This window comes from Eucalyptus grandis, chromosome 11 (assembly GCF_016545825.1).
Source record: "Eucalyptus grandis isolate ANBG69807.140 chromosome 11, ASM1654582v1, whole genome shotgun sequence".
In the NCBI taxonomy this organism is placed as follows: Eukaryota; Viridiplantae; Streptophyta; class Magnoliopsida; order Myrtales; family Myrtaceae; genus Eucalyptus; species Eucalyptus grandis.
In genome coordinates this window covers 25,652,866-25,797,044 of record NC_052622.1, presented here as the reverse complement: position 1 = coordinate 25,797,044, position 144,179 = coordinate 25,652,866, and the positions used below count along the sequence as shown (strand labels likewise).

At 37.0% G+C, this 144,179-nt stretch overlaps 6 protein-coding genes, 1 long non-coding RNA gene and 5 other non-coding genes across 15 annotated transcripts; 7 read left to right on the top strand and 5 right to left on the bottom strand.

Annotated features, from left to right (window-relative positions):
• Positions 1-4,222: 4,222 nt before the first annotated feature.
• On the bottom strand, positions 4,223-4,756 carry LOC104427541. Its single transcript, XM_010040621.2, has one exon. The coding sequence runs from the start codon at positions 4,754-4,756 to the stop codon at positions 4,223-4,225; it is 534 nt and encodes a 177-aa protein (XP_010038923.2).
• A 4,785-nt stretch (positions 4,757-9,541) lies between these two features.
• On the bottom strand, positions 9,542-10,075 carry LOC120289848. Its single transcript, XM_039305224.1, has one exon. The coding sequence runs from the start codon at positions 10,073-10,075 to the stop codon at positions 9,542-9,544; it is 534 nt and encodes a 177-aa protein (XP_039161158.1).
• A 4,812-nt stretch (positions 10,076-14,887) lies between these two features.
• On the bottom strand, positions 14,888-15,421 carry LOC120289847. Its single transcript, XM_039305223.1, has one exon. It carries the CDS (start codon positions 15,419-15,421, stop codon positions 14,888-14,890), a length of 534 nt encoding a protein of 177 aa, XP_039161157.1.
• Positions 15,422-36,262: 20,841 nt separating this feature from the next.
• LOC120289418 lies at positions 36,263-39,547 on the top strand. 2 transcript variants are annotated; one of them, XR_005547401.1, is made up of 4 exons: positions 36,263-36,351; positions 36,434-36,531; positions 38,284-38,446; positions 39,066-39,547. It is a non-coding gene; the product is annotated as an uncharacterized LOC120289418 (long non-coding RNA). The 2 variants fall into 2 exon arrangements; XR_005547400.1 differs by having other exon boundaries at positions 39,061-39,547.
• Positions 39,548-43,039: 3,492 nt separating this feature from the next.
• On the top strand, positions 43,040-43,111 carry TRNAC-GCA. The gene has a single exon. It is a non-coding gene; the product is annotated as a tRNA-Cys (tRNA).
• A 1,059-nt stretch (positions 43,112-44,170) lies between these two features.
• On the top strand, positions 44,171-44,242 carry TRNAC-GCA. Its single transcript has one exon. It is a non-coding gene; the product is annotated as a tRNA-Cys (tRNA).
• A 1,622-nt stretch (positions 44,243-45,864) lies between these two features.
• Positions 45,865-45,936, top strand: TRNAC-GCA. Its single transcript has one exon. It is a non-coding gene; the product is annotated as a tRNA-Cys (tRNA).
• Positions 45,937-47,649: 1,713 nt separating this feature from the next.
• TRNAC-GCA lies at positions 47,650-47,721 on the top strand. Its single transcript has one exon. It is a non-coding gene; the product is annotated as a tRNA-Cys (tRNA).
• Positions 47,722-49,333: 1,612 nt separating this feature from the next.
• Positions 49,334-49,405, top strand: TRNAC-GCA. Its single transcript has one exon. It is a non-coding gene; the product is annotated as a tRNA-Cys (tRNA).
• Positions 49,406-62,857: 13,452 nt separating this feature from the next.
• LOC104425555 (ABC transporter G family member 22) lies at positions 62,858-69,744 on the bottom strand. The gene is given in 12 exon segments (XM_010038276.3): positions 62,858-63,517; positions 63,601-63,708; positions 63,795-64,079; positions 64,228-64,515; positions 64,626-64,934; positions 65,147-65,330; positions 65,426-65,581; positions 65,819-66,054; positions 66,672-66,742; positions 69,330-69,377; positions 69,380-69,623; positions 69,625-69,744. Coding segments are annotated over 12 exon segments (2,271 nt in total). The 3' UTR covers positions 62,858-63,295.
• Positions 69,745-86,766: 17,022 nt separating this feature from the next.
• LOC104427538 (protein MKS1-like) lies at positions 86,767-87,272 on the top strand. The gene has a single exon (XM_010040619.3). The coding sequence runs from the start codon at positions 86,848-86,850 to the stop codon at positions 87,169-87,171; it is 324 nt and encodes a 107-aa protein (XP_010038921.2). The 5' UTR covers positions 86,767-86,847; the 3' UTR covers positions 87,172-87,272.
• Positions 87,273-98,563: 11,291 nt separating this feature from the next.
• LOC104425554 (myosin-binding protein 7) lies at positions 98,564-103,022 on the bottom strand. Of its 3 annotated transcripts, none has more exons than XM_039304947.1 (5): positions 102,517-103,022; positions 100,920-102,394; positions 100,106-100,152; positions 99,251-99,415; positions 98,564-98,946 (listed from the first exon to the last, which is right to left on the bottom strand). In XM_039304947.1, exons 2-4 carry the CDS (start codon positions 102,237-102,239, stop codon positions 99,286-99,288), a joined length of 1,497 nt encoding a protein of 498 aa, XP_039160881.1. In that variant the 5' UTR covers positions 102,240-102,394; positions 102,517-103,022; the 3' UTR covers positions 98,564-98,946; positions 99,251-99,285. The 3 variants fall into 3 exon arrangements, with proteins under 3 accessions (XP_039160881.1, XP_039160882.1, XP_010036576.2); XM_039304948.1 differs by having other exon boundaries at positions 98,564-98,939; XM_010038274.3 differs by lacking the exon at positions 98,564-98,946 and having other exon boundaries at positions 98,990-99,415.
• Between the last annotated feature and the right edge of the window lie 41,157 nt (positions 103,023-144,179).

The window sequence follows — 144,179 nt, the reverse complement described above, 5'->3', positions numbered from 1 at the left end:
TTGTAGCTGCTAAGTTTGACAACATAAGTGGATGATAATAGGCAAAAATGTAATTGTGGTTTTGCTTGGTAAAAGAAGCCTTCAGCCAAAGGTGCAAGAGGAGTTGGCATCTTAGGGTGCGAATGGTAACGTTTATGTTCTTTTTTTGTTCCAGAAAAAAAAAAAAAAAGTGTTTTTGTTCCGGGGAACAATTTTTGAACAAAAGAACGCGTTTTGTAACGTTTGTTCAGGAATAAAAAATAAATAGAAATACGTTTGGTAAATTTTTTTTTTTTGTTTCTTTTAATTTTTAAACATTTTTATTTTATTTTTCAGTTTTTCCTTTCTTTTTTATTTTTTATTTTTCGGCCGGTCCCCGGCCTCCCGCGATCGGGCGACGGGGGGCGGCCTCGCCCGGCCATGGCGAGGCTCGCTGGCCCCCGACGAGGCTCGATGTCGCCGGCGCGAGCGAGGCCGAGCCTCGAGCTCGCCCAGCCATGGTGAGGCTCAGCCTCGACGGCCGGTCGCTGGCCATGGCCGAGGCCGGCGACCGGCCAAAGAAAAAAGAAGAAAAAAAGAAGAAGAAAAGAAGAAGAAAAGAGAAGAGAGAGAAGAGACGTTTCTTCAAAATTGTTTCGAACGAGAATCAACTTTTTTATGTTTCTTTTTTTTTGCTCCAATTTTGTTCCGGGAACAGAAAAACAAAAATCTGTTCCAGGAACAAAAATGAGAAGTGTTACCATGCAGGGCCTTAATAAAATCTATGGTTATGGTGAAATTCGAATGATGTTTGGACTTCGAAAATGATTGCAGTGGTTGGGAAACCTATGGGAGAATAGCCCACATGAAATTATTGTGATTTGACTCAAATGTCGAGTAAAAGTAAAAGTTAAAATATACGACAAGTCTGAGCTCATTACAAGAGAGTCCAACCTGAATTGAAGTGTGTTGAAGCTTCGCCCATGTTGTACGGATGGCCCTGGGTTCTTCAAGGAAAGTCCAAGAAGTTGCAGATTCGTCGAGACCGAGTGAAGTGATGAAATTGCAAACATTTGGAAGTCCGAGTTTCGATATTGGTCGAGTTAGTGCCATCTCGTGATAACTTTTGAGAATTTCTCCGTGATATCGGGTGACTATTTTATAAGGATTTGTGTGTGGTTAAACACTTCGAGTTAGTTATTAGGTGAACTTGTTTGCTGGAAAATATTGAAAATGTTTAAATGACTTGAGTATAATTGTAATTTCCGTCCTATTGGTTGATCTATAGCGGTACTTTGTGCTACTCGTCATCCTGTAAAGTAGTTCCCTTAACTACATAGATATCGTGTCCGGTGGATTTCTTTGGTCCGTTTATTATTATACTTGATCACTCATTTTTACGCAACTGTCACAAAAACAATTAAAATGCAAGCATGAATGCTTTTAGAGTACAATTTTCATACTGTACAATTTTACCAATTTGATCTAACCAATTAGATGGCTCCTAGAATATGGCGCCCTTGGGGCTTTCTTTTGATTGTATCGAAAGGCCCAATTCATTGGGATTTCCCCTTTTGGGCCAGGTTTTGCTCCTCAGCCTACGGGGTATTAGCAGCCGTTTCCAGCTATTGTTCCCCTCCCAAGGGCAGGTACAATACATTATCGTAACTTAGTACAAAAAATTCATGATAAATTGTTAAAATATTCACAATGTTAAGTAATCAAGTGTAAAATGAAAGTATAATCAAAGTAAGATATTACAAGGAGTTAATTTTAGAAATTTCCAAGCAAGCACTAATTAATTCGTTTCTTTGGAAAAAAGAAGAAGAAGAAGATAGAATCACTTTCGTTTGACAGTACAAGATTTGGAATCTGATACAATTTGTATTAAAAAAAAAAGCTGAGACTTTTACATCATATCACAAGTTTGGTGAATCAAAACACAAGATCTCACGTTATTGGTGTGACAATCTTGTACCAAATTGATTCATTTAATTCATGTTAATTTATTTTTATGTAATATAATTTTAGCAATTCATTTTCAATCCAACCTAAGCTACATTGTTAGTATTTTTCTCCTTAAAATGTTGCCTTTGAGGAATGGACAACTCCATAAATTGGCTAGCCAAAGTCAATGAGGGAACTTAGGTTTGGTTATGGATGGGGTTTGAAGCTGGCGGAAACACGACGGGTGAAGGTTTTTGCTTGTTTAGAGCCAGCTCATAACTTTTGATGCGCTATGCTTCGGTATGATTGCATTCTGGTCGCCCATTATTAGCTCTCCTTGTGAAAACTGCATCAATATTCATCAATCTGCGATTTTTTGGGATGTTACAACGTTGACAAATGTAACGGACTGAGGACCCTGCATCACATGTCAACTCATACACAAATTAGCAGGATCATGATGATCGTTAGCCTTTTTTTTTTTTTTGGTGGTAAAAAAACATGTGATTGTCAAGCTTTATGAGAAATGATTGAGTAGAATATAAATTCGAGGGAGCACTACTGACAAGAAAATCATCAATATCTTCTTGCTTTGCAAGGTCTGCACAATTCCCTCCATTTACGGACTCTACAAAATGTAAACGGGTATAAAGCCACATATATCAAAAAGCAGAATGGCTAGTGACGTCGGCCATAGATGACTTTGATTCTTCAGAGAGGAGAGGGACTGAGGGATGTTTTCTTGAACTTTGCTATTTTGATTAAGTGAATTCATAGCACACTGAAACTCATTTTTTAGGGTTTTCTTTTCGAAGCCCATTGTGACCCATGTTACAAATTTCATATGGCTTTAGGGAACCCTTTGGGTTTGTGAAATATTTTGACATCCCTAATTGCATATGATGCTGTCTTATAAGTTAATAATAGAAAGTCACAAACCAATACATCCGTGCTATCTTTACCCTAAATTAATTTTAGTATAAGTTATTGGAGAAAATATGAGGATTCAAGAACACAACGATTCAAAGATAAATTTCCCAGGAGAAGAATGTTCTTCATTGAAAGCCATAATACATGCCATTATTCTACAATACATAATGCTATTTATATTAAGAAGACAACTAGATTTCCTATTCTATATTCTGAAAATCTAATCTGACAGATTGACCGAAATCAAATCATATGTACCACTCTAATCTAATATTTTGATAGCAGAATCAAATCATACTCTAATCTAATATTCTGATGGCATAATCAAATCATAATCTAATCTAATTTTCCGATGGTTTACCATTAATATTATCAATCTTATCAGTTATTATCTCTAACTAGCATACCCGCATCATATTTACTCAAGATTAAATTTTCATATTACACGAAATCCTAAATTCATACATGCCATCACAAATCCACCAAAATCTTGGGGCAAAATGGCTTTTGCCAAAGGAGAAGCGTACTTGATACTTTTTCTGGTCATTCTTTAGGCAGTGAATAGCTGTTTTATAAAAATAAAAACTAAAATAAACGAACCAAATTTGATACTATTCTTTGCTAGGATATTATGATCATACTGTGATTTAAGATTTCTTTGGAAAAGAGTTGGAATCATTGCATCAAACGAGTAATCTTTGTTTGTTTGTACCAAATTAGAGAGAAGCCGCAAAAATGGCTGCTTTTTCTCTATTTCCTAACTGGTTGGACAATTGCATAGAAATGTTGCTAAATAGAAATATTCTTGTAGCAATTGCATCTACTAAGCATTCAACGAGAAGATCATTGTTACAGAAATATAATCCGCCAAATAAGAGAGAAGCTGCAAAAATGGCTGCTTTTGCTCTATTTTCTAACTGGTTAGACACCACCACAGAAATGTTGCTAAATAGAAATATTCTTGTAGCAATTGCATGTACTAAGCATTCAACAAGAAGATCATTGTTACAGAAATATAATCCACCAAATTAGAGAGAAGCTGCAAAACTGGTTGCTTTTGCTCTATTTACGAATTGGTTGGACACCACCACAAATATGTTGCTAAATAGAAATATTCTTGTAGCAATTGCACGTACTGCGCAAGCATTCAACGGGAAGATCATTGTTACAGAAATATAATCCACCAAATTAGAGAGAAGCTGTAAAAATGGCTGCTTTTGCTCTATTTTCTAATTGGTTGGACACCACCACATATATGTTGCTAAATCAAAATATTATTGAAGCAATTGCACGTACTGCGCAAGCATTTGACAAGAAGATCGTTGTTACAGAAATATAATTCCCCCTCGCTGCACATTATCATAGAAATTTCAATCCATGCTCGTCGTTACCACCTTTTGGTGATGGCATCACCAATGGAAACGAGAGTTTTAACATAATTGCAACTGGTAACTAATGGTGGAATGTCCTGCTTGGAACTTCTCATGAACGCCAAGCAGGCGACGATTTCGTCGGAGGCCATCCAGACTTCATAATTTGCAGACATTGCGTCCAATCCAAGTTCGCGACTTGCAGTTGAGAACTGCATGGCCGCAGTTTCGAAGTGAGCCTTACAAGTCTTGAGCACCGGCTTCCATGAAGATGTCGTGTTTGGGTCCACAAGCATTTGGTCCAATAACTCCTGCCTCTTGGTAGTGTTCTCTGCCGCTATTTGCAAAGCGATTTCACCGAGAGAAAGATGTGAGGTCGCTTTTGCAGCCCGTGGGTCAGGGTTTAGAGCGGCGACGCATTCTGGGTTAACTTTGGTTGCCCTGCAAAGCTCGCGTACCAGCACGGATTCTGCACTGGCTGAAGATGCGGAGAAGAAGACAGCAAGGCAAAACACGAGCGATATCATTAGTTTCTGGCTCGGTGAATCCATTGAAGAAGGCGGTGCGCGGTGAGGGAATTTGGTTAGTGATTTTCTGGTGTATTTTTTCTGGGTTCATGTGAAGGAAAGGGCTGGGTTTATATGGGAGGAAACCCTAACGAGAAGCACACGTACGTTTGGACAGAGAAGGGTTAAGAAGGAGACTAGTTTGATGGCGGTTGAAAGACGATGCAAGGAAGTCGGCGAGTGAAAAAAGGTGGTGCGGGCAATTCCGTGAACAAAAAAACGACCGGCAACCGTCTGCAACCTATCTTGTAATCTAGAAGGGATTTGGCCCTTTATTCGAACTAATTGTTCACGTATATATTTCTATTTTTGGAGATCTTTTCTACAGAACGAAAATAGCCTGGCTAATTCGGACATATGTACAAACGATTTCTTCAATTGTCGATTCTCTGTTCGTCTTCTCACGAGCCTAAATCAACATTTTTAGGTCTTGTTCGTTTAAAGACTTCACCTGGTAACTACTTATTCGTTTGAAGACATCGCCTGGTAACTAACTCTACCCTTTTTGTTGGGAAAACAAAAAGATCAAACAATAGAATAGATGAACAAAGAAATATATTGATTGGAGGCTGGATTTATGTGGTTAAGTCAATGTGATATATTCCATGGGAAATCCGGTAGAATATTCCGCTATAAATCAAGTGGTATAAAAAAATATTACAATTATACTTGAGTTATTTAAACACTTCTTGTGTTTCCTAATCCTCAATCACACATAATATCTCACACATTGCTCGATCCTCACAATTTCTCTCGAACTAATCTCTCAATACACACACTCACCCCACACACGCACACAAAATCCTTCCCACAAGATTTGATCAACTTCAACGCTTTTGGATTGCTTTAAGGTACGTAAGCCTATTGAGATATGAAATCTTTTTTGATATTATTTTTTGAATATGAAATCTTTTTGATATCTTTTTGAATTTCATATTATCATACCAAGTGTAGATGAGTTGGCATTCCACGATTCTTGCTCAATCAAAGATTGTATTTTTATTTCTCTTTATAAGCGTGTACAATCTGTAAATTAAGTGATATGAAAAATCATTCACAAATTGTGAGCTTTTCACGAGCCCTAATCGCTGCTGCGATTTCTTTGTATTCAGTTCCAAGTCCTCGAAGTGCATGAATGACTAAATCATCATAAGAGATAGGAGTGTCAATGATTGCTAATTCATTGGCAAGGGCTTTAAGTTCCTGCAAAAATTCTGAAACAGAACGTGAGTTTCGGCGAGCGGTAGAGATTTGATAGAAATACAATTTTTGACGGAGCAAGGATCATGGAATGCCAACTCATCTACAATTGGTATGCGAATATGAAATTCAAAAAGATATCAAAAAGATTTCATATTTAAAAGTTATATCAAAAAATATTTCATATCTTAACAAACCCTACCTTACTTACATTGGGAAAACATTCTATGATATTTTGAAGTTAACAAATCATCTATTTCTCATTATTATTCAATAAATGCAGATTTTTATTTTTATTTTTATTTTGAGTGATGTAAATAGCTGAGTAAAGTCTTGATCGCTAATGTACTCGCTTAGTTCAAAAGTCGATTTCTAGGGGAAGCTTGGATAAATTCACTAAATTGCTGATAAAGGCAGCTCCTTTTATCAACTGTGATGAATACATTTATCATTTGCTTACCCTAATTGGATATGAAGTTCTAGAAAGAAGAACAACGCAAATGCTATAACTTTTGTATGACCCTATTATGAGTACCATAACTATTTTTTTCACTTATTTAAGTACCGTATTGGAGTAAAATCGATCATATGAGTGTAATTTCCTGTAGATCATCCTATATCGATTTTTTTTTATTTATTAATCTCCCATCCGACACGGAATTTTTTTATTTATTGTTTTGAATTTATTGTTTTGAATTTTTTTATTTTATTTTATTTTTGTTTTTCCTTTTTCTATCAAGGTTGGCAAGGTTGCCCATATTGGGTGAGGGTTGCCTCGTCTTTAGCTGTGAAGGCCCTTGCTCGAATTGGGCGAGGGTTTCACAACCAGTGAAGGTCGCCGATAACCCTCACCAGCAGCCCTAAAAAAGACAAAATAAAAATAAAAATAAATAATTAAAAAGATAAAAAAAATTCCATGTTAGAATTAATGAAGCTGTATAGGATGACCGGCATTCATGTTGGATTTTTTGGCAAGGCAAATTGGTAATGATATTCAAATGATCGATTTTTCAAATTTATGGCATCTAAGAGAGCGAAAAAAAAAGAAGAAGCGTGACACTCAAGTGAGTGTTGCATAAAAGTTATAGCATTTGCACCTTGTTCTTACTTGGAAGATCTGGATATTCCTTTGACTTAATTTGTTGGTCAAAAGAATTGGAAAGCTTAGATTTTAGGCCTGGAATTTTGGAAAGAAAAATGGAGTTAAATCAAATTAATTATTACTTATTTTACTCGGTCAATCAAAGGAACCCACGATCGACACAAATAGCGACTTTATTTTCGGAAAGCTCGCTATTACCAAAAGATCCGATTTTATGAGCTATCAAATCTTCCCGTGATTGCGTTTATTAATTCCAACGACTAAGTTGGAGATTCAAGATTATATAGTAGATTTATACAAGCTTAAAAATAGATGGAAAAACAAGAAAGCTACAAATGCTGAAAGTTCCTATTGATTGTAACTGTGATTTGCGAGGTGTTTAAGTGTGTAAGTAATGCTTGTGTATTGATAGCGGTGCTTGTGTACTTGTAGTGGGATCTATCAACTTTGGTAGAAGGAACATTAGCTTTGTTGTAAGTATTGAATTTACTAGTTAATTCCAATTACGGGTGAGCATGATCCAGGTTGGGTCTGTCGAGTACTTAACCCAAGGGCCAATTCACATGGTATCGTCCTTAATTGTTGGAACTAGAGACCGACCCTATTGAGCCTATGACCAAAGACTGGACCAAACCGACCCTATCGATTCGGTTTGGTTCCAAGGTCAATTTAAGACCTACCAATTTTTTTTTTTTGTTTCATTTTTTGTATTCCTTGAAAGGAAAACATGCATTTTCAAATTATATATCCATCAATAATGCGACATTGGCCAACCGGATTATGAATATTAGTACATATCAAATGTAAATCTAAGATAATATAACAACAAAAATCATTGCGATTATTGAGCTACATTTGTGAGGGGGCCAAGAGAGGCGAGTGATTTCACCATTGAATTGCACTCGTGAGGCGAGTGAGCCAATGAAGAGAGGTGAGCGGTGAGCAAGGTGAGTGAAGAGGATTTCTTTTTCTTTTTCCAGGCTTGGTATATAAGTTACACGATAGAACCATATAAGAAATAACAAAAGTGGAGGCGCCAAGATTTAGAATAAACAAAGAAATATAAAATATAAAATATATGATATATCTTGTATAAATCATATATGTAATATATAGAGTTGCTCCGTAAGTCCTAAAATTGAGGATTAACCCATACAATGTAGAGTGCGGGTCCTAGGACCAAGGACCGGCCTAGTCCTACCGTGGTCTAGTTGGGCCACACCCTTTCAATCTTGTTGATTGCTATTACTTTGGGAGAATGAATGAATGTAGACTTAATCTAACTTAATCTAAGCTAAATCACTATAAGATTTGCTTGCAACTCCTTCTATCTCTCTACTTATTTCATTATTTATCTCGTAGAAGCATCATTAATCTGACATAATCAAATTGTTCCAACATCTATCAAAATTAACTTGAGTTGTTCCCGAAAAAAATCTAAAGTTTTGAGAATCAACTTATTCACCACCCTCTTGGTTGAATTTTCCACCTAAATAACCTAAAGACATAAAAGACATGATTGAATATGAATATATGTCTCCAAGAAAATGAGGAAATAGTGGTTCACTTCTAAATCTAATGAAAAAGTAATCTTCCGATGGTTTACCAGTAATATTATCAATCTTATCAGTTATTATCTCTAACCAGCATACCCGCATCATATTTACTTGAAAAATCATATTACACAAAATCCTAAATTCATACATACCATCACAAATCCACCAAAATCTTGGGGCAAAATGGCTTTTGCCAAAGGAGAAGCGTACTTCGATACTTTTTTTGGTCATTCTTTAGGCAGTGAATAGTTGTTTTATAAAAAATAAAAACTAAAATAAACGAACCAAATTTGATACTATTCTTTGCTAGGATATTATGATCATACTGTGATTTAAGGTTTCTTTGGAAAAGAGTTGGAATCATTACATCAAACGAGTAATCTTTGTTTGTTTGTACCAAATTAGAGAGAAGCCGCAAAAATGGCTGCTTTTTCTCTATTTCCTAACTGGTTGGACAATTCCATAGAAATGTTGCTAAATAGAAATATTCTTGTAGCAATTGCATCTACTAAGCATTCGACGAGAAGATCATTGTTACAGAAATATAATCCGCCAAATAAGAGAGAAGCTGCCAAAATGGCTGCTTTTGCTCTATTTTCTAACTGGTTAGACACCACCACAGAAATGTTGCTATATAGAAATATTCTTGTAGCAATTGCATGTACTAAGCATTCAACAAGAAAATCATTGTTACAGAAATATAATCCACCAAATTAGAGAGAAGCTGTAAAAATGGCTGCTTTTGCTCTATTTTCTAATTGGTTGGACACCACCACATATATGTTGCTAAATCAAAATATTATTGAAGCAATTGCACGTACTGCGCAAGCATTTGACAAGAAGATCGTTGTTACAGAAATATAATTCCCCCTCGCTGCACATTATCATAGAAATTTCAATCCATGCTCGTCGTTACCACCTTTTGGTGATGGCATCACCAATGGAAACGAGAGTTTTAACATAATTGCAACTGGTAACTAATGGTGGAATGTCCTGCTTGGAACTTCTCAGGAACGCCAAGCAGGCGACGATTTCGTCGGAGGCCATCCAGACTTCATAATTGGCAGACATTGCGTCCAATCCAAGTTCGCGACTTGCAGTTGAGAACTGCATGGCCGCAGTTTCGAAGTGAGCCTTACAAGTCTTGAGCACCGGCTTCCATGAAGATGTCGTGTTTGGGTCCACAAGCATTTGGTCCAATAACTCCTGCCTCTTGGTAGTGTTCTCCGCCGCTATTTGCAAAGCGATTTCACCGAGAGAAAGATGTGAAGTCGCTTTTGCAGCCCGTGGGTCAGGGTTTAGAGCGGCGACGCATTCTGGGTTAACTTTGGTTGCCCTGCAAAGCTCGCGTACCAGCACGGATTCTGCACTGGCTGAAGATGCGGAGAAGAAGACAGCAAGGCAAAACACGAGCGATATCATTAGTTTCTGGCTCGGTGAATCCATTGAAGAAGGCGGTGCGCGGCGAGGGAATTTGGTTAGTGATTTTCTGGTGTATTTTTTCTGGGTTCATGTGAAGGAAAGGGCTGGGTTTATATGGGAGGAAACCCTAACGAGAAGCACACGTACGTTTGGACAGAGAAGGGTTAAGAAGGAGATTAGTTTGATGGCGGTTGAAAGACGATGCAAGGAAGTCGGCGAGTGAAAAAAAGGTGGTGCGGGCAATTCCGTGAACAAAAAAACGACCGGCAACCGTCTGCAACCTATCTTGTAATCTAGAAGGGATTTGGCCCTTTATTCGAACTAATTGTTCACGTATATATTTCTATTTTTGGAGATCTTTTCTACAGAACGAAAGTAGCCTGGCTAATTCGGACATATGTACAAACGATTTCTTCAATTGTCGATTCTCTGTTCGTCTTCTCACGAGCCTAAATCAACAGTTTTAGGTCTTGTTCGTTTGAAGACTTCGCCTGGTAACTACTTATTCGTTTGAAGACATCGCCTGGTAACTACTTATTCGTTTGAAGACATCGCCTGGTAACTAACTCTACCCTTTTTGTTGGGAAAACAAAAGATCAAACAATAGAATAGATGAACAAAGAAATATATCGATTGGAGGCTGGATTTATGTGGTTAAGTCAATGTGATATATTCCATGGGAAATCCAGTAGAATATTCCACTATAAATCAAGTGGTATAAAAAAATATTACAATTATACTTGAGTTATTTAAACACTTCTTGTGTTTCCTAATCCTCAATCACACATAATAATTCACACATTGCTCGATCCTCACAATTTCTCTCGAACTAATCTCTCAATACACACACTCACCCCACACACGCACACAAAATCCTTCCCACAAGATTTGATCAACTTCAACGCTTTTGGATTGCTTTAAGGTATGTAAGCCCTGTTGAGATATGAAATCTTTTTTGATATTATTTTTTGAATATGAAATCTTTTTGATATCTTTTTGAATTTCATATTATCATACCAAGTGTAGATGAGTTGGCATTCCATGATTCTTGCTCAATCAAAGATTGTATTTTTATTTCTCTTTATAAGCGTGTACAATCTGTAAATTAAGTGATATGAAAAATCATTCGCAAATTGTGAGCTTTTTCACGAGCCCTAATCGCTGCTGCGATTTCTTTGTATTCAGTTCCAAGTCCTCGAAGTGCATGAATGACTAAATCATCATAAGAGATAGGAGTGTCAATGATTGCTAATTCATTGGCAAGGGCTTTAAGTTCCTGCAAAAATTCTGAAACAGAACGTGAGTTTCGGCGAGTGGTAGAGATTTGATAGAAATACAATCTTTGACGGAGCAAGGATCATGGAATGCCAACTCATCTACAATTGGTATGCGAATATGAAATTCAAAAAGATATCAAAAAGATTTCATATTCAAAAGTTATATCAAAAGAGATTTCATATCTTAACAAACCCTACCTTACTTACATTGGGAAAACATTCTATGATATTTTGAAGTTAACAAATCATCTATTTCTCATTATTATTCAATAAATGCAGATTTTTTATTTTTATTTTTATTTTGAGTGATGTAAATAGCTGAGTAAAGTCTTGATCGCTAATGTACTCGCTTAGTTCAAAAGTCGATTTCTAGGGGGAAGCTTGGATAAATTCACTAAATTGCTGATAAAGGCAGCTCCTTTTATCAACTGTGATGAATACATTTATCATTTGCTTACCCTAATTGGATATGAAGATCTAGAAAGAAGAACAACGCAAATGCTATAACTTTTGTATAACCCTATTATGAGTACCATAACTATTTTTCGCTTATTTAAGTACCGTATTGGAGTAAAATCGATCATATGAGTGTAATTTCCTGTAGATCATCCTATATCGATTTTTTTTTATTAATCTCCCATCCGACACGGAATTTTTGAATTTTTTATTTTATTTTATTTTTGTTTTTCCTTTTTCTATCAAGGTTGGCAAGGTTGCCCCTATTGGGTGAGGCTTGCCTCGTCTTTAGCTGTGAAGGCCCTTGCTCGAATTGGGCGAGGGTTTCACAACCAGCGAAGGTTGCCGATGACCCTCACCAGCAGCCCTAAAAAAGACAAAATAAAAATAATAATAAATAATTAAAAATAAATAATTAAAACGATAAAAAAATTTCCATGTTAGAATTAATGAAGCCATATAGGATGACCGGCATTCGTGTTGGATTTTTTGGCAAGGCAAATCGGTAATGATATTCAAATGATCGATTTTTCAAATTTATGGCATCTAAGAGAGCGAAAAAAAAAGAGAGCTGTGACACTCAAGTGAGTGTTGCATAAAAGTTATAGCATTTGCACTGTTCTTACTTGGAAGATCTGGATATTCCTTTGACTTAATTTGTTGGTCAAAAGAATTGGAAAGCTTAGATTCTAGGCCTGGAATTTTGGAAAGAAAAATGGAGTTAAATCAAATTAATTATTACTTATTTTACTCGGTCAATCAAAGGAACCCACGATCGACACAAATAGCGACTTTATTTTAGGAAAGCTCGCTATTACCAAAAAAGATCCGATTTTATGAGCTATCAAATCTTCCCGTGATTGCGTTTATTAATTCCAACGACTAAGTTGGAGATTCAAGGTTATATAGTAGATTTATACAAGCTTAAAAATAGATGGAAAAACAAGAAAGCTACAAATGCTGAAAGTTCCTGTTGATTGTAACGTGATCCGAGAGGTGTTTAAGTGTGTAAGTAGTGCTTGTGTATTGATAGTGGTGCTTGTGAACTTGTAGTGGGATCTATCAACTTTGGTAGAAGGAACATTAGCTTTGTTGTAAGTATTGAATTTACTAGTTAATTCCAATTACGGGTGAGCATGATCCAGGTTGGGTCTGTCGAGTGTTGAGTACTTAACCCAAGGGCCAATTCACATGGTATCAGTCCTTAATTTTGGAACTAGAGACCGACCCTATTGAGCCTATGACCAAAGACTGGACCAAACCGACCCTATCGATTCGGTTTGGTTCCAAGGTCAATTTAAGACCTACCAATTTTTTTTTTTTTGTTTCATTTTTGTATTCCTTGAAAGGAAAAACATGCATTTTCAAATTATATATCCATCAATAATGCGACATTGGCCAACCGGATTATGAATATTAGTACATATCAAATGTAAATCTAAGATAATATAACAACAAAAATCATTGCGATTATTGAGCTACATTTGTGAGGCGGGCCAAGAGAGGCGAGTGATTTCACCAATTGAATTGCACTCGTGAGGCGAGTGAGCCAATGAAGAGAGGTGAGCGGTGAGCAAGGTGAGTGAAGAGGATTTCTTTTTCTTTTTCCAGGCTTGGTATATAATTTACACGATAGAACCATATAAGAAATAACAAAAGTGGAGGCGCCAAGATTTAGAATAAACAAAGAAATATAAAATATAAAATATAAAATATATGATATATCTTGTATAAATCATATATGTAATATATAGAGTTGCTCCAGAAGTCCTAAAATTGAGGATTAACCCATACAATGTAGAGTGGGGTCCTAGGACCAAGGACCGGCCTAGTCCTACTGTGGTCTAGTTGGGCCACACCCTTTCAATCTTGTTGATTGCTATTACTTTGGGAGAATGAATGAATGTAGACTTAATCTAACTTAATCTAAGCTAAATCACTATAAGATTTGCTTGCAACTCCTTCTATCTCTCTACTTATTTCATTATTTATCTCGTAGAAGCATCATTAATCTGACATAATCAAATTGTTCCAACATCTATCAAAATTAACTTGAGTTGTTCCCGAAAAAATCTAAAGTTTTGAGAATCAACTTATTCACCACCCTCTTGGTTGAATTTTCCACCTAAATAACCTAAAGACATAAAAGACATGATTGAATATGAATATATGTCTCCAAGAAAATGAGGAAATAGTGGTTCACTTCTAAATCTAATGAAAAAAAGTAATCTTCCGATGGTTTACCAAGTAATATTATCAATCTTATCAGTTATTATCTCTAACCAGCATACCCGCATCATATTTACTTGAAAAATCATATTACACAAAATCCTAAATTCATACATACCATCACAAATCCACCAAAATCTTGGGGCAAAATGGCTTTTGCCAAAGGAGAAGCATTTCGATACTTTTTTTGGTCATTCTTTAGGCAGTGAATAGTTGTTTTATAAAAAATAAAAACTAAAATAAACGAACCAAATTTGATACTATTCTTTGCTAGGATATTATGATCATACTGTGATTTAAGGTTTCTTTGAAAAGAGTTGGAATCATTACATCAAACGAGTAATCTTTGTTTGTTTGTACCAAATTAGAGAGAAGCCGCAAAAATGGCTGCTTTTTCTCTATTTCCTAACTGGTTGGACAATTCCATAGAAATGTTGCTAAATAGAAATATTCTTGTAGCAATTGCATCTACTAAGCATTCGACGAGAAGATCATTGTTACAGAAATATAATCCGCCAAATAAGAGAGAAGCTGCCAAAATGGCTGCTTTTGCTCTATTTTCTAACTGGTTAGACACCACCACAGAAATGTTGCTATATAGAAATATTCTTGTAGCAATTGCATGTACTAAGCATTCAACAAGAAAATCATTGTTACAGAAATATAATCCACCAAATTAGAGAGAAGCTGTAAAAATGGCTGCTTTTGCTCTATTTTCTAATTGGTTGGACACCACCACATATATGTTGCTAAATCAAAATTTTATTGCAGCAATTGCACGTACAGCGCAATCATTCGACAAGAAATCGTTGTTACAGAAATATAATTCCCCCTCGCTCCACATTATCATAGAAATTTCAATCCATGCTCGTCGTTACCACCTATTGGTGATGGCATCACCAATGGAAACGAGAGTTTTAACATAATTGCAACTGGTAACTAATGGTGGAATGTCCTGCTTGGAACTTCTCACGAACGCCAAGCAGGCGTCGATTTCGTCGGAGGCCATCCAGACATCATAATTTGCAGACATTGCGTCCAATCCAAGTTCGCGACTTGCAGTTGAGAACTGCCTGGCCGCAGTTTCGAAGTGAGCCTTACAAGTCTTGAGCACCGGCTTCCATGAAGATGTCGTGTTTGGGTCCACAAGCATTTGGTCCAATAACTCCTGCCTCTTGGTAGTGTTCTCCGCCGCTATTTGCAAAGCGATTTCACCGAGAGAAAGATGTGAAGTCGCTTTTGCAGCCCGTGGGTCAGGGTTTAGAGCGGCGACGCATTCTGGGTTAACTTTGGTTGCCCTGCAAAGCTCGCGTACCAGCACGGATTCTGCACTGGCTGAAGATGCGGAGAAGAAGACAGCAAGGCAAAACACGAGCGATATCATTAGTTTCTGGCTCGGTGAATCCATTGAAGAAGGCGGTGTGCGGCGAGGGAATTTGGTTATTGATTTTCTGGTGTATTTTTCTGGGTTCATGTGAAGGAAAGGGCTGGGTTTATATGGGAGGAAACCCTAACGAGAAGCACACGTACGTTTGGACAGAGAAGGAATAAGAAGAAGGTTAGTTTGATGGCGGTTGAAAGACGATGCAAGGAAGTCGGCGAGTGAAAAAAGGTGGTGCGGGCAATTCCATGAACAAAAAATCGACGGGCCTGAACCGTCTGCAACCTATCTTGTAATCTAGAAGGGATTTGGCCCTTTATTCGAAATAGTTGTTCACGTATATATTTCTATTTTTGGAGATCTTTTCTACAGAACGAAAGTAGCCTGGCTAATTCGGACATATGTACCAACGATTTCTTCAATTGTCGATTCTCTGTTCGTCTTCTCACGAGCCTAAATCAACATTTTTAGGTCTTGTTCGTTTGAAGACATCGCCTGGTAACTAACTCTACTCTTTTTGTTGCGAAAACAAAAAGATCAAACAATAGAATAAATGAACAAAGAAATATATCGATTGGAGGCTGGATTTATGTGGTTAAGTCAAATGCGATATATTCCATGGGAAATCCAGTAGAATATTCCACTGTAAATCAAGTGGTATAAAAAAATATTACAATTATACTTGAGTTATTTAAACACTTCTTGTGTTTCCTAATCCTCAATCACATAAATTCACACATTGCTCGATCCTCACAATTTCTCTCGAACTAATCTCTCAATACACACACTCACCCCACACACACACACAAAATCCTTCCCACAAGATTTGATCAACTTCAACGGTTTTGGACTGCTTTAAGGTATACTTCACACGTAAGCCCTGTTAAGATATGAAATCTTTTTTGATATTATTTTTTGAATATGACATCTTTTTGATATCTTTTTGAATTTCATATTATCATACCAAGTGTAGATGAGTTGGCATTCCATGATTCTTGCTCTATCAAAGATTGTATTTTTCTTTCTCTTTATAAGCGTGTACAATCTGTAAATTAAGTGATATGAAAAATCATTCACAAATTGTGAGCTTTTTCACGAGCCCTAATCGCTGCTGCGATTTCTTTGTATTCAGTTCCAAGTGTTAGAGAATCAAGATCGAAAAGCCAAGTCTGCAATATCGAGAAATCAACCACAGGAGGTGAGGTCCTCGACTATGGTAGATGTGGATCACCAGAAGGCAATCAAGAAGTAAAAGAGCTGAAGAAATTGATAACTCATGGATAACGAGTTTTATCAACGGTGGAGATCATACAAATGTCAAAGACACGGATTGCCAAGTCTCAAGATTACTGTTCTGTTATATTCAGCTGTAAAGTTTGTTAGTTGAAGTTAGTTAGTTCGTCTTTTCCAGTAGTTTGTCTTCCGTTTTCTGTCCATATATAGAGAGGTATTGTAATCGGTTCAAGGCTAAAAAGAACATAATGATTCATAGAGTTTCTGCTGTATTTTTCTATCTCTTCAAATGAATAGAAATACAGTATCGAAAACTTCTTCACAGATCATCTGCTATTGTTCTTCATCCTCATCTTCTGTATTCTTGATTTCATAAGTTCTCATGGTATCAGAGGAGGAAGATCGACGTGCATCAGAACAGAATCTATCGAGTAACCAGTTCGTGCATCAAGTCAGAAGAAGTAAACGAACACCGAAGCTCGGATCAAGGTAAACTCATACGGGCCTAGAGCTCATAAGCATTACTGTTATCATCTTCTTCAAAGAATCATAATAATGGCGATTAGAACTCCAAAATATCCTTTTCCGATACATGTGAATATCACAAACTTCGTCACAATCAAACTTGCTGAAGACAACTTCCTATTGTGGCAAGCTCAGATCCAAAGGTTTTTGAAAAGCCAAGATCTGTTTGGTTTTGTTAATGGAGATATTACTTCACCCTCTCGAATGCTGCAAATAGAGGATGAAGGTTGTGAAACCGATCTTATTAATCCGATCACACCGATCGGACTAGAACAGATCGTTGATTTCATCATGGATCTCTCGGAGCTGTTACTGAAAATATTTCGAGCCTAATAATTGGATTAGAAACATCATCCGAAGTATGGCAAACTCTTCTGAAAAGATTTACACAAAAATCAATTGCTAGAGAGTTCGAATTAAGGGGGAAACTGCAAACATGTCACAAGCATGAACAAACCCTTGCTGATTATCTCAGGGAATATAAATCCATATGTGATCAGTTGAATGCAATAGGCAAACCTGTGGATGATATAACCAAGATGTTTGGTGTCTTGGAAGGTTTAGGTCCTGAGTATGAGAACTTTCGGACTACCATATATTGTTTGAAGCCTCAGCCAGAGTATGATGAGGTTATTGCTCAATTACAAAGGTTTGAATCAAGACTCAAAAACTTTTCCAGGAGTCAGTTCAACCCGAATTTGGCGTATTTTGGACAAAGACAGTTTCAAGTTCAGTCTAAAGATATCACAAATGAAAACTACTTTTCTCAAGATTCTGGATTTGTATCGAAAGAGGAGGATCTGAGAGGTGGTCGAGTTATGGTCGTGGCGTAACCGGTAACAATAGGGGTCGTGGTTTTGAAAGATATCGAATTACGTAACAGATATCTCCCGGTAAGGAAATCAACACCCTAGACAGAGAAATGTTATCCCTACAACAAACCAAGGGTTTAGACCCTATACCACTTACTCACAAAGGTACCAAAATGTCAAGACTTATCCTTCGCAAACTCGAGTAAAAATTTGCAGAATGAAAAAGAAACAAGTAGCATTCGATTAGAGTGTCAAATATGTAAAAAGTCTCGGACATGATGCTCTTCGCCGCCGGTATCGGTTTGACAATTCTTATCAAGCGTAAGATATTCCAGCAGCCTTGACAGCAATGCATATTGAAGAGTCAACGGGCGGTGAGTGGTATCTCGACTCGGGAGCTACGGCTCACATTAGTGCTGATCCCTGGTATGCTCCATACTCTTTCTAAATATCAAGGACATGATATCTTTTGTTATGATAGGCAATGGATCATGTTTACCCGTAACTCACATTGGCAACACTCCGGCTCAAAACAAAGAACAATACATTACCTCTCGAACGATGTTCTAATTGTCCCCAGATAAAGAAGAATCTCCTTTCGTATCTAAACTCACGAGATGACTTCCCTTGTTCCTTTATCTTTGACAAAACTGGTGTTTATGTAAAGGACAACAATACCAACACAATGGTGAAGCTCGGAAGGAAAATTAGAGGTCTTTATCAAGCTAATCCACTGAGACCACGAAGCCTTCTTTACTCGGCGGCAAAAGACAGTCGGTGAAGACATATGGCATCAGCGTTTGGCTCATACAAATGCTCAAGTAGTTAAGCATCTACAAAAACAGAAGCTTATACAATTTGTTTCATCATCTCAAGTTGTTTGCAGCAGCTGTCAAATAGCCAAAAGTTCAGCTCTATCATTTCCTTTTTTCGGATTCTACATCAAGTTCTCCATTAGAAAGAATTCATTGTGACATATGGGGACCATCACCAGTCTGTTCCTTTCAAAAGTTTAGATATTATGTGATTTTTGTTGACAATTTCTCTCGATATTGCTGGCTATATCCCATGAAGTTGAAATCTGAGTTTTATGATATATTTGTTCAATTTCAGAAGTTAGTTGAACGACAAAGTATAATCATCGATTAAAATCTTCCAGAGTGATGGAGGAGGAGAGTTCGTAAGCATTAGATTTCAAAAATTTCTGAGTCACCATGGAATAAGACAAGTTCATATCATGTCCTCACACCTGCAACGAATGGGGTCTCCGAAAGAAAGCATCGACACATCGTTGAACTTGGATTAGCTATGCTCTATCACTCCAAAGTTCCACTGAAATTTTGGGTGGATGCATTTGTGACAGACTAATTACATCATCAACATTCTTCCCACACCAAAGTTGCAGATGGACACACCTTATAACAAACTTCATAATAGACAGCCAAGGTATGATCATTTAAGAGTATTTGGCTGTACATGCTATCCTTGCTTAAGACCGTATGCAAGTCATAAACTTGATCCTCGATCTCTCCCCTGTATCTTCTTGGGTTATAGCAATCAGCACAAAGGGTATCGATGTTTGGTCCCAACTAATAATCGTGTATACATCGAGTAGGCATGTTGTCTTTGATGAGTATTCCTATCCTTTTACAAAGAAGCTGATCAATGAATATGGACATTATACAAACTTATACAAACAATGGAGTGAAGGAATACATTTTCTCGAGTCATCAAGCACCGAGTCACCAGCTATTGGATCCACTCATCAATCAGTCACAAATCGATCCATCCCGATTTCCATGATTGCTATACTTATCATCCATGTCACGACAACAATCTCGATCATTTCCTCGAGGAATATGCAAGATGAGACAATTACGAAGAACAATCTATAGATCTTTGTGTCTCAAGATTATTCTATTTCTCAAGGACAACATACTACCAGTTCTTTATCTTCACACAATGATCTACTAGCTGAAGGTAGTTCTAATGAAAGGCACTCCAATTCCAATTCCATTCTTTCTTCCTCTCAAGGTACAAGTAATAATCATCATATGCAGACTCGACTAAAGTCTGGAATTCGAAAACCAAATCCAAAGTATGCTTATTTAGCTGATTATCCAGTTCCTATGGAACCAAAGTCCGTCAAGTCGGCTTTAGCTAATCAAGCCCGGTATAGGGCTATGAAAGAAGAGATGGATGCGCTTGCTGAAAATCAAACATGGACATTGATTCCTAGAACTAACCAGATGAATGTAATAGGTCTGCAGGTGGGTCTATAAGACCAAACTCACACAAGATGGTGGTCTTGACGGACTCAAAGCTCATCTAGTCGCCAAAGGCTTTCACCGGGAAGAAGGATGGACTTCACCGAGACTTTCGGTCCGGTTGTGAAACACACAACAATTCGAATAGTGTTATCTCTTGCTATGATAAGGCACTTTGGCCAATATACCAGCTTGATGTTAAGAATGCCTTTCTTCATGGAGATTTGAACGAGGACCGTGTACATGGAACAGCCACCTGGCTTTATCAATCCTTATCAGCCAAGCCATGTCTGTTTGCTTCACAAGTCTCTATATGGCCTTCGACAAGCACCAAGAGCTTGGTTTGATAAATTCAGCAAATTTTTAATCGAAAATGGTTTCTTCGCAGACAAACCGATCCATCGTTATTTGTTTTGCATACAAACTCACATACAATTCTATTGCTCCTATATGTTGATGATATCATCTTGACTGGGAGTTCACCACATCTCTTAACTGCCCTTATTCAGAAACTTAGTCTTCAGTTTCATATGAAGGACCTTGGGTATATTCACTATTTTTTGGGCATTGAGGCCAAACGAACTTCACAGAATCTCTTTCTGTGTCAAACTAAATATGCTACTGACTTGTTGAAACGAGCTTATATGGCCGACTGTAAACCAGTCTCAACACCTATGCCTCTTCGATCAATCTCCATGGCCGACACTGCAAATCTACTTACGATCCTATGGAATACGAAGCTTAGTTGGTGCTCTTCAATACTTAACCATCACTCGACCAGACACTGGCATTTGCTACTAATCTTCTCTGTCAAAAATGCAACAGCCTACCGTAGGAGATTTTCATCAATTAAAAAGAGTACTTCGATATGTCAAAGGTACTGTACATCTTGGAATCTACATCCATTCTCAAAGTTCAGTACATCTCTATGGTTTCTCTGATGCGGATTGGGCTGGTTGTCCAACAACACGACGTTCCACAACAGGATTTTGCACGTTTCTTGGATCCAATCTACTATCCTGGTCTGCCAAGAAACAACCTCTGTTTCTAGATCCTCAATCGAAGCGCAGTATCGTGCACTTGCTTCGACCACCGCCGAACTCACCTGGATCACGTTTGTGCTACGAGATATAGGGATTTCTCTTCAGCCACCTACCACTATATATTGTGACAACAAATCAGCAATTTCTCTCACCGCCAATCCAATATTACATGATCGAACCAAGCACATTGAAGTTGATTTTCACTTTGTCCGTGAGAAAGTCTCTTCTGGATCTATTCGTATTCAGTATATCTCTACTCATCTACAATTAGCTGATATATTTACTAAGTCACTATCCCGCTTATCTCATTTTCCTCTCCGAACCAAATTGGGAATCAAATCCTTTACTCTTCCCAATTTGAGGGGGAATGTTAGAGAATCAAGATCGAAAAGCCAAGTCTGCAATATCGAGAAATCAACCACAGGAGGTGAGGTCCTCGACTATGGTAGATGTGGATCACCAGAAGGCAATCAAGAAGTAAAAGAGCTGAAGAAATTGATAACTCATGGATAACGAGTTTCATCAACGGTGGAGATCATACAAATGTCAAAGACACGGATTGCCAAGTCTCAAGATTACGTTCTGTTATATTCAGCTGTAAAGTTTGTTAGTTGAAGTTAGTTAGTTCGTTTTTCCAGTAGTTAGTCTTCCGCTTTCTGTCCATATATAGAGAGGTATTGTAATCGATTCAAGGTTAAGAAGAACATAATAATTCATAGAGTTTCTGCTGTATTTTTCTATCTCTTCAAATGAATAGAAATACGAAGATCGAAAACTTCTTCACGAGATCATCTGCTATTGTTCTTCATCCTCATCCTCATCTTTCGTATTCTTGATTTCATAAGTTCTCACCAAGTCCTCGAAGTGCATGAATGACTAAATCATCATCAGAAGTAGGAGTGTCAATGATTGCTAATTCATCGGCAAGGGCTTTAAGTTCTTGCAAAAATTCTGAAACATAACGTGAGTTTCGTGAGAGGTAGAGAGTTGATTCTTGTATACTCATCTATAATTGGTATGCTAATATGAAATTCAAAAAGATATAAAAAAGATTTCATATTCAAAAGATAAATCAAAAAAGATTTCATATCTTAACAAACTCTACCTTACTTACATTGGGAAAACATTCTATGATATTTTGAAGTTAACAAATCATCTATTTCTCATTATTATTCAATAAATGCAGTTTTTTATTTTTATTTTGAGTGATGTAAATAGCTGAGTAAAGTCATGATCGCTAATGTACTCGCTTAGTTCAAAAGTCGATTTCTAGGGGAAGCCTGGATAAATTCACTAAATTGCTGATAAAGGCAGCTCCTTTTATCAACTGTGATGAATACATTTATCATTTGCTTACCCTAATTGGATATGAAGATCTAGAAAGAAGAACAATGCAAATGCTATAACTTTTGTACGACCCTTTTATGAGTACCATAACTATTTTTTCGCTTATTTAAGTACCATATTGGAGTAAAATCGATCATATGAGTGTAATTTCTTGTAGATCATCCTATATCGATTTTTTATTTATTAATCTCCCATCCGACACGGAATTTTTTGAATTTTTGAATTTTATTTTATTTTATTTTATTTTTCCTTTTTCTATCAAGGTTGGCAAGGTTGCCCATATTGGGTGAGGGCCGCCTCGTCTTTAGCCGAAGGCCCTTGCTCGAGTTGGGCGAGGGTTTCACAACCAGTGAAGGTCATGATGACCCTCACCAGCCCTAAAAAGACAAAATAAAAATAAAAATAAAAAATTCAAAAAAAAAAAAAAAAAAAAACTTTCAATGTTAGAATTAATGAAGCTGTATAGGACGACCAGCATTCATGTTGGATTTTTTGGCAAGGAAAATCGGTGATGATTTTCAAATGATCGATTTTTCAAATTTATGGCATCTAAGAGAGTGAAAAAGAAGAAGAAGCTGTGACACTCAAGTGAGTGCCGCATAAAAGTTATAGCATTTGCACTATTCTTACTTGGAAGATCCGGATATTCCTTTTACTTAATTCGTTGGTCAAAAGAATTGGAAAGCTTAGATTCTAGGCCTAGATTTTTGGAAAGAAAAACAGGATTTAAATCAAATTAATTATTACTTATTTTACTCGGTCAATCAAAGGAACCGACGATCGACACAAATAGCGACTTTATTTTAGGAAATCTCGCTATTACCAAAAAGATCCAATTTTATGAGCTATCAAATCTTCCCTTGATTGCGTTTATTAAGTCCAACGACTAAGTTGGAGATTCAAGATTATATCGTAGATTTATACAAGCTTAAAAATAGATGGAAAAACAAGAAAGCTACAAATGCTGAAAGTTCCTGTTGATTGTAATTGTGATCTGCGAGGTGTTTAAGTGTGTAAGTAATGCTTGTGTATTGATAGCGGTGCTTGTGTACTTGTAGTGGGATCTATCAACTTTGGTAGAAGGAACAGTAGCTTTGTTGTAAGTATTGAATTTACTAGTTAATTCCAATTACGGGTGAACATGATCCGGGTTGGGTCTTGTGGCATCCCAAAATTCATGGCAACCTCCAGATACATTAAGGCCTATGAATAGTTGATGGAAGTACCATCAAGTGGTATTGTAGCCATTTAATCCATGATTTGCAATAAGATTTATGGCCAAGCTTTTAGTGGATAATTATTTGATAGGAAAGAAAATTCTATTATTGGCCATGTGTTTTATAAGTTGGAATTTATTGATTTATGATTTCAAGTTTTATGGCCAAGTGAATAAGGGAAATTAAGTATTTATATGATGAGAGATTAGGTGACGATTAAATTAGAGAAGAGTTGGCAAAAAATTCTTAGGCCAAGCCGGCCCAAAAACCCAGCCCATGATCACCCACCATTCGGCCATATGGGCCTAGCCCGCAAAGCCCAAAGGAGGAGGAGGAGTTGCCGTCGACCAAGCTGGCCCAAGCCCAGCCGGATACAAGCCCATCTTGCATGGCAATTGTCAAGTGGCGCTGGCATGCAAGATCAATGATTGTTAATCATGAGGGGGAAGAAATTAGAGAGGATGGGGGCGGATTAAGCGAGGAAAGGGAGAGAAAGAGAGGGAGTCGTCCGAGAGAAAGAGGAGAGAAAGAGAGAAAGGAAAGGAAGAAAGGAAGAGACAAAGAGACCGTGTGTGCGAGAGAGAAGAAGGAGGACCGTTCGCCGATCGTTCGCCTAGCTCGCTGCTGTTCGTTCGCTGCCTTTCTCGCCATCTTTGTTGCTGTTTGTGCTCGGATTAGAGGCAAGTAGAGTCCTAAAATCTACCCTTTGCTTGCTGTGATGTGTGTGTAGAAGATGGTGACTTTCGGTTGTGGTGGATGTGATGAAAGGTTGAAGCTTTGGGAAGAAATTCGTTGGCCTAGCATGCTGTTTTCTGGAAAAATCAGTCCGACCCTTCACGAGTTTGTGAGCTGCATGCGACTTTTTAGTTTGAATCTCGCTTCAATCTCTTAATGAAAGTTGTATAGAGCATCTTGAAAAGTAACATACTCAAATTTGAGACAAAACGGACAAGGATTGTCTGGTGAAACGATTTTCTTTTGGAGAGATTAGATCTGGAATTTGTTGTGCTGACCTTTAGTGATTTCGTGGACTGTAAAGTAGTTTTCTTGCAAAAATCTCACTTTGAGTTCTTAATGAAAGTTGTAGTGTACTTCTTCAGGTAAAATATATAAAAAATTTAGAGGAAATGAACAAAAATAGGTCGGTGAAATCGTTGTCCTTTGAAAAAACTGGATCTGGGAAAATGCTACCTCGACCTAGTATGATTCTGTGATTTTTATAAAATCATACATTTAAAATTTGATCGTGTGTTCTTAATGAAAGTTGTAGGTAATATTATGAGGTATAAAATACTGAAAATTTAGAAGAAACAGACATATGTAGATCGGTGAAACGAGTTTCCTTTGAAAGATGATAATCTGGAAAAACGACACTGAGAACAGGGGGAATAAATCGTCTATATCTGTTAATGTAGAACGATTTGGGTTTCGATTTCTTCATGAGATATTTACCCTTAGGACTTGTCTATAACATATCAAAATTTCAGAATTTATTTATACTATTCACTAATTTTCCTAGGGTTTTAGCCAAAGGAGTGTATTCTGTTTTATCTAAAAAAATTGATGTGTTTTCAAAAATAAATGAATTTTTCCATGTGATGCAATGCTTTGAGCGGTTGATTTTGTTGCATATGTGATGACATATGACATGTTATATGGCATCAAAAGCTGGTTGAGACTCTTGATATTGATGCATCAAATGCCATGTTAAAATTGAGATACATGTGTGAATATAAATTGAGATAATAACAAGACCGTTGAAGGTGTGAGCTGACGATGCCCGGGAGTTTCAAGATGCCCGGAGTGTGTGTGTCGGATGCCCAAAGTGTGTGTGCCGGATGTCCTCGAGAGTTTCGAGATGCCTGGAGGTGTGTGCCAGAAGTCTCGGAGGTGTTTGCCGGGGGATACCTCGTGATGCTAGTTGGGGTACGAGATGCCCGGAGTGTGTGCGCCGGATGCTTGGAGGTGTGTGCCGGAGGTTCCTCGTGATGCCAGGTTGGATGCGAGCAATAAATTGAGGGATGCAAACATTGGTCCCTGGAAAGATAAAAATTGAGATTGTATCATGCGCATGGATGTGCACATATGACATTGTGATATATGCATGATTGCTTGATGATAAGTGCATGGTGGTATATGCACGTTGCATGGTGATATATGCATTGTTGCAAGGTAAGGTATGCTTGAATGCATGAATGATATGTGTTTTATTCATGATACCTTGATTGTTCTATTTGATGCACTGTGTAGTTTGGTGAATCTTTATTGCTGAATGGTTGTACTAATCTCTTTTGGGGATTAACATTTCAGATTAGAAAGATATCTCTTTCACCAGTTGTGCGTGGTACCTTCTATGGCATACCTACTGACGTCGAGGTGGAGTGCACCAAACATTCCTGTATTAGTATACTTGGTCTGGAGTATGTCCGAGTTCGAGTATTGGTGATGTACAACGTGGGTTCAGTTGATGGCCCTATCATTCAAGAGTTTTTGTCCATTCATGTTCGACGCAAAGGGGTGATGCTAGGGATGTTACCGCTGCCACCGTCCGATGCACCGGGTTGGGTGTGATGGCACGTAGGACTGGTGGGAGCTGACGTTTTCTTTTTGGGATATCCGACACTTGTCGATGGAGGGATGTACATGTTTCATATAGGCCCGAGTTCTCTTTTGGGTATAGCCAAGTATAGTTAAAAATCTTGGCTTTTTTGTTGCATCGACCCGAAATGTCCATCATGAAAATATAAATAAAAGTGAATCGGCTTTATCTTTTCTTCTGGTGCGTAGTTGGTGTGCATTGCATTATTGTTATTGTTATTGGAGGGAGAGATGGTGAGACTTGTTTATGCTTCCACTGATGAATTGCACTGGGACCTTTACAAAAAAAAAATGGAAAAATATTCTACTAATCAACCTCTATGAACCATGGTTTCACTAAAATTTAAAGGTTACCTTACTAGTATGAAGTAGGATGAGTGTCAAGAAATCTATGGCGATCCTAATGGATTGGGGGCCGTCGAGGGGTGCCACAAGTCTGTCCAATACTTAACCCAAGGGCCAACTCACATGGTATCGGTCCTTAATTTTTGGAACTAGAGACCGACCCTATTGAGCCTATGACCAAAGACTGGACCAAACTGACCCTATCGATTCGGTCTGGTTCCAAGGTCAATTTAAGACCTACCAATTTTTTTTTTTGTTTGTTTCATTTTTTGTATTTCTTGAAAGGAAAAACATGCATTTTCAAATTACATATCCATCAATAATGCGACATTGGCCAACCAAATTATGAATATTAGTACATATCAAATGTAAATCTAAGATAATATAACAACAAAAATCATTGCAATTATTGAGCTACGTTTGTGAGGCGGGCCAAGAGAGGCAAGTGATTTCACCAGTTGAATTGCACTCGTGAGGCGAGTGAGCCAATGAAGAGAGTTGAGCGGCGAGCAAGGTGAGTGAAGAGGATTTCTTTTTCTTTTTCCAGGCTTGGTATATAATTTACACGATAGAACCATATAAGAAATAACAAAAGTGAAATCGCCAAGATTTAGAATAAACAAAGAAATATAAAATATAAAATATACGATATATCTTGTATAAATCATATATGTAATATATAGAGTTGCTCTGGAAGTCCTAAAATTGAGGAACAACCCATACAATGTAGAGTGTAGGGTCCTAGGACCAAGGGATCGGCCAAGTCCTATTGTGGTCTAATTGGGCCACACCCTTTCAATCTTGTTGATTGCTATTATTTTGGGAGAATGAATGTAGACTTAATCTAAGCTAAATCACTATAAGATTTGCTCGCAACTCCTTCTATCTCTCTACTTATTTCATTATTTATCTCGTAGAAGCATCATTAATCTGACATAATCAAATTGTTCCAACATCTATCAAAATTAACTTGAGTTGTTCCTGAAAAAATCTAAAGTTTTGAGAATCAACTTATTCACCACCCTCTTGGTTGAATTTTCCACGTAAATAACCTAAAGACATAAAAGACATGATTGAATATGAATATATGTCTCCAAGAAAATGAGGAAATAGTGGTTCACTTCTAAATCTAATGAAAAAAGTGATTTCCCTATTTTGTTGAGATACTTAGTCCAATCCAATTTGGATGTCCATTTGATAATTGCCGGAACCCAAATACGAAATCTCCTATGTGAATTTGAAATTTTGTCTATAGGCTCAAATTCAAGATATTTTCTAACAATCTCCACCTACTTAATATTTGAGTCAAGTCATAATCGATTTCTTGAAACGTAATTACTACTACTCTCCCACATTCTCTTAGGGGTTCAACCGCCACAAAGATCTTTTGAGTCCAAGCTACTACACTTGAACTTAATCATAACTGTGGACCTCAATAAGGCACCGACTCTACCTACAACTTTAATTGCCACACAGGAATTCTCTGACACGTTGAGCTTACTATTATTCACTCGAACATAACATAAGCAACCAAATATTTTATGAATAGAATAATCGGCAATGTTAGTAGACCACACTTCTTAAAGAGTCCAACATCCAATTGTAATCAATCAGAATAGATTCACCAAGTAACTCGTCATACTAAGTGCATTTATAAAGACTTTCTTAATCATATCGGAAACCATGTTCAAGCATGTGAACAAAAGTATTGACCGCTTCGAACTCTGTGTGATTATTGGCATGACAAGAAATCATGGAAATCTGAGAAACCAAGTCCCTCATACATGTCCTTAAAAATCCGCTTTTCTTCAGCCATTCATTGCATTTCGAGTAGAGATCGATGTCCTAGTTGAGAATCACTGAGTCGAGCTCGAATTGGGATGGGGCGGGCGCATGGACGCGCCGTGCTCGGGAGCGATTGCAGGACTTGAGGAAGAGAGAGAAGGTGATGGGTGGTCAGGAGGCGGTCAAGGGGCGAGGGTGAGAGGTTTTGGCAGGAAAGAGAGCTTGATGTTGGACGGGGCAGAGAAGCAGAGAGGCTCGTTGCTCCACACAAGACAAGCTTGGTCTATCAAGAGCACTCGGGATACTAGAAATGTAAATAGGTAACCATGAGGCAATTCTTCTACAAAACACAAGAATGATCGAACGCTAAAATCATTTAGGTTCACGAATTACATGATCAATTATGCTTATGCTGGAACTACCTAAATTTTGCATTTCAATCATACAAGGAGAAAAGAAAATCAAACGATGCATGATTTTGTAATTTAATGGTTATACTGAAGTCAATATTCATTGGAAATGGTCAAAGCACTTGATGAAGTTGAGAACGATTCATGTTCTATTTTAGTGTCGACATCATCAACTATCTTTTTAGATATATACAAAAGCAGTTTCGGTGCAATTACAGTTTATCAACATCACCTTCAAACGTGTGCAGAACTTTGATCAATGGGGATTAATTGCATACACTAGAGAGCAACTATTTCCATTTTCCTAATTATCTCTCCTTCCTGTTCAATGTATTCCATTTCAACTTCATTTTCTTTACTGAGTTGATCATAAACTCATAAAGATAAATAAATATCACTTGAGCACTCAACATTTACATTTACATTTCTCCTCCTATAAGCAATTTTTATTGGTAACATTCCTAAATTATAAACATCAACTTTACAAGAGACACCACTAATTTCCTTGTAGAATAGCTTAGGAGCCACATCTCTTCCAGCAGTCAAGGATACTATGTTGAGGTCTATGGGATGAAGTCTTGCAAGCTTGAGACAAAAACTTTTGGTGTGTAATTTTGATCTAGAAGAATATTGTGAGTATTGATGTCAAAGTATAGAATTTGCATGTCATATCCTCAATGTAAATATTATATTATCCTCGCCACACCAAGAGAGATCTCACGTACTTTTTTTTTTTTTTTTAAAATTTTAAAGCAAGAGACTAATCAACATCATTAGAGAAGATGTGCTTATCTAAGGACCTGATGGACATGAAATCGTACACAAGAGCTTGTTTAAAGTTGTGGAAGCAAAAACCAACAAATTGCGCCACATTAACATATTGGATCCTTCCAATAGTAGCCACTTCGCTTCTAAAATCTTGGTCATCAGCTTTTGATTTATTCAAAATCTTAACAGCAACTTCATTGTCACTTCTTTAACCAACTTTAGTCTCACTTCATATTGAATGCATAGGTCAAGTTCTTTTTCCTTTTTCCAGGTGCAAATGTCTAAATATCGATATTAAGACCGTTGAGTAACTCGAAAAATTGCAGATTAAAGCTGTCCCGGGAGATCGGCACTATACTGTTGAGGGTTTGGCATTCGCGACAGTTTTCTGGTGAACACCCATATGGCGATCGCACATCAAATCATTTATACTAGAAATGCCTAGGTACAAAATGCCCTCTAAGGTGTTTGTTCAGCAAAATCCCCCGGTACAGCATTTGTCTGTTAACCGGCATCGATTCCAATTCGAGGTTGCGATCCTCCATTACACATTGGTCAGAGCTCTTAAATCGATGCCCTTTGTCTGGCTTTGGGATTCTTCTCGTGGGACATCCATCGTCATTCCGGGATGGGTTCGTTGCGTTGTTCTGGCGCCGGGCTGATCTCCTTTTCGCTTTGTGTTTCTTGGTTCCTAGCGAATGGATGGCATCGTGAAACGACTCAAAATGAGGTACAAGATTAGCTAAATCAGCCGGCGTAGTTGCTAAAAGACCCCTTAGCAACAAAACTGAAATTTCGTCGCGAAATTCTAAGCCTTTAAACAACAATGAAATGCTCTCGTTGCTAAAGGTAAATGCCACGGTCGATGACCAGAAAATATCATTAATGTGACATTTGCAATGCTAACAACTGCAAAAAGGAAGGTATTGCGTACCAAGGACGTGGAATTCAATCTCTTTCATGAAGTCGGAGAGGAGACACTTGTGGAGTTGGAGCGAAAGAAGAACCACGCCGCCGGAGACTGCGCATACAGCAATTAGCCCGGCTCCCAGAGAGGGATTCTCCATCTTCTCTCTTCTCTCTCTGGCCTATTTCGTCAACGGGATGGATCAAGATCTGTGATTATCAAATTGAACAATTTGTTTGGAGAAGATCCATGGAGAGAAAGGAAAAGGAGGTGAAAAAGAAGAGCCAAAGAAGAGAGATCTGAGGATAAACTGATCGCCATGAAAAGCCCATGTTTAGATAGTTGACGCACGAGGATAGAGAAAACAGTAGGTTTCCCAGGAAACCGTCTACCTTCCTCCGTGTTGGATTGTGGATGTTTAAGAATAGTGGCTGGTTGTCGTTGGTTGTCGTCAATAACTGCCTTCCTCCATGTATTCAGGAGTCAAATCAATTGGGACACTTCAGATTATTACCTGCATTGCATTTGATGCATCGGCAATCAGTTCAATGGACCGTTTAGTTAGCTCAACCCTCAGCCATACATCCGATAGTTAGGTTGTGAATTGTAGACATCTCAACATGCAAACTTAGTAGAATATAGATGTGGACGATGTCCACGAGTATAATCATTCGCCAATCGAAACAGTGGCCAGTGGAAGTTTCCTCCGATCGGTGATGGATGGAAACATAATCCTAACTTGGACACCTACAAAAAGAGTTTACATAATTTCTCTTTTGTTGCTGTTGTTGAGGGTACTGAAGAAATTCATGACATATAACTTGACATTTCTCTCTCTTTCTTGTTTCGATAAATAACTGCTCATTTCATTCTAGTTTCTCTCAAGATGTCTCCAGATCTTGATGAGGCATCAATGCTGCCGTTGGAACCTCGTCATGATGTGGCCATTGCTGTGTCAAGTGGCTTGGTCTAGATCTTTGAGTAAATTTTCATGAAGTATGAGGAAATTTTAGTTACTTTTGGAAAACTACATTTTATGGTGAATTTGTGCTCACAAGATCCCCATCCATCTAACTTAATGTATCTCAAGATTATCAACCAGTGTATAATTGTTCTTTTCTTGGGTAATGCTGCATATGATTTCACCAGCTTTTTCTTGATTTGAGGAAAATTATCATACTCGCTTTCTTCCTCGTCGGTTTTAGATTACGGCACTCTTTGGCAGGAAGAATTATGAATTGATTCAAAATGCTTCGTTACCGTTCACCTAACCCAAAAAATACTATATCATTACAAATAAGAAAATAAAGGATGATGTGGTATCTAAATAAGCTTTGAACAAGGTTAATTATACTCCAAATCTTTCCAATTCAATAAACGATTTTTTTATTTATTTAACAAATTATTGTTATTTGAAAAAGCAAGGAACCAGAATTCTTGGTACTACCCATGTTTCCCTCCATTGCCATTGCACTGGTCGGTTCAATCCATTCAAATCCATCCGTAAGCTAAAATTTCGATTGATGTGATTATACATGTCACATGAGGCAATAGCATAATGAGAATATGTCTGTTTTGCGAAAATGAATGATTTGAAAAATATTTTTGTAAAAATAATTGATTATATTATTTACAAAAATGAATAAACAAAAAATATCTTCATTGTTCGAAAAATGTATAGATATAAATTATTATTGATGATGAAAACATCTTTCATTAAAAAGTTATTTCAAGTGATACAAATAATCATTTTTTAGGAAAATATTTTTCAAATCATTTATTTTCTACAAAATAAATGGAAATATTTGGGAAAAGTGTCAAAAAAAGTTCTAAACTTCTATATTTGTGCCAATTTTAATAGTATCAATTTAGGCATAAGACTTTTGATTTGGTGCCAATTCAGTCCTTAACTTTTTAATGATGTCAATTTAGTCATAAATCTTTTGAAGTAATGCTAATTTAGTCCTACTACTAATTTTGGCCTAATTTCACTAACTTGAACACCGGTCGGCTCACGTAGTACTACAAGTACTAATGTGGACAATTTTTAATAATATTTTAGTAATTTTGCAATTTTTATTTTTTTATTTTTTATGATTTCTTTCTTTTTTTTTTTTTCCTCATTCATTTCTTCTTCCTTTAGGCAGTGGCCAACCACTAGCCATAGGTGATGGTTAGGCGGGCTAGCCATGCCAAGGCAAGGCAAGGCTAGGCCCCTATGAGGGCTCCCTTCATCAGGCGTCACCCAAGTGAAGGTGATGCCCGATGAGGTAGCCCTGGCCTAAGCAAGGGCTAGCCTCACTGAGGCTTGGCCTCATCATAGTCAAGTGAGGCTAGCATGCCTAGCCATTGCTTGTGGTTATTGGCTGGCCACCACCTAAAGGAAGAAGAAATGAATGAGAGCTAAAGAAAGAAAGAAAGAAAGAAAATTAAAATATTATTAAAAATTATCAATGCTAGCGTCATTAGTGTCACATAAGCTGGTTGGTGTCCATATTAGTAAAATCCAACCAAAATTAGTCGCAAGAACTGAATTGATATCAAGTCAAAAAGGTTTAGAACTAAATTAACACTATTTCAAAAGGTCTATGACTAAATTGATATCATTGCAAGATTTATGATTGAATTTGTACCAAATCAAAAGGTTTAGGATTAAGTTGGCACCAATGCAATGGCTTTATGACTTTTCTTGACACTTTTCTGCTAATATTCTTTCTCCAATCTCACAACCTCGCATCCTTGGATTTGCGACACTTATACTTTTTATTTTCTTTTTTTCTGCTTTGAAAAAAAAAATCACATCTTTTCCGAGAGCCACCGGAGCTTGACTGATTAACTATCGAATTTCAATTGAGCCCGAGTATCTGCAACTCCAACATCAAATTAAGCGGAGATCGAGCTTAAAATCGCATAGGCTCAAACCACTCGCAAACCTATCAATCTGTTTAATTTTAATCTTAACCATATGTATACATACTACATAGGATGCTGCATCTATTCTTACTTTCATAATTAAAGATCAATCTCTTAAAGTCTCCACTAAACTGCACTTCTCTTCAATGCAGTTTGCAACCCAAATGAATTCTTAGCTTGAGGACCGCTCTGTCAATGGAGTTGGGCTCAGATTTCAAAATTCAAAAGCTGATTTGAGTGGAGAGAGGGGTCGAGCCTTCGAGCTCAGATCTCAACTGCCCGGCCGAGTGATATGGGCTGCCCTTTCGAACATTAACAAAAACGGGGGCCAACTTGACTAGATTGCACAAGCCATGAGTAGTACAGTTTTCTGGTGGTGCTTTCTTCTGAGTATCAGTTCTGGCAATCAACTTTATAATATCTTGACAACAACATATCTTAGCATTCATAACCACGAACGAACTCGTCCCATACACGACATCAGTGAAACCGATTGAATCCACTACATACGAAGGAGCCAGTTCTTACATCGACCCCGAAAAAGAAAAGCACTTGAAAGGGTGGATCAACCATCCCGACAAAAGCAACCGAGGAAGAACCCCATGAGATTCACTGATGAAATTTGCAGAGAGAGAGAGAGATGGGAATTGGGAATCAGCTAACCATTGTTCATCGACTGAGATTTCGGGTCAGGAGGTGAAGTACAAGATGGGGCGGAGGAGGAGGTGGAGAAGCTTGATGCAGGCGCAGGAGCACGACACGAACACGACCCCGTATACGATGCGAGCACCCATTCGCGAGCTGAAGCCGAAGCGCCCGGCGCGATCTGGCCTTGATAGATGGAGAGAGAGAGGCCGTGCTTCTTCAGGGCGCAACTCAGATCTGGAGCACCGCCTAGAGAGAGAGAGAGAGAGAGAGAGAGAGAGAGAGAGAGATGCTTTTCTTTGGCCACTCTTGAAAGTTCAAATGCACGTCGCAGCACGATGCGTAACGTGTACTTTTTTTTTTTTTGACGAGAAACAAAGCTGATTATATTAAATAGTAGGTAAAGGTAATACAGCAAAAGCATCAGTACAAAGAAGATCGAGGAGATCAGAAGGGGGACTAGTCGCCCAATTACTAGGAAGAAAATCAAAACGCCGGGCTTTTGCAACCCAGTCAGCAACCCGATTAGAATTCCTACTGCAGTGAGCAAAAGAAAGGCCAGACATAGTCTTCAATTTGTGCTTGGCCCGATCCACTAGGGGTTGCATCGACCAATTTAAGGTAGATGACGACAATAGACTGTCCACCATCAACCGACAATCAGATAAAAGAAGTATTTCTTTTTCTGGGGAATTGGGGATTAGGTTTTCAGAGATAAAATTTAGGGTTTCAATCAAAGTGACGGCCTCCGCTTGTTCAGGCGAACTAACCTCGATATTCTTTGCAAACCCATCGCGAATTTTACCAAAGGAATCTCTGCGAGACGCAAGCAATAGCCGCCCGAGGTCTTTTTCTTGGATCTTTGAGGACCAAAAGAAGAAGGCCTTGTCGGTAGCCGAAGACAGCTTCATTCGTCTCTGTGGAGGGATTGTGGCCAAATGCTGAAGAAAAAGCCGGCTGATGGATGAGATCGGATCGGGAAAAGAGGCTTCTCTTTCTTCACCAGCACATGTGCGTGGGTTGTTAATGTCCTCTTCCCTCTCTTCGAACCCGCAATGCCTTCCTTGGTGGGTGTCGGTGATGATGTTGAGTTGCTGCTTTGCTGATTTGGGAGATCGGATCTGGAAGATCGATGTTTCTTTCTTTGGTTTTAGGGGCCGAAATCATAGCTATGTCATTGCCAATCCGGAGCGAGAGGAAGGTCTTCTACCTCTTCCGAATCGCAGAGCTTGCCATGGTGGGCGTTATTTGTTGGTCTTGCGATCTGCAATGTTTCGGAATTATAGATCCGGTGAAACCGAGCCTCCGTTCGTCCGTTGCGGGGGTGTCTTCTTCGCCGGCGTTGATTTCGCAGGTCATGGGAGCACGATTGGTGAGATCTGGTCGGGATTTCGAGCCTTCTTCCACAAAGACAGTACGATGGTTCCTCGTTTCTTCATCTCTTTCTTCCAGTCGCAATGTGAACTGCGTTGAGCAGCGATTATGACTTTGAGATTCTGATGTATTCGGGAAATCAGATCTGGTAGATCGAGGGTTCTTTCCTCTGTTTGAGGCAAAAGATCTTCGTTCTCTATGATCCGAGGCACGAGGGTTGCCATGGTGAGCGGCTTTGGCTGGTCGTTTGTGCTGCAATATTGCGGGGTATAGATGTCCGGTTGATCTGAGGTCTCTGTATTCAGCTGCAGATGTTGGAAGATGGGTTTGTTGATCTTCTGATTTAGAGGAAGAGGGTGCAGCAGCGTTGATTCGTCGGGTCGGGTGAAGGCAACCATTTTGCACAGTCTCTACAGTGTGAAGCGTTGATTCCTCTGGATGTGATGGACTTCTTGACTCACGACCTGGTGAGATAGGTGTATGTTCTTTCTGTGGATAGCGTTCCAACGGCATGTTGTTATCACAACTAATTTCAAATGAGGCATCTATATTAACAATGAGAGTTCAGTCTTTGGAGGATGCCATTTTCAACTTCTCTTCGGCTGTGATTCTTTTTTGGGGCTTTTCTATTCCAAGCTGAGAAAGAGTCCTATGAAGCCATGGCTTTGAGCAGGGTCCGGTGTGGGTTTAAGGGCTGATGACTGAAGATGAATTGATTCCGATCCTTCCAAATGCACCAAAGAACTGTGGCAACTAGTTCAAACTTCTGTGAGTCTCCTTGCGTCACAAAATATTTAGATAACCAGTCATCAAACCTTGTTAAGCCAACGCGATTTGTACATGTTTTCAGGTTTGGGTCTTTCCAAATGTGGGCTGTCCAGGGGCAGAGCAATAAAGTATGCTCAATCGTCTCAGGTTCCAACTTGCATAATGGGCATATCGATTCAGGTGCTATCTTTCTCCTATAAAGATTATCCAGGGTAGGAAGCGCATTTTGGCATGCACTCCATAGGAAGAATTTTATTTTGGGTTGTAGCACAGAGTTCCAGATAAGCTTCCAAATGAGTGGGTCGAACTGGTGTGATGTTGTTGGCGTAGATTGTCTATGCATATGTGGTTTCCTGTTTGAAAAGTAACCACTCTTTACCGTATATTTTCCCGATTTGTTATCTGTCCAAACCAACATATCTTCACTAGTTGGGAGTCCGAAAGGTGTTTCCATAATTTCTGATATTAAGGATTCATCAAATAGGGATAGCAATATGTCTTCCTTCCAAATACCAGCTTCAAAGTCAATCAAATCAGCAACTTTTGTTTGTTCATTGGACGCTGGCCTTCCTCCAATCCGTCCTGATTTGAGCCACTTATCCTCTCTAATGGAAATTTTTGTCCATTACCCACTTTGCCCATATCATCGAGGAGCAATCGCATTTCGCCAGCCAATAAACTTTGCCATCCCCACGATGGGCGAGAGCCTTTCCCCGCTTGCCGAAGTTACGATTTGGGAAGTAAAGTCCTTTCATGAATTTGTTTAAGAGTGTGCTCGAACATTGAGAAATCCTCCAGGCTTGTTTACCTAACATAGCCGTATTAAAATCTTGTAGATCCTTGAAGCCAAGCCCGCCTTCATTCTTACGTAGTTTTAACGTATCCCATTTACGCCAGTGTATAGCAGAATTCTTGTTAGAACTTCGCCACCAGAAGGTAGCGATTTTCCTCTCAATTGCTTTAATAATAGAGATTGGGATTCTAAAGATTGACATAGCATATTGAGGTATTGATTGAACTACTTTTGCTTTGAGAAGAATCTCTTTTCCAGCGCGTGACAGCAAATTATCCTTCCAACTTTCCAACTTTGAGTTGACCCGGCCCAATATCCAAGCGAACATATCTTTTTTTGAGGACCCCCAGTCTGAAGGGATACCTAAATATTTCCCAGTTTTCGCAATTTCAGGAATTCGCAGCACCGATACCATATCTCTTCTAAGACTATTTGGACACCCTTTGCTGAAAAATAGTCCGGATTTGTGGAGATTTACGGCTTGACCAAATGCGTAGCAGTATTGATTAAGAATAGTTGACAAGTTTTGACATTCCTGTACTGAGCAATCTAGGAAGAAAATAGAATCATCAGCAAATAGTAAGTGGGAAAGGGTTGGGCAAGTACGGTTCAGCTTGATGCCATGAATTGTATCCTCTGCTATTGCTTTCTTCATCATGTAAGATAGAACGTTAGCTACGATAATGAACAGATAAGGCGATAATGGATCCCCCTGGCGAATACCCCGAGATGGCTTGAAATAAGGTAGAGATTCACCGTTGAGATTGATGCTATATGATACTGTGGTAATACACTGCATAATCCACTTCACCCAAACGGCATTAAACCCCATTTTATGTAAACATTCTGTAAGAAATCCCATTCGATTCTGTCATAGGCTTTTTGCATGTCAAGTTTAAGAATAGCCTGAAACTTCTTCCTCCTGTCTCGAGTCCGTAACCGGTGGATAACCTCTTGAACAATTAGAATGTTGTCTTGTATTTGCCGATTCCCAACAAAAGCACTCTGCTCTTCAGCAATAATGGCTGGTAAGAAAGGTTTAAGTCTATTTGCAAGGATTTTAGAAATGATTTTGTAACTAAAGTTACACAGACTTATAGGCCGAAATTGCTCTAACCTTTCTGGATTTGTAATTTTAGGAATAAGAGTGATTCGGGTTCTATTCATGGCTGGGTTGATGGTTCCAGAGTCAAAGAAACGCTGTACTTCACTGAATATATCCCCACCTATGTCTTGCCAGTGATGATGGAAAAATAGGCCATTCAGACCATCCGGTCCAGGAGCTTTGGTAGCCCCCATTTGGTGAGTAGCTGTATAAACTTCTTCCATAGTCACCGCTTCTGTTAGTTGTGTGTTCATTGCTGCATTAACTGATACTGGGATCTGATCAAGAATAGGCTGAAAATTTCGCGGTCCTACCGAAGTGTATAAGTTGTTGAAGTAATCCACCGTCATATGTTGAAGATTCTCATGATTTCTCACCCAATCACCTTCGGCATTCATTAGCATCGAGATACGGTTCTTGTTTCTCCGTTGAATAGTGGCTGCATGAAAAAATTTTGTATTTCTATCCCCCCATTTCAGCCATTTGACTCGAGATCCGATCGCCCAAAACATTTCTTCCCGACGCCACGGGAGTCGATTTCTTTATGAATATTCTGAATTCTGCTCTGATTAGACTTCAATATAGGGTTGTTCATGTGAGCGACAAGCTCATTTTTCAGTCCCTCAATTTGTTTCGAAGCATTGGGGAACCGATTTTTGCTCCAGGCCGTCAATTGCATGACAACAATAGATAGCTTATCCACCATGTTCTTCGTGTGAGACGTCTCCCATGCCCTCTTGACAATTATCTTGCATTCATCATCCTCCGACCAAAATGGTTCATATCTAAACTGTCGCCTTTTACGTGATAGAACAGGTAATGTTGACAAGAGAAGAGGACTGTGATCTGAACCAATGGCTGGTAAGGCTGTAACTTCGGCATTCGGGTACGCTATCCTCCATTCCATCGTGCATAATGCTCTGTCCAGCCTTTCTTTGACATTTTCATCACCCTCTCTTCTATTTGTCCAGGTAAATGCGCACCCTTTGGCTTCCAGATCCATTAGGGAACTAGCATATAAAAAATCTCTGAATGCGATAAGGCGACAGTGTTCAGCCATCCTCTTGCCTACCTTTTCCCAATGATATAATATTTCATTAAAATCTCCGATGCATATCCAAGGGCTGTGATTGGAGATATTAATTCTTTGTATTTCATCCCAGAGTATAAGACGTTCATGAAATGCATTAGGAGCATGTAGGAAAGTGATTTGCATATTCCTTCTATTTTCATGCAAAAAGCAATGTACATTAATATAGGAAGTAGAATGAGAATTGATTGAAAGAGAAACCTGATCATCCCAAAATAGAGTCAAACCTCCCGATAAACCTTCTGGATTCACAACGAAACTGTGAGGATACTTAAGCCTTCTTCTCAACCGAATAACTTTCTGCTCTTGGTTCTTTGTTTCCATAAGAAATATAATATTAGGTCTTTCCTGAGTCGCAAGGACCCTAAGTGCTTGAATTGTCAGGGGAGACCCCAATCCCTGACAATTCCAACTCAGGAGTTTCATTGATGCACCGATGGCTTATTAGGGCCAGCCACCAAAGCCCATTGAGTAGATTTCTCTTCCTCGGTAATCGGGATTTCTATGAGTTGTAAATTTTCAGCATCAATTGCTGTTGTGGATTGAGCTCCATACGGGCAGAATCTTTTTCCTTTCTTGGATGTATGAATTTTGGTAGCCTTAGCTTTACCTTTAGCTGAACATTTTACTGATGCTCCATAGGCCTGCTTCTCTTTTCCAGCTGCTTTGAGGTTTTCCTTATGGACAGTTAGCATAGATTCAGCATCCAAGCAGCTGCTGTCACGCTTTTGTGGAGACCTGCCCTCCATAATAGTCAAAGCTGGAGAAGATACGAGTTGGCGAGGATGTTGTTCTTCCTCATAAAGAGGCTGTGATTGGGGATGCGGAATGGCCAGCTTTCCTGTGTTTGATGGTTGCTGAGTTTCTTGGTTTTCCGCTTGAAGTGAAGTTGCTGGTACCATTTCCTCTTCTTCAATGAGTTGGGATTGTTTGCCATAGAAGATTTTGCCATACGGGCTTAGAGTTCGTGCTTCAGCTCGCAGCCAATTCCCAAAATTACCCGGTAGGTCTTCATCCAATCTGGTAGATTCATAATGAATTTCCTTGCAAACAGTGGCATAGTGGCCAATTCTACCACAAGAATAGCAATAATGTGGTAGCCTCTCATACTTGAACTCGATCCATAATTTTTTGCATCCTAAGTTAACAACTACTCCTGTTTTGAGGGGTGTAGCTAGGTTGAGCTTAATCCTTGCCTTTCCAGTCTTATAAATGCCGTTTCCTTTTGCTTCCAGCTTAACTGTAGAACTTCTCCGATCTTTGATGCAATTTCTCTAACTACCTCCATCGTAACTCTGCCAAAAGGAAGGCCAAACAGATGCACCCAAAATGGGCAGTGGGAGAAATCATAACAAATATCAGGGATATCCGGGTCACACTGTTGCAGCACAAGGAGGTTACTGGAAAAGGACCAAGGCACGGCATCAAGGATTCGCTGTTTCTCAGCTTCAGAGTTAAATGTGAACAAGAAAGAACCTGGTTCTAATATGGTGCAGGATACATTTTCTGTCTTCCAAGCCCATTTCATGGTCTTAAGGAACGATGGGAAGTTAACATTAGGACGGGAATAAAGTTTGCCTAATAAGGTACGTCTGCATTCCGCAAGTTTTTCAGTCGAGATTCCTTGAGTAACGTTTATTACATCATCCTCAGACCATAAGTTGCCAAGACTCTTACATAGCGCCTCAAAACGACTCGACTCTGTACTAGAGTCTACCATTCCTTCAACTGTAATAACCCAAGGAAAGATGCAAACTGAAAACCTGTTCTGGTTGAGGTGCGCTCGGACTTTTACCAGCACATAGGCGTGAACAGAGTAGCAGAGGAAACCAAGCTCGCAGCAAGGGTTGAGAGCCACCAATCACAATGGCCGCGAGGAAAAGAAAGGAGCAGAAGGAAAAACCCCGCGAAGGAAACTAAGAAATCGAGGGGCCCAGACGAGAAGCGTATGTGGACCCAAAATTAGGGTTATCGGATAAAGCTCAGAGATTAGTGGATGGACAGGTCAGTCCGTTGATGGCGATCTTGTGAACGGAAGAGATGGAAGATCAACTCCAAGAAATTAGGTGGATCAAACAGGAGAGACACCGGGACTGGCCTCCAATCAGAGAACACTTAGCTACGAAACTGTAGAGGAAAATCCAAAGAGGATTGGAGCTGAGATGACCGCTGAACTGCAATCGGTATCCGAATCCGCTAAGGGAGGCTTAATCAGGTGGAAATAGTCCAGAATCAGCCATGGGAAAAGATTTTTAGGGTTCAAGCGAGTGAGATTTTGGGGAAAGAGGGGTAACTATCACGTACTGGATAGAGAGAAAACTCAACATACGTTGAGAGCCGTAACGTGTACTTGAAGGATGCTGCTTTTGGCTGACGCATGTCGCACGCTTTCCAGTTGCAGCAACGAAGCCTGGATACCGTTTGCACGGGCCTTGCTTGGAAATTCAGAGGAATTAGGTTGATGACAAATCAGGATGGAAAATAATTAAAAAGTTTGAGATTTGGGCGAAAAGCAGGAGGAAGAATATAAAAATTGATTTTCTCATCTCTCTTTCCTTCCCCCTCCCACTCTTCCGAATCGAGCTTAAGAAAGATAAGACATTTATTAAATCATATGAATTTCATGTGAGATACATCTATATCCAGAATTTAGATGTGTCGATTTCATGTACACTCAGATCACTGGAAAATCTTTTCAAGAGGGATAGCAATGTTTCACCGTTCTAAAATGCTTGATTTTCAGTTTTCATCCTTCCGTTAAAGTAACAATTTTAAATATTGCATGTGGAATCTAGACACATAATTGGACCGAAATTATACTACTCAAATATAATATTATCTCACACAACAATTATACCCCAGACGTGAGCAGCAAAAGAACACATCTTACTATTACAGTATGACGTAGTCTGTTCCCTCTCTTACAAGCATTTGCTAATAAGGTGATGTATATTTAATGAACATAATATCTAAATTGTTCAGGATGACGACGGCGACGTTTATGATACAGAGCACGATAAGAAATACAAAAAAGTCTAATAACATCATAGTTGTCGATGATGACGACTACTTTTTTTCACAAGGGAAATGCAAGATGCAAAAAAATAAAAATAAAAATAAAAACCATGAATTTAGCCAAGCAAAGGCACCAACTTACTCTCATGGACAAAAAATACCCAGTTGCTAACTTTTCTGTCCCAGTAGTCTTATATGGCAACTCACATGACTAAGCGGTGGTGACATGTACAATGACATACCATCCGAGTGAAAATTAAGATGTTGACGTGTGCAGAAACAACGCTGTTTTGCAGCTACAAAGCTGAATAGCAGCTTAGATCCTTGATAAAATGACATCATTTTGTATGCATCATTGCTCTAATTTTCGCTCCCTTTGCCTGTCACTCGTACTCGTCATCACTATTTGCCATGCGAGCTATCTAATTGGCTTTAATTGGAAGGAAATACTAATGGGTTTGGGTGTTTTTGTGCTCAAGGTATAAAATCATGCATATTTTGGCATTTGGGCTATAAAAAAGAAGATAATTCTGGTCCTCCTCTTTGGGCAAGTAATTGTGGTCCGAGAACTGCGTTTTTTACGACAAAAGAAAAATGAGGAAAGTTTTCCCCAGCAGTAAAGTAAAGCTGACGAGTAGATATATTACTAAATCAAGAGAAAAAGTGCACTTTCCCAACGTCAAACGGGTCCATAGCTCAGTGGTAGAGCATTTGACTGCAGATCAAGAGGTCACCGGTTCGAACCCGGTTGGGCCCTTTTGGTAAACTGTGTTTTACATTTTTCAGTTTGAATTAGTTAAAATAACATTAAATGCACGTTGTCAGAATTCCCCCCAAAATTTTTACATTTAATGGTCTTGACAGTAACATTAAATGCATATTATTAGAATTCCCCCAAAACTTTTAAACATTAAATAAATATTTTTTATTCAATCGAGATTTTATTAGATACACATTTCTCATTCTCAATTTATGTGTTGAAGATGAGATGCATCATTTTAGAATTTCATTATATCTTTCTATACTTTTCAAGTCTTGCCATTCTGCTACTAAGATGTTCGCTTTATACTTCAATTTAAATGCATTGATAATGCTGGGAAAAATGTTCAACTACACAATGGATAAATAAATAATGAACCTAACATGACTTATTCAACATTGATCTTGAGGAATGCGCTCTTCCTCTCGGCTTGTGCCATAATTTCCGGCCTTGCACTCACGAGTTCTTAATCAATAAGTTAAAAATGTTTAGACTTAATCGATGCACGAGAACCATAGAATCGAATAAAACTTTACATAGTCAAGTTTTTGCGTGTGCTCTTAGATTATCAAATATACTAGATAATTGCCTACGCTTTGTGTGGAAAATATTAAAATAACCGACAATTCTTTTACTATAAATTTTTGGCAAGATTGTTTGAAAATCATGTTTCCTTGAGTAAATGCCGAAAATTATGCAAAAGTGAGTTTCTCCTTGTCCTTGTTTTATATGCCAACGTCAACATGATAGCATTGCCATAGGTGACAATAACTATTGCTTCCCTATCGTTTTTCCTTCTTTGGAAAGATTTCTTAAAATAAGTAAATGAATCTTACTACACGTGTTTGCCAAATCGGAACCCTCGTAGGTGTGATTCTGAAATAAGTCTATAGGGTTTTAAAATCAAATACCATTGATTTATGCTTTCTTTTGAGCTTTCTACATTTTAAGAGGAATTACAAGATGGGGTAAGAAAATTTATATTCACATTCAACACTTTCAAACTGACATCAAATTTTTCAATTTTTCACCTTTATGTGATTATAATATTTAAATGGGTCCATAGCTCAGTGGTAGAGCATTTGACTGCAGATCAAGAGGTCACCGGTTTGATCTTGGTTGGGCCCTTTTGATTTGTCTTTTATTCCCCTCTCTCTTTTAGGCCTAGCTCTTTTGGTAAACCGTGTTTTATATTTTTCGGTTTGAATTAGTTAAAATACCAAATGGTCTTCACATAACATCAAATGCATGTTGTTAGAATTCCCCTAAAAAATTTAAAAAATTAAATAAATGTTTTTTATTCAATCGAGATTTTATTAGATACACATTTCTCATTCTCAATTTATGTGTTGAAGATGAGATGCATCATTTCAGAATTTCATTATATCTTTCTATACTTTTCAAGTCTTGCCATTCTGCTATTAAGATGCTTGCTTTATACTTCGATTTTAATGCATTGATAATGCTGGGAAAAATGTTCAACTACACAACGGATAAATAAATAATGAACTTAACATGACTTATTCAACGTTGATCCCGAGAAAAAGCTCTTCCTCTTGGCTTGCGCAATAATTTCCGGCCTTACACTCACAAGTTCTTAATCAATAAGTTGTAAACGTTTAGACTTAATCGATGCACGAGAACCATAGAATAGAATAAAACTTTATATAGTCAGGTTTTTGTGTGTGCTCTTAGATTATCAAATATACTGGATAATTGCCTACGCTTTGTGTGGAAAATATTAAAATAACCGACAATTCTTTTACTATAAAATTTTGGCAAGATTGCTTGAAAATCATGTTTCCTTGAGTAAATGCCAAAAATTATGCAAAAGTGAGCTCCATCTTGTCCTTGTTTTATATGCCAACGTCAACGCGGTAGCATTGCCATAGGTGACAATAACTATTGCTTCCTATCGTTTTCCCATCTTTGGAAAGATTTCTTAAAATAAGTAAATGAATCTTAGTACACATGCTTGCCAAATCGGAACCCGTGGTGATTCAAAAATCTTGCAAATAAGGAAAAAAAAAACATATAGCTGTATGATTTAAAAAAAGGGAATATGATCAGTCAACTCGAGAAGATGGAAAGAAAAATAAAAAAGTCAAAGGAATTAAACATTATTATTACTATTAGAGGAGCGCTATTTCCACCCCCATTATGGCTAAAACACTCATTTTGGTCAATTAATTGACCAAAATATCCTTCTCTCTCTTCAATTTATTGTTTCTTTTTTGTTTTATTTTATCAAAACTATCTTTGTTTCTATAATTTCTTATTTTATTAGTTTCACAATATAAATGTCAAATTACACACAACAAGATATTATCTTATTCTACATCCTCTTATCGTTTTGCTTAGAGAAGGTCGTTAATATTAATTTATAGTCTCATACTTTTAATCCCAAAAGTTACATAGAAGGTTAGAAATTTCTAGCTGTGACGGGCTTATAAACACACAATTAATAATCCATTTTTTTTATCAAATAGTTGTGAGAAGCTTTATTTCAAATTTGAAAATTAAAATTCAATCTATTTATCTAGACGATTTTGACCTCGTAGGTGTGATTCTGAAATAAGTCTATAGGGTTTTAAAATCAAATACCATTGATTTATGCTTTCTTTTGAGCTTTCTACATTTTAAGAGGAATTACAAGATGGGGTAAGAAAATTTATATTCACATTCAACACTTTCAAACTGACATCAAATTTTTTCAATTTTTCACCTTTATGTGATTATAATATTTAAATGGGTCCATAGCTCAGTGGTAGAGCATTTGACTGCAGATCAAGAGGTCACCGGTTTGATCTTGGTTGGGCCCTTTTGATTTGTCTTTTTATTCCCCTCTCTCTTTTAGGCCTAGCTCTTTTGGTAAACCGTGTTTTATATTTTTCAGTTTGAATTAGTTAAAATACCAAATGGTCTTCACATAACATTAAATGCATGTTGTAAGAATTCCCCTAAAAAATTTAAAAAATTAAATAAATGCTTTTTATTCAATCGAGATTTTATTAGATACACATTTCTCATTCTCAATTTATGTGTTGAAGATGAGATGCATCATTTCAGAATTTCATTATATCTTTCTATACTTTTCAAGTTTTGCCATTCAAGAGGCGGGGCACAAGTCTGCAGTGAGTGTAGAGTAGGATTAGAGTAGGACTGACCAAAAAAAAAAAAAAAAAGTCTTGCCATTCTGCTATTAAGATGCTTGCTTTATACTTCGATTTTAATGCATTGATAATGCTGGGAAAAATGTTCAACTACACAACGGATAAATAAATAATGAACCTAACATGACTTATTCAACGTTAATCCCGAGAAAAAGCTCTTCCTCTTGGCTTGCGCAATAATTTCCGGCCTTACACTCACAAGTTCTTAATCAATAAGTTGTAAACGTTTAGACTTAATCGATGCACGAGAACCATAGAATAGAATAAAACTTTATATAGTCAGGTTTTTGTGTGTGCTCTTAGATTATCAAATATACTAGATAATTGCCTACGCTTTGTGTGGAAAATATTAAAATAACCGACAATTCTTTTACTATAAAATTTTGGCAAGATTGCTTGAAAATCATGTTTCCTTGAGTAAATGCCAAAAATTATGCAAAAAGTGAGCTCCATCTTGTCCTTGTTTTATATGCCAACGTCAACGCGGTAGCATTGCCATAGGTGACAATAACTATTGCTTCCCTATCGTTTTCCCATCTTTGGAAAGATTTCTTAAAATAAGTAAATGAATCTTAGTACACATGCTTGCCAAATCAGAACCCGTGGTGATTCAAAAATCTTGCAAATAAGGAAAAAAAAAACATATAGCTGTATGATTTAAAAAAAGGGAATATGATCAGTCAACTCGAGAAGATGGAAAGAAAAATAAAAAAAGTCAAAGGAATTAAACATTATTATTACTATTAGAGGAGCGCTATTTCCACCCCCATTATGGCTAAAACACTCATTTTGGTCAATTAATTGACCAAAATATCCTTCTCTCTCTTCAATTTATTGTTTCTTTTTTGTTTTATTTTATCAAAACTATCTTTGTTTCTATAATTTCTTATTTTATTAGTTTCACAATATAAATGTCAAATTACACACAACAAGATATTATCTTATTCTACATCCTCTTATCGTTTTGCTTAGAGAAGGTCGTTAATATTAATTTATAGTCTCATACTTTTAATCCCAAAAGTTACATAGAAGGTTAGAAATTTCTAGCTGTGACGGGCTTATAAACACACAATTAATAATCCATTTTTTTTATCAAATAGTTGCGGGAAGCTTTATTTCAAATTTGAAAATTAAAATTCAATCTAATTATCTAGCCGATTTTGACCTTGTAGGTGTGTTTTTGAAATAAGTCTGTAGGGTTTTAAAGTCAAATACCATTGATTTATGCTTTCTTTTGAGCTTTCTACATTTTAAGAGGATTTACAAGATGGGGTAAGAAAATTTATATTCACATTCAACACTTTCAAACTGACATCAATTTTTTTTCAATGTTTTCCCTTTATGTGATTATAATATTTAAATGGGTCCATAGCTCAGTGGTAGAGCATTTGACTGCAGATCAAGAGGTCACCGGTTCGATCCCGGTTGGGCCCTTTTGATTTTTCTTTTTATTCCCCTCTCTCTTTTAGGCCTAGCCCTTTTGGTAAACTGTGTTTTACATTTTTCAGTTTGAATTAGTTAAAAGACCAGATAGTCTTGACATAACATTAAATGCATATTGTTAGAATTCCCCCCCAAAAATTTAAAAAATTAAATAAATGCTTTTTATTCAATCGAGATTTTATTAGATACACATTTCTCATTCTCAATTTATGTGTTGAAGATGAGATACTTCATTTCAAAATTTAAGTATATCTTTCTATACTTTTCAAGTCTTACCATTCTACTACTAAGATGCTCAATTTTAATGCATTGATAATGCTGGGAAAAATGTTCAACTATACAACGGATAAATAAATAATGAACCTAACATGACTTATTTGACATTGATCCTGAGGAAATGTGCACTTCCTCTTGGCTTGTGCAATAATTTCCAGCCTTGCACTCACAAGTTCTTAATCAATCAATTATAAAGGTTTAGACTTAATCAATGCACGAGAACCATAGAATATAATAAAACTTTATATAGTCAGGTTTTTGAGTGTGCTCTTAGATTATCAAATATACTAGATAATTGCCTATGTTTTGTGTGGAAAATATTAAAATAACCGACAATTCTTTTACTATAAATTTTTGGTAAGATTGTTTGAAAATCATGTTTCCTTGAGTAAATGCCAAAAATTATGCAAAAGTGAGCTTCTCCTTGTCCTTGTTTTATATGCCAACGTGAACGTGGTAGCATTGCTATATGTGACAATAACTATTGCTTCCCTATCGTTTTCCCTTCTTTGGAAAGATTTCTTAAAATAAGTAAATGAATCTTAGTACACATGCTTGCCTAATCGGAACCCATGGTGATTCAAAAATCTTGCAAATAAGAAAAAAAAAACATATAGCTGTATGATTTGAAAATAGGGAATATCAACAGTCAACTTGAGACGATGGAAAGAAAATTAAAAAAGGTCAAGGGAATTAAACATTATTATTACTATTAGAGGAGCGCTATTTCCACCCCCATTATGGCTAAAACACTCATTTTGGTCAATTAATTGACCAAAATATCCCTCTCTCTTCAATTTATTGTTTATTTTATTTTATTTTATCAAAACTATCTTTGTTTCTATAATTTCTTATTTTATTAGTTTCACAATATAAATGTCAAATTACACCTAACAAGATATTACCTTATTCTACATCCTATTATCGTTTTGCTTAGAGAAGGTCATTAATTTTAATTTATAGTCTCATACTTTTAATCGCAAAAGTTACATAGAAGGTTAGAAATTTCTAGCTATGATGGGCTTATAAACACACAATTAATAATCCATTTTTTTTTATCAAATAGTTGCGGGAAGCTTTATTTCAAATTTGAAAATTAAAATTCAATCTAATTATCTAGCTGATTTGGACCTTGTAGGTGTGTTTCTAAAATAAGTCTTTAGGGTTTTACAATTAAATACCATTGATTTATGCTTTCTTTTGAGCTTTCTACATTTTAAGAGGAATTACAAGATGGGGTAGAAAATTTATATTCACATTCAACACTTTCAAACTGACATCAAATTTTTTCAATTTTTTCCCCTTTATGTGATTATATTGTTTAAATGGGTCCATAGCTCAGTGGTAGAGCATTTGACTGCAGATCAAGAGGTCACCGGTTCGATCCCGGTTGTGCCCTTTTGATTTTTCTTTTTATTCCCCTCTCTCTTTTAGGCCTAGCCCTTTTGGTAAACCGTGTTTTATATTTTTTGGTTTGAATTAGTTAAAATACTAGATGGTCTTGACATAACATTAAATGCATGTTCTTAGAATTCCCCTAAAAAAATATAAAAATTAAATAAATGCTCTTTATTCAATTGAGATTTTATTATATACACATTTCTCATTCTCAATTTATGTGTTGAAGATGAGATGCATCATTTCAGAATTTCATGATATCTTTCTATACTTTTCAAGTCTTGCCATTCTGCTACTAAGGTGCTCACTTTTCACTTCGATTTTAATGCATTGATAATGCTGGGAAAATTGTTCAACTACACAATGGATAAATAAATAATGAACCTGACATGACTTATTCAACATTGATCCTAAGGAAATGTGCTCTTCCTCTTGGCTTGCGCAATAATTTCTGGCTTTAGACTCACAAGTTCTTAATCAATAAGTTGTAAACGTTTAGACTTAATCGATGCACGAGAACCATAGAATATAATAAAACTTTATATAGTCAGGTTTTTGTGTGTAATCTTAGATTATCAAATATACTAGATAATTGCCTACGCTTTTGTGTGTGTGGAAAATATTAAAATAACCAACAATTCTTTTACTATAAATTTAATCACAAGATATTATCTTATTCTACATCCTATTATTGTTTTGCTTAGAGAAGGTCGTTAATTTAAATTTATAGTCTCATACTTTTAATCGCAAAAGTTACATAGAAGGTTATAAATTTCTAGCTATGACGGGCTTATAAACACACAATTAATAATCCATTTTTTTTAACAAATAGTTGCGGGAAGCTTTATTTCAAATTTGAAAAATTAAAATTCAATCTAATTATCTAGCCAATTTTGACCTTGTAGGTGTGTTTCTGGAATAAGTCTGTAGGGTTTTAAAGTCAAACACCATTGACTTATGCTTTCTTTTGAGCTTTCTACATTTTAGGAGGAAATACAAGATGGCATAGAAAATTTATTTTCACATTCAATACTTTCAAACTCACGTCAAATTTTTTCCAGGGAAAGTTTTAAGCATATTTTAAAGCTTTGATTCACTTGATATGAGATTGAATCTAATATTGATTTTAATTGCTTTCTTCAAAATATGAGTAGAACAGTAAGAAGTTTCAATTTTTCCCCTTTATGTGATTATCTTTTGTTTTTTTTTGGTAAAGTTTATGTGATTATCTTTTGTTAATATTTAAATATGATTTGAATATAAATATGTTTGACATTTTGATCATGTTTCTAACAAATTCACATTCTCCATATTTTGATCAATTATTCTTTTCCATTTTTTTATTAAGATTGGCAAAATATTAAATTTAATTAAATTTTTACTCTGAAACATATTTTTGCTCACACTATTCCAAAAAAAAAAAAAAGACAACTAATTGTGTGTTCACAAGCTATTATTAATAGAAATTTCCTTTGATTGAAATTTTAAGTCTATAAATTAAAATTGGCAACATTCTCTAGGGAAATGGATAAAAAGTTGCATTGTAAACTTTCCCTAGAAATTTTAAGCAAAATGAGCCATTTTGAGTAATTTAAAAGTGAGACTAAGCTGTTGTGGAAAAGAGGCGCTTAACAGGAAGTCCTTTGTATGTGGAGAATACAAGAAATCCAATTCTTACAATAAGGAGGATGCAAGTCTGCTCATGTAGAATCCTATGCGCCATTCTTAAATTTTTTGTAATTATATTGATTCAATCATAAACCTTAAGAATACATTGTTGTTATACATTCATTTATACACATCTGTGTGAAGCTAGTAGTAGTTGAGGACACCTTCTTTATACAAAAGTGGAGGAATGATAAGTGTTGGATTGGTGATAACCACACAAGATTTTTCTTGCGGTGTGAGTAAAGCAAAATATACAAAGAGTACATTGAGTTATTATATCGAGAAAAAAGATAGAAATGTTCATGCAACTTTGATCATCTTTAGGGGGTAGAATTATATCGGTCCATACCATAAATACAAATTTTTCTATGTTGATACATTTCAATAAGTGTGGGTAAGTATACAAAAACTATTGATAAAAAATGATAGGTGAATTTTTTTTTCCAAGTAACTTGTTGGTGATTTATCAGATTACCAATTTTCTTTTCGTAGTTTATGTATTACTAATTTTTATACTAACCTACCTACTTTTATTTGTAAAAGTTACTAACACTTTGAATTTACTAATTCTTGCATGAAATTAACCCAAATTAGACAAAAATCACCAAGCTTATTCAAATTAATTTACCACTAGTTCTAGGTTACCAATTCCTACCAGAGTCACTTACTAATATTTAATGTTTTTTTTTCTATGATCAACTTTTCTATTGAGTTACCAACTTTATTTGCCTTAGTTAGCAATCCCTTACCTTTATTGCTCTTTTTAGAGATTACCAACCTAAATTAGCATGATTATTATTTTTGTCTTCTGCTAAATTCTCACGTAGTGTTGAGTTACCAACTCTTTTTTTAATTACTTGTTAATATTTTTTTTCCTATTTGCCAAAATTTCTTATAATTTACACAATTTTTATTTGCATTCTTAGCAATGTTTTTAATTTACCATCTCTTTTTATAAATTGTGTACCTTTATTGGAGTTACCAAGTAAATTACATACCTTTATCAACTCTTTACTCGATTAAATTATGGGATAATTTGGGATATCAACTTTAGTTTGAGGTATTTACCAATTTATTTTTCTTTCAATTTTTCAATTCTTTTACCAATTTTTACATATCTTTCTCAACTATGCATTAATTTACCAATTCAAATGTGACTCTACTAACTTTAATTAAATTAATTTGTCAGCAACTTCTCTTCGAGCAAGTTATCAATTAGTTCAGAGTTATCCATTCTCACTCAAGTTAACTATGGCCATTTATTTATTTTATTTTATTAATTATTAGGTTACTTAATCAATGGTTAGCTTCCTAATGAAGGTGGGTAACTTCATAAGGTAGTTGGTAAATTTAAGGCAAAAAGTAAGAAAGGTAAAAAAAGTTGGTAAAAGATAAGAATTTTTTTCCAATAAACAGAAATTATAACTTGGAAAAAAAAACATTGATAACTCACTCAAATAAGAGTTATTATAGTAAAACTAGTTGATAACATAAACTTCGAAAATTAGGGTTGTGAGTAAATTAAATAAATTGGTAACTTACTAGCAGTTGGTAAATTTAAAGGAAAAAAAAAAATTATCATTGTAAATAACTCAAATGAGAGTAGCTAACTCAAAGCTAGTTGGTAACATAATTGGAGAAAAATTGGCAAGCCACAAAAAGGATTGGTAATTTCTTATAGTTGATTACTTTCTAAACCCTTTTTTTAAGAAAGAAGAGTAGAGCTTTTGTATAAGATATGAGAGAAGTTGGTAACTAAAGGTTGGGAATTTCATATAATAGTTTTAAATTTAAGGCGGTGGCAAGAAAGGTAAATTAAATTTAATAAAAGACAAGAGAAGCTTTAACTATATGATACGACGAAGTTGGCAATTAAAAAACGAAATAAATGTTGATAACTAATTCAAATAAGAAATACTATCATAGAAATTGTTGATAACATATCTTAGAAAAGTAGGGTTGTTAAGCATGGCAAAGAAAAGTGGTAACTCAATAGAAAATTTGGTAAAGTTGAAAAAAAAAAATCAATGGTAAGTTAGTTAAACGAGAGTTGCTAATCTATAATTAGTTAGTAATATAATAGGAGAAAAGTTAGGAAGTCACACAAAAAAAAATTGGTAATTTCATGTAATAGTTACTAAATTTAAGGCGTTACCATGAAAGGGAAATAAAAATTGATAAAGAATAAGAGAATTTCTTTTGTTAGAGAGAAGAAAAGTATGTAATCTGAAAAAATAAAAATAAACGGTGGTAACTAATGAAAATAATTGTTAGTAACACAAAACTAATTGATAACTTAGTTAGCAATCACTCCATTTGAGAATAGTAATTTTTAAAAAGAGATGATAAATTCAAAATGTCAGTAAACAATGCAAACCTAATAACTAAATGCAAAAGTTGGTAATTTTTTTATTTTTATTTATAAAATCAAACTTCAGTAAGCAACCTAAATGAGAGTTGATAATACAAAATAATGTGGTAACCTAATTGGAGAGAAGTTGGTCAGCTAGTCTAACTAAAGTATCGATAATTTTATATGATAGTTGGTAGATTTAATGAGTTGGTAACAAAGTTAAATAAAAAGTTATAGAATTGGTGGGTCTAGGATTGAGTTTTGGTGTTATTAAAATATATATTGAATGAGGAGCTCTTGGTGATGATAGTGGTTTTTCTACTAGTAGTCATTATAGTGAGAGTGAGAACTATAAGGATAGTGAACCAAAGCAAGATCCTGATACATTATCTTGAGTGATGATGACTACATTCTCGGTGGTGGTAACGAAGATTTCTTTCTTGCCAGGCGAATAAGAAGAGAGGCTGACTACTATTGCTATTACTAATATAGTTGCTGTTAACATTCTTGAAAATGAGGATGAGGGTGAAAATGATGGAGACGGTTGATCTAGAAGAAGGAGATGAGAATTTGAGCGCTCCCAACTCTGATGGAGATGAAGAAGTCTTTCACTAAAGAAGATCAAAAACCATTAAATATGACCCCAAATCTGATCATAAAGACATACAATTTAAAGTAGGAATGAGATTTGCCTCACGTGCTCAATTCAAGAAAGCTATGCGACTTTACGCAATCATAAACGGATTTAACATTGGATGGAAGAAGAGTGAAGTGAAAAAAAAAATGGATGGTAGGTGTGAGAGTAGCTATGAATGGAGAGCTTATGCTAGTTGGATGCAGAGTGAGAAGACTTTCATCATAAAGACGGTTGGAAAAGAACATACTTGTCCTAGGAGCATGAGAAATAAGAATGCATTGTATATATGGCTTGCGAAGTAGTTCGTGCCTAATATTAGAGCTAACTTGAAGTATACAACATCACAAATGCAGGCAGATGCAATGGAGATGTGGGCATTGACACTAAATAGAATGATTTGTGATAGAGCGATTACTAAAGCTATTGAAATTATTAGAGGTCCATTTGTTGAGCAATACAAGTTGTTGCATTCTTATAAGGCTAAGTTGATTCGATGTAGTTAGAATAGCACATTTGACTTGGAAGTTGGACGATATAATACGTTCAAAAGATTCTATGTGTGCTTCATAGAATTGAAAGAGGCTTTTCTAGCAAGCTGTAGACAAGTAATTGGATTGGATGGATGCTTTACAAAGACTTTAATTAGGGGGATGTTGCTTTGTGCTATTGGTAGAGATGGAAACAACCAAATGCTTCCAATTGCATGGGCTGTTGTTGAAGCTGAGACCAAAGAATTTTGGAGTTGGTTCCTCAAGCTACTAGTAAAAGACTTGAATGTGGGACAAGGTATTGGCTGGACCTTTATGAGCGATCAACAGAAGGTAAGATTGTGCACAAGCTTTGCTAATAAAGTATTTGTTGTTTGTAGACTAATTATTTGCATGTCAAATAATGTGTTGTAGGGTCTGCTCAATGCAATTTCTAAACTCTCTCCATGAGTAGAGCATAGGAATTGTGCTCGGCACATTTATGCCAACTAGAAAAAAACTATACAAAGGAGAAACATTTAGGAATTGCTTTTGGAGAGCTGCATATTCAACATGCAAGGCAGATTTCAATATGGTAGTAAAAGAAATGAAGGAAGAGTCTATTCATGCATACTTCATGAGACAGGTCTAGAACACTTTTGCAAGGCATTCATTAAGTGTGGACAAAATTGCAATGCTAGTGAGAACAATTTGAGCGAGACATTCAACGCATATATATGTAGAGAAAGGGAATTTCCCATTGTTGATATGTTAGAGGGCATAAGAAAATTACTTATTGTAAGAATGTATGAGAAAAGCCAATTGATGGTTAGTTTCAGAGATGAGATCTGTCCAAGTATCATATTGAAGATTGAGGAGGAAAAGATGAAGTCTAGGTTTTGCATTCCAATGCCATCTACGGCTTCCAGATTTGAAGTTGAAGTAAATGATGATACTTTTATGGTTGATTTGAATGATAAGACATGTACTTGCAGAGACAGTGGAATATATCGAGGATATTATGCAACCATGCTATCTCATGCATCAACTTCATGAAGTGTAACTAAAATGATTATGTAGCTGATTGTTTCAAGAAAGCTGCGTATGAGCGCAATCAATTTGCATTACCTACCTTGAATGAAAAGAAAATGTGGCCAACGAATAGTGAAGAGCCTTTATTGCCTCCGCCATTCAAAAAGCTTCTAGTTTGGCCCAATAAAGATAGGAAGAGACCCAATGGTGAGAAGAAATATGATGAGAAAAGCAAAAGAATGAAGAAGCCAAGGGCCACCAACACTAACTCTACTAAAATATCAAAATTTGGTATTACCATGAAATGCTCTAATTGTCATGGTATTGGACACAACATGACAACATGCCCCCAACCTCTGGCACCTATCCAAATTAAACTACCCGTAAGGAAATTCAAACACAAATGTGATACATTTTCACTTAGAATACCTTATATATGTCTATTATATAGGGCAAAAGAGGTGGGCCAAGGAAGCATCCAAAGCAACTAACCATTAAAGGAGGGGCATCAAACAAACAAAGTGAAAGTACCTCAGCTGGATCTATAACGGGACAATCAAATATTGTCAATTGTGAGGAGAGAATGGTGAGTAGGCTAGTAGTAGAATTCATATGGTTTTTGATAATACCAAAGTAAAATGTTAATATGGTTTGTCTTCTTATAGGTTCTACAAGGATATCAATTTTACGTATCTGAAGCCGTTAGAAACTCATATTTGAGGGTGAGCATTTTATTTTTGTTAAGCATTTTTTAATCCGCTATGATTAGTGTAATAAGATTATGTTTTTCCCTCAATTTTTAGATGCCTAGCGGTAATATAGTATAAGAAATTCGTCAATGTTGTGCAAATCATACAATGGATCTTTCAAGCCAAGTTTCTAGACGCCTAAAACTGAACAATCTCAAAATGAAGCAAGGCAATGAACCTGTAGGGATAGTTGGATTTTAGGTGTAAAGCTTGTCCTGTAAAGGTTGTTGGTGGTGTTGTTGTTATTATTATGGTATTTGATATAGAACATGCTTTTGGACCTCTATTGTTTCGTGTGGATTTGCCTTTTTTGGCTAGTTGGTTGGTTGGTGTCTAGGATAAAGGTGCTTTGTAAAGCTTATTCAAGTCTAGTGTGAAGGCTATTTTGTAAAGCTATTCCAAAGATGTATTGATCTGTGGTTTGAATTTTGTTTTCTCCATTTTGTGTAGATGATGTTATTTGCATTTTGATGATGAATTTGGTCGATTGCATATGGCTTGTATGCTGGAACTCTCTCTCTCTCTCTCTCTCTCTCTCTCTCTCCTTCTATGCCTATTTTGATGAAAAGTATATTGCTTCTGGGTCATTATGAATAGCACTTCTTTTGTATATTTGCACATGCAATCTGTCCATCTTTTAGTTAATGGACATCCTCTGTCACACAAGAATAAAGTGCATATTTGGTAGTCTTTGAATAGTCTTTTAATAATGATTCCGATAGAAAGAAAAAAAATCAAGTATTAATGATATGGAGGCAATGTTAGAGTAATCCAGAAAATAAAATTGATTGCGCATCACAACTCGATCAATTTTGGGAAAATTGAAGGAGGGTAAATGTCTCACATGTGTACTAGTTTAATGTTTTTTTATGATCTAAAAAATTAATTTAGGATAAATTTGTCATAAATATACTAGTTTGGGATAAATTTGTTGTAAATATACCAGTTTAGGATTTTTAGTAATATTAAACTTATGAATTTCCACATGGCTTGCCACGTCAGCAACCACATCAGCAAAGTTAACAGCAAAATCTAATAGAAGTTGACGAAGGGTAGATTTATCTAGTTTGGGGTTTTTGGTGATTAAAAAAATAGTTTTTGGTAAATTTGTCATAAGTGTACCGGTTTAGGGTTTTTCATAGTATTAACCCATAAAAAAAATGTGGTGAATTCCAAAAAAATATATAAATACTAATGAGTAACTCAAATACAAGTTGGAATAAAATAATATTCTTAAGTCACACAAATAAATGCTAGTAATTTCTGTAAACAAGTTTGAAAATTTAAGGCACTTGAAAGAAAGATTAATAAAAGTTGGCAAACGATCGCAAAATTCTGTAAAAAAAAAAAAATAATAAGTGATGTAAATGAGAATTGATAGCTCAAAAGAATTGTTAAGTTAATTGTTGATGTATCAAGACTGCACGTGCTGTTTTTTTTCTCTTTTTTGTTTTGTTTTGTTTGGTGTCCTGTTTTTTAGGAGTTGATTAGTCAATCTTATCTTCTAGGAGTAGTTAGCTGCACGTATCTTAGATATTCTGATCTGTTGCTGATTTTGTGGATCAAGCAAGCCGTTAGTCGGCGACGTGGGTTTGTAGTTACGTTCTAGTATGTATTTTGAACATGTTTTTCAGTTTTTTTTTCTGAACACGACGCTCTGCTTCTGCTGTAAACTTGTTCTCTGCTTCTGCTGTAAAACTCCTTTTTTCTGTTCTTTTTGCTGTCTACGTGTTCTTTGTTCTTATCCAAAAAAAAAAAGGAAAACAACACTGGTATCAGAGCTCTCTTGATCTTAAGGGGCTGTGAGTGACTTGTGAGATTGATTGAGAGGTGTGTCTGCATCCATAGAAGTTAAAAGCAAGATGGAGGCAGGATCAAGTGGTTTTTCAGCAATGGCTCCACCAGCGTTTGATGGAGAAAATTATCAAGCCTGGGCAGTGAGAATGCGAGCCTATCTAGAGGGTTGTGATTTTTGGGAAGCTGTGGAACAAGATTATGAAGTTGCTCCCCTTCCCGACAATCCAACCATCAATCAAATCAAGTTTCACAAGGAGAGGACGACAAGGAAAGCAAAGGCAAAGTCTTGTTTATATGCTGCTGTCTCACCTACCATTTTCAGCAGAATTATGGCTTGTGAATCAGCCAAAGCTATTTGGGACTTCCTCAAAGGTGAGTATCAAGGAGATGAGAGGATCAGAAGCATGAAGGGGCTAAATCTGATCACGGGAAGTCGAGAGACTGCAGATGAAGGAGTCTGAGACAATTAAGGAGTATTCTGGTAAGTTGATAAGCATTGCAAATCAGGCAAGAGTTCTAGGCACTGAACTCTCTGATAATAGGCTAGTGCAGAAGATTCTTGTCTCCTTGCCCGAAAGGTTTGAGGCAACCATTGCCTCTTTGGAGAATACCAAGGATTTGTCTCAGATTAAGTTGGCAGAATTGCTAAGTGCTTTGCAAGCACAAGAGCAGAGGAGGTTAATGAGGGTGGAAGGAAGTGTAGAAGGAGCTTTGCCGGCCAAAGAATAGTAGAATGTAGGAGGAAAAGTTAACAAGTGGAAATGGAAGAAAGGAAATGGCAGTAGTGGTTCAGAAGCTGCTGCGGGGAGAGAATAGTGCGAGCAACTCCAAGAACAATTGGGGAAGATATTCCTCATGTCAGCACTGTGGAAAAAAAAATCATCCACACTTTAGGTGTTGGAAGAGGCCAGATGTTAGGTGCAGAAAGTGTCATAAGCTTGGACACATTGAGAAGTTCTGCAAAGAGAAGAGAGATCAGCAGTAGGGTGAGGCACATGCTGCAGTTCAGCAAGAGGTAGATCAACTGTTTGTTGCCTCTTGTTTCTCCTCTAGTACTCCATGTGATAGTTGGCTTGTTGATAGTGGTTGCACAAACCATATGACAATTGATGAAACGCTGTTTATAAACCTTGACAAATCGTTGAAGTTAAGAGTGAGGATTGGGAATGGGGAGTACTTAGAAGTGAAAGGTAAAGGGACTGTAGCAATGGAGAGTTGTGCTGGAACTAAGCTGATTTCTGATGTGATGTATGTGCCTAAAATTGATCAGAATTTGCTGAGTGTGGGGCAGTTGGTAGAAAAGGGTTTAAGGTGATATTTGAAGAGGAGAAGTGTTTGATCTTTGACTCCAATGGTCAGGAGTTGTTCAAGATAAAAATGCAGCATAAAAGTTTTTCTTTGAATCCTCTTGAGAAGGAGCAGATGGCATTCAAGTGTCAGGCTAATGATTTAGAATTATGGCACAAGAGGTTGGGGCACTTTCATCATAAAGGCCTGCTGTTCATGCAGAGGAATGAAATGGCAACCGGGTTACCAAACCTGGAGGAGCAGATCACAAGGTGCAAAGCTTGTTTGCTAGGCAAGCGAGACAAGACTTCCCTTCAAGAAATCCACTTGGAGAGCGACGAAAAGCTGCGGCTGATTCATACGGATCTATGTGGTCCACAAGTGATTCCTTCACTAAATGGCAGCAGGTATTTCATTATTTTCATTGATGATTATACTAGAATGTGCTGGATTTACTTTATGAAGCAAAAGTCAGAAGTTGCTGAGGTATTTCTAAAGTTTAAGAAATGGGTTGAGAACCAAAGTGGCTGCAAGATTCAGGTCATTAGATCTGATAATGGAACAGAATACACTTCACAGAGGTTTAAATCTTTTTGTGAAGAGGCTGGAATTGAACATCAATTTACTGCTCCTTACTCTGCACAGCAAAATGGAGTTAGTGAGAGGAAGAATAGAACCATTATGGAGATGACTAGGTATTTGCTTTATGAGAAGAGTCTACCAAAAGAGTTTTGGGCAGAAGCAGCAAGCACATCAATTTTTCTACTGAATAGATTACCTACGAGGGTATTGGAGATGAAGACACCCTTTGAAGCTTGGTTTGATGTCAAGCCAATTCTAAGAAATTTGAAGGTGTTTGGCTGTTTGTGTTTTTCTCATATTCCACATGTCAAGAGAGACAAGTTGGGAGAGAAAGCTGAACCTGGGATCTTTGTTGGCTACTGATTTAGTATCAAAAGCTTACAGGATCTATCAACCACAGACAAGGAAGGTGATCACTAGCAGGGATGTTCAGTTCCTAGAAGATGAGAAATGTGATTGGACAAATGAGCCACAAGGCAAACACAAAGAGGTCTCATTGGAACCTGACGAACTGGTGGATGATGTTCCAGTTAGAGGTACTAGATCTTTGACTGATATATATCAAAGGTGTAGTGTGGCTGTTTTGGAACCCTGGGTTATGAGGAAGCTAAAACGATCGAGAGGTGGATGAATGCAATGAAGGAAGAGTTGGCTATGATAGAAAAGAACCATACATGAGAGATAGTGGAGAGGCCTCAAGATAGGAAGGTGATTGGAGTAAAATGGGTTTTCAAGACCAAATTTAATCCTGATGGCTCAGTGAATAAGCATAAGGCCAGGTTGGTGGTGAAGGGATATGCACAGATTTGGGGGAGTTGATTTCTCGAAACCTTTGCTCTGTGGCAAGACTTGATACAATTAGAATGATTCTTGCTTTGGCAGCTCAACAAGGATGGAAGGTATATCAGTTAGATGTGAAATCTGCATTTTTGAATGGAGTGTTGCAGGAGGAGATTTATGTTGAGCAACCAGAAGGCTTTGTCACACCAGGCCAGGAGGAGAAAGTTTATTTGTTGAGAAAGGCTCTTTATGGCTTGAGGCAAGCTCCTAGAGCATGGTACAGTAAGATGGATGAGCACTTGTTGGGCCTAGGTTTCAAGAAAAGCCTTAGTGAATCCACTCTATATGTTAAGAAGTTAGTATCTGACTTAGTGGTGGTGTCTCTTTATGTGGATGATATGCTGGTGACAGGGAGTAATAGTGCTCAGATTACTGCATTTAAGCAAGAGATGATGAAGATGTTCGAAATGACTGATCTTGGTGAGATGTCATATTTTCTAGGAATGGAAGTTAAGCAGACTCATAATGAAGTTTTTATCTGTCAAAAGAAGTATTTGAAGGAGATCCTAAGGAGATTCAACATGGAGGAGTGCAAGAGTGTGAGTACTCCAATGGGTCATAAGGAAAAGCTTCAAAAGGAGGATGGATCAGCACCTGCAGATGAAAGAGTTTATAGAAGTTTGATTGGCTGTCTTATGTATCTCACGCAACTAGGCCGGACATAATGTTTCTGTAAGTGTCTTATCTAGATTTCTCAATTGTGCAAGTGAGTTGCATATGGTAGCTGCAAAGAGGGTATTGAGGTACTTGAGAAGTACTCTTTCATATGGGATTAAGTTTTGTAGAGTTCAGGAGTTTAAGTTGCAGGGGTATTCTGATAGTGATTGGGCAGGATCAATGGATGATATGAGGAGCACTTCAGGTTATTGCTATACATTTGGGTCGGCATGTTTTTCTTGGTGTTCAAAGAAGCAGGAAATAGTGGCTCAATCAACTGCAGAAGCTGAGTTCATTGCAGCTACTGCAACTGTGAATCAAGCATTATGGTTGAAGAAGCTAATGGATGATCTGCATATGCAGCAAGAAGAAGATATAGAAGTGTTTGTGGATAATCAAGCTACTTTGGCCATTTCACAAAATCCGGTATTTCATGGAAGAACAAAGCATTTTAAGGTCAAGTTTTACTTCTTGAGAGAAGTGCAAAAGGCTGAAGAGGTGAAACTGGTGTACTGCAATTCAAAAAACCAAATTGCAGATATATTCACGAAGTCATTTCATGTTGGTCGATTTGAACTTCTCAGGGCAAAGCTAGGAGTGTGCAGTACTTGATCCAGGAGGAGAGTGTTGATGTATCAAGACTGCACGTGCTGTTTTTTCTCTTTTTTGTTTTGTTTTGTTTGGTGTCCTGTTTTTTAGGAGTTGGTTAGTCAATCTTATCTCCTAGGAGTAGTTAGCTGCACGTATCTTAGATATTCTGATCTATTGCTGATTTTGTGGATCAAGCAAGCCGTTAGTCGGCGACATGGGTTTGTAGTTACGTTCTAGTATGCATTTTGAACATGTTTTTCAGTTTTTTTTTTTTTTTCTGAACACGACACTCTACTTCTGCTGTAAACTTGTTCTCTGCTTCTGCTGTAAAACTCCTTTTTTCTGTTCTTTTTGCTGTCTACGTGTTCTCTGTTCTTATCAAAAAAAAGAAAGGAAAACAACATTAATCATGAAGAATTTGGAAAGTCCTTCGAATAAAAAATTGATAAATTCTTATTAAAATCGGTAAATTCTAAGCGTTGATAAGAAAAACAAGTAGAAGAGTTGATATTTTCATAAATGCATCAGTAAGCGACAAACAAATAACCGAGGTATAAACTAACCATTAATTTTTTATCTATAATTTTTTTTACGCTTATCAACTCTTTCACAAATCTACTGGTACAAAAAAAATTATTATTTTTTTCCTTAAACGGAGTAAAATCGTCCCTTTAGGTGTTATTGTAGTTCTATTCATAGGTGCCTTAAAGCACCCAAAGTTCCTGCAAATCAGCTATTCACTCTCAACTCTTCTTTTAAGACTGTTGTCTTGGTCACTCTCAGTCACAATCAGTAAACTATGAAACCTCCACTCATTTCTCTGTTTAACAATCACATGTGAACTTTGAAACATTAACACAGAGCCTTGATTCATCCTAAGAAACTTGAATTTTATAGGAGAAAATGGTCGATCTTGATCGTCATGTTGTCACAACTTTTGACTGAACTAAGAACCAACAAAACCAGGCTACCAGTGTCCTTACGTAATTAGGCCCAAAAAGTGCTTTAATGGATGCTCTTGATTATGCTATTCTACATTATACGAGACATGGATATACCCACAGCGCCTTCGATCATGCGACTCGTGTTTCAGGGGTCGTCTTTGCCGGTGATGACCGTAGTTCAACCAGGAAACTCCTAATCCTTCCCAAATCTCTTGGAGCATTGGAGGGGGTCTCGAGATTCTCTGCATTATTTTTGTTAGGCCAGGAAAAATCTGCTAGTAGCTGATTTAGGCTGCCGATGGTGGTTTCATCCTTCGCAATGAAATGTACGCCAGAAGGCGATACCCGAAGACCATAATCACCAACGCCGTTACTTCCTTCAGACCATTGTCTATGATCATGCCATTCACGCTCGATGCTTTGTGTTTGTACTGTATCTTGATGAGAAGCTTGTAAGTGTGGTAGTTGAAAGACATGTAGCGGATCCAGGACACGAACACTGGAACGTTCTGCGAAGAGCCAACGTGTCACAAATCTGTTTTCACAAACATATGGGTGACAAGGTTCTCGGCAGCGATTCGGGATTGCTCACCTCAACAAAGAACCCCCCAGCGAGCATGAAGGTCATGACTGTCACCGAGGCCAAGGTGGTCGCCCTCTTCATGTCCATTAAAGTTGCCCCAATAGCTAGTCCAAGTCCCTGTCATCGCCCACCAAATTCCAATTAGTGATGAGACGAAGCTTGATGAAGTATGTGATGGTGATCACTGAAAGAAGTTTGAGTACCTGAGCAGCGATTATGCACAGGAAGACTGCGAGCAAGCTGAGGAAAAAGGACCCCGCATCCAGCGTGAGGCCCGCCATGAAATAAACGACCAACAGGAAAAGTACGGGCAGTATCAGGTCTAGTGGGAGGTCGCTCGTCGTCCTGGCCAAGAAATATGCGCTGAGCCTGTACATATCAGCCGCTCGCTCCTTGCTCAGCATCGCTCTCTCTTGAGGAAACGTGAAGATGGCCGTGAAGACCGGGAAAAATCCCCAGAAGACAGCAATGAAGAAAAGCAGCCCCGCCTGCAATGCGATGCAGGAATAAATATGCTTCAGATACAGTTGATTAGATGAACATGGTATTTCTGAACAATTTTCCCAGTGACTCGACCATTCAATCACTTATATTGAGTGGGTGTTAAAAACTCGTATGCTTGTACGCCTGCTATACCTGATCCTGAAGGCCCCTGGCGCTACTGCTGTCAGATTGCCACCAGAGCAGTCCCAGAATGATTGCAGTGGATAGGACTTGAGTTACCCTTAACCAGCTGAAGTACTCGTGTCGTCGCTCTTTGATCCCTCTGCAGAACAAGATACTGTATTGTTGGCACCAGCTTGCTCCCCAATTCCGCTTGGGCGAAGCCACCTTTGACTTGAGCACTTCGTCCAGTGGGAGTGGAGTCAAAAGCTTCTTCTTTTCGTTCTCTGCTACCCGCGTCTCATAGGCCTCCACGAGATACTGCATTGAAAGGAAAGGGCACCAGGCAATTGTATGAATATGTCGATCACAAGTTTTCACCTGTTGAGTTTCATGTCAATCAGTTTGTTAAAGGATGACCGAAGTGTTACCTCATGAACATCGGTTTGAGATGGCTTTGCATTCCTTGTCTGAGTTTCTGCTTTCTCCATCTGCACTCTATCCTCTAGTTCTGATGGCACAGAAACCTCATTAACGTTCCCATTTGCTAGGTCTAGCAAGAATTCTGCCGGATTCATGGCAATTAAAGGAGAACATCCTATTGATGAAAAGTAAATCATCACTTCTGACGCTTTGCCAAAGTAGAGTAAACTCCCTTTCCCTAACAGGATCAGCTTGTCGAATTTGTGGAAGAGCCTGCTTGATGGCTGGTGTATTGTAGTCACCACGGTCTTCCCGGCCTGAACCAAGATGATTCCTCAATATAAATATCGTAGTTTTCTAAGGCATGGACCATGAAAATCAGAAAATTCCTTCCCAGTAGCTGGTAATGCTGCTATATTGGGTTCACATATAGACAGTAAAGTGCATAGGAATATATACTCTTCATTGGAATAGGCAGAGAAATTCAGGGCAGCTTGGGAAAAAGAAAATCATCAATAAATTTGTGTACCTCTGCTATGTCATGTAACAGCTGAACAATCCTCAATGCAGTTGTGGAATCCAATCCGGATGTTGGTTCATCGAGAAACAGAAGGGAGGGATTGATTAAGATTTCATTGCCTATGCAGACTCTCTTCCTCTCTCCACCTGATACTCCACGGACAAAGGAACCGCCTATCATTGTGTCTTCACACCTATTCCCAATTTTTCGAGTCAGTCCTAAGTAACATCAATTCTAGTAATTGATTGACACTAGACATCTACATAATTAGTAGGAGAAGAAATGTACCTCTCCAAGCCTAGCTCATAGATGACGTCCAATGCCCGTTTTTCCTTTTCCTCTCTTTTCAATGATTTTGGAAGTCGTAAGAGAGCCGCATAAGTCAGAGTCTCTTTTACGGTAAGGTGAGGAAATAAGACATCGTCCTGAGTCACGAATCCTATCCTGCAGCATTTTTTGCAGAAATATTAGGACTGTACTGCACGCACTTGTTCCATCCAATGATGTCGTGTAAACAAATCATGCACTACGTTGAATAGACAGACAATTCATTGCACCAGAAGATTATAGTATCCACGACCTATTCTGTTATCCCGTTACGTTGCTTTTCAATGGCTACTTGATACGCTGCTCAAGTAAATTCTTTTTCTGTCCAAGGCATGAAAATTGCTAATATGATACCTGCTTTTCAAGGACTTGGAGTATGGCTGGTCATTGTAGGTGATTGAACCACCAACAGTAGGTTTCATTATCCGGCCACCTAGAAGATTCAGCAGCGTGGTTTTCCCACTTCCTGAAGGCCCCATCAGCGCGAGAACTTCTCCTGGATTCACTGATCCCGTGATCCCATTCAATATGTCCTTCTCTTGCTTCGACTTCATTCCTTTGAGGATCACCTTGTATGTCACGTCAGTGAACTGTAACAAAGAGAACAAGAAATTTAATTCACTTCAGTAAATGGATGCCAGGATCTAATTGACAATCATGTCTTGTCACGACACTATTACACGCATTGCCCAAAATTTTTCTCCGCTCTTTACTCCTCAGCAGCTTTAGTTGTAATGTTTGCTAAGACATTGACCTGTGAGTTTGACTCATTTGCCGAGACCAACTCGCCAGAGTCTGGTCTCGAAACCAAAGTGAAGATGGGCTATCTGGTCTTCCTTCGGACTTGTAAACTAGATAAGCCTTATTGATTTACTACCCAAATGCATTTTCTCAATAGTTTGAGCCTTGAGTTGTGTTATGCTGCTTATTTGTAGGAAAGAAGAGAGAGTCTTGTACAAAAATGTCACATAAGATGGAACTCTGTACAAGACTGAACCTGACCATCTTAGCCAATTTGTTTCTAACAGGCCCCGTGCATCTCTCTAGCTAAAATTCTCCCATTGCTCGCCTGTTGCAAATAGATGTAATGAATCAATCGATGCCCTATAAGCAGAAGCTACATCGAACTCCTGTAGATGCGGTTGCAGAGCAGAGAGACGAGAGAAGTAGAGAGAATCCATGGAGCCTCCATGGCAAGTACCATCACCTTGAGATAGATTGGCAGCGTTGGCTCCGCCTGGAATTTCGGTCTCTGCATCCCGGCTTCCAGATCCTCAGCTGCAATAGACATCGACGATGATTACTTACTAGAGTGAGGAATTCATCAAAAAGGAGTTACATTGCAATATGTCGCGACACCTTTTTACATTACTCAATCCAATAAGCTCATTTGGCACCTTTAGACATATGAGTCATTAATTTTCTATCATAACTCAACTGAACTCGAGCTGCACTTGGGGCCTTTTTTGTTAACCATCATTACACCTAAGAACTCACATTTCTGGCTTGTTTCATACAACACTGATCACTAGAGAGTGCAGCTGATTGAAAGAAACAGGTCTTTTAGTCTAAAGCTCGAGTCCGAAAAGTTGGCTAATTATGGACTTGACCGGTACTGGGTTGATCCTAATGACAATTAAGAACATGAATATTCTTTACAGAATTTTATAATGACGAGTTCTGTTCTCACAAGCTAGATCGAACCATTAAAGGCCCACCAGCTCCTTTTGTACGACAGCATTTTGACACTTTCCGAGTTCATGGCATCTAGTTATGTTAGTTTTAGTTAAATTTCTTAATGTCTTTTAGCATTCCTGGTAAATCAAGGACTGAATTCGTCAAGTGCACCGACTACAAAAGAAAGCTGGCGATGTTTCAGTTTCAGTGTACAAGGACAAATAGAGGGAGGTGGAGATGATAGAGATGGTGAACCGGCCTGACAAAAGAACTTCTGACCACTGGTTTGAGGGTTTTCAAAGTGTTACGAACCTACTTCTTGAAATTGAGTACAAAAAAGAGCAGAAAAGTCATGCTTAGGTATCACGAAAATTCAAAACATCTCAGCTAAGATTCCCCGTCGGGGATATGAAATCGCCACATTTGTGGCCACATGGTCCCAAACCTAAATCACTAGCTTGTCAATTTACTATTATGTGGTGTGGACAAAAGTTGAATAACGTGTTCTCTATGCTCGGAGGCTTCGTCTCAGAATCTTCAATCACGTGGGTCCCAACACATGACAAATTATTCAAATGATACTGGTCCATATGGCCCATAGATCATATAATAACCTCTTATATAACATAGGTCATCCCTTAAAATCATGCGAGACCACATATAATTCAGTCAATCGGATAATTGGAATCCCTAGTTTCGTCAAACATGGGTGTCAACTAAGCACAGGTCACTCGATGGTTTCTCACAATTCCAGAAAAATCGCTAATTGGGATCATCCATATGGCTTTTTACTCATCCTTCCTAATCCATAAAATTAGCGGTATATTTCATGAACACGAAACTTAATTAAATTGTGTTTTCTTATTTCTATACTACTTATGAACTTAAACATGCAATATACCACAAAGTGATAAGTGAAATAATGAAATTTATTATAGTTAAATGTTAAATACCATCCACTTTGTGTTCATCTCCTGATGTCAAATCGCCTACCAAGCTAATGTGTGGTAACAAAGGACAAGTCTCGCGTGCAGTGACATTATCCCTTCTCCGGACCCACTTATTTATAATCTAACATGCCGTACAATATATTATTTTTGTAAGCCAATGTCGATATAGTCCGGTTCGTTCATCAACTAGAAGTTGCCGCAGTACTTTAGAAACAACAAGCACAGTTCAACAATAATAATTTTGATGCCAAGGAAGCTTTATCAAATGGACATCCATGCCAAATCTACAGAGGTTCCTGACCTAGTGGATGCAAATAATTGCCGCAGCTGCAATGGACATAGGCGCTCCAAAATGGGGTCGCTGTCCCAGTCCGTTCCTGCTTTATTTTGTATGTTTCTTTCTAAAGTCACTGCTCCACGGGCGGATAGTGGCCCCTATCAGTTTGCCACTTTCTTGCCCTTTTTTATTTCGAAAAGAGTAGCGATAGGTTTTTTTATTAGAAATAATAACCCACAAACATCTTGTCGTGACACTTAGATAAGTGATTCGTGCATCCACTACTAAGCAGGGAATCCTTAACTATATTATAGGAACCAATCTTAACCTAGTTTCATTCTTTTGGGATTAGAAAGAAAAAAAAAGAAGACATTGCGTCTTTTCAGTGATGCGCCTGATCTAGAGGGAAAAGCCCTCTGGAAAATCACTCTTTTTCAATAAATTCTATGATGGAAGCCCGTCATTTTCTGAACCGTGACTCACTCATGGGAAAGCGTTGAAGGGTTGAACCTGTACAAATAATTTAAGCTAACTTCAATGGAGCAAAGGGCCCCCCAGCTCCAAATTTAACCTGGCTTACCACATAAAATTGTCTATGTAATCCTTCTTTTGTTAGATCAATCAACGATCTCTTTGTAATTTAGTTGGTATGGACCTTGTAATTAGATGAAGACTAGACATGCACACATACATTATAACCCAAGATCCCACGCATGCATCTGCACTAGGTTAAAAATGAATACTTTTTCGATCACGGGGTTTTCCCGAATCAGGCAACCTCGTGCTCACGGCAATCGTCTCCGAAAAAAAAATTGAAATGAAATGAAATGTAAGAAAAACTTCCATCCACACACCTAAGATGATTTCATTTGCCCCCCATCTCCTTCGATTCATGGACCACTACTTGTATTTATGTCTTGATAGAAACGAAAATTACGGCGAGTTCGGGAATGGAACTTACGTATGTCGTCGTCGTCGCTGAAGGGCTTGGAGTCGGCGATCTCCTCGGGGGCATGCTGAAGCCGGTGAAGGAGAAGGAGAAGCCGAGGCTGGCGCTGGAGGCCCGGCTCAGTGCTGCCCCGCTGCTGACCTCGTCGAGCTCAAGCTTGTTGAGCTGCGCACTCCGGGACTTGCGGATGTGTGCGTTCCGGCTCGTGCTCCCCCGGCCGGGTGATGCCGGGATCAGCCTCCGGCTTGACTTCCTCGACAGCGTCCCGCCTGCCTCCGCTGAACCCACCGAACCCCCGAACCCCCGACGGCCCACCCCCCCCTGGGGCCTCACTCGAGGGCGTTGGCGACTTGAAGGCTGCCGCCACCGTCTCCAGCAGCTGGTCCGATATCGTCCTTGCTAGCCCAGGGGAGCTTGTCCTCTCCATCGTATTAATCAATTCCGTCACCTAGCTATCACCACATGCAAGATTTTCCATAAACGTCTCTCAAATAAAGTTTAGCGGTTTTGATGATAATAATGATGATGTTCCTAGTCAGAAGTTACACAAATTTAACCGATCATTAGAAGAGAATCTTAATTGTCAGGTTCGAACCAAAGCTAAAAAAGCAAGGAAAAGTGATTAATGAGACAGGAAACCGAGCTATGCCTTCTTTCGAAATTTGGGTCATGTTCAAAATGAGCAAGAACCACCTTTGATTCCGATTGGTCTAACAAGGTCATCAATGTAAGCGAACGTAATTTTTGCCAAAAATGTCTCTAAATTCACCAGAGAAGAGTGCACAAAGATACTAAATTTTTTTAGTGTTGTACTAATTATTATCCACTTTCTAATGTCAAGGTCATTTTTCTCCTTTTATACAAAGAGAGAGAGAGAGAGAAGAGAGAGAGAGAGAGAGAGAGAGAGGAAATGGAAGAAGTAGGGAACCAGATCGATACTTTGGGTGAATGAATCAAGGAGCAGCATTTCAAGCAGACAAAAGCCAGTGAAAAGAAGAAGAAAAGAAAAGAAAAGGCATTCTGGATACCAGCTTGCATCAACTTCCCAAGAAAGTTATGTAGAAATATAAAAAAGTATTTATACTTATATCTCCATACCTGAGTGGTGATGAGCAGTGGGGAAGGAAGAGCTGGAAAAGAGAGAGGGCGCGTTGCTTCCTGTAAACTACGTCTCTCTCCAAAATGAGTGGATTCCCCCTCCTCTTTATAGAGGAGCGATTAAAGAGTGCAAGGCAGCGAAGTTCCGGCACTTTCCCTTCTTCACTCATTGCCAAGCACGTGTCACCTTGCTCCTTCGTGACCATAATGACCCCAGGCCCAAAAAAAGCCAAGAGCTTATCAATTGAACGGTCTAGACATATAAAATGGGTCATTAACCTATTTATTAACCCATATATAAACCCATATATAATGAGTTCAGTTACATAATATAAGTAATACGTAGGTCATAAATTGATTTATAATTTACTTGGACCCAACTCAATTCTCTTGCTCTCACTTAATCTCACGTCCGCTCACTTTAGTTTAAGTATGAGTTTTCTTAAATTGGAGATAGATATGCTTTAACATTATGGATTGAGTCTAGTATAGATTGGTTCAATAGATTTGCAATACAAATAAATGGATCACAAACGGGTTAAAAGATCAATTTGAATCGAATCGTTTAATGACCCGACTTATCAGTTTGGCAAGTCTAGTCAACACACCTCCAAGGTTTGCATCCCACCCATCATCCATCCATTTTATCTCTAATGTTGTCATGAAGATGACTCAATAGATCGAATCAATCATGTCATGATGAGGCCCAGTAAAGATTTCACAATCTCTCGATGTGTGGCCGATCGAGCCTCACTAAAACTGGGCTCGGAATGACATCCCGAAGATACCTTGCGCCTGCTCATTTCGCGAAGGGTCGCAATTCTCTTTTCCTTGCCGCAAAATTTCCTTGGGGCTGTCGAAATTGGACGGGTGATCGTCACGTCGGCTATCAAGACGGGGGAGGGGAGGATGGAGTTGGTCAATTAACCTGACTTTTAACATTAAATGTGGCTTAGCCTTACCTGGCTGGCTCATGCCGCAAGTAGCCAAAAAAGCGACAGAGACCATGAATTTGGTTCTTGCTTTGCCTGAGGGTTGTGAGGTCTTGGTTTGATCCTAGATTACCTCTCCAACAGGGAATCGAGCGATTCGTTTTCTTGGAACTTTGTTCCAAAACCATGTGTACATTTTTCTCCTTCGGGTGACGTTGTTGTTTGGATATGGGTTACCATTTTCGACACATTTATCTTTTAAAATGAAGGATGCGGGTCAAGAATAACATAATAATTGCCGTCTCGTCATCATCTTGCGTAGCGATCTCGTCATCGTGGTCGTCATCATCATCTTCTTCCTACATCTAACTTCAGCTAAATTTTCCACGAGTACTCATCTTCGATCTATACTCATTAAATGTGTCCAAATGATTACATATACGAGGTACTAAACATAACTTGGAGAGAGCTGGGCTGTATGAAGCAATCCGAAATATCTTTGAAATAGAATAGTTTTTTTAAATTATGTTAATATCACGCAAAATCTCAAATCAGTACATTTGTGACAAATTTACATAAAATTAATTTTTGATTACCAAAAACTCTCAACCACTACATTTGTGATAAATTTGCTTTCTATTAGTTTCCATCTAATTATCGTAAAAAAAAAAAACCACAATATAGTATATCTTGACAAATGGAGGGCGAAATATCAAACTGGTATATCTACCAACTATCACGTATCATCCAACTCAATAATTTAATAATAAAATTTATTGAAAATTAATGGAGGATAAATTTATCACAGGTGTACCACTTTGGATTTAGTTTATGATAAATATATTACCAGTGTATTAATTGAGGATTTTTTTTTTTTTTTGTGGTATTGGCCTTTTTAAATTTAAAGTAAATGACAGCCGGAGGATGTAAACATTACACGAAAAATGAAAGTATATGAACCCGTTCCTTCCAAGCATTCAAGTAGTTCAGTGAGTTTATTGGTTGTACCTTTTTGGTCTTGACTTAGACTTTGTCAAGTTCCATTTAGGTTCAATAGGTTGTTTTAAAAATTCAGTGGTGTCATTTTCCATATTATAGGGTCAAATTTTATATTACTTACAAAAGATATTTCATACACATATATGATGGCGTCAATGACTTCCACACTTTGTATATTTTTTTGACATCACCGCTTAAAGGCAATCGGCACATTATAATCTATTTTTTGGTTACTGGGTGGGTCGGCGCAATAGAAGTCGATACTTTAACTTCGAGGAGATCATCAAGAGAGAGATAAATCCGAACCTATCAACATATTTAGTCGATATCCCATTCATTCACAAATTTAAGCTTATGGGTTATGAGCTAATTGGGGTATGTAAATTGCTTATCATTACACAACATCTCTGATGCCGGGCTTCTTTCGCTTAGTGTCCCGACAATGCACCCTAACACAACCTATCTTCAATGACGAAACCTGGCGAGAAAAGAAGAGAAGAACCTGACCAAATAGTTCATCTTTGCTATTCAGCAGGTCATCTATGTCGGTACTAATACAACCCGCAATTAGGAGGGCTGCATGCAAAACTCTATAGATTACTCTTTATATTAGGAGCTTTAGGGCTTACCAACTAAAACCTTAGTCGAGGAATTTCGGCTAATGAAATATTAGGATTGTAACCACCCAAACATATTAGAAAAAAAAAGGGAGAAGAACTATAGTGCACGGCCACATTTACGCAATCTTTTGTCTTTTTGGGCAGAGGCTCTCGAATCGACGCAATTTATGCTCACATGATAACATATGGACAAATAGTAAGAATTAGCATTCTTGTGAAGACTAGTACTCGCTTTATGAATGGACCGAAACGTGTAATATTTATGAAAGTACTCAATTATTGAGGAAAAGTCGGTATACGTTTTCATGTCAAATCATGATCAACTAGGATAGAGCTAAAGTATTGAGTCGAGTTCTTCTTTGGTGTTAAGGTAAAAGTTGCAGATCATCATCAACTCCCAAGTGCGGAAGAATGGGACTTATTCGAGGACCTACGGACGTACAATATTTTCGTGTTTCCAGCTTTTCCCTCTGATTGAGACGTTATTGGCTATCAAAAGTAAAGATGTGGCTGAGAGTAACATTACAAATTTTGGCATTATGATTTTGCTGATAGCAACATTACAAATTTTGGCACTATCCTCTTTCGTAAAAATTCTTTTTTGGACCATGTACGTACCTTGCTGTACCATAAAGTAGAGAACTAATTAGCCTGCCGACTTTTCCATTGTCATCACCCTCTCCAAAAAGATTATGCCATATTTTCTCGTTGCCATTTTCCCCTTGCTTGTCTTCATGTATATATTATATGTATATATTGACATATCGTAAGTAGACAAATTTTCATGTCGTCTCATGTCGACTTAAAAACCTGATAAATCAGTAGAAAATTCACGATGCATCATGGACTTAAATGCTTTTTGCTTTAATAGAGGAAGTATTGTCAATGTATTAGTGATTACATTTTATATATAATTACTCCATCAGGTTAATTTCACATTTTCTTGCGATGTAATTAGTTCACATTCGTGCGATATAAGCTTAGGATACACATTTCAAGATGAGAATTTCTCAAATCTTACAGTTGAACATTGTGTTATTTTTCCTTTCAGACATTTTTCATTTTCTTTATCTCCTACATTTTTATAAGATAATTCTTTATTTTTGTTTGAGCAACATTTGTATCATGAACACTGGATGATTGAATATTGTATGTGTGTATATATATATATATATATATTTGCACACATATTTTTTCTTAGATGTATTTCAATTTTTCTAGATCCTCTGGTGCGGTGCAGTAATTCGTAATATTTATTAACTGGGTTTTATCCGGGCACTTATAAACTTTTTCGTTATGCGTGACTCTTTGTAAGATACCTTGGGCTTAAAGTAAAGCCAACATCGTAGTTACAAAGATGTGCGACATGTTTTTATCCGGTTTATATGAATTAACTAATTATTTTTTACGTATTTAAATATCTTGTTTCATTTTTTCATATCATTTATAAATTAGTTTTGTCATTAAAAAAAATCTTAACATATGTTGCAATATTCAAAAATAAATTTTGAAAAGGACAATGCATTGCATTCTCTCACATGATTGTTCCATGTGACAACACTGAGAAATGCATGCCCACTAAGTTGCAGCGGTCTTATAATTGTAATTTAGCCAAAATCAAAATGGCATCATATATTAAATAGTTGTTATTATTATTTCCATTTATCATCAAATATATGCTATAAAAAAAGTTAGAGCACCAAACTAATTTTTTTATTTCACATATTAGTCACGCTAATGTGATCTATATGAAAAGAAAATAAAATTAGGGTTTCGTTTATTTCCCATTAAATGAATGATATGGAAGATATTTTCCTAAGAAATGATCTCCTACATTTTTATTAAAATGAATAAACGAAAAATATTTCCATCATCCACAAAAATACTTAGACATAAGTTGTTGTTAATAATGGAAATATTTTTTATTGATGAAAAATTTCAAGCAATACAAGCGATTATTTTTAGAAAAATACATTTTAAATCATTCTTTTTATGAAACAAATGCACTCTTTGTCAAAATCCCCTCCCCCAAACAAAAAGAAGAAAAAAAGGATTCTGCAAGAATGATTTACCCATATGATTTATTGTGCGTTTGATTTAGCTTTGCAAATGGGCTTTGGGTGTAATGTAAATATTGAAAGTCAAAGATCTTTGAGGGAATGTAAGTTATGTTTGGTACAAAACTCAAAGAGTGTTTGGCAAAAAAATCATTTGCAGATGGACTTTGGATTATTTTTATTAAAAAAGAACTTAAACACCGATGGAGGGTTGCACAACCTACGCGACATGCAACCTAGACGACCATCGCTTAAGTCATGAGACCCAGGTGGTGGTCACTTGAGGTCATGCTACCTTGTTGGCCCTTCACCGGCCATTGTCACATGAAGAAGATGAACAATTACATAGAGGGGAAAAACTAAAAACTAAAAAACTAAAAAACTAAAAAAAAGAAAAGAAAAAAAAAACTAATGAATTGCTGAAGATAATTTTGGAAGGAAAAATCTAGTTTCAGCATTTGACAAATGCTGAAAGCTCAATGTTAGTAGGAACTGATATTGAGCTTTCAACTTTCACAATGCCAACATTTGGCCAAAAATTCCTTGGGAAAACTTGTCAAACATCTCAGCATTTTTCCCCAAGAGGTTTTCAAAGCCCCTTGGGAAAGTTCAATCAACGCACCCTTAATCTCATTGGTTTGGGATTCCCTACCGCCCACTTCATTCACCTCATTCCAGCTGTTCGCCATTCCCTTGCATGGGTTATTTGTTATGCAACACTATCGTCTATAATCTGTCCTTTTCCATGAGGAATCTCCCACCCACAAAGGAGGCTTTATCCATTTAAGCCCTTTTTCGAAAGCCTAGGGTCCTCTTGATCATTTCGATTTGCAAATCCCATCCCCACTTACTAGGTGGACCTTCCTCGCACCCCCAAGAGAGGCATTCTCCAAAATCAATAGAAAATTTATGTCGTACTAATTTAGATGATTATGTATATTTATCGTGACAAATAGGATAAAATATAAGTAAAGAGGACACATCAATTCATTTTACGAATGGGTTAGGAACACCTAAGGGCAAATTTCACTGGTGAGCATTCGACTTTTATGGAAGTTGTAATCAGGTCATTGAACTTTTATTTCAATTACTAGATGCACCATACTTTCATTTCTTTGTGGTTGATGAACTTTAGCTGGAATTCAACCAACTTGTCCAGCAAGATGTTAAAAAGATTGCATAAATTTGGTGAAATCTTGATGAAAGTGCATCAATTACAAGGAAATGAAAGTTTACTACATCGAGTGGTCGAATAAAAAAAAATGGCGACTTTACTACAGCATCCACTAAAAAGAAAAAAAATTCGATGACTTCCATCCTTACTCACTCGAGCATGAGGAGGACAGAACCGTAGCAAACACGAAAATACCTTAAATACCTTCCCAGCAAAGAGGACTTCCTTCTTCTTGAGAAAGTATTTTATACATTGATCATACGGCCGATGTGGCCTAATCGATCAATCACATCGTCCGCCGCATAAAAGCATTCAAACTAAGTTTCCATGCGAATTCTAAAATCTTTGCATCCGAATTCTAAAAGCTCACTTCCGATTGGCTAATTTCTCTAACTATGCACGAAAATACGCAAAAATCATCTAAAAAGTTCTATACCTTTTGTATGGTGGCTAATTTAGTTATAAACTTTTCAATAATACCAATTTAGTCATAAACATTTTAACGATTTGCCAATTTAGTCTTAAACTTTTTGACAATTTGTCAATATAATTATTTCGACCAATTATCCAAATAATAGCTATAGGACTAAATTGGCAAAACTTTAGATGGTTCAAGACTAATTGGGGAAAATTGTCAAAAAAGTCATAAACATATTCCACTTTTATTAGTTTATTTTTAAAATTTTAAAATTTTCTAATTGAGTTATAAACATTTTCACATTTTACTAATTGAGTCAAACTGGTCAATTTTGGCCAAAATTCGTTGTCATAGACATCAACTGTTCTATTTGGCACGGTTAGTGTTAACATGAATAACTTTTACTGATATTTTTATATTTTCTTGAATTTCTGATTTTGTTTTTTTCTTCTTTTTCTCTTTGTTCCTTCTTTTCTTTTCTTTTTTTCAACTGTGGCCGGCAAGAGTCATAGGGCCCTCATTGGCTACTAATAAGGGCTGCAACGCCTTTTTGAGCCACAAGTGAGGATCATAATTCTTGCCTAGAATTGGGCAAAGCCACCACAATCGTGACTACAAGTGAAGCAACCTCACTTGCGACCCTCGCCTAGAAGGCCATCACAGCCACAACAGCTAGTGAGGCAGCCTCACACAAAAGGCCATTGCGGTTGCGGGTGAGGGCACCTTCACCTGTAGTGGCAAGGATGGCCTTGCCTATAGCCACGATGGCATACAACCCTCACCCATAGCTAATAAGGTTTCGACAACCCTCGCTGGCCTTTGTTAAAAAAAAAAGGAAAAGAGAAAAATAAAATATATATTATTAAAAATTATCCACGTCAACAATAGCATGCCTCATAAGATAGCCAGCATCCACTTTAGCGAATTCCAATGGCCGAATGGACAAAATTAACAAAAAATGAAAAGGTTTACGGCTCAATTGGCAAAATTAAAAAAATTTATAACTGAATTGATAAAAACCTTCGGGAGACCCTCGCTACAAAAGAACCAGCATCTTTGACACAGCTAATTAAATGATAAATACATCTACTAATCTACTGCTTTATAAATATGCATAGGTTTAGAGTTTTTTGGTTAAATTTTCCGATGCGATTGACATAATTAAAAGTTTAGAACTAGATGGATATATCGTCAAAAAATTTAGGAATAAATTGATTGAATTAAAAAATTTAAGACTAAGTCGATGATTGTACGATAATAATAAAATTTCTTGGACAATTATCCCCAAAAAAGGACCTTTCACCTTCCGCCCTCTTATGATCCGATGTCCAGACCGTAGATAGATCTAAAACGCGAGGGCAGGGAAGGGAAAATGAGAGGAAAAGGGTGTGGGGGAGTGTCAAGGTGGCTGCTCCAGCGATGATGGCGGTCGGGGAGGGGAATTGATGGGGACAAGAGGTGGCCCTAAAAGGCATCATCGTTCGTTGGTGCTTCCGTCTTGGTTTGGTTGGTGGTTCCTGATTAGGAGCTGTCCGTCTCCGCTTGGTGGATGGTTGGTCACCGTCGCACCACCGTCGCCCGCCACGTGCCCTCGTTATTTCCTTGTCCCTCCTTTTCCCGGTCGATATCCTCATTTCTTATCTCTCTCCTTCTTTTTTTTTTCTTTAATTTATTATTTTCTCCTTGCATTTTGGATAAGTGAATTAGTTGATGGTTTTGGTGGGTTTTTTTTTTTTTTTCTTTAGCGGAGAAGATATATTTTTTCTAAATAGATCGTGTGAATGAGGCCGCATCAGTTCTTTTAGACAATGATGCTTCCAATGATGGGGGACAAAATGAGACCCATCACTATTTCAGCTAGATACGCCATCCACATAAATATTCAAAAAAGAATTTAAAACGTATCCTTAAAAGTACTTATTGATTAATTAAATAAAATACAATATTATTTTCAGTGTACTTTAACCTCAGTGATATGTACAAACACAAATGCTAGTTTGGAAATCAATTATTTACTTCCCCCAACATGTTTAACTAGCGCTTAAATTATTAGGCCTAATCCCCTAAAAACACCTCAAATTTAGGTCGCATTCTAACTTTGGCTCAAACCTTTTTTTCTCTTAAAAAAAACCAATTTTAAAGTCAGCCCAAATATGTTCCAAACTCTTTTTTGTCTAAAAAAAACTGCTAACTTCAAGTTTAATCCCAAATATACCTACAACTTATAGTGAAGGTCACGGGCCTCACCAATAGCAATGAGGGCTTACAAACTCTCGCCCAGCAACTAGTGAGCCAAGCCCTTGTTGAAAAAGAAAAAGAAGAACAATAGAAAAAATTAAAAATAATTTATAATTAAATTATTTTTCATCAAAATATTCTTGATTGACATGAATATTTAGTTAGCTGATGAAGTCAGATCTTGATTCGAAATTTTAATATATGTATTTGAAATTTTAATATACATAAATATATATATACATATACATATATATATATATATATATGTATGTATGTATTTGAAATACTCAGCAAGTTGAAAACGATCATAATAATTAGCTGCACGGAAAAAGAGAAAAATCGATTTTTTCATGTCGATCTCAGAATATTAATTGCGCGAAAAGTAAAAACGAGGAATATTTTTAATATTTATCCCACGCTTCCTCCATGGAGCTCGCGGAAAAGACCATTTGCTGGACCGGCGGACAGGGCGGTGCCGTCCAATCCAGGGGAAAAGGTCACGTGATGGGGATGTACGCCCCCCCGACGAACCGCCGTCCCTCCGCCACGTGTGCGGCGGAGTCCCCCGGAGCCTCGACACGTCAGCGCGAGGGGGTGGGGGCCCGACGGCGAAACGGCGACCGCTCCTGGCCTCACATGGCTGGACACGTGCTGCTCGGTCATGGGCAGCCGCTCCAAGTGGAAATTGAGACCGCTATAAAGGTGTCGATTGTAGGGATAAGGGTGCTGCATGATTGCGAAATTATTAAAGGGGGAACCTGACGCGTTTGAAGAAAGTTTGCAGAGGCCCGCGTTGTGTGCTTCAATTATTATGGCGGAAAGGACAGTGTTGTTTTTATATGAGTCTATCTCAATTATGACTTTCACAATTATATCTTAGATTTTTTTTTTTTTTGGCAGGGAGAATAGATCCGACCTCGAATGCAACGAAAATGCAAAGGTTGACGTGAGGTTCCATGCATTTTTATGATCGCTCAAAAGATCGATTAATCGGGATATTTAGATATTACCTAATTGCTAAGTGAAAAAATATTACTCATTTACCTCGACCGCTCTCCTATTTCATCAAGCTGTTGTTTTTAGTGATGCAGATTCGGAATTCCACCAATCAAAATTCTACAAGATTCGAATTCAATATGAATTAAATTTGCAAGTCATTGAATAGGGTTAGGGACGTCTGCTAGCTCTAAAGATGTCAAAATGGGTTGAAGACCTGTTTATTAACCCATACATAACCCATATATGACCCAATATGATAGGTTGTTTTTTTTTTTTTTTTTGTCTAAATTATATGACAGGTTGAGTTGCACACGAGTTAGCTAAATTTGGCTAAATGGGTTTATATGGGTTTAAGTAATAAAGTCCAATACAATGTGGACTTTGAATGGGTTTAAAGCTCAACCCATCCACAATCACGCTTCAATTGTCTTCAAGTTCGGGTTAGGGGTTTTCAGGTGGGACGCCTTATTTTTCTAGTGTACTTTCTACTTATGATCCTCTTATTTATTTTTATTTTCAAAATTGAAAATAGTAAAAAATTTATTATCTTTCATATATTAGAACAACGTGAAAAGTAGTATACTATTTTACGTGTTAATATTTATGGACTTATTGATTCTAAGAGATGTTAGATACTTCATCGTGAAACTCGAAATATTTGCATTAGAGAAAAAGTCGCAAACAAGTTAAAATTCTTAATTGAAATATTATAATATTATTAAAAATTTAATATTTACACGCTATGCACATAGCGTAAAGTTTTTGTTTTTATATATCTATGTGTTTTAATAATATAAGTTGGATCCGGTCAAGTATTCGTTGTAACGTGTCATGCCATTGTGTTTATATTGCTTATAAATGGGTCCAAACGAGTCAAATAAGTTAATTTTTCCTATCAAGAAATGAGTTGATTTGGATCAGACTATTTTCAGCCCAACCCACTCATTTGATGGCCCTACCTAGCTCTCATCTCTAAACCCGGTATGCATAGAGCTTAAAGGCTTGAAAGAGAAAAGCGCATTATTGTCTGCATTGGCATCCACAAACCCTAATCAATGCATAAGTCTAATGCATACTTTTAGGTCCTTGCAAGTTTACAGTATGGGTGAGATGACAAAGAAGCTTAAAATATTGATATCTCACGAAAATAAGTTTAGTATTTTTGTAGGATTATCCCCCCCAAACAAAAATTTTTTTTTCTAAAAGGAAGCAAATTTCAAATCCATAAAATTCCCCACTCATAATTGACAAGGACTTGACTTTCGCAGATTATATAATTTCAGATTTCAGAGATTAACGCATTACTCAACTCCAAATCAACGGCTGAGGCATACAATATTTACTCCACTGTCGATTTAAATCAACGGTTGAGGACATCCGCTCCTGCCTGCGAACGCAAGTCTTCAACGGTCGATTTTTTCTGATAAACCCATCAGAAATCTGCATTCTATTATTGAAGTGTTCCATTTATTTGGCAAAAAATTAATGATTAAAAAATATATATTACTAAATATAGTTATTGGTACTATTGGTAAAAATAAATGAACGAATATCGGCTTCATTGGGCACGTGGAGCGGACTTGCTAGGGTACTTGACGGACTTCTTGATTCATTTAGTCCAGTTGAATATCCAAAGAAATTTAAGCGAATCTTTTCAATTGGACAGAAAAAAAAATTAGACTTATATTTCAAATTGTATATACAACGCAGAATAAAACTAACATACAACAATGAAGCTTTATCCTTTCTCTCTCCATTTTTTTTTTGTTTCAAATTTGCCAGTTTTTCATATTTTATTGTTTATACTGTTTTTTGCCCTATTTTTTCTTGTTGATATTTGGTCCGTTTCCGTATTACTTTTTTTATTATAACAAATCTTGATGAGTCTAATAAGTTAAAATTTTTAAATTATTAGATTTTTAGTGCTTATGCAAGAAGCAATTAATGGAATAATGGAATATCTATCTTTCTAGGCAGTCTTTTCTATAATCATCAGAGAAATAATATAAAAAATCCTATCCCGAATCCGACCTTGTCCATAACCCAACCTCCAAGCTCATCCATGCATATGTTCTCATTCATCAACACGACACTCAGCCACGTCTCCACGTTGCCATGTGTCATGTGAAGTTCTAGCCCACAATGTGATCCAAGCACTTAAGCTTTCTCGCCGATTAGGCAAGCTGGTCCAAGGAGTCACCCATTTTTCAGAGATAACAATATAAGAGAGAAAAAATTGGTAAGAATTTGACACTCGGGTTGGATCAAGTATGAGTTAGGTCAGGTATGGATTATTAGAATTCTATTGCTTAAAAATGGGTCAATATGGGTTAAATAGGCCAATTTTGATCGGATCATTTTTTACTCGACTCAATCTACTCGTTTGACTAGTCCATGACTAAGTTTTGATATTTGTGCAATTTGGTCCTCTAACTTTTATTTTCGTTCCAATCAAGTACTCTTTTTTATTATTTGTGCAATTTGATCCGACACTGATACCAAGAGGCGAAAGGTCGGGGATTTTCTCGATTTTGTGCAATCAAAACATGGTTGGTGAGTGACAATAAAAATACTATTTAAGAATAAAATAGAGAATAAATGTTTATATTTCATTAAAATTACAAGAAAATTTCTGTCCCTCATTAATTGAGTAGAAACAGGATATGGTCAGTTAGCAGCAGACGGAAGAAAACTAGGAACTTCCATCGAAGTTGCGAATCACAAGCAATTTTTTCTACATTGCCTCATACCATCCAATAAACATGAATCTCTAATCATCGATGCATTTCGTTTAAAAGATCTGAAAGTACCAAAAAGTTGTCTTCAGTCCATTAGTATTGGTTTTGAGAAGAGTTTCTATTATTTTTGTTCAGAAACTATTGCCAAAAATGCTGTCAAACAAATAATTTGGATTTTCTACCTTTTTCATACAAAGATCGATGCAGATAATTGGAAAAAGTTCAGAAAATCAAACGGACATAAGGCCAACAGTTCGGGCATCTAGCTTCCTTAATCTTCTCGATACTTCAAGATGTATAAAGCGTAGATTTTCCAAAACCTAGGATCATGATGCATAAGATTTCAAAGTATAGGAGGTCTGACATGTAGATACGTTTTACGTATGATGAATTTTGTGATTTTTCTAAGAGATAATTGGTACAAGTGTATCGGTGTATTTTCACCTAATTCTACATAACTAGATGTTGTTGCTAGCTCCAATTTGTAAAGTACATACTGGATTTACTCAAACCACTAAAGTTCATTCATTATCAAGCCTCCATCAAAAAGGCAGGCAAGGAAAGTGAGGTATGAATCAGAAAGGGAAAAAAGATGGTGAGTGTTAGGTTGAGGATCATGCACTCGGGCCATGTGAGAAAGAAAAGGTATACCAGGTCATTATTGTAACGAAAAGTTGATTAAAGGGTGGGTCTTTGATCTTGAAGAGGCAAGATGAGATTCATCCTTTTCTACAGGGTTTCGCAGATTTCTGCATGAAAATATCTGTACAGTGAACCCATTTCTTTTTGCTTCGGCGGTTTGGATAAAAACCTCAGTCCCCATACAAATTGCTACGTGAAAGCCCTGGCCTTGGATGTCAATGAGCAACTCTCCAACAAGAATTCGCCGAGCTGGATCTTATCTGGGATCGTGTAAGGGCTTTCAGGCAATGTTCTGCCAGAGTCAGTGGGAAGAAGTTGGGGATGTTGTTTACATGCATGGTCCAAGGTGCATCATGTGCAACTTCCGGTGCCTGCGCATGCTATGCAATCTGCGAAGCTACCCCAAGGAACTTGCAGTGAGATGGGAGAGAACATGCAGAGGTTTCCTATGGGGAGACCCAGATGACAAGAAGCTTGAGCTAACTGATGGGGACATTGTCTGCAGGGAGAAGACAGATGGTGGGTTGGGAGCTTATCCGAAGTCCAGGTGTTTCGTGTCCATCTGAAGGGATCGTAGCCTGAGACCGCCACTGAAGTCATGGGGAAGTAATCTGCCAGCGGAAGGGGCCCCATCAAGACCTTCCTTTGGTTAGTGGGTCACGGCAGCCTGATGACTAAGCATCTTCAGGGAGAGTTTCAATCACCCCGGCTAACCCCACAGCATAATCAACCGGGCTCTGGAAGATACGGGAGATGCTAGCTAAGAGAAGGAACGAAGGCCGGTGGGGGTGGTCTCCACCACCTAAGGATTGGCATAAGATCATTGAGGATTGGCCCTTGAATAGAATCTTTTCGTTCGTGGATCAGTCGAATCCACCTTCCAGTTCCAGCCTTGGCTGTTATGTAATCAGCAACTTTCATTGAATTCAACTCTCTGGTTATCAGGTAAAAGACATCATGTACCAAACAAATCGAAGTGGAACTGAAAAGAGAAACTCGGACTTGAACCTGCCTGGGCTTGACTTGACCACCCCAGATGCAGAAACAGAAACAGTTGACTTTTGGCCGAGGCCGTGCGGTCAAATTATTCATGGGAAACTTGATCCGAGCTCTAATAATTTTCTTTGAAGCCGATCTCGGGCAACTCCTGCTTCGTTGACCAAGAGACGGTTTCTCTTTGCCCAAATTTGAAGCAATGGTCTAGGATTATGGAGACTTTAAGTGCCATATTAAACAAATCGAATGCTTCTGTAACGTGCCATGACTTAGATACTGCTAATATGACATGTTCTTTCACCAAAAGGGGAGAGTTCGAGCGGCAACGTCAACATCCATTTACGAAATGACAAGTTCAAGATCGAAATTAAACATCTAACTACTACGTTGACCAAATAAGTAGAAGCTTGTAATATACTTGACCCCCGACCGTCATTGTTTGTGATGGTAAGATGAATATTTTGACTTGTTTGGTTGAATGTGCAATTGGATTTGTCAAGGAATGGGATTCATATCCTCACAATCTTCATGTTTGGAGAGAAACCAAAATGTGGAATGGGGTTCCACATGGAATAAAATTTCTCGAAAAGTTTGGAACCTAGCAAATATTGAGATTCCAATTCCACATTTTTAACGCCATTTGAAAACTATAAAAAAACCTAACTCAATCATCATCGCCACTCCCACCACCGGCTCCGGCCTCTGGTTACTAGTGCCGTTTGCCAATTGAAAAGTGTATTTTTTCTTAGAATGTCAAAACTTTTTTGCAATCCACACAAGGAATGAGAGTACTTGGAATGGAAATTGTCACAAGGTTAAATCTACTTTGAACTTAGATAAGGACCACTCGACAAAGGATTAGGGACCAATTTCTAATAGGCACACAAAAGAAGAAGCGCACGTTTCATCATGCGCACCCAAGTGTTCGGCAAAATGCCCGTGTTTGCTTGAGAATTTCATAATGCAAGTCTGCTCATCAACAGACAAGTCACCATAAATGTATGGACGAAGCTAGCTATAAACTACATAAAAGACACCAATTTTGGCCCCAAAAAAACATGAAAAGAGAAAGAGGTGAGAGGTGGGGGGGGGTGGCGGAGAGAGAGGGAGGGAGGGAGGGAGGGAGAGAGAGAGAGAGGGAGAGAGAAAGAACTCGGCCAATCAGGCCATTCCACATGTCAATGATGCTTACAAGTTTCACCTCAGTCAAAGCCTGCTCCCAATAAGCCGGAACTAGCCGTTCTTATCCATCCTCACGTGCCATGCCACTGCCTGGTTCCGAAGCAACGACATATCGTACGCTTAGCTTGCTCACCTCGGCCTCGGCTCGCTTCCAGAAGAATGTTGATAGCCTCTCGTGCATGTACTGGCTTAAGGCACGCACATCTTAGCGAGATTCATGGCTCGCTCGTTTATGTATAGTCACAAACATCTTTGCTCACTCACGCTCACATCCTAGTCATTCGATTGGGTCGATCTTGGACTCTGCCAGTCCACATGTATGAATCATGCACGTGTAGTGGCACGGGCACCTAATCACGATTGGGTCACATGGGGCCAATACTAAGCTTAAATGGGATGGATCATCACATCAATCTCGATCACAAATCATCTTGGTCAAGTCATCTCTCTCACAGGCCACAAACCGTACCGATGTTTTTTTTTTTCACCCCATAAACGCATAGCCTTGTGAAGCACAACTGGCTCACCCAATGCTCGGCCATAGATTCAAGGCAAACCCGGGCCATTTCCGATGTCGGGAACCGAAGGTCTAACGGGATTCCATTCGAGAAATTCCTGGTCATGGAAACCAAACGAGGCCTAAGAACCAAAAGGTCTACCTACCTACGGAAAAGTAACAACCTTATTTATAGTTTAATCAGCTTACGCAAATCTTCAGATGAATGTTCTTTGATTCTTCAACAACCATGGAAGGTCAAAATTCCCATTTCGTAAGAGTTCGATCACGTGTCAATTGAAAAACCTCGGACTTGAATCTTCCCGCTCCGAATTTTTTCCGTCAAGGCTTCGATTTCCTCGGTTATCACCTTGGATTTACCTTCAACTTTTCCGCCGTTTTGACAAAAGCCCACGACGTTACGGTGCCGTTTCAAACGTTTTAGTTCTCCTGTTATATTGAGTACAAAGGGTCAACAACAAAAGTCGAAGCCCGAACGATAATAAAATACAAAGGAAGAGCTCAGCGTTGACATTTTAAGATCGGAACTTTTGACTGAATTGGTTTGACCCTGTAATATCGCCTTTCTTTCGTCCCCTTGCGGATGGTTCAGCCAAGTCAAAACGCAACTAGACAATTTTTTAAGCATAACAATTCGTCGCCGGCAGAATTTACTCATTACGGCAAAAGAATAATGACTAAAGATTAGCTCGGACCATTTCAAAGTAGTGACCGGTTATTTGGCAGTGCCGCCTCCGCCATCGTCATTCTCCAACAACTCACGGTGTTTTGCATATATAAACAAGTGCATCAGCTGTTTCAATTCCCATGCAGTAACACAGAGGAGAATAACTTGAAATCTCATCGACAAGCGAGAGAGAGAAGTGTTAACCGGGTCTTTTCCTTGATATTATTTGGTTAAAGTTAGGACAGCGCTGTGGATGGAGTACGCAGGAGGAAGCGGCGCCAGGAGGGTGCGGTTGCAAGGTCCGAAGCCGGCAGAGTTAGCGGTGAGCAAGGAGTCGACCAAGATCAAGAAGAAGGTTCGGGCGACAAGTGATTTGGCTCCGGTCATAGTGTACTTGAAGTCACCGAAAATTATACACGTGAGGCCGGAGGAGTTCATGGGTCTGGTGCAAAAGCTCACCGGGAAGAGCGACCAGACGGTGAAGGCGGGGCCATCGTTGGATGTCTCTTCGCCTTCTTCTTTTTCGTGGCTGTCCTCGCCGTCGCCGTCGTCTAGCGTCGAGTACCTTTGCAGGTAGAGAGAACGCATTGCCCGCGTGCGTCCTGCCTTCCGCTTTGTAGCGTTGTCAATTTGTGTAAACATGATGTAGTAGTAGGAGGTGGTTCTGTATTTTTTCCTCGCGAGAGTTGATGTACTCTGAAACTCATGGTCGTGAGTTTTTTTCACCCTATTGCATGGTTATATTACACATAACACGTGCAAAGTTACTGTCTTGATTACGTTATATTATTAGTAACCTACTTGTAGCCGGCCAATGGTGTAGGAAGAATATTCGGCGAGGGACTGGACAACTGATATTTAAAAAGGAATTGAGTATAGGGATTTGATAGAGATTGAGCGATTGAGATTTGTTATTTGGAGTAATTGGGTGCTTAGATTTGCAAAATGAAAGTATAGTTAGGCGTGAAAGTTGGGTTTAGAGGCCGCGGAACCCTATCATTATAAAAGTTGAAATTCTTTTGAGGGGGCTATGGCCGCCCTATCATTAGCCGTTGACTTGTTTGATGGCCGGAGGCCCAAAAATTTATAGGCCCTTTTGGGCACATAATTTTAAAGAGAAAGACAGTTAGGCCGGCCGGTTAGGACTGGCAGGCTTGGGCTGGCCCAAGTGACTAGAGGAGGCGGCACGGCCGGGCATGACTCCTGACCAGAAGGATTGTACCATGCTCGGGCCAGCTCCGCCTATTTGCCACCCTTAGGTCACGATCATCGATCCGAGAGTCCCAACCTGCCTGAGACTTGCGTGATGGTGGCCAAACACCACAGCAAGTGACCCAGCTCATTTTGAGGGAGACGGAGAGGCGGGGAGACATATGATCAACAATGCGATGTGCGATGGAGGAGAAGGATCGACGGCAATTGGGACCGAGCGGCGATGGAGTTATGATGCACGGGCGATGAGGTGGTGGGGCTGGGCATGGCAGAGCCAAGGAGAGAGGGGGAGAGATTTGTCTTGGGTTTAGAGGATCTAGTGATGGACGAACCAAAATATTGGAGGGTAAAAGGATCTTCAGTTGGTCAATGAATTGATTGTTGAGGGAAACCTGTAAACTCTTTGGCAGTCAACGTTTGACAACGTGTTTGATTGTACTTTGGTTTTCTAGAAGATGTGTGCCTATGCAGCTCTTCCTTTTTACAGTTCCACGTAATAAACGAGGATCCAATTTGTAACAATTCGATTTATTCACTCAATCTGCTCCGCTTTCCTTGCACTAACTAGTCCCTTCAAGACAAGGACCCACCATATAAATTTTTGAGACATTACAACATTCGGAACTACTTTCTTCTGCCGGTATCGTTTTGTTTCTATAGATACAGGTAATCTTTGCTATACTTAGCATATTATAAATACTATGATCATTCCTACAAAGGCATACAATTGAAGTATATTTGGTTTTTACTGTAAGAGTTTTCATGATGTAGGTTGTATTAATTGATATTGTAATTTACCATTTTACAGAATTGGTCTAATAAGATAAAAATAAGGTTTTTTAATAGTCAAATATGGACCCGGCTCATGTGAACCGAGTTGGGCCCGACCAATGATGAGAGGGCCCGATAAAAAAAATTTATTATTAGGGTTAAGGTCTTTCCTCTAACTCTCTTACTTCCACGAACATACTATCACCTCATATAAGGAAAGGCGTGAGGAGTGATCTCATCGAGCCAGGATCCGAGGGTAATAGAGGAGAAGAACCTAAGCTTTGGATTATCGTCATTCTGCATAAAGAACAATGGATTCCAAATCAAATATGCAAATCTTTGTCTTCTCCTTCAATATGTTCGAGTTTCTAACTATATCGATCTTGAGATGTCGTTTTGATGGCCAACATTTGGTATTAGAGCCACGTAGCCTAGAACTTGAACTATTGTATTTGGCCTTGTTTCAGAAATTTCATTTGTTGAAACTTGATTTTGAACATATATTCAGTTTCGTCTTGTCAAGCCAAGCGTTTCGGTGAGTGGCATATCTCTGATGGAGGCCAAATGCACCACCCATGAACTTTTTAGATTCAACATAGCTTTGGACATTTTTGCCCATTTTTGTGATTTTTTGTTTTAGTAAAAGTTAATTTTGATTATGTATTTGGACTTCCCTCGTCAAGACGAGAATTTTGGTGGGTTGCCCCGCCTTCGAAAGAGGCCGAACACGCTCGCATGTGCCTACATGCGCTACGGTGGGTTCGGTGAGCAACGCCATGTGCCGCCGAGCACTCTCATGCTCAGGTGCGTGACCACCACAGGTAGAGGAAGACATCATCAATGACATCGCCCTGTCAACTTGGGCACCGCCTTACGGATGATGACGTCACTGATGACATCATTCAACTGTAGATGACGTCATTCATCGACCGAGTTGACTCAACCCAAGTTGATTGATTTTGACCCGACCCGATATGACCGTTAACTAGTCAAATCGTTGACAGGTTGAACCATTGATCGGTCGGACCAATCAAACCCGATTGAACCGATTTTTGGACCAACTCATGCACACCAATGCATGTAGTTCACGCGTTGCGCACTTTAGCAGTGCGTTCAGCACATGGGACCTCCGTTAAGTGTGTGGTTGGCAAGTCATGCTCGTATAGGAATTCTCTACACTATGATGTATTTATGTTACATATTTGATACTTTTAAGGATCTAAAAATACATGTGAAATACTAAATACATGGATTTTTAGGGTAATTTTTGCGTATTTTTCATGTATTTCTCTATGGTTTTAGAAATATTTTGTGAGCTCACATGTATATAGTCACATAAAGATTGTATAGAGTGTGATTCATTGATAACATGTATAAGGTTCAACATGTAATAATGAGTAGAGTTATGTAATTGGCATGGCATGTGATTCTAGTAACAAATTGCCCTTGTCATCAGGCCTAAAATCACATGTATAAGGTAAATGTGAGACATAAAATTTATATATCTGATATGAAAGAGTTTCAATTATTTAATTGGATTGTGACCACCAAAGTGGCACACTTGATTGAATTTGAAAATACAATTTAATATTGTGATAGGATGTCTCATGTTCTAATGTGTGGCCATTCTCTCAAATGAGGTGATTATATATTAATTCATGGAGGGGTACATGTACAACATATGATTGAGAAGTGACTAACCCTAGTAGTTCATACACTCAAATTTGGTGAATTCACAAAAGGTTAGAATATTCTTATGGTTGCTGTCATATGGAGAGTATACAATTGCATATCATATATTCTACCCAAAGGTATTTATATGATGATGTATGTAACTTTTAGGATGTGTATTTACAAGATTTTCAAATAACACAGTACTCACATGATGTTAATTGTATGCATTGCTTCATATTAAGTCATCTTATTTGTAAATGGTAACTTCATAGTAATTGAGGTTCTTATCAAGTCAAACTTTAAGTAGTGAAAAGAACATTTTTTGTTTGGAATGAAACCGGTGGATGTTCATATTGCTTTTACAAAGAATAAGTTGGCAATCTAAATGTCGGCGAAATGGAACTAAAATGTATATTTTGTTGCTTGGGAAAAGAGTATCTATGAAGCATTCTATTTAGGAATACTTGAAAATGGTTTACTAGCTTATTGCACTGCTAAAAGGATGACGATGTTGAGATTGAGATAAATGTAATGATTCTTCCATATAAGGAATGATGATTTTGATGAGGTTAAGAATTATGTCCTAAGGATGGTAGATTTGAAGTCCAAAAATCATATTTATAAGGAAATTCATGGAACTACTGATCATTATGATAATCTAGCCTCAAAATAGCACTCTTTGAGAGAAATGATATCATTTGCTACTTTTGTAGGAAGAGATAACATATAAAGAAACAATATAATAAATATAAAGCTTGATTATCCCAGCATAAGTCTACAGTTAATGATTATTTGGCATTTGTTTATGAATCCAATTCCTATCAAAACCTTCATTTAATCCTTAATGGCTAAATAGTGGTGCAATGAATTATGTTGTTTACCATGAGAGGATTCATAAACTGAAAGAAGCCAAATCAATATGAATCATATCTCATTGTGGGAAATAATAGTAAAGTCAATGTCGAGTTCGTGGGAGATGTTATTTTGATTCTAGTTTTTAGATTATGGTTTTCATTTGTTATTGAAAAATATTTTTATGTATATTTTTTAAGATGGAACTTAGTTTCTGTATTATGATTGGAAGTGTGCAACTATTCTTTTGAAGTAAATAACATTGTTATTTCTATGTTTTTCAATTCAAATAAAGTTGAGTTATGCATTGTGTCAAATGGATTGTACCAATTATGTTAATCTCCTAACGATATGTATGTCACTTATACAGTTGAAAAAATTATTTCCAAAAGACTTATGCTTAAAGGATAGTCTTATACATTAACGTATTGATCGTATGTCTAGAAAAAGAATATAAAGACCGATAAAGTTGACATTTTGTTCACTCTTAAGAATTAACTAAAGACTTGCGTTAACTATTATAGAAGTAAAATGATTAAGATAAAGAAGAAAACTATAGTAAAAAATTTTGATGTGTTGGAGGTCATTCGCATTGATATTAGTGAACTCTATCCAGTAATGTTGCATATAAATTTTTATTTCAATATAGTCATTAACGAATGTTTCTTTCTGTACTTGATTAAAAGAAAAGTCTAAGTCTCTTGACAAGTTCAAAAAATTTTGAACTAAAGTTGAGAAATATTTATGGAAGTTCATAAAGATTATCATATCTAACTGCGATAGTGAGTACTTTGACAGGTATGGTAATACTGGATAGCTTAAAAGGCTATTTGTCGAATACTTGAAAGATTATGGGATGGTAACTTAGTTTGCCATACCTAAAATCTTGAACAAATTGGTGTGGTTGAAATGCATAATTGCACCATAATGGACATGATAGTGAGTATGATTACTAGAACTAATTTATCTGGTTTTCTGTAAGGCGAAGCATTGAAAATAGCTTAAACCATATTTCTACCAAAACTGTTCCATTGACTCCTTTTGAGTTGTGGACTACACATTATATAATCCAATATTAAGTAAGTTGGATTCTAAAACCAATTGGTGTTATTTCATGTCTTACCCAAGTCATTCAAAGGGATGTTAATTTTATGATCCCGGTGGAGATACAAGAATTGTGGAATCATAGATAGCAAAGTTTTTTGGGAGTTCAATATAGCTGTAGAGGATAACTGTTCTCAGACGGTTAAAGATAATAGTATGATGAAGATCACTATGTATTTGTCTTTAACTATATAGATAATTGTGGAGTCTCCTAAACTACATACTAAACCTATTGAGGTTCAGAATATTGTATTGATATAATTCCTGATAAAATTTGTTAAGCCTCTTAGGTGTAGGATGAAGCGATTATAGCTTCATTCATGAGATTTGTTAGGGAGAGACAATTGATTATACCACCAAACTATATGTCTATCTATGAGAGTGTGACTACAATATTTATTGCATTGTCAATCTAGTGACTTATATAAATGTTGTTTCTTATCCTCAATCAAATCTGTGGTTAGATACGATGAAACACGAGATACATCATTGCAAGCTAGAAGTTGCTCCTCTCATTAAGGCTAATAGATTGAGTCTTCACATTGTCCTCATTCAAATTTTGAGAAAACCCAAGTGATGTACCGTATGTTAGTGCACTTGGAAATATCATACATGCTCAAGTTTGCTTTAGGCCAAATATTGCTTTTCTAATAAGACTTCTAGTAGATATCAATCAAATCTAGGATACAATCACTGTCAAGATGATTTTCGATTGCAAATTTTACTAGTTGTCCATTTAACAAGAAATCGACAACATAATATATCTTATATTAGTAGAAAGTGTAGTATTATGACAAAGTGAAAAACAAAGATCTATGTCATCCTTTGTCGTATAAATGAAGTTTCTAGCATACTTTTTAACTGTTACTCGGGATGTTTGACTTTAGAACCTCATTAAGAAGTTGATCATATATGATTTTGAGAATAGACTCATACGGTTGTATTGAAATAATAACTCTTCGGTGTTATTTATCAATAACAATAGAGGTCTTGAGAGGTCTAAATATATGGAGATCAAGTTTTTGACCATAAAGAAATTATACATAATGGTGACATTAAAGTAAAGCATATTTCCACAGATGATATGGTCGTAAACCCACTTATTAAACACCTTTGCCCTTGTGTACTTGAGTAATATGTCATAACACATGGACTGAGGAGCATTATTGAATACTGCAATTTAGTGAGAGTTGTTTTGGTTTTGTTTTAATAAAGCTTAAATCTACAATAAAGTATTCATAAATGTGTTGTCACCATATTGAATTGATCATATATAATAGAGATCTTAAGGTATTGGGTAAACCTTAAGTGAAGATTGGGGGCATTCGATTATCAGCTTTGAACATAAGTTTTGATTACACACAAAGAGAGATTAACCATAAAGATAAAATATATGTGGGTTCATTAGAACCATAAAGATATTCTCTAACAGCATGTCTGGTTTCTTATGATATTTAAAGTAACATAATAGTGACTAACAAAGAGGATAACATATAATGTATTGCTTTTATGAGGTGTTATCCATTTATCACATAATCATATTGAATTTATATCAGTAAAGTTGAAAGCACTTGTGATCATGGAAGACTCTATGTGTATACATGCAACTATCGCCATGATCCGGTATTTGAAACTTTATAGGATAAGATTAACTATTAAAAATTGTCTTTGAACCAACATAAAGGTGCGCACATATAATACAATCTCATTTAACATGGTTCAAGTGAGAGAATGTAAAAGTTTTCCTGATGTAAGCTACATTAATTGAAGTTGTAATTTACGGTTTTATGGGATTGATCTAATAAGGTAAAACATAAGATTTCTTAATAGTCGAATATGAGCCTAGCTTGTGTAGGCCGAGTTGGGCCTAGCCTGTGATGCCGAAAAACTTTATAAATAGCGCTACGATCCCTCCTTTAACCCTCTTACTTCCACAAACACACTATCATCTCACTTAAAGAAAGGCGTGAGGGGGGGCGGTCTCATTGAGCCTGGATCCAAGGGCGAGAGAGGAGAAGAACCTGAGTATCGGATCATCGCCATTTCGCATAAAAAACGATGGATTCCAAATTGAGTACGTAAATCTTCGTCTTATCCTTCAATATGTTCGAGTTTCTCACTATGTCGATCCTAGGATGCCACTTCGACGGCCAACATTTACCACACTAGAAAATGGAGAAATTAATGCGACCACTTAAGAGATCGCTCATGAGCTTAACTACACTTCAACCACCAATTTGATGTGATTTTAAAAGTCTCGGTCTCAATTTGATTGTATGAAGCCTCATTTACCAGAGTATAGTGGCATATACCAGATCTTTCCTTCAAAATGTTTTTCTATTGGGTATCCATGGACACTAAGGAGAACATTATGCTCTTGCTGCGCGGTAACAATTATTTTGTGTAGCCAAAAATAGAAAAAAAAAAATTACGATCTTCTCCAGATTGACTGCGGTTTCGGTGTTGGAAAGCGGTTGTGGGACGCCGATTTAAAATGTTAATCGTATCGTAAAGACTCCGAGACTTTCATCAAAGAAGATAGAGGCTTGTAATAGAACCATCTACTTTGTAGCATATTCTCCTTCAACTGCTTGGTTCTTCCAATATTGTAACAACGCCTCAATTTCTTTTCTGCTTGCCTTTTGCTACTTGGTACTTCCAAAACCATTGAAGTCCCTATGCTCTCAAGGTCTTTCACATTTTTCAAGTCCATGCCGTTTCATGATTATAGAAGAAATAACATATTAGAGGAAGTATAGTAACATGTTTTGTTATATACAAAAAATTATTGAATCTAAGAAAGTGATAACAAAAATAAATAGGTGATGAGTACAGCTAACCAAATCTCTTTAAGGTGATTAGTGTCTTTCAACGATGTTAAGTAGCTTCACAAATTATACCTCCCAAAATATAATATTTCGAACTCGTTGGAATTAGTGTAATGCAAATAGAACTCTGTCGAACACTTTTTGAAGCTAGCGCACTTAAAGAAACTTGAAATGAGGAGACATAAGTGTTTCTAGTGGTGCTTGGAATGAAGAATTTCAACTATATTTATAGAGTTTGAGAAGCTATTTACAAAAGGTATATATGAACTAAAGAGATACATGAAAAGAGATCTATGAATTAAAAAGATGTATCTCATTTTGCTTACTTTTATTGATTTATTAACCTATCATAATTACAACACATGCAAACTTCCATCAAACTAAACTTGTTTTCCTTCTTCAAGGACCTTGCGGTTCGTAGAGACATTTTTGTCTAATGTCTTGTTCATTCTCTGTAAAGCCATAGTTCTTCTGTACCATCAGAGGTCATGTCGTTAACTTTATATGCATGTGCTCTCCAGGTATGTTGACAGAGAAACACGCAATAAATTGTTCCTCGCATACTAAGTTCTGACAAGGAAAGCTAAAAGTTTTTTTTTTGTCTTCCAAAAAGCGAAAACAGCGCATTGTCCAGAGTAACTTTTACTTTTGCCTCATTAATTTTTGTAAATTGGGCAAGAATTAGCCGTTACCAGATGATGTGGTAGTCAATGTGGGATTTTGTCACCAACTTGTGATTTCTTCTCTGTTCTGACTCTTCCCTCTTTCACTCACTTAAGTGAACACCTCTGACCTGTCAGCTCCAACCCCATCTCCATCATCCCCTTCGTATGTTTTCTTCTCTCTGATCTCAAAACAGAGCGAGCTAAAACAAATTTCAATTGCCATGTCTTGCACCAAGAAGGTACGCTCTTCTTCGCCGCAATTACCAAGAACTACTTAGGACAAAGACAAAATCATTTTGCATTTTGTGCTCTTCCACCCCCAAGCATTCATCCTCATCATTTAAGAATAGGAAAAGTACTAAATTTTTTTAAAATCTATTACATTGATATAAATTCAGTCCCCAATATTTTAATTAGATTAATTTAATCTTAAATCTTTTTTTTGGTAAGGTTAATCTTAAATCTTTTCGCATTGGTATCTAGCCAATTTAAGTTGAAAATTACTAACATGGATGCTAACCGTCTTACGTGACATGATTAACGTTAATGTAGACATTTTTAATAACATTATGACTTTTTATAATTTTTTGTTCTATTCTTTATTATTATTTTTTCTTCTTTCTTTTTTTCCCCTTCATTTTGGCCGAAGAGGCAACTCTAGCCCATATTTGGTGGGGCCTTCACTCCTTCGCCCATAGTCGCTTGGGTGAGGGCGTGAGGCCCTCACCAGAATAACAAGGCCTATTACACTTCGTGGCCAAAATGAAGAAAGAAAAAGAAAAAAAGAAAAAAATAATAAACAAAGAAAATTATAACAAATATAAAAAACAAAAAAATATTCAAATATTATTAAAAATATTCATGTTAACGTCGGTCGTGTTACATAAGACGACTAGCATGTCACGGAGATTTCTAACTATTACTAGCAAGATATACTAAATTGAGACCAATGTAAAAAAAAAAAAAAAAAAAAAAACTAGAAATAAATTGGTTTAGATTGAAGGGTTAGTATTTCAAAAAACTTCAAACTAATATTGTTGTATAAATTAACTCTAAATTAATTTTTTTATTACAAAAAACTACAAACTAGTACATATGTGACAAACTTACCATTTATTAGTTTCTATTAAATTTGACCACCAAACTACTAAATTTAATACCACATGACAATTGACAGGTGTACTGATCTAAAGTTTGTCATCCATTTATCACATGTATAGTTATTTGCATTTTTTGTGGTATTAATCTTTTTAAAAGAAACTAACGGATGATAAATTTGTTATATACATACTGAATTGGGGCCATTGGTAATTAAAAAAAAATAGTTTTTGGTAAATTTATCACATATACATCAGTTTTGAATTTTTAGTAGTCACAAAAAATTAATTTAAACCACCTGCGAGGGTGGCTCCACTGGTAGGCTCCAGGACTTCCACGCTGGAGGCCAGAGTTCGAAACCGTTGCAGGGAGGATGGTGGAGACACTTGGCGACTTACCCAGGGTGTGTGGGTGGTGGTTTCCTATGTGTCTCCCGAGGGGTTTACTCCCAGCTATCGGCTGTGCTGGGTTCCCCTTGGTCACAAAAAGAAAAAATTAATTTAAAATGAATTTGTTACAATTGTATCAATTCGGATTTTTGTGATATTAAGTCTTAATTAAAAAATTTAATACTACATCGATATTTTATCTTCTTCTTTTTTTATTAAACATCCCCCCTTTAAGAACCGCTCTGCCCTAGGCATCCTAGGTCATTTTTCGAAGACCTGCTCATGAAAATGTCTAATCGGTAATGGTCAAAGCATCGGTGGAAACCGAGTCCCAGACTTTGTCGAAGGCGGCCTGAAAAGTGAAAAGGAGTATAGAAATCCGTGCAGGACCAGACGGAGATAAAGCAGCGATATGCATCCAGTGCGTGGGTGGCTGCTAGCCTGCAACTTGGCCTGCTCTGCAGCTAATCTCGGCCATTTATAAATTGCCACTTGCAAATCTAATCATTTTTTGTTTTTTGCATGAAATGTCTAAAGCCTATTTCTAGGTACAGGGTATTGATAAGTAAAATCTTTTATGACACTTACACTATTTTCTTTCCTTTTCACATTTACACATGTAAAAAGTACTCTCCACATTGATTTACGACAGTATCATTAGACATTACCAAAATAAATTTTTATAGCGGAGATTCTAATGTATGTTGGGAAATATTTGACTTGTGTTGACCCATGAGGCTATTTCTCTGTCTCATGTAGAACACCGTGCCCCTGCAAGAGGATTATAGGGTCGCCCAACCCTGGCCGAGAGACACCTAAACCTGGTAGTGGATGCGAGCTTTGCCAACTTTCCCTCTAACGAGGGTATAGTTAAAGTTTGGATAATTTAAAGAGGGCAGGCTAGGAACTTTGGAAACTTCATTGACACGACTAGACAGCACTGACAAAGCTCCAACTCTGAAGCAAACGGAAACTTGCCTTGAATTTTGAGCTTTGGCAAAGCAATTTAAGGTCAAAGGGCATTAAAGGATGTGCCAAACCCAATCGCCTTCGCTCAAGGTATTTCCAAGTGCTAATCATTTGTGAAAAGATGGTAATCAAGTGGATAGGATATCGCACCAGACATGCATGCTCTTTGGTTCAACGCGTTGCATTAAAATGCATGTAAAGCGCACAAGCTCTTGCACTGCTCGATCAAACTAATAACCTTTGCTTGGAGGAAAAGCTCTTTAAATCTACAGCATTTGAACTTCCGAGTAAGAATGGTATTTTAGGAGAAAAATCCAGATGCTATTGTTTATGTATTGTAAATTTTCTGTGCAACAGATAACATTGAAAAGTACAAAAAAATAAAAGCCAAAAGCCCTAATTCTAAACCCAGAACTGACATTTCATTTCGAAAAGAAAATCAGTGTAAAAGAATTCCTCAGGTAACTTTTAATTTTTTCGCTTGCTAATTTCAGCAAAGAATAATGATTGGCATAAAACCATCTAATGTTCGGCCCCCTCTGTAACCGGCCCTTGCTCCCACCAAATGAAATGTCAATCATCAAGCATTCAGCCTAACCAAGAAGATGACCCAATTACAGGAATTAATTCGACACGTGGTCCATGGAGTAATCAAATTTATCCGAAGGTCTTCCAAACTGAGACGGATAGTCTAGCAGGCAGATATTTGATCCTCCCAGAAAACCCAGCGAGTATCATGAGAATAGAGATCGGCTGATGCGTGTTCTGGACAAGATAAAAAATCTGCAGACTAAGATGAAGCAATAACATAAGAGTCCAGAACTGTAACAATATGCTGAAAAATAGTGCTTTACTCGATGAGTCAAGTAGAGAGAGAGAGAGAGAGAGAGAGGCAAGCCAAAAGTGGTCTACCTCCACCTTGAATGTAAGAAAAATACATGGCCGCATCATTCAACCATGTTTCACTTGCTGAATGAGGCTGAATAATCACATCGAATGAAAAAATTGAAAGAGAACATACTATCTCTGAAACAGCCAATGCTGCAGCAACAAATGCATACAAAGAAGACAGATGCTTAGACTCTGTTCTTAACTGTTCTAAGTTTCTCTGCATATAAGGAGAGGCTTGCTATGGATATGGAAGTTTGACAGTTGAAGCCGCCCTTTTTGCACGTGTCAGACATCTCCGCTGCTTCTGGGGTCTGTCTTCTAAAAGAATTAGCAAGCCCACACAATCAGGCGATAGCCCAAACAAGTACCTGCAAAGTGATGAGTCGAAGATAAAGGATCTATAACAAAGCAGGTAAGAGATCACAGGCAGGAAAGCTCAACGGTTATTAATTATTTCAAGAAAACAAAAATTTGCTGCGTGCTAACATAAAACTGGAATTGTGAATATTTTCACATCACGGTGTCCTAATTCCTAAAAAAATTTCATTTAGTCATGAAGCCTGTCACAACTAGAGGTATTTGCCAAAAGCACGAACGATAATGGCCTCTAAGAGTGTACACCTCTATGCAGAGAACAACCAACTGAGAAGTCTGCTCCCTAATGGCACAATTATTTCCTCTGCAACATGTAATGCACTCAAGTGCATTCCATCAGATAAAATTTGTATTCATAAGGTGTACAAGAAACTTTCCAAATTTTCATGAATTAACTTCTCATCTGGCGATAGCTAGAATCATCCTTAATGCACAACACCAAGGTAATTTACAAGTTGACCAAAACATTAAATATCTACACAAGAGACGTCTGTACAGTTAGTTCATACAAAAAGTCATTCGCCACTGCATGTTTCCTCAACATGAAATGAAGAATTAAAGCAATTTTGCATAAAAAAGAACAGAATTTACAATAAAAAGTCTGAATTGAGGAGATGCCCCCTCAAAGTACAGAAAAACAGGTACAGCAGTACGATTTTAGCACCAAAAAGAAAAGTACTCACTTGCTTCTACGAGCCTTCTTTCTCCGAAAGGCAAAGGACCCAATCCACTGCAAATAAAGCAAAGAGAGAGTTACAAGAACTATTTTGAAAAGGGAGAAAGCAGCACCACACATGGAAAATTAAAGAAGTTCCCCTGCTGCATAATGAATTTCCAATACCAGCTCAACAAAGAAAACAAAACCACCAGCAAAATCTTTAATGAACAATCTACCATAAGCAAAATGTAAGCACTAGATCAAAAAATATTCAGCCTCAACCAGGGGAACAACTTGTAGCATCAATTTTATAAATGACGGAAATAAAATGAGAAACAAAAAGGACAAGATTGTCAATTTCATTGTTGAAACAGCATTGCCAGTAGATCAACAGGCAAAGCTACTTGATTATGCAATATGATAGAACAAATCTGGTCAGATGTGGTAAAGGCAAAGGAAAATCAAACTAATGCCAGAAATTGGAGAAGCAACATCCCAACAAACTGCCTTTAGTGAGAAGGAACGAGGAAAAATCATATGGTAATTCCTCCTTTTTTTCAACAGCCTCAGCATTTCAATTCCCTCTATATCTTGCAGAACCAAAAAGTACCATGCAGTTAATTCCTCCTCTTCCGTACAGCCCTTTTCTTAAGGCACCACAATCAGTTAAGCTAAGTAAAAACACTAACCCAAAAAGTGGAGCAGAAAATGGAGATAATAGCGTTTGCCATAAGCAAACGACTTCATTCAGCATGAATCATAAACCAAACTAAAGGTAACAATACATTGGGTGTTAAACACCTGCAAAACCACCACCAAAAAGAAAAAAGACGCCTTACCTTGAAAACAGAGGAAAAAAATCCAAAAGGAGATGGCTTTCTAACAGGCATGCGTTCTTCTGGTGATCTTTCCTTACATAGACGCTCGGCTATTTCTTTAATTAATTGCATTTGTGCTTTATCAGTTTGCATTGAAACAATTGCCTGCCTCAGTGATTCCCTGTCAGCCTCAAGTGCATGAAGCCTCATGTAGAGCTTTGTGATATCTGGATCCTGATCCGCATTGATGCAGTTTGAAGTGTATCTTGGTGTAACTATGTCCTCTTCAGGACCGCTATGTCCAGATTTCTTGGGTGTCAAGCCTGTGTAGATTGAATCAATCGTACAGATCCTGTCAGTTACATCATCATCAGCTTCTGGTGAGTTATTCAGCTTTTTTGCCTGATGGGTACTCTCCGTCTCCATAACACACTCCATCCTCTTGAAGCTATTTATGAGTCTCGGAGAATCAAGAGGCAAGTCTGAACCCAAACCATCATTCGAAGAACTCCTCGAATGTTGTGGTTGCCTAGGAGATTGACCTACTATAACTTTCTCTGGGATGTTCTCAAGGCCAGGAAAATCCCCATCCAACTGAGTGTTGCTGGGATCTTGCTCCATTTGGTGAATTCGGTGTTCCAAATCCTTCAGTTCGTTACGGCCATGGGGAGTCTCGCCATGTGCGAACTTTTCAACATCAACCACCTCATTCTCACCCTCCCATGGACCAGGTGTCTCATTGAAGTGGCATTTCAAAGGAGGATAATCATAAAATGGAAATTCAAATCGGCAATCAAGATTTTCAGTCATGCCCCCATCGGCTTCTGCCACAGTGAGCCCATAACTCATCATTCTATGTCTATAAGCCTGTACCTCGCATGTGAGTGATTGTATGGCTTGCTCTCTCTTATACAACAGGTCTTCCAGAGCCAGTATCTCCTGTTGATCGTGTCCCATTCTCTCCTCCGCAAATAGTTTGAATTGCCGCGCATCCATCTGGATTTCCGCCTTGTCCCTCTGCAACCTCAAAATCATCGACATGGCCTCACTCGCCGCAGATGAAGCGGCATTCCTCTCTTCTTCGAGCTCCACGGTCAAATCCTGTATGGCTTTCTGTTGGCTACAAACCATCTCACGCAATGCTGCGGTCTCGTTCTCGATTTCAATTCGCGCAACAGAATCATACTCAACCCCGGGCACAAAGAATCTCCTATTCCCCTGCAGTTCGTCATATTTACGCTTGACATTGCGAAACCAAGCACTACCCGCTGAAGATTGACAATCACTGCAGCCATGACAGCAACCTGACGATCTCGAAGGCAATGTCTCTACCGAATCCATAGCCAAACAGCATTAGAATTCAAGCAACTCAAAGACGGTTCTTGAATCCGAGGTAGATCAAAGACAAGAATATGGATTTAGATCAACCAACAACTTCCCTCTTTCAAAACTCCGAAAAAGACAAGGGTTCTCACGCAAGAAAGCCTCGCGTATTCCTGAAAAAAAGAGAGAGAGAAAAGAGAGAAAACAAAAGAAACCCATAAATTTTCTCTTCAATGTGGATTATGATAGACAGAGAGAGAGAGAGAGAGAGAGAGAGGCCATTTCGTTCACTCACATGGCGAACGGGTCAGATCAAGAACGTAGACGGGGCAGGGAGCTGCGAAACGGACACGGACGGCGATCTTCACCGGAACGCGGATCTTTCCCCCATCCCCCCCCAACTTTCTCGGGAATCGGCGCGCTCATTTACCCGGGAAAAGCACCGACCGAGGCCTTCTGGAGGGAAACGAATTCGAAGCGGAGCAATAAACAGAGCCTCCGGTCGCCTGCTCTTCCCGGGTACATTTCCCCCTCGGGAGGGAGCGGGAAAAAAATTGAAACCCTAGACTGCGGGGGTGGGGAAGCTTTACCCCTCCGGACCCATCTCTCTCTCTCCTTCTTCTTTGTCCTTTTTCTGCGCGGAATTCACTGCGTCGTCCTTGCCTTTCCTCGATCGACGCGATGCATTTGCTGTAGACAGAGAGAGAGAGAGAGAGCGGGGAAGGGTGGCAAAAAATAGATTCCTCGTATTTTCCGGGAAAAAGGAAAAAGGATTGCAGGCGGAGGGAGGGGGAGAGGGAAGAAGGCAAATATAGGTTTATATATATTTTCCCGGAAAATTGGAAGGAAAGGAGAAAAAGAAAAAAGAATGGTGGTGGGTGAAGATGGAGATGGAAAGGAAACGGAACGGACGGCCTTGCTTGCTCTTTGGCCGCTTACGAAGTTTTCCATTTTCGCCTTTTTCCTTTCTCTTTTTTTTTTCTCGATGTATGAAATAGGAAAAAATAAAATAGTATGAGCAAGAAATGTCTCCCCCGTTTATTTTACTTTATTAGGAAAAAAAATCCATCTTAATACAAATTTTTTTTTTAAATTATAACATGAAATGTTCTCATTTTTTTAAATTAGAATTTGAAGAGGACATTATTTAAAAAAAAAAAAAAAAAGCTAAAAATGACCATGATAATTTCAAATAAGATCTTGATCTTATTGGCCAACTAAATATTTCGATCAATCAAAAGCATTTTCCTCCAATAATGATTTTGTTAAATTAGATAAAAAAAATAAAAAAAGGTGAAAAATTTTAATGTGTGTGTGAGTAGGTGGATGGTTTGATTAGTAGTTGTCACTCCATTACTAATGGAGCAATGGCCTATTGGTCAGCAATGGTCCCTTACTAACGCCACTTGGATGATGGGGGCGTCAGCGATGGCCAATGGCCACAAGTAAAGGGCCTGGACTCTTCTTCTTTTTTTCCCTCATTTGGAGATTGTCTTTTTTATGAAATTTTTTTGGATTTGTTAATATAATTTAATTAAGATTCTTTATAAGAAGTATTGTTCAAATCAAAACGACGTCATTTTAATGCTTTAATCAACCTTAACACCACATGGGAGAGAAAAAATATTAAAAAACTAAGTTAGCATTTTTGTCAATCAAATTAGACGGAATTGGCAAAAAGACTCAATTTTTATAGAAAATCGAAATTTGGGTGAGGGCTTGCAAGCACTCTTTGGTTCCTTTGCTACCGCGGGCTTTACGCAATTGATAGGATAATATAGTTATTCATTCAACACAACATAGGTCAGCAAAAGGATCTCAGAGATCCACCAAAGCACGAAAGTTAGGATCTTTCAGAAAATGAATTCCTATTCGAAGAGTGCATAATCGCATGGATAAGCTCACACTAACCCATCAATTTGGAATCCAATTCAGGATTTTCCTTAGGAGATATCAGGAAGGAATTGGAATGGAATAATATCGATTCATAAAGATACAAAAGAAAATGTTTGCTATTGATTCAAAGGCTGTACCTATGGGATAGGGATAGAGAAAGAGGAAAGAAACAGAAGATTTCACTCACATAATACTTTTGATCGAAAAATCAATCTTTCGTACCCTTCACTCAATGAGAAAACAGGTCAGATTCTATAGGATCAAACCTATGCGACTTAAGGAATGATGGAAGGGAATAAAAAAAAGAAAAAAAAAAAAAAAAAAAAAAAAAAAAAGAGAGGAAAAATAATAATAATAAATTAAGTAAATAAAAATGAAGTAGAAGAATCCAGATTTCAAATGAACAAATTCAAACTTGAAAATGATCTTTCTAATTCTCAAAGAATGAGGGGCAAGGAGATTGATCGAGAAAGATCTCTTGTTCTTATTATAAGATTGTGATTGGATCCGTAGATGTTTGGTAAAAAGAAGAATCTTCTCCTTTGGGAAAAATCCAAAATGGAAAGCGTTCAATTGGAACATGAAAACGTAACTAAATTTGTTCTAGTTACTCTTTGGGATGAAGTGAAAGAAGGGAGGAGATTCTCGAACGAGGAAAATGACCCAATGACTTCGAAAGAATTGAATGAGGAGCCGTATGAGGTGAAAATCTCATGTATGGTTCTATAGAGTGGCAGTAAGGGTGACTTAGGGTGCGCATGATAAAATTTCTGTTTCTCGATTTCTCTGTTTCTCTATTCCCCTAATGGGTTTGGAAAGCAATCCGTTTGGTAACGCAATCGATTTCTCTATTTCTGAAACAGATTTCTATTTCAGAAATAAAGAAATCGAAGAAATCGAAGCTGAAATTTTTAGCTTTTCGGTTTACGAAACATAAATAGAAAATTTTTTTCTCAACTTTTCAATTTAGTCCAAAATATTTTAGATCACTAATATTGAAATAGAAATAGAAATAGTTAATTTAGTCCAAAATATTTTAATAATTTTTTAATATAATCATTTCAATCAATATTGATTGAAAATCTTAACCATTGGGCCAAATGGTGGGAATTGAATGAACAAGGCTTCATTTGTTGCACGCAAGAGATTTCACGCATGGTAATAGTCAACTTGCCACATTCATATCTAACGAGTCTTTCTTCACCTACTCTTCCGTAGTATGCCAGACAACGGATCTATCTAGCTAACTATTTTTTTAATCATAAACTTCATTTTGAGACGGTAAAAATAGGTCAAATCATTAGGGTTTCATCTGATTTTTCTTTTATAAGGAAAATAGATCTAATAAGGAATCTGTTGTTCTTGTAAGAGTGTTGATGAAAATACAGATTTTGATAATAAATTTTTAAATAATCCTAGTGTTGATAATTTTGAAAAAAATTGGTGACGATTTTGAACATGGTGAGGATTTTTTTCACAAAATTTGGAAAGAAATTGGAATTAGACTTGAAGTTAGGACTTTTTAGGAGATTAGACTATTATAATCACGGCTATCATTAGACTTATTTGATTAATGTGAAATCAATTTCAGCAAAAACATAACGACATATTCACTACAATTGAATTTCAATTGATTTTTTTTTGCCACGTTGTTTATTTTTCGAAAGAAAATATTACGTTATACGAAACGTAAACACATGTAATAGGAAATTCCATGAAATTGTATTTTCAACTTTTGTAATGTATTAGTATTATTTCGACTATTATTTTGTATTTGAGGATTTCCTATGTTGTCATCTAATCAATTTCTATTCCTAGAAATTGAAATTTTATTCTGTTATCAAACGGATTTTTGTTTCAGAAATAGAAATTTTGAGTCATTATCAAACGGGTTTCTTTGCTCAGAAACTTGTCCGGGAATAAATCGAAATCAATTTCTGGCCAAAAATCAATTTCTGAAACAGAAATTTTGTCATGCGCGCCCCTTATCTGTCAACTTTTCCACTATCACCCCCAAACAACCAAATTATGCCTTACGTAAAGTTGCTAGAGTACGATTAACCTCTGGATTTGAAATCAATGCTTATATACCTAATATTGGCCATAATTCACAAGAACATTATGTAATCTTAGGGTGCGTTTGGTAATATTTTTGTTCAAAAAATTGTTCCCGGAATAAAAATAGAAAAAACTATTTTTGTTCCGGAGGATAATTTTTTTAACAGAAGAACACGTTTGGTAACCGCACAAAATTTCTGTTCTTGGAATAGAAAAAGAATAGAAACACATTTAGTAAACTTGTATAATTTTTTTTTTTTTTTATTTCTTTTAATTTTTAAATATTTTTATTATATTTTCCTTTTTCCTTTGTCTTTTTCTTTTTCTCTTTGGCCGGCGACCGACTGGGCGACGTTTGGCAAGCTTGCTGGAGCCTCGCTAGGCCAGGGCAAGCCTCGGCGAGACTTGCCAGGCCACTGGTGAGGCTTGGCCTCACCTAGGTGGTGCGAGGTCGACCTCACGCCGGCTGGGGAGGTTGAGCCTCGCCGTGGCCGTGCAAGGCTCGGCCTCACTAGTGGCTATGTGAGCTCAACCACGCCGGATCTGGGCGAGCTCGACCATTGTGAGGCCAAGCCTCATCGGGGGTCGGCGACGCTCCGGCGAGGTAGCCAGCCCTCAACGGCCATGGCCAAGGCCAGCAACTGGCCAAAGAAAAAAGAAGAAGAAAAAAAAAAGGAGAAAAAAAAAACAAGTTTTATGTTTTTGTTCTTTTGTTTCTTCAAAAAGTGTTCTTGGGAACAAGAAACAAGTTTTTCTTGTTTCTTGTTTCTATTCCAAATTTGTTCCCGGGAACAAAAAAATAGATTTTTTGTTTCCGAGAACAAAAGTATAAACAAATGTGTTTCTGTTCTTTTTTAGTTCCCCGGAACAAAAGAACAAAAATTGTGTTCCGGGGAACAGAAACAAAAGTCAAACAAACATCCCCTTAGTAAGAGGGGGAAGGGTTAATGATTTACTCGGTGTGAGATATCACATTGTTCGAGGAACCCACGATGTTGTCAGGGTAAAGGATTGTCAACAAGGGCATTCTAGTGCGTTGTAGATTCTTATCCAAGACTTGTATCATTTGATGATATCATGCGAATCGCTAGAAACATGTGAAGTATATGGCTAACCTAATAACGAAAGTTTGGTAAGGGGACTGGAGTAGGCTACCATGAGACAAAAGATCTTCTTTCTAAAGAGATTCGATTTAGAACTATTATATGTCCAAGGTCCAATATTGAAATAATTTTAGAGGTTTTCCTTGACTTTGTCCGTGTCAACAAACAATTTGAAATGCCTTGACTTTTTTAGAACAGGTCCGAGTCAAATAGCAATAATTCGAAGCACTTTTTTTTTTTTTTTACACTATTTCGAAAACCCAAGGACTCAATCGTATGGATATGTAAAATACAGGATTTCCAATCCTAGTAGGAAAGGGAGGGAAACAGATACTCAATTTCAAGTGAGTAAACAGAATTCCATACTCGATCTCATGGATGCATATCAAATTCTGTGGAAAGTTGTATTCGATGAATGTCATAGGTATGGCTTGGAGGGAGATCTTTCTTTCATATCTTTCGAGATCCACCCTACAATATGAGATCAAAAAGCCAAAATAAATGATTTTAGCCCTTATAAAAAGAAAACTGATTCTTGAATTCCTTTCACGCTCATGTCACATCGAGGTACTGCAGAAGAAAAAACTGCAAAATCCGATCTAATTTATTGTAATCGATTAGTTAACATGTTGGTTAACTGTATTTTGAAACACAGAAAAAAAAAATCATTGGCTTATCAAAGTATCTATCGAGCCATGAAAAAGATTCAACAAAAGACATAAACATATCCACTATCCATTTTATGTCAAGCAATATGTGGAGTAACTCCTGATATGGTAGTAAAAGCAAGACGTGTTGGCGGATCGACTCATCAAGTTCCCATTGGAACAGGATCCACACAAGGAAAAGCACTTGCCATTCATTGGTTATTAGGAGCATCCCAAAAACGTTCGGGTCGAAATATAGCTTTCAAATTAAGTCCCGAATTAGTGGATGCTACCAAAGTGAGTGGCGATGCCATACGCAAAAAGGAAGAGACTCATAGAATGGCAAAGGAAAATATAGCTTTTGCGCATTTTCGTTAATCCATGAACAAAAGATCTATATAGACACATAGATCAGTGGATCCATATATCTTGATCCGAAAAGAATCAATAGAAAAAGAAAAAATCGGAATTGATCGATATATTTCTCGAAACAAACAAAAAAGAAACGAAAGATGAAACATAAATCATGGATCAACTAAGCCCTCTCGGGGGCTTGCTTAAGAATAAGAAAGAGGAATCTCATGAAAATACCATGGAATTGGATTTTCCCATAACTATTCCTAAGGATTCCATTCATGAGGATTCCATAACTATTCCATTCCAAAAATAGAAAGTTTGAAACAATTGGATTTTTTTGAAGATTGGATGTGGTTACTAATTCATGATCTGGCATGTATCGAATGAAAACCTCATTCTCAATTCTACGAGAATTTTCTGAAAGCCTTTCATTTGCTTCTCTTCAATGGAAGTTTTATTTTCCCAGAATGTATCCTGATTTTTGGCCTAATTCTTATTCTTATGATCGATTCAACCTCTAATAAAAAAGATATACCTTGGTTCTATTTCATCTCTTCAACGAGTTTAGTAATGAGCATAACAACCCTATTGTTCTGATGGAGAGAAGAACCTATGATTATCTTTTCAGGAAATTTCCAAACGAACAATTTCAATGAAATCTTTCAATTTCTTATTTTACTATGTTCAACTCTATGTATTCCTCTATCCGTAGGGTACATTGAATATACATAAATGGCTATCACAGAGTTTCTCTTATTTATATTAACAGCTACTCTAGGAGGAATGTTTTTATGTGGTGCTAACGATTTAATAACTATCTTTGTAGCTCCAGGATGTTTTAGTTTATGCTCCTACCTATTATTTGGAAATACCAAGAAGGATGTACGGTCTAATGAGGCTACTATGAAATATTTACTCATGGATACCTAGATCTATTGAAGGTCAACCTTACTTGTGGCCGACAAGGCTCGCCCAGGCAAGGCCAACCATCTTCACTGGCAAAAATCAAAGAAAAAACAAAAAAAGCAAAAAAAAAAAAAAAAAGAGATAAGTAAATGATGAAAATGCCTTTAACTAATCGGTGATATCAAACCCTTCTTTGAGATTAACATGGCCACCTTAGATCCTTATTTAAAACATAATCCATCTCAGGCTTTTATTTGAGAAAATGACAGCACCTTATTTGAAATGTGATCTATTTAATGTTCTTATTTAAGAAAATGAAAGTACTTTAGGCTTTTATTTAAAATTTTCCCAAGCAAATATTCTTTATGCTAAAAAAAAAAAGAAGAAGAGAAATTTGACAATGACGATGTGGTTTTACTTGTGCTTTTCATTCATCGAAGGTCAAGGGCTTTTTGGTAATTATGAAATAAAGAGTTATAAATTTGAAAGATCTAGAGTTAGGAAAAATAAAATTAAGAAGAGACATGAGCTAAATTTAGCATAAGTTGATTATTCATCTATCTTGCTCATTTTTCCATTGCGAGTTGTAGAGTGAGTAGCTCAAGAAGTGGCTTTGTCAACTGATATCAACAATGATCATGGTGGGTCACTCTTTTTGTCTATTTGAATAACGCATTGAGGGAAATATAACTTGCAACAAATCAAAACCTAGCATATAATTGAATCATCTAGGCCACTTCTCAAATTGATTCGGACTTAGCACTCACCCATAAAGAAGATCACTTGTAGATCTGTCAAATAAGTGAATTGGATCGGATCATAAATGATATGACCCAGACCGACACATTTAACCTATTTATGACTCATTTATTATAATGCAAAATTCTTGACTTATACTCGACTCATTTAACTAAACTTAAGAAACCATTGGGATTCGCTCCAGTGGCCACAATTCCAACATGGAAGGGGGATGTGAGAGGTTCAAATTCCCACATTCTCAGGAGGGGATGGGGGTGGGGACGCGTAAGTTTCAGGAGTGGGTTTCGACTCCCACACCCTGCAAGAGGTAGGGCAAAAGTCTAAGAGTGAGTATAGAGTAGAAATAGAGTAGGACTAACAAAAAAAAAAAAAAAAAACTAAACTAAACTTAAGAAAGCTTAGTTTTTATGATTTTTTAACAAATGACATTACTAAAATATTTTCATGCAATACAAATCTACTGGATAATTTTTAAATTTTTATAAATTACAGTATTTTCTAATTTTTACCTAAAATCTAAAATAAATTAGAAAATATTTTCCATAATTTGGTATGACAAATATGATTGATTTTTCCTTCATGCACTCCTTTTAATATTTTTCACTTTTCTATTTAAAAAATCAATTTTAATTTTCTTTTTATTTTTTTAAAATTGAATTTTAATTATTATTATTTTAAAAATAGGATTTAATTTATTCTTATTTTTTATTTTTTATTTTTCCTTCTTCTTCGGCCGATTGCCAACCACGATGATGGCTAGTGATTGGCCATAGGTGAGCTTGAGCTTGCCCGAGGCTAGCAAGCTTGTCCCTTGCTTGGCCGATTGTCGGTCATCGCCATGCAGACTGTTGGCTAAAGATGGAAGAAGAAAGAAGAAAAAAAGAAAGAAAATAAAATAAAAAAGGAAATATAAAAAATAATTATAATGTCAATTTTTAAAAAAAAAACATTTTTATAAGGCGAAAGAGGGAAAGAGAGTACATGAACTTTGGGTTGGAAATGGGTTCTAAGTTCAACCTATTTAGACCCATTTATTCTAGGTTTTTTTAAACTCATTTAAGTAGTCTCTTTAATATTTAAATACTCATTTATGACCAATTTATGTTTTAAATAGGATTTAAGACATATTTTGACAAGTCTGGTTACATATCGAGTTGAATATCTATGATGTTTTTTTTAGACAAGTTTAGTCTACCACCTAGCGATTTCTATCAAACCTTGCTTAAAGGTTCATTGACGTGTAGTGTTTGTAAAATTCTAGACATAAGTGAATTATCGAATAAGTAATATAATGATGAGAAAAGAATATGATCCTATAGATATTGATGAATAACAAACCAATTAAATATTAAAAACGAATTAATTGTAAAATTTATCAACATATCAAGATAGAATTGAGAATAAATTAAAATTAAAATTCTGAAAAGCAAAATTTGGAAATTAAATGTAGTAAATCAATTAAATAAATACGTTAGAGCATCCAATTTCACTATAACCACTATATATGAATTTCAGATCATTACACGTACAAAAATGATATAAAACATGTGATAGCGGAATTTTCTAATCTATTTACTATCATATCTCTAAGTGTAGCAAACTTACTCAATTTATCAATACACTATATCTCTTTATGAATTTAAAAAAACATAAACATAAATGCTTTAAAATCTATGAATATTTTAGGCTTATAATGAGTCTTTTGAACACCTTATCATCGAAAGCTACACAAATAATGTGGTATATCTCTATCCACATTTAATTTATAATTAGATATTATAATGAGTAATTGCATATTATCACTTCTCAGTCTCAAACATGCATATCGGATTATTCAAGTGATGGCTAGTTACTTAAAAGCATTAAGCACAATAATATATAATTCATATGAATGAAATCATTTGTTTGCAAAAAATCATGAAATTCATATCATTATAATCAGATTATATCGTAACCCTAACAAAAGAAAATTAGAATATAGTATAAGAAGAAACAAAAATATAAATTAGACCAAACATCTTGAATCGAAGAAGGAGAATTCTATCACCACTTTGTCTTCTCTTGAAAAATACTTGAATAAATCCTAGAACAATGAAAAACCATTTGAAAAAAAAAAAAAAAAACTCGTTGTCCTTTCAAACTCTCAACGTTATCCTATTTATAGGATACATTTAAGAATCCTAACACAAGGGAATTGCTTATTTTAAGCATAAAATTAGGGAATAAGTCGTAGAATACTTGATTTGGTACCCATATTTCTACGCCTTTTGATTTGAATTCCTAAATCACAGAATTTTCCTTTCCTTCTTTTTGCCATTTTTTCCTTATTTTCTCTATATCTCATTATTCTACTTAAATAAGGAAGATTTGGATACATAGAGTTGACTAAAATAAGTGAAATAACTATATTAGTATAGAGTTATCAAACCCCCAAACTTAACATTTTGCCAGTTCTCAAGCAAAATCAAGATATAAAGCAAGATATAACACATACTCAAGCTAACAACCTCCTCCATGACATCTTTCCATAATTGCTCAAATTTACAATTCAAACAGAAACACAAATTTCTTCTAAACGTTGAAATTGATTTATAAGTGGAGACCAATTATAACTATGTGATCCAAGTAATTTCTTCTAAACGTTGAAATTGATTTATAAGTGGAGATCAATTATAACTATGTGATCCAAGTGTGTGTGTGTGATTTATAAGTGGAGACCAATTATAACTATGTGATCCAAGTGTGTGTGTGTGTAAAAAATTTCTCTATAATAATGACCAAATCTCATAAGTTTGTTTTTCATTCATCTATCCACTAATGTAAGCTAATTATCTAACCAAAAATCAATAGGACTTTTCTCGGTTAGTAATGTAAAGCTGAGCTAAAGGTAAGATAATGGTAATTTTAAGCTCAAATCACCCATCAACATATTGATTTCTAATATCTAATTAAAGTCAATGTCGTTGTCTCCAATTTCACTCATTCTCTTTCCATAATTGCATATCATCATTCCCTTTTTATTTTCTTCTTCTTCTTTATTCGTTACTCTTTTTTTTTTCCTTAATTGCTTTATAGTGGAGTTTCTCCCAAAGTCCCTCTTGATATAACATGAGAATTCCCAACCCATTGAGTATCCAAAAGGCTAACTCAATTGAAAGTTGGATAATGAACCATAAAAGCAATTTTTTTTCTTTTTTTTATGATACACTCTAAAGAACCATAGCAATCAATTTTTTTTTTCTTATGCTCTATCATTCCTCCCAAATTGCTATAGGCTCAAATAAACTTTTATCCAAGAAAAATCATCATGTTCATGGGGGCATAAGACAATGATATAATTTGATAAAAGCTAGGCTAAACATATATTGGTGTCAATGAAAAATTGGATAATAATTAAGGCTCAACGGGGTGACTTGGAATAAATAAACAAGGTTGGCTTGAAAGGCTTAATTGATCCAAAAATTACTTAAATTATTTTCTCAGTTAGATGAAACCTAGGATTTCACCTCAAGAGAAAATCAAATAAATTTTAAGATTTGGATGAGATCTAAGAAAATCACATACTTCAATGCTCAGTAAGTGGATCAACATAATCAGAATCACAATTAATTCACATATCAGTTGCAAGTTTGAACAAAATTTAAATTTTCTTAATAATTGCAAAAATTCTGAACAATGAATGCAATCATGATAAAAAAAAAAGATTTAGCAAAATTTTTGTCTTCCCCCAAACTTGAATGAAGCATTGTCCTCAATATGAAAAAGAAAAATAGGGACAAGAAAACCCCCTTGTTGTAAAATGTATCCATGGATGGCCTTAATGAGTAGGCTCTAGGAATGTGGTCTCTCAATAATGAAATTAACCTAGATAAAACAGAGAAAAATTAATCTTTTTTTTTCTTTTGCGAAATGTAAACTTAAAAATAAATGAAGAACATAATGAAAATCCTTGGGTTGCTCTCAAGAAGCACTTCCTTTATAGTTTTCAATCAAACTATCTTAGATACTACTATTTTGGAGGATGAAGTTCAATGGTAGTCCTCTGCTTATTGTGACCTCCTTCAAAGCAAGGCTTCAAATACCTCTAAGGTTGGATAGTGGGCTTATATTGTTGTTTCATCAAAATTTTGTACATGCAAAGTGAAGGGCTAATTCTCTTGATATCAGTTATTTTTCATTCAATTGCACCCTTATGCTCTCTCGATACTTTGAGCAATTTCTCATCCATCAAATCTATTAAAGAAGATATCACTACTGGAAAAGAAGAAACTCCATTTAAATAAGCATACTTCAAATGAGAAGGTAAGAGTTTGAGTTCAAGAATTGGAGGCTCTTCAATTGATGGTTTAGGCTTTGTTGTGTGTTGTCTCAACTCCACAATTTCTTTGTCCCTTGGTCGAACCAGACATGCTTCAAGTGAGTCGTTAAAAATATTTTTTTGAAAAGCCTTGTTCACCAACTTGTCAATTATTTGAACTCTAAAATAAGAGTTATCATCAGATGTAAAATATATTCTTGAAAAATCTTGTTCACCAACTTGTCAACTGTCTCAACTCTAAAACAAGAATTATTATCGGATATCATTGCTTTAAAAACATTAAAGGAAACAAGATTATCTTGAACTCTAAGGGTCAACTTCTCTTGTTGTACATCAATAAAAGTTCTTTCTGTTGCAAGAAAAGGTTAACCTAAGATAAGTGGTACCTCAATATCTTCCTCCATATCAAGAACTATGAAATCTATGGGAAAGATAAACTTGTCAACATTTACCAATGCATCTTCCACAATACCTCTTAGATATTTAATTGATCAATCGGCTAGTTGAAACGACACTGTGTTGCTTTTACCTCGCCCAGTTCTAATTTCTTGAAAACTGAAAAAGACATCAAATTAATGCTCGCGCCTAAATCACACGATGCCTTTTCATAGTAAGAATTCCTAATAGTGCAAAGAATAGTAAAACTTCCTTGATCTTTTAACTTTAGAGGTAATTTGTTTTGTAGGATGGCTGAACACTCCTCATTCAACTTCACAATTTCATAATCCTTCAGTTTCCTTTTGTTTGCCAAAATCTCCTTAAAATTTTTTGCATGACTAGGGATTTATGTTAAGACATCTACAGAAGGAATGTTAATGTGCAATTTTTTAAATATATCAAGAAATTTAGAGAATTGCTTATCTATTTTTTACCGTTGAAGTCGCTAAGGGAATGGAACTGGTGGCACATATCGGTTTGGATTATTTGGAAAAAAGTTTGATCTTGCTTGTCTCCTTTTACTATTTATTGATCTCCTCTTCCTTGTCTCTAAAAATATCTTGTTTGGCATCTTATTCTCCCACTTGTTTACCACTTTTAAGAATTATTACCTTTATGTTTTTAATTTGATTTTTCTCTATGTTGTTAGGCAAAGAACCTTGTTGTCTCCTTGACATCATGTTTGCTAACCGACCCATTTGCATCTTCAAATTTTTGATTGAAGCCTCCTGGTTTTGAAATTTCACATCCGTGCTCTTAATGAAGTCATAAGTAGTGTTAACAAGTTTGGTGACTATATCTTTTAGATTTGACTTTGTCACTTTTTATTATTTGAATCCCGGTGATAGTCTCATCACATTCTAATTATTTCATGAAAAATTTGGATGATTGCGCCATCCCGAATTGTACATGCTGGAGTATGAATTATTCTATGGCTCGTTAAAATTCCCAAAAAAGTTAGCATTTGCACTAAGTTGTGAAAAATGGTTACCTACCCAATATTCTACACTAACATGTCATCTACCACAAAAATCACATGTCAAATTCTGAATGGCCAAGACATTCATGTTATCTATATTTTTGTCGAGTGCTTCAAATTGTGCAATAATTGCAGTGAAAACATCCATTTCATGAACTCTGCTGGCTTTTCTCATTGGTAGCCTTAATAGGTCACTGATGTCTATTGGATGCGATATCCTCTGATAGATTGTAGGTTTTCTGATTTTTTTTATTATGTATAGTTCTCCTTATAGCTTCATCAATCATAGATTGGAGATTTGTATTAAACCCATTATAAAAAGTTCCTGCATCCATACGGGTAATCCATGATGTAAGCATCTCCTAAGAAACTCCTTGAATCTTTCTCATGCTTCATATAATGATTCATTATCCATTTGCATCGTTACACATCTTATCGTTATACATCTTTGCAGACTTTGCAAGTGCAAAGAACTTAGAAATTTTCAAAGCCATATCATTCCATGTAGTGATTGATTTTATAGGAAGAGAAGAGAGCCAACTCTTAGCTTTGTATATAAGAAAGAATGGAAATAATCTCAATCTAATCGCATAATCTATAACTCCATTATCTTTAATCGTGCCAAAAATTTCAAGAAAAGCATCGACGTGAGCATTTGGATTATCACTTGATAGCCCACTAAATTGCACTGATTGTTGAAGCATCTAAATAAGTGATGGCTTAATCTCAAAGTTGTTTGCTTGAATTATGGGTCTCCTGATGCTTGATGTGGTGCCCTGAACTCTCGACGCAACATAATCTCTTAAGAGTCTACATGGATTTTCATTCTCATCATCTTCCACCATTTTCTTAGCATGATTTCTGTGTGCTCTTAGTCGCATTCTAAACGCGTGTTCAATTTTTGGATCAAATTAAAAAACCTCTAAAGCATTGAGCACCTCCTATGTGATTGATCACAATTAGAGATCACAATTATATATCCAACCCTTCCCCCCCAAGATTGCACGGTTGATACACAACAAGATTGGATACTTCTTTACTAGCAGACGCGATTGAGAAACGGAAGATGCAAAAAGAGAAAGAGAGTACCTACATAATCAAGCTTAGTCTAGATTCAATTCAACATCTGATTGTGATCCTGACGCTTTGAAAAACTTCAAAGATCACTTTGTTAACTCTATGATAACTTTTTTGACAAAAAAAAAAAAAAAACTTTATGATAATCGATATGGGAAAAGAAAAAATTTATATATTCAATTCCTTAATAATTTAGAACAAAAAAAGAAAGAATATCCTTAATAATGACTTCTACTTTTTTGTTTTTTGATTTATTTAATATTACTATCTGTGAAATAATTTTTATTTAACATGAGCTTCCTGATATCTTTTAAAAATTACATAAAATTACATAAATAGAAACAAAAGATCATTTTTAAATCAAAGAAATTGATAAGAACACATAATAAAAAGTTGAAATTGTACACATATATAGAAACAGAAGATCAATTTTTTTTTTTTTTTCAGAATGCTTTTATAACTAAGAATTTGTTAAAAAGTTATTCATGGGAGTGATAGCATAATACAATAAATTCACGCTTTTGTCCCTAAATATAATATTTATAAAATAAGTGAAATGAGGATATTTGAGAGAAAAATGACTGATGTGCCATCAAAATAGAAAGTATTTTTCGTTTTCTATAACAGTATCCATTATATAGATTATATAGATTACATAGCACGGTAAAAATTAAATAAGGCATTTTATCTGAAAAGAGGGAATTCAAACCCATTTGCATCATTAAATGAAAAAGTTCAATAATTCGTTGACTATATTGCGTAAGGTTTGACCAAAAAGAAAAAAACAGCAATTAGCTTGAGCATCAGGTTTAAAATAAGCTACTGAAAGGTTGATCACAAATGTGGGAAAAGTTGAATCTTTGTACCCTTCAATGACTACAAATATTACCAAAAACTATCAGTAACTATTCCTTGTAAAACCTAGTATGTATAATCTTTATAATCTTTTATCACATTTGATATTTCTCGGAAAATTTGGTGATGAAATAAGTTTTGACTGTGTAGTATTTTTATGAATAGTCACCGGTAGTTTTCGATAATATTTGTATTCATTTAAGAGATATGAAGATTCAATGTTTCCCACTTTTATGATAAACCTTTCAGTAGCTTTTTTTAAATCTGATGGACTACTTAAGAATCCACATGGCCTTCGTAGGCGGTTGGATTGGTTAATTTTCTTGAGCAAAAGTAAGAATGGGAAGTCTTTTCTTTCTTCAAATTTGGCTTTCTGAATAAGTGTTTACTTGCATCTCTTAAAGACTAGGTCTAAATGTAACCTTCATCAGCACAGTGTGATAGTGGCTTAATGCCCGAGCTTTTTTTTTTTTTCCTTTCTCTCTCTTTTCACAAAATTTATGTGCTTAATAAGTTTAATATAACCCACCGGTGGTCAGCTGAGTTGGTTGGGCTTTGGGCACTTCACCACAGAGATCCCAGGGTTGAAACTCCGCATCTGCTAACATGTCTTAAGTGGAGGGCCATGATGGTGGGTCTTGTGCTAGCTTCCCCCCAAATATTGACGCTTGGTTCAAGGTGCATATGCTTGGTCCAAGGTGTACCGCATACTGTACAGGTCGTGGGTTGGTGATTAGCGTAAGCGAAAGTCAGGCTCGATGGATCCTGGGTCACCAAAAAAAAAAAAAGTCTAATATAATAATTTAATCATTTCAGGAAAGAACCAATAAGATTATGAATGTTTGCGTTGTTTATGGAGAAGATTATTACTCTAATACTTGGTCCAATTATATCAATGAGTAAAATCAATTTTACTTATTAGCAATAAAAAGGAGAAAAACCTAGCTAATCTATATTAAATAGGTCAATATAAGCAATGTCATTTGTCAAGACGTCACGATCCATTTTATTAAATGAGTCATTTGAGTTCAACTCGAACTTGAAGCGATTATTAATGGAGGTCAAGAGACTAAGTGAAATCGTCTGGTTTTGAAAATGAAGACAACTACAGGCGCATTTCCAGCATAAAACATGAAGTTGATCTCATTGATTATGAGCTCAACTCGAACTCCACGTGTTTATTAATCAAGTCAAAAGGGGTTGACACGACTACAACAAGAACACAATTAGCATAGAGGTGAGACTTTACTTAAGGGCGCGCATTACAACATTTTTGTTTCTCTATTTCTCTATTTTTCTGTTTATTGGAACAGGTTTGGAACAGAAATACGTTTAGTAACGCAGATTCAATTTTCTATTTTTAGAACAGATTTCTATTCCAAAAATAAATTTAGAGTATAAATTAGAAGCAAAAATTTTCAACTTTTCTATTTTTAGAATAGAAACGAAAAATCAAAACCTTGCTCATTGTTCACTTTTGTCACCGCCTATTGCCCACCTGCCGTCGGTTACCGGTCGCCGACCGCTGGCCATCAGACACTAGACGCCCGCCTATTATCAGTCTTTCATCGCCTATCACGGGACGTCGGAGCCCACCGCTGCCCGCCGGACGTCCGTTGTCGACTACCCGTCGCTAGCCACGAGCTACCTGCAGTTCATCGCCGGTTGTTGGCCATCTATTGCCGGTCGCAAGCTGCCGGACTCTAGACATTGGACATCGACCGTCGGACACTGGTCGCCGGACGTCAAACGCCTATATATGTATGTATGTATATAATTTTGAGTAAGAATTATTATCTTGGAAAAAAAATCTTAATTTCAAATTTGTGATATCCCTATTCATAAGAAGATATCATTTTCAATTATTTTATTAAAATAAATATTACAATCACATATAAATCACAAATATTCATATGTTCACTTATTATTGCATAATCAAGTGCAAAGTTTATTCTTAATTATTCAGTAAATATTATTGACACCTAATTTTTAATAGACGCATTGATAAAGGTAGAAAACTTGACATTAGGATTTTTGAACGTGACAAAACCCGTTTCTTGAATAAAAAGTATTGTCTTTTGTTTCTTTCTTTTGTTCAATCATTGTTAAACAATTTCCCATTCATTTCTATCGAAAACTAATTTCACTTTAGCCAGGTTTATTTTCAAAAATTTCAAAGATGTGACTCAAAAATCAACATAAAGTGAAATTAGTTAACTAAATAATTGACTTTTCATCAAACATTTGACAAAAATATTTTTAAAAAAATCTACAAATTACTTCATTTTAGCTTTGATTTGACTTTAGCCTTAAAAATTTTGCAAAAATCAATTAAGAGCCTTATTTTCTACATTTTTTGATTTTAGGTTCAAAACGCCCAAAAATAAAATTATTTTCATTCTAGTCATAATTAGGCTCATTTCCTTTTACAATATTTGATTTGGGGACCATTACCCATTTGCTCTTTTATTCAGTTGCAAGAACGGTCGTCAAAATATGAATTGTCACTTTTAACCCTAATTAGGGGGTCCAAATCAAATTCTTCATGATTTGCGAACGGGCACTTCCATTCCACTCATTTTTGTAAAATAAGTTTGAATCCAGGATCTATTTTGGGAAATTCATTGTGAAACTTTTCAATTTGAGAAATTTAGCCTTCTCAGACATAAGAAAACCAAGCTAATAAATCTCAATTGAATAGATTCAAGTTGACTCATTTGAGACTAAGGTTCAATTTCACCATTAAATTTCTATTCAATTTTAGCATAAAAGTCATGCCATCAATTCAAAGTCAATTTGGATACAATGAGTTACCCTAGTTATGGGCAATTAACCCAATAGATGTCCTACGATATTAATTGAATTCAATTATGATTTGCAATTTTGAGCATGAAATTGCATGAAATTGTCCAACTTAGCCCTAAAATTTCCAATCATATGTAACCATGGTGTAGGTCCAATATTTTTCGTGTTAATCAAGTAATTAAGCCAATAGAAAATTGCCATATTACATTTATATGGTTTAATCGGCCTAATTTCTTTAAAATTGGATTGTTTTCCTCAAATCAGACAAGATTCCCTTCCGATTTAATCCTTGAGGAACTAAGTTGCATACAATTCAGAACCCAAAGGACCAAACCACCCAAAAATAACCGAACCGGTCGAATCGGCTTAGATCGGTCTGACTGGTTTGACTTGCCACTCGCGAAAGAGACCGATTCAGTCCTCCGTCAGCTAGCTCTCAATCAATCGACCACTACTTGTGGTTGTCCTATTGTGTGTAATTCATTTCCATACCCTTCAACTTTCCATATTTTACGAAATGCTCTTGGATTTTGTAAAATTAGAAAATTGCTCATAATTAGGCTTTAATAGTAAATTTAGTTTTAACTCACATCAACACCATCCTCATGTGACATATTTTCACTTTGATTAGTCCATAATGGAATTAATTAGGCCATCCAATCAAGTTTTAGCTGTCGGATCGAATCGAGAGCTAAGATTTGATCTTGAAGGGAAGTATATAAGATATTTTCCCTTCAAAACTTAAGGGGGGCTCATTTGCATGTATCTAAATCTAGAAGCATAAAAAAAAAAAAATCTCTCTCTTAGCTCTTTCCCTCTCTCTCTCTCTCTTGTGTAGGTGCGACGATCCCCATTGCCGGCGGTCTTCCGCACCGCGCCACTGCCTCTGGCCTCACTCTCTCTCTCTCTCTCTCTCTCTCTCTCTTGGTGTCGATCGGAACCACCGCTAGCTTCGGTGGTTGCTAGATCCTCCCGTTCAACCTCATCTTCATTGAAACTTGAAGACCATCAGTTGAACCAGCCTTAGCTCTGACTGGTTCCTAGGGTGGTCTAATCACTACCAGTCACCCCATAGGAGAGTCCCCGACCCTCTAGTCATCAGAGCTTGATTGGAGGGCTACCGGATGAGCTCCGATGGCCGTTCTTCCATTGATGATCCAAACCAAGTCCAACTGGAGCCAGTCCTCCTCACCAACGAACCAACTGCCAATCAGTGCCAAGCTAGTCCATTCTAATGTCCTCGATGTCCCATCAATGATCCCCAACATCCTTTAGTCGCTATGGTGCCTTGATCGTAGATTGATCAAGGTCGTTTTGTCTAAAATTGTATAAAGGTGTACACCTAATCCCAAGCTCAATGAAGCGAGATCTTGTTAGGAGATCAAGGCTAGAGCTCACATCTAAGGTTTGATCGCTGATGAATATGCCTATCATAGGATGTTTAGGATGATGTAGAATAGATATGGATGATTGATTATGGTTTCATGATGGTTGATTGCTTGAATGATGTTGTTCTACAATTTCGGATCCCTAATTGGACTGTCTGGATGTTTGCCTTTGAACAACTTGGTTATTGTGCTTTTTTGCACTTGATGTCTCACCATATTTGAAGATGGTTCGAATACCTTTCTAACAAGCTATAGAACACCCCGATTTGATCTCGTTTGATATGATTTTTGCCTGTCCAAAATTGAGTCTAGAATTTGTTATTTGCTTATTGTTTAGTTGATTTGTGGCTTGCGTCTTTTGTTTATTTTTTGATGATTTTTGAGTTTTGAGTTTGAAGATAGTTTCTTCATGAAAGTTGCACGAAATTGCTTTGGTCATGACATCTTTTTTATTTTTTATTTTTTTTATTTCTAGATTTCTTGGAATATATTTGATTAGGTGAATCTTCAAAAAATCATCCTTATACCGATTGGCCCTGTTTGAAGTCCAATGTGTGTTTGCTCTAAAATGAGGTAGTAAACATGCTAGATTGGATTTGTGTCCTTCATAAAAGTCATACAATACATCATAAGCTTTCTAAAAAAGATATGGATTGCACTAAACGGTCATCATTAGCTAGATCAATTGCTTGCGCAAAATCATGCTTGGACTGCTACAATTTGAGACATAGAGTGCCTTGTTTTGTTTTCCTATTTTCGTGTACATTTTTGTGAACCAAATTATACTTCAATGTCTCATGAAAAACGATCATGACATTGCATTCTACATGTGGGAAATTTCATGGATTTTTACCATATCATTAGATTACTAAGAACCACCCATGTTTTATGCAATCCTTACTACAATTGTGATTGATTATGTTCTTGTGAAAATGTCTTTGATTGGGCTCCTTAAAAGCAAAATTAGTGCATGACGCCTTCTAGACATGTTTAGAATACATCACAAGCTTCGAGACAATGTACGGCATGTATCATTTGAACATCATTTGCTATGTAAAAATCATTTACCAAGTTGACATGTTACTGCTCAAATTGTTAAGCATTCTGTCATAAATGTTTCTTAATGATAGGTTACCTATTAATGTTAATGAATTTGTGTGATTTTTGTGCATCGATCTAGGTTAGATGTCTTAATCAAACTTATTCATTGCATTTAACCCTACATCATGTTTGAATGTCCCCATCTTCATGCATCATTTGGGTAGTTTAGTGAAGCCAATCATCATGCATCATTTTCTGTCATGTTATGAGTAATATGTGCACTTTTGCAATTGCCATCATTTGAACATGAATTTGACCTTAATTGAATTTTATGTCTCTTAAAAAGTCAAAGGGCATGTCTTAAGCTTTCTAATGACGCCAATTTTGCACCCTTTGCATATCATTTGACCCATTTTCTATTTTAGCAAATTTTTTCCCTGAAATCTGCTATGAGTGAAATTCGGAATGCTTGTTCTGCCCTTATTGAGTCAGACCTCTTGTTATTTTTCTATGAGATTTTCAATGAGGATTCCGAGATCGAATCTCCAATAAAAGTTGTTTGTCTTCCTCATGACTATGTTGTTGTGAAATTTCATAATTTTTATACATCATTTACTAAGATAAATTGCTGTCGACTTGCCATGATGTCTTGTTGCCCTGTTCTGTTTCTAATGCGCTACATTGAGTTCTTGGATTTTTATAAATTCAAGTGTAGCTTATATTGGGAAACTTCCCCATGTAAGTTGTTCTTTGTTGTGTGCTTGATGTCCTCTAATTTTTTTAGGCCCAATTATCCATGGGTCCTATCCCAATTGCTCTGATTTTGATTGCCCTTTTTGATATTTACTGTAGTGATTCCTTGCTTCAATTCCATTGTAGGTTTTTAAAAATGTTTCATGTTGAATTGAGATTACTTGTTTTCACGATTTTAGATCCTTGTTTTCTCAATTTCATACACAAAAAAATTCTTGGAAAATAAAAAACATTTTACCGTACTTTCCAAACCCCTCAAATGTTGCGAAACAATTTGAAATTTCACGTTTTAATTGATTCAAACCCGATTTCTTTCATGTGATGCCCATGTGTGAAATTTTCATTCTTAGAAATGCTAAAACCTTTCAAAACATCACAAGTTGGAAGGTGGAATTGTAAAAAAAAAATTAGAGCTAAACACATGCTACTTGGTTACAAATCGAAGAATGCTTAGCCGGCTTTAAAATATTTGTAATGGCTGCAAGTTTCTGCTAATTTGCAGAAGCAGATTTGCAACTATTTGTCATGTATTGCTAGTATTGTCTCACATACCATATAGGTGGTTTTTAGTGATGGGGGTAAAGATGCTTTCTACCATAAGCATCCATTCATGTTTTTACAGTATTTAAACATAGTTTAAGATTTCAAAGTAATTCATTGCCGCTCTTGGCATGCCTTTTCAACATGTTTATCGACCTCCAACCTATGTTATGGCCTTTAGGCCACTAATTTCAATGTGGAGGCAGCATAGTAAGGTATTGTTCACATAGACGAAGTTGATTAAATAACAAAGAAGCTACTTTAAATAATTCATTTTTTTGTTCATGATATAGGGTATCTAGAGGTCATACTTATCTAAGCAAGACTAACCTGCAAGCTGAGTATGTAAATACTGGCCGACATGTTTCGGGGAGGGTGTCCAACAGGCATTACTGAAAATGTGGAAGAAACTGTGAGTTTTCTTTCTTTGTATTGATTCTAATTTGATCTTTCATGCTTTGGAGTGTCTGTGAAAGAGCTCCAAAAGAACCGTCAGCTGGTTTTCTTGCATGTGTTTTTATATATTTTCTTCTTTGGTTTCAAATTATTGAATTAGTGTTTTGATTCATGTTAAGAGTTGATTTTTCTTCAGCGTGGGAGGAGGGCAACTTAGCTTGTTGATTAATTGAGAACAGAAGCCTGGAATAGGGTCCTAATTCCTTTGGCCTCCTAAATTGCTTTACAATTTTGAGTTGTAGGAACAATAATCAATTTTAGTTTCAAATCAGAGGGTTCTAATTCAGTGGTTTGCCATTTGATGTTAATCTAAGACTCTGTTTGACTAAGTTGCAAGTTAATGGATGCAGTCTTTTTGTTTTCTCAGTTACATTTTTGGGTTTGGAATAACGTTTTTTTCATTTTTTGGGGTCAGGGAAAACTTTTTACAGTTTTTTTCAAATTTAGCACCTCGCGCAATTGATTTTTTTTTAAATCCATTTTTTTTTCAAAACAGATGTCGACATTAATGTTTTTGCAAATTTTTAAAGGAAAGGGCACAATTGTCAGTTCCTTATAATACTTGAATAGCCTTTTGTTTCCTGTGAAACTTACTTACATCCTCAGGCTTCAATTAACCCATAGTCCACTTATGTTTTTATCTCCAACTTGATTTGTGTCCATAATATTTGGAAATTGTTTGGCCCGTATAGGAGTGGTGGTGTGATTTTTTGTACATTGAGCTTGAATACATTTTGCGATACACCATCTATCAATTACCTCAAAATGTTATGGATCTTTCTAAATTAGAGCAAAAGAGTACCTCTCTTACCTCTCTTTTGCATTCATGAGCTTTTTTCAGTTGTTGCAATTCTCTATTCTGTTTCTGAGCACAAAATGCTACATTTTCCAATTCATCTATACATAAGGACTATGTTGGCCTTTTTTTGCCAATTTTTGGTGGCTAGATTGCTCCTTCACACTTTTTTGAGGCAAAATTTGAGACACAATGTCTGACAATTTACTTGGTTCAGTTGAGAACACTTCACCTACATGTTATATTACGTTTCCTACGATCTCTATGAAGCTTGACGGCATAAATTAATTGATATGGTCTCGATCTATATGCTTGACCATGTAGGCCACGGGCTTAAAGGACATATCAATGGTACTTTTGTAAAGCTAGATGCATCAAGTAATGCTCAGGAAAAGTGGATTTGGAATGACCCTTTGGTAATGTCTTTTCTACTTAATTGATGTAGCCACATATTGCAAAAAGATATTTGCTTCTTGACATTGCGACATAGATTTGGTCGGCTATGAGAGAAACTTATGGTCAATTGGGAATGATGCACAAGTGTATAGACTTGGAAAAAGGGTTCATGACACCACTGAGAAAGAGGTGACTATATATCAATATTATGTTGAGCTTCCGAACTTGTGGCAAGAGCTAAATCATTATGTGGATAATTGTCCAACCAATGCTATGGACATCATTGCACATAGCTAGGAAGAAATTAATTCCATATTGTGTTAGTATCCTAGTTGGTCTTGAATCGACATTTCATACATTCAATGGTAGAGGTATGTAATGAGGTACCCTAGGAGTCTAACCTTTTCGCTTGGAGTCTTTCTCGTAATCTTATGTTTATGTATTATAGATGGAAACTTGCACTGTGTTAGCTAATCTCTTTGGACTTCTCCAGGAATAGTAATTATGCTAAAATAAACAAGCTTTAGGAAAAGATTAAGACACATAGATCCATTCAAATAGCAATAAATCACGATATGCATGACACTAGTCAATATAAGGATTAACTACATCCATAGGGAAGAATGTCAACTAGATTAAATGAAGACCATATAAGTATCCCTTAAGTTCTAATGCCAAGTACCAATCCTAGCTAAGCATGTAAAAACAAATTTGAAAGCATGACGAAAACTAACTTCTGCCAACTCATGACGACTTAGCTACTTAAAAAAAAAATAGTAGTATTAAATGCATATGCATTAAGATGAAGCCTCACTATCTACCCTCCTCGAGCCTATGTCATTTTAATACCCGTGCCCATCACCATTTCAATTGTGCCAATTGTGCCCAACATCCATGGACAGATTTTTCCGAAGGATTTCTATAGCTCATTTACAATATTGCCCCTTGTCTCCGGCATATCAAGGTAGACTCCCATGCCCCCTAAGATTGACATATTCATGAATATGAAGGCAACCCTACCAAGGGTGATCACCTTGTATAGCAGCTTATAAATTAACGTCAAGATTACACTCATGCATTGATTCGTGCACTTGGCACGCAACCTCAATGTGAACACCTCGGAGCTGTAAATTGACGTTATTGGGCCTATCTGAATGCGTAGGATGCTATGTAAAACACAAACAAGGGAATACAAATTGCTACTACCCATGAGGACTTCATGATGTGGTTGATGCTGATGAGGCACGCACCGAGGACCACGAGTGACAAACTCATCCCCTAAGGTTGATTAATAGCAAATTATGCCGCCCATCCACATCTAGGTAGAAGATGGGGATGAGAATTGGCAAGGCCTTCACCATATAGACTATGATGGGTAAGAGCATTATCCAATTAGCAAAGGTCACGTCCACCTTTTCATAAATTCGCGAGCTATATAGCAGCATGGTCTCAACACCATATGCTTGTTGGATTACATTAATCCCCAGCGCACACAATGACATATGGAAAAATACAAAAGTTGGGTTGCTAAGTTCCTGGAGCACAGGCCCCTTATAGTTGTCAACAACCTTCACGATTTCGACAAGTTAGTAGTTAGCCTTTGCATCAAAGTTAAGGGTCTGGGCAAGGACCTGCTTTGCATTATTCATGCAACCCTACATGACAAGCCACCGGGGGGATTTCGGCATGATGCAAACCTCGTGGCGAGTAGGACTGTCAAGAGTGTTCCTAGGCCAAGCATGAAAAGCCACCTGCATTTGAGCACGAGCATAGGGATAGCATAATTACACACGATACCCAGGAGGGTGCCAAGGTTGATGGAGACCTGAACAACCGAAACTAGTAATAAGAATATGCTCATTAAACATGAAAAAGAGAAACTACTGACTAATAAATAAATAAATAAATAAAAATGTAACACAAAATTAGAAAACAACTACCTCGAGAAACAAGGTGAGCAAGCCGCGGAATATGGCAGGGGAGATTTCTTTGATATATATAGGGCGATGTGCATGCCAACCCGACACTCACCTGGCTAATAGCACGGCCCCAAGAGTAAAGCATTTTGGGGCCTAATCCCATGATAATTGTACCCACAAAAAAGAAAGCCCAAGCCAACTTGATCACATTGTGGCGGCCAATCCAATCAACAATGCTCTCTGCATTTGCTGCCCCCAAGATTGAGAACAAATCCATGATTCCTACCTAGAAGCCAACGAACTCCTCAATTATTCCTTTTATCTTTTTTTAAATATGTCGAGGCCTTGCTCATCACCCCTATGATTGTCAATTTAAAAAAAAAAGAAAATATTATATATCACAACAAAGTTCCATGTGAATCGTAGCCATATAAATAAAATTGAAAAATTAGAATTGAAAAAAAAAATTCCCTATTTTTTGGTTGGATGACTAACCAAGACCAAATAATATTAGAGGCGATGGACGCCCCATGTCACATGAAATGTAACTATTCAGGGTCATTGAGGATTGGAATTTTCAATGGACTCCCATGGGATGGTGTTGATGATTGCGTTTGTCAATAGCTATGAAGTCAATTGGCGGCGTATATAGTATCTAAAATTTTAACAGGATGATACTTAGAAAAGATAACATCTTTGAAAATTATACCTCTTGAAAATTATAAAAATTGTTGCAAAATAATTTTTTTTTGATAAAATCAACTCCATCTTTTAAATACCAAATATTCAAGAGGTATAATTTTCAGAAACGTTATCTTTCCTAAATATCATCTTGTTAAATTTTAGAAACTATATATGCCGCCAATTGACTTTGCAGGTATCAACAAACATAGTCATCAACACCATCCCATGAGAGTCCATTGAAAATTCCAATCCCCTAATGACCCTGATTAATTATGCCATTTCATGTGCCATGGGGGCGTTAATCGCCTCCAATATTATTTGGTCTTGGTTAGTCATCCAACAAAAAAACAAGGTAAATTTTTTTCAATTTTATATATATGGCTAAGATTGACATAAAACTTTGTTATGATATATAATATTTTCATTTTTTTATTGACAATCATAGGTGTAATGAGCAAGGCCCTGACATATTTAAATAAAAAGATAAATGAATAATTGAGAAGCATGTTGACTTGCAAGTGGGGATCATGAATTTGTTCTCGGTTCTAGGGGTAGCGATAGTGGAGAGCATTGCTCACCAAATTGACCACTACAACACGATCAAGTTGACAGGGGTTTTCTTTTTTGTGGCAAGGGTTATCATGGGGTTTGGTCCCCAAAATGCTTTACTCCTTGGGGGGGCGCGCTATTAGCCAGGTCGATGCCGGGCTGGCACTCATCATCACCCCTATCTATATTGCGGAAATCTCCCCCGCCATATTTCGTGGCTTGCTTACCTCATTTCCCAAGGTAGTTGTTTTCTAATTGTGTATCGCATTTTTTCATTTATTTATTAGTCATTAGTTTCTTTTTTTCATGTTTAATGAGCATATTTTTGTTACTTGCTTCAGTTGTTCAAGTCTTCATCAACCTTGGCACCCTTCTTGGCCTCAAATGCAATTATACTATCCACATGCTCGTGTTTCAATACATAAGACTTTTCATGCTCGGCTTGAACACACTCTTGACTGTCCTGCTTGCCATCGAGGTCCGCATTATGCTGGAATCCCCTCGGTAGCTTGTCATGTAATGCCGCACGAATGACACAAAGCAGTTCTTAGCCCATAACTCTAACTCTGATGTGGAGGCTAACCGTCGGCTTGCTGAAATCATAGAGGCTATTGACAATCGGGAGGGTTCCGTGCACTAAGAAATTAGCAACCCAACTTTGGTATTTTTCCATATGTCATTGTGTGCGTTGGGGATTAACATAATCCAACAAGCTTGTGGTGTTGAGATCACGCTGTTGTATAATTCACGAATTTATGAAAAGGCTTACGTGACCTCTGCTAATTGGATTATGCTCTTTCCCATCATAGCCCAAGTGGCGAAGACCTTGCCAATTTTCACTCCCATCTTCCACTAAGACATAAATGGGTGACGGAAATTTGCTGCTAATTAGCCTTTGGGGGATGAGTTTGTCGCTCGCGATCCTCGGTACATGCCTTGTCAGCATCAACCGTAACATGAAGTCTTCATGGGTAATAGCAACTTGTATTCCCTCATTTGTATTTTACATAGTATTTTACGCATTCGGCATAGGCCTAATGATGTCCATCTATAGCTTTGAGGTGTTCACGTCGAGGTTGCGTGTCCAAGGGGATGCAACCGCGGTCGCCTCTAATCGATGGATGAGTGTAATCTTGACATTATTTCCATATCGCTATATAAGGCGATCACCCTTGGCGGGGTCACCTTCGTATTCATGAGTTATTCAATGAAGATTCTAAGGTTGAGTCATCAACAAAATTTGTTTGTCTTCTCATGACTATGTTGTTGTGAAATTTCAAATTTTTTAGACATCATTTACTATGTCAAATCGTTGTCAAATTGCCATGATTTCTTATTGCCCTATTCAGTTTCTAATGTGCTAACTTGTGTTATAAATTCATGTGTAGCTTAGGAAATTGCCTTCATGGAAGTTGTTCCTTATTGTGTGCTTGATGTCCTATAATTTTTTTAGGCCCAATTATCCATGGTCCTATCCCAATTGCTATGATTTTGATTGCCATGTTTGATGTTTACTATTGTGATTCCTTGCTACGATTCCATTCTAAGATTATTATTTTTTTTAAAAATGTTCTGCAAACTAAATTGAGACAACTTGTTTTCATGAGTTTGGATTTTCGTTTTCTCAATTTCATATGCAAAGATTCTTGGAATATAAAAAACATTTTACCGTACTTTCCAAACCCCTCAAATGTTGCCTAACAATCTAAAATTTCATGTGCTAATTGATTTCATACATAGTTTTCCTAATCCTTGAAAAGGTTTAGAAAACTAAAAATTAAGTAATTATCAAGTGGTAGTCAAATAAATAAAAAATTAAGGGCGGGCAATGTGGACATATGCTGGCTAGGGTAAATTGCTACCCTTAGTCACCCAAAGGCCCTTGGTAATTTAGTGCTTCTACCCAGTTGGTTGCATGAGTCTCTTGTAATTTTGGCTTTGAAGTGCTCTCGTGTTTCTCTTACTTAGAGCTTAAAGTTCACAACATGATCTCTGTTGAGAGTATTTTGCTAATAAGGATATATTTGTATATTTATTTTATTAATTATATATAAGGGCAATAAGGGTGATATTGTAATTTTTGGCCTTTTGGTTTTATTATAAATAGATAGTTTAGGGTTAGATCGATCTAACCAAGCATTCAATTCAGTTTTTTGTCTTTCAACATGGTGTTAGAGCCAAGGTTAAACTGAAACCCTAATCTCTTCTCTGTGCAGTCCTACTTTTCTTTCTCTCTTTTTATCTTCACTTTCTCCCACTACAATTCCTTCTCACCTTCTCCTTTGCTTTCTTTGATAGTATAGGTCAGTGCTAATGACGTGATTCTTTGAATTTACTGTCTACCATAAATCTCACCTCTATGAGATAAATTAAAGATTTGTTGCAGTTTGCAATGGATGGTTCAACCTTTTATGATTTTTTTTTTGGATCTTTTTGTTCGAGATTATTTTTCCCTTATCACCGACCTACAATTATCTCGTGTGTGAAGACCAAAGTGCTACAATTCGCCAACCACCATATTCATTTTTTTAAAGATTTTTGGGGAAACTCAAAATTATTGATTTTTTTTAGGTTTCCTAAACCTTAAAAAATTGACTTTTTTGCTTTCCCTTGATCTAATTTAGCTTATTTTTGGAGGACAACTTTAGCTTACTATAAGAGGACTTCGATCCAATTGTTTGCCTTTTCTAGCAAGTTTTGGCGGCTGGATTGCACCCTTCACACTTTTTCGGGGCAAAATTTAAGACACGATGTTTGACGATACAATTGGTTCAATTGAGAACCCTTCACCTATAGGTTATACTACAGTTGCTACGATCTCTGAAGCTTGACGACATAAATTATTTGATATAGTCTCAATCTACATTCTCGAACATTGTAGGCAATTGGCTTAAAGAACACATCAATGACACTTTTGCAAAGCTGGATAGATTAGGTAATGGTCAGGACAAGTGGATCTCAAATGACTTTTTGGTAATGTCTTTTCTACTTAATTCGATGTAGCCACATATTGCAAAAGGATATTTGCTTCTTGACATTGCGGCACAAAATTGGTCAGCTGAAAGGGAAACTTATGGTCAACTTGGAATGATGCACAAATGTATGAACTTTGAAAAAAAGTTCATGACACCACTCAAAAAGAGATGACTATATCTCAATATTATCCTAAGCTTCAAAGCTTGTGGCAAGAGCTAGATCATTATCCAAATTATCGTCCAACCATTGCTATGGACATTGCTGCACATAGCCAGGAAGAAATTAATTCCATGTTGTGTAAGTATCCTAATCCATCTTGAACCAACATTTGATACATTCAATGGTAAAGGTATATAATGAGGAACCCTAGGAATCTAACCTGTTCACTTGGAGTCTTTCTCGTAATCTTATGTTTAAGTATCATAGATGGAAACTTGCACTGTATTAGTTAATCTCTCTTAGAATTCTCTAGGAATAGATATTATGCTAACATAAACAAGCTTTAGGAATATATGAAGACACTAAGTAGAAGATAAATAGCAAATAGATCCATCTGAATAGCAATAAATCATGATACGCATGGCACTGGTCAGTATCAAGATTAACTCCATCCATGGGGAAGAATGCTAACTAGATTAAATGAATACCATACAAACAGCCTTTAAGTTCTAATGCCAAGTACTAATTCTAGTTAAGCATATAAAAACAAATGTGAAAGCACGACAAAAACTAACTTCACTAACTCATGACGACTTAGCTACTTCAAAAAAAGAAAAAGAAATAGTATTAATTACACACACATTAAGATGAAGACTCATTGTCTACCCTCCTCAAGCCTATGTAATTTCAATACACATGCTCATCCCTATGTTAGTTATGCAAGTTGTGCCCAACATCCATGGGAAAATTTTCCCAAAGGATCACTACAGCTCCTTTAAGGTCTTGCCCCTTGTCTCTGGCATAACAATGTAGACCCCCCCATGCCGCTAAAGGTTGACACAGTCATGAATAGGAAGGTGACCCACCAAGGGTGGTTGCCTCATATAGCGATATAAAAATTAATGTCAAGATTACACTCACCCATCGATTTACGGCGATCACGATTGTGTGCCCCTAGGCACACAACCTTAATGTGAATACTTTAGAGCTATAAATGGATGTTATTGGGCCTATGTCGAATACATAGGATGCTATGTAAAACACAAACAAGGGAATCCAAGTTGTGACTACCCATGAGGACTTCATGTTGTCATCGATGTTGACGAGGAACATATCGAGAACCGCAAGCAACAAACTCATTCCCCCAAGGCTGATAAACATCAAATTTTGTTGTCCATCCACGTTTAGGTGGAAGATGGAGATAAGAATTGGCAAGATCTTCACCAATTGAACTATGATGGGCAACAACATAATCCAATTAGTAGAGGCCACATCCACCTCTTCATAAATTTGTGAGCTATATAACAGCATGGCCTCAACACCACATGCTTGTTGGGTTACATTAATCCCCATCGCACACAATGACATATGGAAAAATATGAGAGTTAGGTTGCTGAGTTCCTGATGCACGGACCCTTTACAATTGTCAACAACCTCTGTGATTTCGATAAGCCGACAGTTAGCCTCCGCATCGGAGTTAGAGGTCTAGGTTAAGACCTACTTTGGTTGTTCGTGCGGCCCCGCATGACAAGCCATAAGGGGGATTTTGACATGATGCGGACCCTGATGGTGAGCAAGATCGTCAACAGTATTCTCAAGCCAAGCATAAAAAGCCGCCTGCGTTTGAGCACAAGCATGGGGATAGCATAGTTGTATACGAGGCCAAGGAGGGTGCTAAGATTGATGGAAACTTGAACAACCGAAGCAAGCAACAAGAAGATGCTCATTAAACATGAAAAAGAGAAACTATTGACTAATAAATTAATGACAAAATGTAATACATAATTTGAAAATATTTACCTTAGGAAACAAGGTGAGCAAGCCACGGAATATGATGGTAGGAAAAATTTCTACAATATAGACGGGGCAATGGTGAGTGCCAACCTAACACCGACCTGGCTAATAGCATGCTCCCCAAGAGTAAAGCATTTTGGGGGTCTAGCCCTATTACAACTGTTCCCACAAAAAAGAAAGCCCCCACCAACTTCATCGCATTTCGGTAGCCAATCCAGTCAGCGATGCTCCCGACCATCGTTACTCCCAAAACTGAGAACGAATTCTTGATCCCCGTCTGGAAGTCAATGTGCTCCTCAATTATTCCTTTTATTTTTTTCTTAAATATGCTGAGGCCTCACTCATCACCCTTATTACTTGTCAATAAAAATTAACATGAAAATATGAAAATATTATGTATCATAACAAAGTTCCATGTCAATTGTAGCCATATAAATAAAATTGAAAAATTAGAATTGAAAAAAAAAATTGTGTTATGGTTGGGTAACTAACCAAGACCAAATAACATGGAGGTGATGGATGGCCCCATGACACATGAAATGGCATAACTATTTAGGGTCATTGGGGGTATCGGAATTTTCAATGGATTCTCGTGGGATTGTGTTGATGATTGCATCTGTCGATACTTGCAAAGTCAATTGGTGTTAGATATAGTATCTAAAATTTTAACAGTATGATACTAAAGAAAGACAACGTTTCTTAAAATTATATCTCTTGCATACTACCAAGAAAATGATGCTCCGACTCTACCAATCATCGTCTTCTAGAAGATGAAGACGACGCCATCAATCGAAGCCTCAATGGCACCAAGCTGGAGGAGTCACGCGAAGAGGCCATTGAAAAATCTTCTATTAGACGATTAATTCATAGAGAGATCTTCAGATATCTCTCCCTTAACAAATGTTGCCCGAGTCTTTAGTTGACTTAAAAAACGGAGCCGTGTGACTCTTTAGGATAATTATCTTTAAAAATTATAAAAACCGTTGCAAGATGATTTTTCAATAAAATTTACTTCATCTTTTGAAAATTTGGTATTCTCCTTGGCACCTATACATGATCGTTTTTGCGTATATTCAAGACACAATTTACCACGACATTTCATGGAAGGGCTGCATATTAGACTGCATACCGCAGGCCTTATCATCAACACTCAACTTGTAAAAATTGAAATCTATCAAGGATATCGGTGGAACCTACACCAAAAGAGTTGGCTGCCTTTGCGTATTATCACATTCCCAATTTTTTCCCTTCATCTCATATGCCAAACGGGACCTAACTAGAATGCTAGTATCTAGTATCAACATTATAACTGCTGTTGCAACAATGGTTGCCTATTTAAACATCAGAAAATTCTTGTACAAACTATCGTTATTGTAGAAATTACTCGAATAGACTTGTGACCATTGTACCGAATCCATCACCATTAGCTTTGCATGTAATATCACCAATGTAAAAACCTATTTCACCAATTTCGAATCCCACGACAAAATATCTATTACCAAGTGTTATTTTTTGGTATTTGTGCTAATATATTACAAAGGGGGTCAAATGCTAATAGATATATGTAGATAATACACACACACACACACACACACACACACACACACACACACACACATATATATATATATATATATATATATATTATGATGTGGTAAACTGTATAGGCCAACAAGAATACCAAATTTTCAAAAGATAGAGTTAATCTTATCGAAAAATCATTTTGCAATAGTTTTTATAATTTTCAAAGATAGTTATCCAAAAGAATTACACGGCTCCGTTTGTTAAGTCAACCAAAGACTTGGCCTACGTTTGTTAAGGGAGAGATATCTAAAGATCTCTCTATGAATTAGCGGTCTATCAAAAGATTTTAAGTCAAAATCTTTAATACATCCCATGTTTCCATCAATAGATGAAACACCAAAAATGAAAGTTTAAAGCCCACATTCTTCAATGGCCTCTTCGCGTGACTCCACCTCTAGGTCGATGCCATTGTCTCTTAAGAGACGAGGCTCCAGTTTGATGGCACCGTCTTCATCTTCTAGGAAACGATGCTCAGGAGACTCTACCCAGCATCGCTCAGTAGAGTCTGAGCATCATCTTCTTGGTAGTATTCGGGAGGTATAATTTTTAGAAACGTTATCATCTTGTTAAAATTTTAGTTACTATATATGCCACCACTTGACTTTGAAAGTACCGACAGACGCAGTCATCAACACCACCCCACAGGAGTCCATTGAAAATTTTGATCCCTCGATTACCCTAAATAGTTATGCCATTTCATGTGCCATGTATCGCCTCCATATTATTTAGTCTTGGTTAGTCATCCAACCAAAAAATTGGATAATTTTTTTTCAATTCTAATTTTTCAATTTTATTTATATGGCTACGATTGACATGGAACTTTGTTATAATATATAATATTTTTATTTTTTTAATTGATAGTCATAAGGGTGATAAGTGAGGCCCTGACATATTTAAAAAAAAACATAAAAGAATAATTGAGGAGCACATTGACTTCCAGAAGGGATCATGAATTTGTTCTTAATTTTAAAGGCAGCAATGGCAAGGAGCATTGCTGACCGGATTGATTGCCGCAATGCGATCAAGTTGATAGGGGCTTTCTCTTTTTAGTGGGAATAGACGTCATGGAGTTAGGCCCCCAAAATGCTTTACTCCTGAGGGCCGTGCTATTATCCAGGTCGGTGTTGGGTTGGCACTCACCATCGCCCCCGTATATATTGCAGAAATCTCTCCCGCCATATTTCGTGACTTGCTCATCTCGTTTCTTGAGGTAGTTGTTTTCAAATTTTGTATCATGTTTATTCATTTATTTATTAGTCATTAGTTTCTCTTTTTCATGTTTAATGAGCATCTTCTTGTTACTTCCTTCAGTTGTTTAGGTCTCCATCAACCTTGGCACCCTCCTTGGCCTCATATGCAATTATGCTATCCCAATGCCCGTGCTCAAATGCGGGTAACTTTTCATGCTTGGCCTAGGAACACTCTCGACAGTCCTGCTCACCATCAGGGTCCGCATCATGTCGGAATTACCCCGATAGCTTGTCATGCAAGGTGGCACGAATGACGCAAAGCAAGTCCTAGCCCAAAACTCTTAACTCTGATGCGGAGGCTAACTGTCACCTTGCCAAAATCATAAAGGTTGTTGACAACCATGAAATGTCCGTGCGCCAGGAACTCGGCAATCAAACTTTGGTATTTTTCCATATGTCATTTTGCACACTGAGGATCAACATAATCCAACAAGTATATAGTGTTGAGACTATGCTGTTGTATAACTCGTGAATTTACGAAAAGGCGGACGTGGCCTCCACTAATTGGATTATGCTCTTGCCCATCATAATCCAAGTGACAAGGACCTTGCGAATTCCCATCCCCATCTTCCACCTAGATGTGGATGGGCGACAGAATTTGCTATTAATCAGCTTTGGAGGATGAGTTTATTGCTCGTGGTCCTTGATACGTGCCTTGTTAGCATCGACTGCAACACTAAGTCCTCATGGACAATAGCTACTTGTATTTCCTCATTTGTGTTTTACATAGCATTCAACGCATTCGGCATAGGCCCAATAACATCCATATATAGCTCTAAGGTGTTCACATTGAGGTTGTGTGCTCAGGGGTACACAATTGCGATTGCCGCGAATCAATCGATGAGTGATCTTGACATTAATTTTCATATCGCTATATGAGGTGATCACCCTCCGTGGGGCCACCTTCGTATTCATGACTATGTCAATCTTAGGGGGTGTAAAGGTCTACCTTGTTATGCCAGAGACAAGGAGCAAAACCTTAAAGGAGCTTTGGTGGTCCTTTGGGAAAATCTTCACATAGATGTCGGGCACAACTGTCACAACTGAAATAGGGACATGCACGAGTATTGAAATGACAAAGGCTCGAAGAGGGTAGACAGCAAGGCTTCATCTTAATGCGTGTGTAGTTAATGCTGCTATTTTTCTTTTTTCTTTTTTCCTTAAGTAACAGTTATCATGAGTTGGGAGAATTAGTTTTTGTCATCTTTCAGATTTGCTTTTACATACTTAACTAGGATTGGTACTTGCCATTAGAATTTAAATGATGTTGTATGATCTTCATTTAATCTAGTTGACGTTTTCCCTGTGAATAGAGTTAATACCGATACTCACCAGTGCCATGCATAATGTGATTTGTTGTTATTCGGATGAGCTATTTGTTGTTTATCTTCTAATATGTGTATTTATTTTTTTCTAAAGCTTGTTTATTTTACCATAATATATATTCCTAGAGAAGTCCAGAGAGATGACAATGCAAGTTTCCATCTACTAGTTTGACTCCTACGGTACCTCATTACACACCTTTATCATTGAACGTATCAAATATTGATTCAAGATCAACTAGGATACTAATACAACATTGAATTAATTTCTTCTTTGGCTATACCATGTAGCCAATACAAATTTTGAAAAGCTGCAGGGATGGAAAAAAGAGGGCACCTCCCTGTGTTCCACTCAAAAAGATAAATGACCTGAGAAAATACAAGACATGATTTTCTTAGTTTTCTTCATCCTGCACCTGTCACCTCTGGCCCTCTCTTAGAGGGGAAGATCAGCAAAGTGAGGAAGGATAGAGGAGTGGGAGGAGTATCATATTATCTCAGAATCCAGAATCTACGTGGTGAAAACCTACGAAATGGCTAGAAAGAGAGTAACTGTGGTTGAACCCCCAAAGTTGGAAAAGGCCAACCGAAGATATATTCCTTCAATTTGACATCAGGGAACAACATTTACTACACTAGTATTTAGCCAATTCGGGAGTAGATGGACATTGTGCAATTAATTTTACATATGTAGATTTGAATGAGCTCCTAAAGTCCGAAGTTCACCATCCTCTCTAACATACAGTATTCCCTTGTTCTTGTCAAGCTGACGAATGCCTCCTTTCTCTTCTTCAAATTCCAGAGCAAACAAAAGGGAGAAGCGAGAAATATAGAAATCCCACTTTACTTTACTAACTAGGGCTAGAATTTAGGTGGAATAACGAACTTTTAAGCATCACGGTTTCACACTTGCACAATCCCTTTCAAGGGTTAAGATCTTGATATATGTTACGCTGTTGTCATAGAGTTAAGTGAGACATATAGAATCCATCTATGACTGAGTATTAAGTCTCCTACCCAATCCCGAAAGCCAAAAAAAAAAAAAAAAAAAACAGACTGCTTATGAATGACTTTACCGCTCCCTCTCTTTTTAATTGGTCTTTGTTCTCTCTATCATCATTCTTTCTCTTTCACAGAAACTATATCCATCTGAACCAAAATCCATTGTAATAGTGACATCACTGTAGAAAACATAATACACGTGATTTGTAGGTTTTTCAAAATATGTTTTGATTGGCAATGATCAAGAGGGTAAACGTACAAGGACCCCTTAATGAGAAGTTGTAAGTTTCTGGAGGTTCTAAAAGACCATAATAAGGACAATGTTTCAACTGTCAGAACCCATGTCCACAGTTGGGTTTCTGAAATAGAGTTAGGAATGGCAATTTCTAAAGCGATACAATAAAACAATGCGAATCAGTATGTCAAGTTCATGCTAGTCATGCTGATGTCAAAAACATGAGGAACTGCCTAACACAATCATCAAACAAGTTATGTCCTAATTAGACTCGAATACCAAAAGTGGACCCATGTAGCCAGCCCTCTCATGTCCATTATAGATGAGCCAGAAAACTCAGAGGCAACAAAGTCATGACCCATCAATGACTCATCCTATATTAGCCAAGTTCGAGCCTGCTGATGCATGACTTATGTAAGTTGCAAACCTAATCAAGTATTCCAGTACTTTTTCTTTTTCGTTTTTATTTTTAATTTTGCATCTTGAGTATATGTAACACAAGTACAATGAGTATCACCATGCATTTAACTCTGACCTCTCTTAACAATTTAAAGTGCTGCCATCATCATCAATATTTTCCACAAAAATCTAGTAAACCATCCTTACCTCAAAGCGGTCAAGAAAGAAACCGAGCCAGTCTGCGAGCAACAATCTGTTCAACAAGATCACTTTCAGGCTGCACTCCTAGTTTCCCCACGGCCAGGTGAGGATTACGTCTGGCAGCAACTCCACTGTACCCTGCTTCAGATGCAAAAAAGACCACGTTTTGCATCAACAAATCCAGCTAAAACAAGAGATACAAGTTGAGGTGCAGAAAAGATCAATTGAATCCAGATAAAAACACCGGTCTCCATGGCATCCGCAGTTGAGATATAGGCAGGACACCGGCAGAGAAAGCACAAGAGTTGAGAAAAACCGTCTATGCTTGATTTTGAGTGAAGATCCTGTAGACAAAAATGAAACAATTAAAGCTATCTCATTACTTCTTCTTCTTCTCGTCTCTGAAATTACTGATTCTCTTCTCTTAAATATTATTAGCAGAAGTAGGTTACGCAAAAATCAAGATAAAAATGAGGAGTATATCTATATCAAAACCAGCCCCTCCGCAAAAAACTCGTCTACTCCCCTTCGCGAATCTTTTCCGTTACGCGTCCTTATCACTAACGCCAGCCAGCCCTCCCCTCTGCCCCAGCTTTTCTCGCGTCACTCTTGTGGCGGTTTTTTCCTCACAGATGCTGGTTCGTGCAAACAAAGGGAAGAAGTGATTCAACACTTTTAGGCTTTTATGGGCTCAAAACAAAAGTAATGAACATGGGCCTAAAAAAGAAAGAAACGAAGATAGGAGGGGCGGACGGGCTTAGAGGGCTGAATCATCATTTTATATAATTCTTTTATTTTTATTTTTATTTATCTTTTTACCTTTTTTTTTTTAAATTATACTTTTGCAAAATAAATTGATGTTTTAAAACGTTAATAAAAATTCGAGTGTTGACGTTACCTTGTCAAATGAATCATTCTCAGCCGGCATCTACTGAGCAACTCCAAATTGAAGGGTTCGATCAACTTCAAGTTTGCTCCAGATGCTGCTGCAACAGCTGCCATGACTAGAGGCATGTTTGCAATTCGCATCCCAGTTCAATAGTCATCCATTTTAGTTGCAATCCTTTTCTCGAATAAAAGAGATACAACATCAGTTGCAAGCCCTGATCTCAACCATGTATTTGCTTCGCAAAGCTTCTCCTAGAGTGGATGCAAAAATAAAGGGAAAAGTTTAATAAAGACTAGACAGAAGAAATCAAGATATGTAACTAAATATTTTAATGAGTGCCTAGGATAACGAAAGGAAAGAAAACTCAAAACAGGGGAACCAAATCCACGAGATCAAAAAGGGAGAACCATGACTGCTGCAGCAGTAATGTCCCGAAATGAGCATTTGTAATGATTCGATTGGGCAAGCTCGCCCCACCTAAAGCAGCTAACCAGGCTCAACTAAGGGCAAGCTCGCCCCACCATCGCTAGGCAAGGGCCGCCTAGCCACCAGCAAAGCAAGCACTCACTAGATCTAGGCGAAGGTAAGCCTTGCCAATGGATCAGTGAGCTAGCCCCACTGTCCCCGGGCAAGGGCCGCCCAACCACCGATAAGGCAAGTCATTGTCGGATCTAGGTGAGCGTGAGCCCCGCCGTCCCCAGGCGAGGGCTGCCCAGCTACTAGCGAGGTGAGCACTCACCAAATCCAACGGGGGCTAGCCTCGCCAGTGGATTCGACGAAGGGGCTCGCCCCCACCCGATCCGACAAGGGCTTACCTCGCTAGTGCCTAGGTGACCCTTGTCCAACGATGACAAGGCGAGCTCACCCTCAATTGAGCCTAGCCAACTGCCTTAGTCCAACGACTTGCCCTCTCCCTTGGTCAGTTAGTTGTCAAAAGAAGGAAGGAGGGGAGAAAAAAGAAAAAGAGAGAAAAAGAAAAAGGACAAAAAATGAGAGACTGAAAAATTAATTAAAAAAGTTTGAAAAAATAAAATAATATTAAAATATTGTGCGCCAGTGCCAGTCGGCATCCACATCAGCATCGATCGGCCAAATTCGGCCGAAAAGACTGAATTGACATAATTGCAAAATGTTTTGATAATTTTCCCTATCACAAAAAACTACAAAAATTGTACAAATGTAATAAAGGGAGAGTAAAATCTCAAACTAGTATACTAGTCAATTGTCATATGTCATCCAACTAAGAAATTAGACAATAAAATTTAACAGATGATAAATTTATCACAAGTATATCAGTTTAGCATAAATTTGTCAAAGGTATATCAATTTAGGGTTTTGATTATCAAAAATTAGTTTTTGGTAAATTTGTCATAGATGTAGCAATTTAAAATTTTTCAAGGTATTAACCCTCATGATCAGTCATGCGGTGATATGGGAAGAAATAATGTGTCCTCTAATGCTTTGACATGTATGAAATCCATATTTGAAGCCCATACATGTTGGATTGTCCACATGTCACATCTATTTATTTGCCTATGTATGTATAAATATATATATTTTAAAAATGACAGCCATTATTATTATCTAACTTACGAAAGCACATAGATTTTGCCCGAGGTCTTTCTGGTCATTTTTTATATCGTGTTTTTCAAAATTGAAAGTGATTTATATGCGAAAATTTATATGACTTTTGAAGGTATGGCATAAGAGGGGAGGAAGAGAGTGTCTACCCTGTTGAATCGAATATTTTGGTCAAGTTTTTTTTAAATGAGTGCAATTGTCTATATTATTTAAGTCCGATATAGATAGCTAAAGAGTACGCGAAGCCAAAGCATGCAGCAGATAGGCTTAACTATTTCTTTCTTCTTTCTTCTTTTTGGGAAAAAAAAATAATGTAGTGATGTGCAGTATAGAGGCAATTATCTAGGGTATAAACCTCTTTTCAAGTCTATAGGCAAGACCCAGATGAACGAGAGCATGCATCAAGAAGTCATTTTGTTTTTACTCAAGTATTTTCCGGTGTAAATGAGGTATGTTCTCTCCTCCTTTCCCCCTATTCTGTGTGTGTACATATATGTGTGCTTGGGTGTCTTGAAACATATATTGTGACCTTGAACTTGACCCGTGATCTGATAGAGCATCGAGCAGAAGTGCAAGGGGTCTTGAACTTCAATGATCGGCAGGAAACTCAAGTACATATCTCTTTCAACATGATTATAGTTTCTTGTCTTTTGAATATGTTGTATGAGCTATTTTTTTCCCCTTCCCGTGGAATTTAGGCTATTAACAAGAGTTCATCGTCCTTAAGCAATGTCATATTTGCTTTGGTCAAGGAGGAGGAGCATGTACCAATTAGAAACTCAACACTTACATATCTTCTTCAGGTAACTGAAAGTTCTTGGCTAGCTTTCCTATGTCTACTTTTCAAGCAAAGTATAGGATTTTTTCATTTGCCTATAATTCGAATTTGACTCTTAATTCATTCAAATTAAATAAAGACGTCTCTTGTGCTCTTTGAACAAGCATATTGGTTTCAGTAGAAAACTAGTAGTTAAAAACTGGCTCTTCGCTTGAAATATTATAGCAGAAAGTGTACAGTGTCAGGAAATTCCTGAAAATCAAAGTATGAGAGCTTCGTGGCAATTGTAATTTCAGTTGTAGTTATTGTATACGTGCTTTAGTTGGCAGGTATCTTAGAAATTTCCGACGACAGACTAGTACACGATCCTTGGATTTTCGATCGAGCTATGAGTGATTTTCTCACGGCAGGAGCTTTTTGTCCAAACTTGATAACCTCTTTTGCAACCCCTTTTTTCTCTTTGATGATGGTAGAGCCCTTTTATCTGTTTGATTTTGTTGGAGAAATCTTTCCAGAATATTTTGAAGCTGACAAAACATTTCTATCAGTCTAAGTCTGAATATCGATAGTTAAAGTCTCAAGACTTTATAGTCTCAAGACTTTGTAATCTCAAGACTCAAGACTCAAGACTCAAAATTATTCTCACAGCAGTCTTTCTAATCCAGTGTTGAAGGAAATCCAAAGCCGAGGTTTATGGTTGAGGATTTGATCCTATCCTCCTGGAATAGATTCTTTGTTGGATAATCATTTCGGATTCTTTAATTCTTATCTAAGATCGATTGAAGATCCGATGGTCGACGAAATAATCTTGGATTATTCTATTCTGGAAACCGAGATCCCGATTGTATGGGCGAACAGGATTGATGGGCTATCATCGATTCCTTAAATAGCTCGGATGATCTTCTTGATTGATTCCATCCAACGGGTAGATTGGAGGAATTCCTTTGGTAAGTGCCAACGGCTATGATGGCATGAAGGAGTATAAAAGGAAGACGTTCTAGTTATCTTAAGTGTGTGATCGATAGAAAAATTCCAGTCGAAGATCCTTGATTGTTAGTTGAGATTGAG

Excerpts from the sequence above, each read along its gene's own strand:
- LOC104427541 (XM_010040621.2), bottom strand. The coding sequence starts at position 4,756 with ATGGATTCACCGAGCCAGAAACTAATGATATCGCTCGTGTTTTGCCTT.
- LOC120289848 (XM_039305224.1), bottom strand. The coding sequence starts at position 10,075 with ATGGATTCACCGAGCCAGAAACTAATGATATCGCTCGTGTTTTGCCTT.
- LOC120289847 (XM_039305223.1), bottom strand. The coding sequence starts at position 15,421 with ATGGATTCACCGAGCCAGAAACTAATGATATCGCTCGTGTTTTGCCTT.
- LOC104427538 (XM_010040619.3), top strand. The coding sequence starts at position 86,848 with ATGGAGTACGCAGGAGGAAGCGGCGCCAGGAGGGTGCGGTTGCAAGGT.
- LOC104425554 (XM_039304947.1), bottom strand. The coding sequence starts at position 102,239 with ATGGATTCGGTAGAGACATTGCCTTCGAGATCGTCAGGTTGCTGTCAT. Across the intron at positions 100,153-100,919 it reads TTTTTTCCTCTGTTTTCAAG|TGGATTGGGTCCTTTGCCTT; the intron begins GTAAGGCGTCTT and ends CTTTATTTGCAG. Across the intron at positions 99,416-100,105 it reads AAGAAGGCTCGTAGAAGCAA|GTACTTGTTTGGGCTATCGC; the intron begins GTGAGTACTTTT and ends ATCACTTTGCAG.